At 49.7% G+C, this 116,574-nt stretch overlaps 4 protein-coding genes across 12 annotated transcripts; 2 read left to right on the forward strand and 2 right to left on the reverse strand.

The window, feature by feature from the left end:
- Window positions 1-1,309: 1,309 nt before the first annotated feature.
- On the forward strand, window positions 1,310-14,692 carry LOC122364967 (nephrin-like; the record flags this gene model as incomplete). Its single annotated transcript, XM_043335799.1, has 11 exons — window positions 1,310-1,464; window positions 3,789-3,933; window positions 4,221-4,351; window positions 6,521-6,692; window positions 9,330-9,487; window positions 9,854-9,989; window positions 10,361-10,669; window positions 11,108-11,219; window positions 11,719-11,912; window positions 12,552-12,670; window positions 13,648-14,692. Coding segments are annotated over 11 exons (1,853 nt in total), but the record flags the coding sequence as incomplete, so codon positions are not given.
- Window positions 14,693-19,716: 5,024 nt separating this feature from the next.
- On the reverse strand, window positions 19,717-77,141 carry LOC122364954 (fasciclin-3-like). Of its 8 annotated transcripts, none has more exons than XM_043335771.1 (10): window positions 76,878-77,141; window positions 30,010-30,176; window positions 29,529-29,697; window positions 28,830-29,159; window positions 28,357-28,553; window positions 27,770-28,016; window positions 26,838-26,948; window positions 22,609-22,636; window positions 21,522-21,570; window positions 19,717-21,201 (listed from the first exon to the last, which is right to left on the reverse strand). In XM_043335771.1, exons 1-10 carry the CDS (start codon window positions 76,918-76,920, stop codon window positions 21,019-21,021), a joined length of 1,524 nt encoding a protein of 507 aa, XP_043191706.1. In that variant the 5' UTR covers window positions 76,921-77,141; the 3' UTR covers window positions 19,717-21,018. The 8 variants fall into 8 exon arrangements, with proteins under 8 accessions (XP_043191706.1, XP_043191703.1, XP_043191702.1 ...); XM_043335768.1 differs by having other exon boundaries at window positions 21,522-21,648; XM_043335767.1 differs by having other exon boundaries at window positions 21,522-21,651.
- On the forward strand, window positions 36,244-45,314 carry LOC122364953. Of its 2 annotated transcripts, XM_043335765.1 has the most exons (10): window positions 37,477-37,618; window positions 38,252-38,332; window positions 38,700-38,846; window positions 39,394-39,515; window positions 40,417-40,689; window positions 41,362-41,711; window positions 41,837-42,015; window positions 42,484-42,740; window positions 43,424-43,582; window positions 44,127-44,970. In XM_043335765.1, exons 1-9 carry the CDS (start codon window positions 37,520-37,522, stop codon window positions 43,575-43,577), a joined length of 1,662 nt encoding a protein of 553 aa, XP_043191700.1. In that variant the 5' UTR covers window positions 37,477-37,519; the 3' UTR covers window positions 43,578-43,582; window positions 44,127-44,970. The 2 variants fall into 2 exon arrangements, with proteins under 2 accessions (XP_043191701.1, XP_043191700.1); XM_043335766.1 differs by having other exon boundaries at window positions 36,244-38,332; window positions 44,127-45,314.
- A 1,419-nt stretch (window positions 77,142-78,560) lies between the features above and the next one.
- LOC122364963 (lachesin-like) lies at window positions 78,561-86,048 on the reverse strand. Its single transcript, XM_043335791.1, has 10 exons — window positions 85,887-86,048; window positions 84,976-85,067; window positions 84,525-84,668; window positions 83,435-83,565; window positions 82,779-82,904; window positions 82,320-82,476; window positions 81,852-81,958; window positions 80,221-80,360; window positions 79,676-79,868; window positions 78,561-79,465 (listed from the first exon to the last, which is right to left on the reverse strand). The coding sequence occupies exons 1-9, from the start codon at window positions 85,930-85,932 to the stop codon at window positions 79,723-79,725; spliced, it is 1,089 nt and encodes a 362-aa protein (XP_043191726.1). The 5' UTR covers window positions 85,933-86,048; the 3' UTR covers window positions 78,561-79,465; window positions 79,676-79,722.
- Between the last annotated feature and the right edge of the window lie 30,526 nt (window positions 86,049-116,574).

Genomic DNA, 116,574 nt, shown 5'->3' on the forward strand with positions numbered 1-116,574 from the left:
GGGGGGGGCCATTTTGGCCCCCCCCCTAAGATCTCGAGAACCACGCAACATAGCGACAAGCGGTAAACGGCGTTGGATAGCCCCAACGGGAACTACCTTGTGACCCAATTTTATTGACCTAGGTCAAACCGATGACGTCACAGGTCAGGTCAAAGGTCCAATTTTCACCGTTTACAGGCACTTCAAGAAATGCGTTGTAAAATCGAGTAAATGCATTTCATTGAAAATCATCGATGGGGAAATGTTCTTCAAACACATATTTTTCTATTTGAGGTCACTGATACCAGGTCAGGTCACAGAGGTCAGGTCACGGGGGGGTCACAATATGAAAGTGTCGTGTGATACATGTTTTATGGTCCATTTTACATGACAAATGCGATTATATGGGTCAGGCAGCCTTTGGGGCCAGCTTAGATCACGTTTTGGTCAAGGTCAGGTCAAGGTCAGGTCAAGGTCAGGTCAAATTAGGTCAAATTTCAAAGTTAATATTTTTGCATAAAATGGGTATCGAATCGATGCAGCTCGTCACGGGGAATTCAATGGTGGTCTTTGTTTTGCCGTACGTGGTCTAGAATTGCTAAAAATTGAGTTCAAAATTTGACGTCATCATTTTTGAACAGTTTTTTCGCTATAACTTGGCCAAAAAACGAGATATCGATCTGAAATTTGGTATGTATATGAAGAGCGCTGGGACTATCACATATATTCCGGTTTTTTTTTCGAAATTCGGAAAAATTTTGGATTTTTTCAAAGTTTTTCTAAAAAAATCAATTTTTTGAATTTTTTTTGGTCAAAAACCAAAAATTTTGAAAATCCGAGATAGCAGTTTTGTAGCGCCGCTTTTTGTCTACTAGACCATATAAAGAACTTTGAAATTGCTTGATAACTGTAGATTTGGTGAGCGTTTCAAGATTGCATGTTTTTTGCTCATTTTTGCTCGAACATGACCTCAGTTTGACCTCAATAACTCCTGACCTAAGGTGGCCTAAGACTTGAAATTTGGTGTGAAGGTGTCAAATTGATGCCCGGGAAGGTACTGAAAATTTGGCGGCGCTGCGCGCCGCCGTTTTCTTGCTATTCAGGAAAACCACAGGGGGGGGGCCAAAATGGCCCCCCCCAACGGGGCGAGGGTTATTGTTGCGATCTCTTTTTTATCGACTTACATCCAACCGATATGTCATTCGTTAACAATACATTGATGCAGTGTGTTATCTTGTCCGTAATTTGGTAAGGTTAGGCAACGGGGAATTCAGTGTTAACCTCCTCTTATGAAGATGACTGCGGTGACGAGAGCTGTTCCTCGTTCCAGTTCGACCGCTGAGTGTGGAGATGCTGGGCTCCTCGCTGAACTCCATGTCATCTGAGCAGTCGTACGACCTCCTGTGTCGTACTTACGGCTCCCGACCGCCTGCCAATATCACCTGGTGGATCGGGAGTAGACGCCTCACCGGACACAAACACGCGGTTAGTGACCTGACTCGTGACCTGACCTGACGCGGTCGGAGACCCGACTGTCCATCGTCTACTATTCATCTTAACTCAACAGATTTTTCTCTTAAACTATAACTGCGCTTTTTATGGTAAGAGTTTTAGGTTTATCCAGCTTCAAAACTAGTGCAGTGGCGAATTGTTATGAATATGCAGGAAAGCTTCAAGACCATTCTAGTTTCGAACAGCTGCAGCTTTTCAGGCAGTTGCTTCTCAACCAATGTAATTACACAGCTAAAATGCTGACAGTCTCAAGCATACGTGACCCTTTTGTGTGCACCCTGATGCTGTTTTCACCTCCATACATGGTTGGAAGAAGCACATTTTGTCAGCTCTCTGCCCTGCATAGCGATGGCTTGGCTCGTCTCACCTGAGAATACGAAACAGAGCGGCCGGCCCTCTCGGCGACAGTGGCGGGGGAAGGAAAAATGTCGCATCGTTTAGCCACTTTCATTTGTCATCTGGAAGGCGGCAAAATAAACGAAACCGGCTGTTCCATCTGCAGTTGGCGTGCATTCAGGGCGATAGGCACCATCACTTACCGTTATCGCTCAGCCTAGCCTGATATATGACAATAATTCAATGGCTTACGTCTCGCCCCTTGTGAGTCGGGTGATTTGGAGATTGAGAATGCCTGATAATTTTTGCGTTGCAACGCCGTGCCGGCTGGTTGGAAGCGATAAGGTAATCTGACTACTGTAATTCCAATGTGATATCCTCACACATCGCTAAAACCTCGCAGTGGTGTTGTGAACGTTTTCCTTGATCTATTGTTATTTTTTTTCTCGTAAAGCGGTATGGGATTTCGTTCTCACTACAGACCGCTGCAGCGGTCTAAGCCTTACAAACAACGCCGTCCTCCGCTTTCTACAAGAAGGTAGAACCGGAAGTCTAAACGCTTTTTGCCAGCTCAATATTTGTGATCTGGCTCTCAACACATTAAAGGGAGATTATGACCTTTTTCCACAAAATCTGAGTTAGGACCATTTTCTGACAAAACACAACAAGTTATAATGTAAATTAAAACCATTTTGCTCAATTCGGTACCTTGCCGCAAATATCTCAACTTGAAGTCACGTTAGCGGGGACCGCTGAAAATGACCGTTGAATAAGTACTTACATCACTTTTTGGTACTTGCATGTAATTTTGTAAAATGAGCGTATTCATTACATTTGATCTTCATCACATCTAGTTAGTTAATGGTCGTCTATAGTGCCTTCAAAAGATATTCATGGTTTGGGGGTGGTTTATGTCTAAATTTACGCAACTATTTTTCCTGTTCATCATCTGTCGCCATATGCTGCTATTTTAGTAGCAACGACTCAATTTGAATCGGTCCCGCCGACTGCACAATAAAAGAAGATAGATACAACACTTTTGCGGCATCACTGAAAAACTTATGCAGTACTGTTATCAAAATTCTCATAACACCGTTCGACAAACCTGAAGTCTTTTTGAAATAAATATGCTTGTATTTTTCGCTTCAGGCTCTGAGGCCAAAATAATGAATTTCGTAGTCGCAATCGCAAGATTTGGCTGCGTTTCTGGCGCTTGCCGTTCATTTGTGGCGCAAAATAATACTTGGAAACAAAGAAGAGTAGGCACTATGTACCCCCGAATTAGAATCTAATTAATTCTAAAACCGAATTAACTCTAATTCAAATTAGAATCCTTACAACCAAGCAACGACAAGGCGATAACAAACAAAAACCCAAGCGTCGCTGTTTGAAACAAAAGCGCCATATACTGCGACTTTTTTATAGAGAAGGACAACGCATTTCGGTGGGTGTTACAAGTACTGCAAGTACTGCTTCTTTTTTGCAAAAATAAAAACCTTTTTCACATACGAAAATGTGCTAGGAAATTTTCATATTTTATAGATACTACAGTAGAAATAGTATAGATGTCGAGTAATTTTTATTTGAAAAAAGAAAGCTCATTATCTCCCTTTAAGAACACCACCATAGATATGTCTTGTAATCAAGGGTGTAATGAAGCGTTATCCATGCGTATACTATTAGCTGTATTTTCATAGAATGTCATTCTCCCCAATCTGCCTTTGTATATCGTTTATGCCTATTAATAACTCCTTCAACTAGAGAGAGCCATCTTCGTCCTTCTGCGTCCTACAGATTGTGCAATCCGCATCCGTTTGTCGTCCATTTTGCTAAAGCCACACTCGCTGCATACGTTCTTTCAAAGGGCACCTACTCCCCTTGCCAGTCCCATTCCAGCTGATCACGCTCACCGTTCACCTCTCTTTCGAGCGTGTCACCTCCGTTGTTCTCTTCCCGGCCAGGCGGTGAGTCGCGGTAACGTCAGCAGCAGCTCCGTATCGTTCCGACCCAGCGCCTCTCAGCACGGCCTGCCGCTCGTCTGTCGAGCCGAGAACGACCTCGTCTCCAACGGCATCATCGAGGACAGGAGGACTCTCAACGTCCGATGTGAGATGGCGCCGCTCCTGCAGTAGTGGGCAGGATCGATAGAGTTTCTGAGCTTTGAAAATGTATTGTTTGTTGATACAATGAAATATTTATTGAGCAATGCCGGCGTGCCGGCAATATCAAGGACATTGTCTAATTTATGTGGAACATCCACAAGCAGCATGTTTCTGCAGCGTTTGAAAATAATGGACTTGCATGATGGACCTGCTAATGCACACTGCTTTTATCAAATACGTCAGGCATCTCCCTTGGGTAGCAAAGAGTGACGCATGCTCCTTTTTTCGCAGATGCTCCACAAGTCAACCTTCGCCTAGGAAACGCCTTGGACCCGAATAAAATACAAGAAGGAGCTGATGCTTACTTTGATTGTGAAATACAAGCAAATCCCAAAATTTACAGCGTCAAATGGAATCATAAGGTAGGAAACTGTTTCAGCCATGCATTGCGGATTGCTGTTGATTGTTTCAAACATTGACAACACGTTTCCGATACAAGCTCTGTCATCTTATCAGCGAAATTTTAACAGCTCGGAGCCTAAATATGACAAGCTGCTTCAAAGCATAATGCGTCCTCCGCCTCCAAGCTACGTAGCTGTATCGACAGCCTGCATATAGCGCGAGTCGCTATCCACTACAGTTCAACCGAAGCCGCTTTCTCTCCCCAGCTGCCGGCTGCGTCGCTTTATGATCTTCGGATGCGAGTGTGGTCATTTGTCACTGCTGCGCCACAAATGCATCAGCCGGGGTGACAGGGCGCTCATTTGGAGCGCGGCGGTGGGACGGTGACAATCGGAGTTAGCGGGCGCGAAGCCGTGCTAATCACACGACCGACTTGGCGTGGTGGCGATTCTCTACGGTCGATCTGAGCTCGGTATCTGTTGGCCACTCAGAATTTGTCTTTGGCTGGACTACAGATTTGCCTCGCCTAGTAAATATGTGTGTTCGTTGTATCTCAAGATTCTTGTAGTTTTTTTTCCTTATCATGGTCAGCAGCCGAAAAACAGTCTTTGTAAAGTCCGAAACTGGTTCGTTCATCGCAAAATCATAGCCGAATGCGAGCACCGTTCTTCTCTAACTTTGGCAAACACCGTGTTCTCCAGTCAACTCACACCATATAAGGTTAGCTTGCAGCCAGTCCACGGTCAGACTACAGTCACCTGCGGTCAGTCCACTGTCACCTGAGGTCAGTCCACTGTCACTCGGAGGTTAGTACCGTCACTCGGTACCGTCACCTAAAGCCAGTCCAGTGTCACCTACGGTCAATCTACCATCATCTGAGGTCAGTCCGCAGTCAGTTGAAGTCAGTCCACACCTGAGGTCACCTAACGCCACCCGCAGCTAGCCCAGTGTCGCCTGCAGTCAGTCCAGTGTCACCTGCAGTCAGTCCACTGTCGCCTGCGGTCAGTTCACCTTGTCACCTGAGGTCAATCTGCAGTCGGAGAGCGCAGTTTGCCGCAATGAATCACTGCTGCAGCCACCGGCCGGTGTTTGAATGTGGCCCACTGGGGCTCCGGTCTGACAAAGAAGAATTGTAAGCCACTGATTGCTCTCCGGACCCTCCATTTGTCATGTGCTCGTCGCTCGTGCCCGCTGCCGCCGCGCCGGGGGCTGGCCGGTCCTGACTGAGGTTTATTGCCGGCGGGCTATGCATCGGAGTCCCTTAGAAGTTGTTTGCCTATTGTCGGAATTCCAAGTGCTTTGTTAAGTTCTTCTTTAGTGGACAGCTGATAAATGTGTGCTAGGTTTTGCATAGGTACCTACAATGAAATAGATACGTGCCAAGAGGAATACAAACGGAATACAAACTGAACAGTTGTAATCACTTGCATCTAATAGTTCATTCTCCTAACTGACAAGCCGCACGAATGTTTGCTCAGTTTCGGTCTTGATATACATATGTAATGCAACTATACTAGCCCGTCGCGGTAGCCGCCACCTGCCCTGGTGTCTGCTATGGCCGGATCGTCGCCGCTGGAGGCCGGCCCACGTGCCCAGGCCACCGGTCGAGACGCCGGCCGCTCGATAGACCGTTCATCCACCGCTGGACTCCGGTCAGAGGCGCGCCCACAAAGGGACCGCAGACATGACAGCCACTCAGGAGAGAATGCATGCCGCTCGGTGGCAGGGGAGCGGTGGTCATTGTCAGAGGCTGAGATGCGATTACGAAATTAACCGAAAAGAGAGACGGAAGTTTGGCGTCGATAGGCATTCCATGCGCTGAAAGAACGGCGTGAGGCATTTTTTTTTTTCAATTTTACAGCGGCTGTCGTTGGACAGATATTCTGGGCTGTGCGGAAATATGTCAAACACTTGACGCCAATTATGTGCCATAAATTGACACGCATGGCACGCCATTTGATTGATTCTTGATAATTCATAAGCGTAAGCAAACCGTGCATTTTCTCAAGTCCCTGTCCCTACTCCCTGCTGCATTCTTTATTGCGAGCTGCTCTAAGTACTTCGTCATCTTTTGCCTGTTCTTCTTTTTTTTCGTCTTTCGAAACACTCTCTCATGTTGTCATGAACGTGGTTTATTGCTCGTTTTACCTCACGTCTGTGTGTGTGTGTGTGTGTTTTTTTCCGTGCAGGGTATGCCGGTGTCGCCGAGTTCCCAGCTGGGGGTCAGCGACATGGTCACCATCAGCGACCGGAGCCTGGTGATCCGCAACCTCAGCCGGCGCGCCTCTGGGCCCTACAGCTGCAGCGCTTCCAACCCGGAGGGCGAGGGCGTCAGCCGGCCGGTCCATCTCAGCGTCAGGTGTAAGGAGGGACGAGAGAGAGAGAGAGAGAGAGAGAGAGAGAGAGAGAGAGAGAGAGAGAGAGAGAGAGAGAGAGAGAGAGAGAGAGAGAGAGAGAGAGAGAGAGAGAGAGAGAGAGAGAGAGAGAGAGAGAGAGAGAGAGAGAGAGAGAGAGAGGAGGGACGAGAGGAAGGGAAAAAATTTGAGCTCATTCTGTGCTATACCATGGCTCTAGAAATAGAACCATGGTACAGCTTATTTCTATAGTGCTATGGTTATTCTATGGTTTCTTCGTTGTTGGTTTGTAGAAGACCTTTAGTGTGTTAGAATGCTGAATTGACTAAAGTATTTATGAATTTATACGCAGATGTTCCATTCAATGCTTGTAAATATAACTTCGTATATATCAGGGCATATTTTAAGGATTTTTTACTGCGTCCCAAAGATGGCGTAGGGCACATGCTTCGATCGGAAAGGGCACATCGTAAGCGAAATAGTATATAATGCAAGTGAGATAATGTACAGTATACAGCCTCGCCTCTGTCGGTTCCGCCCAGGTTCAGGGATAGTCTTACTCTTCTCCAGTTTTAGCTAAAGTCTTATATTTTTATTCTTTATCAATATAAGTACCTTCTGGATCTGAGGGCAGGGCAATTAACAGGACTAGAGGTGTCAAAATTTCCCCGAAATCCGGGACTAGTACCGGACCGGCACCGCATCAAGTTTGGTTAGGCCCAGCATCAAGCCCAGCACTCATATAATTATGAGTGCTGAGTGCAAGTATACTTGAGCCCGGCATCAAGCCCGGCGGTACATCCTTTCAGCATTACGCTGTTCATTCTGCAAGCCCGGCATGAGCCCGGCAGCATCGCGTTCAGGTCATGGAAAAGCCCTGCCGGGCCCGATTTTGGGCCCGGCGCCGGGCCTGCGGTCTCGACCTTAACATCTCTAAACAGAACCTCAGGGATGGGCAGGGCACAGAGTCTGAGCCCTACGGACAGGGCAGGCATTGGCCATGAGGCTAAGATAAGACACATTAGGCGCTTGAGGACTGGGTAGGATGCAGGGTCCAAAGGCAAGGCTGGTATCGGGTATCGGGTATCATATAAGGTATCGGGTTTGAGGGCAGGGCAAGGCGGGGCACAGAGCCTGAATGCAGAGCAGGGCAGGTCAAGGTACAAGACCTACGGACAGGACACTGGGCAGGGCACATACCCTAGGGGTATAAAACCGTGGCATTTCAGTGTGGGACGCAGTGGTTCAAATTTCGCGAGGGCTACGTCCCAAAGGCAGGGGGCTGCGTCCCAAAATGGGACGCAGTCAGTGTGTTAAAATATGCCCTGGTATATATCAGAAGAGGTGTCAAAGTTTTTCAACCATTGTGTGCTCAGACCATCTATCCGTGGCGTCGGGGCCATCTTCCGGCAGCGGTCCATCTTTGCTGTGACATTAGCGTCCAAAGTCCGTCCACGGCTAAAACAACAGCTGTTTGATCCCCGGTGAAGCCGGGCTTACACGAGATTTGCTGTCAGAGACCCGGCTCAGGTCCGGTGCGCAGGCCGCCCCACTGGCGGTGCTCCCACGCCCCGAGCAGGCAGTCTATCTTGTCGGCAGTTGGGGCCGTTTTTGAGGAGGCCCGCACTTAATAACACATCGCTCCGTGCCGAAAGGTGGAAATTAAATTTGGCTCCCCGTGGTGCTGATAGATGGGTAAATAAGCGCCGGCGCCGGTGGGAACTAGTGCCGGAAAGATGTTGGAGTTTTAGATCGGCCCGGGGCGCTGGATTGGACAGTGGGCTGCGCTAGGGTGTGAAAAAATAAAGTATTTCAAGGGTTGAAAAACGATGAATTATTTTTTTTTCCGAAGGTCCCATGAAGATAAATGATACATTCTGAAAACAAATATTGCAATTCATCCTGGTCGACACTGTCGCGAATCAATGTCCTAAACGCATTGGCAAGGCGCCATTTATTATCTCTCTAAAACATTGTACCTGACAGAAGTGGCATCACCTTGAAAAGTCATTTTTACTCAATCCTTACAACCTTCGAGTTGTTGCGTCTTTCCTATCAAAACGCGGAATATATAGTCTACGACTGTCGTAGACTGTATATTCCGTTGCAAAACCATAGCTGGAACTGGAAGCTGTCTATCACCGATGCCTGCGCGAAAAAAAACTGTGTCAAGAGCTATAACAAATCGGATCATTTCAATGCGTATCATGCAGCTGCCATCCGCCCGCACTCCTGTCCAATGTCCATGTATCCAGTTCGTCGTCTGCTGTATAGACTGCACCGCAACACAGCCGTGTGTTGCGGCACAGCATACCCATCTGCTGACTGCTGAGCCGTCGTTGACTTGGTAATGGAGAGATGTGCCCCCTAAGCGTGCAGCAAGGCGCACATCCACTCTAAAAGGAATGTAAGCAGTAAAACTGCACAAGCACACACGCCATAATGCCAACTACACTTGCAATGACAATAGCGAACTTTCAACTGTCCGAGTACAAATCAAGAAGGAACTAAAAATTACACAAAAATGCTGCCAGACTGCCAACTCACACCATCTGTTTTGCATCTGACCTATGAGCCCTGCCCTACAAAGTCGGTACCCCCGTGTGACCTCTGACTATGTGTGTGACCTCTGCCCTCTCTGCAGACGCGCCCGTGTGTCGGCCGGGTCAGCCGCGGCGCTACGGGGTGACCCGCAGCCAGTCGACCCCGGTCACGTGTCAGGTGGACGCTGACCCGCCCCAGGTCACCTTCGCCTGGCGCTTCAACACGTCGCTGGAGACGCTGGACCTCACCAACTCAGCGGTACGTCAGTTCTCCGAACTGGGAGACTGGGGTAAATGTAAATTTATCGACCTATTGCAGTTATGGACGACGGATGCATTTGCCATCAATTGACCGGTAGTCGAATTTCAATACGCGTTTCAATCCTGAAGGGGCAATCCTGAAGGATGTCTTGGGCGCAGATCGAGTGCTGTGTAACGTAGCAGGCACGTACTTTGGTGGGAAAATAAGTCCATGACGAAATATGTAGTAATTATAGTACGACAGCAACTAATGATATCCACTTGTGAGTTGCAAAAGTTCATGATGTCCCGCATAACGGACCTATTCTCTCAATGTTCTGATGGTATTTCAACCCTACTTCAAACCTGCGCTCATCTGTTTCAGGTGACCTCTGATGGTTTGACGAGCACTATATCGTTTTTGCCTCGAGCGGACCAGGATTATGGACAGATGATCTGCATGGCTACCAACAGCATCGGCCGAATGGTGCGGCCCTGTGTGTTCAACGTGGTCGCCGCCGGTGAGTTGAAACACTTGTCTCGTCAGAAATGGTTTCTTTGTTATTGCTCTGCATCTGAGGTATCCTTCAACAAATGGACTAACATGCGATTGACTAGCATTTCATGGGGCTGGTTCTAATGGTTCAAACGGTACGGCTAATTTATTCTTATCGGCTCAATAAGGCGTCTTTCAATATTCAAGAAGGTTTAGAGGCGTCTTTGTTTGTGATCAAAAGCATAGCATAAACGCAGCATTATCTTATAAAGTGACCTCTTCTTTCAAGTTCTTCGTTTCTCGTCTTTCAATGATGCAAACAAATGGTTGGCACAAGCACAACCACACAACACACCGTAGCACCTTCACCGGACCGGACCGTTTGTTTACCCTCAGGCCGTCCGGAGCCCCTACACGACTGCCTCGTGCTCAACCAGAGCTCCGAGTCACTATCAGTCCGGTGCAAGGCCGGCTTCGACGGCGGGATGGCGCAGCGCTTCGTGGCGGAGCTTCGCGAAGCGGCCGGTCGCCGACTGCTGCGCAACCTGACCCAGGCTGAGCCTGATTTCTCGGTGCGCCACCTGCCTGCCGGCCTGCGACTGCGACTAGAGCTTTATGCAGAGAACGACAGAGGGCGCAGCGAACCTGTTACCATCGACGGTCTGACGCTGCAGGCGGCAGAGAAACGCGTCAGCAACGACGCTGGTGGGTGGGGAAAGGGGGAGAGGGAGAGGGAGAGAGAGAGATGGAGGGAGAGGGAGAGAGAGAGAGAGAGAGAGAGAGAGAGAGAGAGAGAGAGAGAGAGAGAGAGAGAGAGAGAGAGAGAGAGAGAGAGAGAGAGAGAGAGAGAGAGAGAGAGAGAGAGAGAGAGAGAGAGAGAGAGAGAGAGAGAAGGAGAAGGAGAGGGAGAGGGAGAGGGGGGAGGGAGAGGTAGAGGGATAGGGAGATGGAGAGGGAGAGGAAGGGAGAGAGAGACTCAGGGAGAAAAAGAACACTACCACAGGGGTTAATGAGTGAAAAGCGGAGACAATGGTGAAAAATTGCGGAAAATTGAAGGACATGTGTTTCTGTGAATCAATGTATGGAACCCCTCCCCCAATCGCCCCTGTCCAGGGCTGACCTATTGCCTCGGTGTTCCTTCAGGCTCCACCCAGCTACAGGAGGTGTCCATGACCCCTGTGATCGGAGTGCTGATCGGAGGCGTGCTCTCCCTCCTGCTGATCGCGGTTGGAGTAGTGGCCTGTCTACGGAGCAGGTAGGAATGGTGCAGGAGAGGGGTGGGGGTTCAGCTACCGCAGGTCCATGCTGGTGACAGGGTCACAGAAGAGAGGGGTGGTGACTGATCGCTATAGCAGCTGATGAATGTATTAGGTAAAAAATAAAAACAAGAGATGTGTTTAGCGTATCTGGTCAAGGAAAAATCGATGTTGAAATCAGGCATTGAACTCCGTTCCAAGTGACTGCAATTTGCTTCATATGCTTCTCTGTATTTTATATAGTTTACCGTGGTCCACTTTTACGGAATATTTTCTTTACGACCATTGCTGCTAGGCTGAATCTATGTAAAATAGTCGTATTCAATTTGTTTTACAAGCATTATTGGGTACTTTTTATCGCGCTTATAACATCGAACGCCTGTTTCTGTGACGTATTACATGCATGACCATTTGATTTATTTATTATTTGTTGATCGCATGCGCTTCGCCATGCTCAGAGTCTGACCCTAACAGGTCCCGTTTGTGACATGCCGGCAGCCACGCCGCGGGCAAGTCGGAGACCCCGGCTGACCTGGTGACCTCTGCGCTGCCGGTCAAGGTCGGGCCGGGGCCAGGGCCGGGCCCGGCACCGGGGGGTGCGGCGGGCTCTGCCCCGGCCTCCTACCGACCGCTGGACACCTATCAGTGCGAGACAGATGACAGAAACCCCGATGTTGTGCCCACTGAGCATGGTAAGTGAACACACGCTTCCTGCCGCATATCAACTAATTTTCGTACACCCACGCCGTAGGCTGCAGATCTCGCAGATACTTCGAATCATGCTCATCGCAGAGCTTCTGAACCTCGTTTTCTACTTTGTTATTGACTCCTGACTCGCACCTGTGATGGTCAGCTTCCCTCGAATAATGCATAACCTGGGCACGCCTGACGCGGTCCGAGCCACCCAACTCTGTGTCTGACATTTCAATTTGACACTCTGAACGTTCGGAGGTCACTGTGAGCCCTGAACTTTCACACTCGTGCATTCAATATGTCGGATTGTGCCGCTGGAACTGGGTTTTGTCATATCCTGTGGGCGATGCGAGGCTGGGGAGGTATGAGAGCATGTAATGTTTGCACCGACTGTCATTGATCAGCCATCCCACGCAGCGTTTGGTTGGCAATGCTGATGCCAAACCAAACCATAGACTCCTGGCTGACTGATCTGGGACAAAAATGACCTGGTAACACTGTTACAACAAAGAGGCCTAAGACACTTACAAGTTTGGCTTGTTAAAAACGTCCCCGTTACGCCCTTCTCTGTATTCCGCCACCTCCCAAGCACATTTGCGATGCAGATTTTGAAATTAGTTCTGGTACTCTCTCCACAGAATACGGAGTTTCTGAGATGACAGGAATGACGCGTTATCGTGCCGAAGATACCGAAATGAATTCTTCCCTGCCTCCTTTCCGCACGTCGGGCTATTCAGTTGAAAACGGCTGTGAGAAGGTAAAAAGAACCGTGTTACGAAATTTTCCTGAATTTGTCATTCAATGGAACATTTAATAAATATGTAAAATGTTAGCCTTTTAGCTATAGGTACAGTCCACAGCAGAAGTAATGTGGGGTTTCAGTCATGGGTATGTTCTGCTTCTGAAGCTTAGGAACGATTAACCAGACTACAATGAAACTTTGAATGTAGCTTATATGTATCGTCACCCTTGCAGCTGCAACTTAAGCTATTGACATCTTCTTTTCGATCACTCCGCATTAAAGGGACCCTCCCACCTTAACATTATATTTGAGTTGAGATAGCCAAAATGGGGTCCCTGGCTCACAATTACCGGTTTCGGCACTCACAACATCGAGAAATGCCTTAAATCGGAAATATTGAATTTCAAAATTGCAGCGTTTTGATTCAGAGGGGCTAATGCATAGGAATACCCCTCTGAATGTGTGACGTCAGCGCAGATATCTAAAGATTTTTAAATGTTTGACTAAACCGTTTTGTAGCACGCGGTGGTATATGCTGCTTTGCGCGCAACAAGTGCCGTTTTTTTCAGCTGCCAAACTATTGCTTCCAAATAAAGTCGCTAGGAACAGCGGAGATCCCAAAAAGTAAACAAAAGTAAAAGTCTAATATCTTGAAAACCGGTGAATATTTTTCCGTGAAATTTGGTAAATATTCGTTCTCGCTCTTTCTGAACCGAGCGACATCACTTTCATGCCAATTCATAAACTTTTTTGAAGGTGGGAGGGTCCCTTTAAACAATCGCCAGTCAAAGCCAACCGTTGAGATTGGTAAAACCCTACATTACTTTAGCGGTGGGCTGTACTTACATAACTTTTTTTTGCAGGGATTTGATGCATGTTATATAATGTTATGATGTCTAACAAGAAAACGACATGCTGCGAAAATGTAGAACAATTAGTATACTGGCGAACCCCATGGACCCTCTTTACTCTAAACGGTTCCCATTTTCCAGCTGCACTCGACATCAGCATTTTCTGAGTTGACCCTCCCCCGCTGCCGTGGCGGCGAGCCCTACCCCCGGGAACGGCCCCAGCGGTACGGCGACGAGTACGACCGGCAGCACGACGGCGCCGTGCTCTACGCCACGCTACGCCGCGGCCGGGGCGGGTCGGACGCGTACAGCTCCCTAACACGTACTGTGCGCCCTGACACTGACCAAGAGAGTGTGGTGTGATGGAATAGGTCTCTGGTGGGACGATGCTTCAGGATGGTGGAATGGTGAAGACTAATGTAGCTAGGGCAGTGGCGTGAATTTATGATGGATTCCCGGCGGAAAAAAGGTGCATCCAGTGCACCGAAGCGAGACAAAATGTGTGGCGGATAGGCTCTGATGGAAAAATGTAAATGGTACTGCTGTTTGTCGTTGTTGGAATGCTGATGAGATTCTGAACCATGGCGGACACACGAGGCATAAGTAGCCAAAGTTCGATGGATATCAAACTCGGCTATAGACACTCAGCCGGCCGTGAATTGAATTTCAATTTACTCAGCGGGTAAATTGAAGAGTGTAAACGTTTCATGACGCTGCTTCCTTCGTTCACTTTTATCGTTCAGGTGAACGGTGATAAGTGATGATTATAATGCGTATGACACTAAACGCTGACAAACGGAAAGCGATGTGTGATAGAATGTAGGATGTTCTGTGCACATGGAATCAGAAATGTACATAATCAGCTCGGCGCGCACAGGTGGCGCGGGGGAACCATGGACCCTAAGGTGGTGAATTTGTCGGCGCCGCATCACACCGATTATCATGTTACAGAAGCTGCGTTACCAAATGTGTGGGATAAACCCATAGCGACATCAAAATGTGCAGCACATTTTTGTGCGAGATACATAACCATCGAGAGTAATGAACTTTGTGTGCTGATCATTTCTTAGTCAGTCAGATGGTGTGGTTAATGGCATCAGTGCAGGAGATCGAACATTCATTGTGAGTGTGTGGATGTAATTCGTCATACTCGTTATTCATGTGTAAAATAAACAAATCTCTGTTATCTTTGTAAGGTGACAAGATCTGCCAGTTGATTCAACAACGCTTACAGGATAATAAAATGCGTTCGTGGCTAAGTTACCTGCAACTAGAAAAGTTGTGGACCAATTTACTTATTGCTTGCACAGCATGGTGCGCAATTCAATTCTAGGCAAGTACTAAAAATTTGACGTTAATATAATGGTTACGGCGTGAGTTATTTGCGAAAAATAGGAGGGTTGGGCGATATCCACCCCCCCCCCGTTTCACTGCTCCTGTTATGAGTCTTGGTGTTCATTAGGACGTAACCGGTCAATAAGGTAATATGTTATTGTTCATGTCACGCAATGACAGCATAGCGCTGCATACCTACGATTTTTTTTTTGAGTCCGTCATGCTAAAAGATGATAACTAATACCCATTTATTGCGTCATAGACGAGAGACGTGGATAATTTCGCACTGTAGTGTGAATACTAGCATAACGTGAGCAGCCAAAAGTCAAAGGCAATGGAACGGTTTTCAAAATGGTTACCGAACTTAAAAAATGGTTTTTAGCCCTGTATCAAACTTCATAAAAATTTTACTTTCATGACAGGCATTACTGATTTGTGGATTAGCTCGTGCAAAATCAGTCCATCAAGTCGGGAATCGGCACGAGGACAAAGACGGCAATTCAAACTTTTCACATATCATCACCAGCGACAGCAATAACAGCAACTGTGGCTGTTTCAAGGCCTCTTCACCTTTTCATAAGCCAACGTCTGGCTACAACATCTCCACACGACAAAATTAGCCAAAGCTCGTCACCGATACGACACTCGTCTTCGTCTCGACGTTGTCCTTGTCTTCAGTGGTGTTGCGCGACTGAACAGACGTTGTGCCCGAGCTTTGGGTCACCAGATTGCAGCCGCCCACCTTCTTGTCGCAGCCCGCCTCCACCTTGGAGGTGCGCTCGGTGGTGGAGCCTCCCATTGCCTCCTCGTTCAGCATGGTGCCGTTCAGCTCCGTCCGGGTGCGGCCCACCAGGTCGAGCCTCTTGCCGCCGGCGGCAGTGGACGTTTTCACCGTGGTGTCGTCAAACTCGCTGTTGGCGACGACCAGCTGACCCTTGAGGTCCCTGCTGAGCGTGACCTCGGTACCGGAGCTGGCGCAGTTCTTGCACTCGGTGTTCTGGGTACGCTTGACGAGCTTCTCCTCAGTGTCGGTCGTCTGTGTCGTGTTGCCCTGGTTACCGATGGTGTTGTTCTTCTCTTGCGTGATGGAGCCGACGCCTTCTTTGGAGACGGTGACTGCGTCGGTGTTGATCACTGCCTGGCCGCCAGACCTGGAGGACTGAGACGTGGTACCACCCACATCCACCGTCTCCGTCCGCAGCTGCGCACCTCCTCTGGTCTGGTCAAGACGAGCCGTGGTCTCCCGACCTTGTCGCTCGATATCCCGTCTGCCGCTTCCCGAATTATTGATGACGCCTCTGCCGCGAGTGACAGTAGTGTCAACATTGCGTGTGATGTCGCCGATGCCGCTGATGTCCCCGGCCTTGTCCCCGAGCAGGCTGCCCGAAGGGCCCTGGGCGTCACCACGCACAGAGACGCTCGTCCTGTTGATGTTGCTGACGATCCTGCGGTTGTTGACGTCGCGGCCGTCGGTGAGAGTAGTGCCGTCCGCGACTCTGGTCAGCACACTACGGTCTCCGTTGGGCCCTCTCAGCTCCTGGGAGCCGTCGGAAGCCGTATCAACTCTGAGATTCGTGCCGATGACGGAGCTGGTGTTTCTACCCGTTATGCCGATGGTTTGCGTTAAGTTGGCTGATCCCGTTCGCCCGACGTTGATCTGTAGGCGGTCGCCAATAATAGTGCTCTGGCCTCCGCCAAACTCCCTAGTCTGGCCGGTCAGTCTGGTGGTTCCCAGGAGGCCTTCCCTAGTCACGCCGATGTCCACCTTTCTGATTCCCTCCTCCTTGCGGATGTCTCGGACGGAGCCACCGATCAGCGCCCTGTCGCGGATCGTCGTGTCCTTGGTTACCGTGTCGGTGGCGACAGTGTCCGATCCAGACGACTTACGTAGTGATTCCTCCTTTCGCGTTATGAAGAACGATTGGGGGTAGAGCCGGAAGTAGCCGGCAATGCTAGCGAAGGAGCTCTCGCAGAAAGATTTCGCCACACCAGAGCACTTGTAGCCAGCCGTCGGTGCGCATAGCCACGCGCCCTTGAGGAACACGGGGCTGCCATACTCATTGGTCTCGCAGAACTTCTTGCACTGATCCAGTTTGACAACATCCTTGGGAGTGCTCAGGAACTGCGCGGATGCGTCCTGGCAGCACTGGTAGTTGCCATCGGGCGGCACAATGCCGGACGGCGGCGCGCCGACGCCGACAGTCAGGACGACCAGCAGCAGCAGCGCTCCCCTCCGAGTCATGGCCGCTAGTGACGGCCCCCGGGGTCCGCACTCTCGCGGCAGGCCTCGGGCGCACCCACGTGGCTGCCGACTCCGACAGCCGGACGGCAGCCAAAGGTCAGTCGATCTCGCCGGGTCAACGTCGCACTGCAACGCCACTGTGTCGAGCAGCCGCGCCGTCCTGTCAGCTCACACACTCCCGTGGGCGAAAGGGTCAGTCCCGGCGGGCGATCAGCTCTGCACGACTGTCGTTCAAACAACCGGAGCAACGTCAACCGATTATGTCGGTCGGACTTGTGTCTTCCGTCCGACACGTCGGGCTAATCCGTAGCTCGCTGGACGGCAGACGGCAGGTCACGCTTGCGTTACCACATTTGACGGCTAACGGCTGACTAGCAGAGCCACGGGCCGCTCGATAGGTATCGTTCCACGTGGGTCACCCTCCCGGCGGCGTGTCCGGGAGGCGAGCTGTACATACATATGTACTGTGCGCTAATCATGCTGACAGTCAAGGTTATGCGTAATGTACGCCCATGTGTGCCGGCATAGAAGGGCGAGTGGTGTCGTCCACAGTTTTCGCTTTGGTGAGGAGATCGCATCATCAAAAGCCCGGGTGCAAACTGCAAACGCAACTTGATACTAGTGCTAAACTATTGAGGACTACTTCTCACCCCAATCTGAAGGCGTCACACAACTGCGGTAGTGCATACTGTTTCCGTAACACACACCTCGTAGATATTGCAAGGTATTTACATCTTGCGTAGGTATTATTTTACCTACCTACAATGGAAGTGACTGTATATACCAAAATGATCAATTGCGATCTTTGATGTCGCTGGTATTGATCTGACCCTAAAACGATGGAAGCGTTTGCCGCTTACATAACGTTCACCGGTGCGGGCTCCCAAATGTCATTTACTGTGTGCAGTGTTTTCGATTCAACACGTGCTCATCGCAACATTGGAGCCCAGAGCTCTATGTACAGGGTGGCGACTGAGATTAAATGTACGCCGCAGTTTCATAATGTACCTACGCATAAAACGTAACAACTTATGCTGCAGTCTTTTTTTGCGCCATTAGAGATGTCTTTCCCTAACGTCGATGGCACCAAGTAGTTTGTCGTTCTACTGAAAAACTTCATTCGAATTGTAGGCAAATTCTTTAAAGGGACTATCCCACCTTTAACATGGGATTTGAGTTGAGATAGCCAAGTTTGCGGCGAGGTTCAGAAACCACTATCTATCTAGGTTGCAACCCCCGCGGCCTCTTGGTGTTGAAGAAATTCGTTCCCTTCATTTGAAAATGGGCCTTGTACAAGGCCCTATCTTCAACATGGAGCGACCGTTAGTGTGACGTCACCTCGTTTAGTCATTCTGATTGAAATGGGTTTGTTCGTTGAAAAATCGCTTAAAACTTGGTCTGAACTTTGTTGTGGTGCCTACAGAGTAAAAAGAATCAGCTTTATGACAGTAATGTGGCCTGGGGAAGGAGGTAATTTTGGGCTGTGACGTCACATATTTGAAAGTTTGTGTTTGGAATATGGGAAGCCTAAGCCGTTTAACCCTATTAGTGGCAGGGGGGGGGGGGTTGTTTTTATCCACCCCTCAGGTTTTTGGGGAATATCTCCGAAACCGCTGAAGCTACGATGCTGAAATTTTCTGACTTTTCCTAAAACTAAATTGGGCACATTCCCTGAAAATTTCAAGTTCATAACTTTACCAGGGGCGGCTCCAGAGCACTGGGAATTGGGGGTCCTATTCGTGAAGCGAGTCATTTGGGCGAAGATCACGATGCTGCACCAGTTTTACGAACAGTGAATGAAAGGTATCATGTGATAACATATACAGTTATTGTGCATCCTCTTTTGACACGTTTTTGCTATAATAGGCGGATCCAGGCGTCCAAAAAGGGGGGTTATGTTTTACCTCCCAACATAGGTGCCCTGACACCGCCTATGCATGACCAATACAATTGTAGTCGTTCTCTCATAAGAAAATTGTAACATAACAAGACCATTACCACCCTTTTTAGAAACAGTACCAACAAAAACCTTATTTACTTTACTTTTTGTGTACCCCCAATCTCAATTATCTGTATCCGCCTATGATTTTTGAAAATGCATATTTTTAGGATCCATGTGAATTCCTGGTTCATTCTCTATCGATCGGCAAAAGTTGCGTTAAGATTGGTTCAGAAACCTGGCCGTGATAAACAGTCTAAAATGTATCTGCAATTTGCCCGTTTTTACCCCCCTCTACCCCCCCTATTGACATTTTTTAATTTTTATTTTTTAGAAATGTAGATCACGTTGAGCAAAATCGAATGCCGTTTGAATTTTGAAAATCGGCCCGTTAGATCTCGAGATATCAAGGGGGGTCGTAAACAGCCCCCCCCCTGCCACTAATAGGGGTATACCAGGAGCCTGCCACTAATAGGGTTAATGAAAAATAAATGCCAGAACCGTGTTCCTGGTCATCCAATCTATAAAGCCGGGCACAATTTAACTGGTTTTAACAACATTTTAGAAGGTGGGATAGTCCCTTTAAGTTCCTGGCTAAACTTCATACCGTCAATGCAGTACCGTTCCTATCGTTCCTACTAACCTCTGTTCAATCTTTCCATCTGAAATATCTTCTCTGTCCAACACAAGCGGCGCACAATCATCAGAAATGTATTAAGAGTTACAAAACTTACAAAGCAGCAGTCGTCGCCCTGACAGCGCAGCCCAGCCGGCCTGAAAGTGTCAAATTATATAACCGCGCGCTGCACTGCAGCGGTGCCCTGCGGACCGTAGCTCCATGCTCCTACCCCTGTGCACATAACCCAGCCCTGACGGGAGGCCAGAGCTTAGGGAGGGTCCGCGGCGTGCGGTGCAGACTACGAACACAAAATCACCGTCTACAGAACAAACACAACCCGCGTGCCAGTGTGTGGTGTACACCAGGGCTCGGAGTGGCCCTGCCCTGCGCCGGTGGCGTCACAGCCCACTGCCAGCCAGCGTTCGCCGCGGCGAAGGAACCGCGCGGAGCAGCTCAGGCCTCACCGCGACAAAATCAATACAAAGCCAACACAATGTCACAAATGGAACACATCGGACGCGTAGTAGCACGGCTCACCGCGCCGATATGAACGTGTAAAAATTGACGACACTGTTCAAAAAAGCTACCGTTCATTCGCGCATCAGTTTGGATCTGCTTGTAGCGAGTGCACGACTGGAACTGGTTACAAAAGTACATGTAGTTGAAATGTCATGTCATCGCTTTACAACGCTAACTCAAGTTCATTCACATAGTTAGCAAAGCGAATACTCCGTAAACCTTATCGCATCTCATATCGCAATCCAAATATCTCGGCCAACCAATGAGACCACAATCTAAAGGAAAAGTCTAGGCAAATAGCTAAAGGAATAGTTCAGAAAGAGTCACAAACAGTGCAAAAACTACATTTGTACTGAAAAACATTTCAAGATGAAACAAAATAAGCATCCGAGAGAGAAGGCACAGTAAGACATCTCGCAAACTCTCACACCGAAAGCGGACACGTCAGGTCTTGAAAGCTGCTACCCCGCGCCTGAAGCAACAACATCAATGGTGTGTCTCTGCGCAGCCCCACTGGCATCCCCTTGGTGCTGTAGAACCCCGCTAAGCACAGCGTCAGGACACACCTGCGTGCGACTTTCAGTCCCAGCTTATACGCCTCCTGGTGGCTAAAATCGGAGACGAAGCACGCTCACTCAGAAACTTCGACCCACTCGCCCTGAAATTACTTCACCACTTACCCCACCCGGCACCCCTCAAAACCCTCCGCAAGCTAGCGCGACTTCTGCACAATCGGTCCACTCCCTGTACCCCCACGAAGTGACTTCAAATATCAGTGCTCCCCCTCGCCTCTCAGATCCAAAACCACAACCTCGCCGTTCCCCTGCCTTCCATATCGCAAGATCTAGTCGTCTCTCCTCACTCCTTTGCCTCGGGCGTTTTCGTGCCCACGATGGTGGCGTACTCGGTTTTCTCGGGGCTCGGGCGCACCTCCGTCTTGACGCCGTCCTTGTTCAGCACGAGCTCGGCGTAGACGACCTCGCCCTTCTCGCGCTTGGGCGAGCCCTCGCCGTCCGGGGCTGTCAGCTCCTTGGTCTCTTCCTGATGGAACACCAGCGTATACGTTACGGTATGTCACCACAATGAATAACACGTTTGGAGACGCGTCGCAGCTCACGCTACACAGTGGATACAATTTGATTGCATTTTCCGCATTTTTTTTTTATAACCACTTCGCTCTCTAAATACACCTTTGTGTTTACTCGTAGAGTTTTATTATGAAACATATCTCGGTATATTTGCTTGCGAAGCTCTTTTCCAGAAACACAAATCTATTCAATTGGTCTATTGCTTAGACGTTTATCTATAGTCTTTTCATGGATCGAGCCCCAGTGTCGCAGCCCTTCTGCCGGAGCACCCACCTTGTTGGCAGCCGACTCGACGTCGCCTTCCTTCTTCTTAGTCACCAGGCTGGAGTAAAGATTGGACAGTTTGAAACCCTTCCCCTCGGGCTTATCGGTCTTTTCATCGTGAGCAGACTCGGTATCACTACTGCGAACAAGTGCCAGCCATCACCGGTGTAAGCGGGTGCGTGCGCGGGACGTGCTGCGACCAGCAGCCGCGGGACACTGGTGGGGGGGGGGGGGGGGTGCAGACGTGCTGGGGAGGGGAGGCTTACCTGTAACATATATAAGATAGATTGCATGGTAAATTATAATCGAGCAACGATAAGCAGAAATAAGCATAACAGGGGCACCTTCATTACGTCCTACACGTCGCACGGCTTGTGAAAAGCATTGTAGCAAAGCAAACTCGAAAAAAATCAAACGAGGTACTCAAGCATGTGGAGTCAAAAGCATTGTATTAAACCATAACATTTTGAGCAGAAAGCACGGCATAATAAAAGGAAAAATAAAAAGGGCGATGCAAGCGCCGCGTTCGGAGCGCATGCGTTCTATACCGAGTCCATCAGGATGAAACATTTTTGAGTGTTCAATTCTTTTTAACAACTGTTATCTCTTTATATGAACATTGATGAAATTAAAGTGAGAATACCCACACATGAATGTCGTTAGTAAATTACAAACAAAGAAGACGACGAACATAACACAAGTCATGAGTTGTCGGACCAAATGCCTCAAACTCAACAACATTTCAGTGGCCTTCGTCTCCACTGAAATCACGTCACACATTTTGACGTTTTTCGGTTTGAACGCAAAACCATCTTTGGTACAGTCACTGGCAAACCGTTTTACCATTAGACGTATAAGCTTCATACCACATTAAAACCAGTGAGCCAGGTTTAAATGTTTCGCAGAATAGTGCCAGTCATCACATCGGTTATATCCCCCCATCGTCCAACCACCACGTCAAACGTCTTTGGACGATGCGCGTCCCGAGCACAGCCTCACTAGCTGACTGACTGTTCCATCATGGCAGCCCACATTGAGAAGCCGAATGCCATACTGTGTTTAAACTTTCACATGTTACCGAGAAATTTTTACTCACGCTTCAGCTCCCGCATCCGACGACTTGGCTGAAAAAGGAGGCATTCGTCAGATATTTGCTGGTTGGTCCTAAAGTTATTGAATAAGATCATGGCGTCTAAAACGTGGTAGCGTAAAGGCACTCGATTTGGAGGAACTCATTTCGTAGTGGAGAATGGATATCCTTATTTTCATGAGCTGGTGATATCGCAAGAGGTGATGTGTGTATGAATTCTTGCAGACTGATTTTGATAAATATTACAGAAATCAGCTTCCGAGTTGAGCGAAACGCGAAAGTCTCGTTGTAAAAATAAAGTGTCCGTTTTCTATACGGTAGTTTCCATTGGGAGAAACAGTTTTTTTTTACGAATCAAGGGAGGTGTTCGTTGGTGTGTTTAAGGCTGGCGAAAGATATTTTTTATAATGCTCGATTATAATGCTATGTTTTATTAAATAATTTATAACGTTTTACAATTAGGTACTCGTAAGTAAAGAGAAAATCACAGGCATAAACCCATTGTAACCCCAGAAGCGCAAAGCACCTGGCATTCACAGTCACAAATGTTTATTTGTTCCTCGATTCCCTGCCATTTGAAGCCCTCTGCCAATAGCACGGAGGCCTCGACGGCACTGGCCGCCGGACCGCTGTCAGTGCCACCCTGCCCCCTGCTGCCCTCCCCCCTGAGCCGGACCTGTGACCTGTTCACAGCTCCACCGCCCACGCCCGCCCCCGTGCGCCGAAAGGCCGCATGACGTCAGCTGACACGGAACGTGGCGACACGTCAGCTGACACACGACGTGCCTGACCAGTGGCCGAGAAATGTACGCGGCGACTGTGGCGCACCGGCGGCTACTGTGTCGCACTGGTGGCGACTGTGGCGCGGGGAGAGGGCAGCAGTGATAATGGGATCAGTTTGACCGGCGGGAACATTCTCATGCCACGGTCAGACGACATAGCATACCATAAAACGTCGGCTAAAATACATTTAAAAGTCCGTCTGATAGCGGATCGTACAGTTGAAGTCGCGAGGTTACAGCTGAGAGACACTCCCTTACGCGAAAACAAACACTACATCATCTTAGCCTCACAGACACACAAACACGCAAACATCCGCGCAAACATCCGCTCGCCAATCTGCACCTTGATGTGACAACTCGCTCACAATACTCACTCACACGCTTCACAAACGCAGCTAGAGTTCAAAGCTAAAATCCGGACGATGCCGGGAGACGACCGGCTCAGAGTTCCAGACCACTGAACACTTCGTAAAGCGTGTCTCCGTCGTTGTCCACACCACTTTCCACCTGTTACGTGTCCACCTGTCCGCACGTGCACATGAGCCACGGGCCAGCCCGTGCGGCTCTCGGGTCCACAAAGTTTGTGCGTTCGTGAAGCAGAATATCACAGGCGTCCAGAGCAGTGGAACGACGACAAACGGACTCCGCCGGGCATCCGGAGCGAACCCGCCCGTCTTGCAGGGCGGGACTTTCCCGCTCTGCCGTCTCCGATCGATGAAAGGCTAACGTTCGACGCCCGAACAGCTCCCGAGAGAGCCGGCCTACGTCACAAGCGAGACGCCAGACTTCGGGACAGTTTCGGCCGACCCTGGGCAGCCTCAGGGGAGACCCAGCCCGGCGTGGCGAAGTCGCCTACGTGGCGCACTCAGACGGGAGTATCGGTGGGCACCTTGGCCGGGCTCTTGCCGTTGGCGGCGGTGCCGTTGGCGCCGTTGGTGCCGTTGGTGCCGTTGTGCTCGGCTGCGGTGTCCGGGTCGGGCTTCTGCTCGTGCACGGGGTTGTCGTGGCCCTCCTTGTCGGCCGCCTCGGGGTCCATGTGGGCGCGCCACTCCTTGCGCGTGTCCCCACCGCTCTCGGCTGCCGGACAGACACAGCGCGGTGAGCGGAGGCGGCTGCAGGCGCGGCGAGCGACCCCCTCCCCGTCACCGGGACAGAGACGGGCCGCCCGCCGCAGAGACAGGGACGGTCCGGGCAGGGAATGTCTTAGAGAAAAGGACAGATACGGAAGTTCAAAACAGAACTTCGAGTTGTTAGTAAGCTAAATTGAGGTTGTTAGCTTGAACAAGTTGAAACTCGTTATTGCTATTGAAATAGAGATGGGGAGAGAATCAGAGGAGAACTAGGGGAGAGGGAAAGAAATACAGAGGGAGGGAGCCGCAACCGCACCGCTTACCGCGCTGTGTCTGACCTACAGAGAGAGAACAGGCGAAAATAAGAGAGGAAGAGAAAGAGTAATGGAAGAAGACGTGGAATACATGAGGTATGTGGAGAAGGATGAGTGTATGGAAAAGGGGAAGTATGAGAAAGAGAGGATTCGGCGTAGGGCCTGAAAGGGCGAAAAGCCGAGGAAAACAGGAGGGCTGGAATGGACAAGAAAAGCATGTGGTAATGAAGGCCATGAAGAAAGAAGAGAGAAGAGAGAGAGAGAGAGAGAGAGAGAGAGAGAGAGAGAGAGAGAGAGAGAGAGAGAGAGAGAGAGAGAGAGAGAGAGAGAGAGAGAGAGAGACGACTTGCATGTCTCACGCCATCTAGTTTAGTGATGGCAAATACACTCAGACAAACATCCATGCAAATACGCCACCAATCAGCTTTTATGGGATGAAGAAAAGTACAGGAAATAAGACATGAACGCAACAGGAGGTAGATGGGAAATCAACAAAAATGGAACAGAAAGCGGATCAGTTGTTTGAAAAAGACGTGGAATTCTATGGAATGTAAAAAAAGAAATGATGATAGCTGATAACGAAACATACACAATACAAGGTTGAAACAATTAAAAAGAATGTTCATATAATGCATGAAAAGGAAGGATTAGACGCAACGTTGTGTTAGTGACACACTTGCCGACAATAACATGTTCAAAAACAAGCATGCACTAAGCAATTGGTTTATAATGTTTCTTTAGGGTGGCATCCATTGGGCACTTATCCAACTACTCCAGTGTTAAAATTGATCGAGTTATTGATTATCGGAGTGTCCTACTTCTGCACCCATGATGCATCGCAAGTTCCTTCGAAAGTCTTATCGCGCACTAGCATGCTGCATCCATGCACAAATAGTGACAAAAAAAAAAATACCACAGATGTGAGGTGCAGTACCTACACTAAGCACTGTTACATTTACACACATCATCCGCCGCCTGCGTGAAAGTATCATATAACCGTACCAGTGATTCGAATTGGCTTACTTTTAGTCTATGAAGACAGCGTGAAACGAAACGTTATGTCAGAGGCGTTGGGACGGTTTCCCGTGCAAGGGCACACAGTTTCATATCCCACCAGCAAGAGGACATCGTTGGTAGCAAAACGAGGCAACAGGCTTGCGAAATTACCCATCCAAATTTCGTTCATCAATTTCAGCGATGGCTAAGCAGTAGGTAGGTATGCGGTGCAGAGGCACGACAAAGCTACGTAAGTACCCCTGTGGTGCCTCTGCACAGAGAAGCAGCAACAGCGGATAAGCGAACACACCACACAAAGCTCAGGGCGCTTCATGCCACTTGCCGTGTGGCACGCCGACTCCTTCCGGTCGACGCACTGTTACTCGCTATTTGGCTGCACAATCTGTGGCTAGGCTCACTGTCGGCGCTGCGATTCTATAGCAATCACACACTCTCGCGGCTTTAAGCATAGATGCCGAGGGATGGGCTTCTGGGTGCTCCTTTACATCCCGCTTGCGAGACCAGTGCTAATTCTTATTACATATCTGAAGACGTTCATGTGTACTATGACAGTCATAACAACCAAAATATAAGAATATCTATATGAAGTCTGCGGTTGCCGGTTGCTCAAGTTACTTCCTAATTTTTTAAGAAGACTGTCATTGGCTTTTGTAAGATTATTGCGATATCAAAGAGCTAAATAGATAACGACATTGTTTATCGAAGCAGGTTCCAGTCGACAATTCACAACATTTGTCTTAACGAAATAAACATCAACTTAACTACGATACTAGACATTTGAGAGAAGGTGTCTTGGCATATCATTTTCCCGTGTCATTAGTATTACCCTCCCAATCTCACCTCGGCACCTAACGATTACTGAGCTACATAATGTGCCTCAGGTGTTTGCTATTTTACTGAGCGATTGCATAAGATATCAACAAAGTTGAAGTTGTAATGTGTTATCTCTATTCTTACATTACGCCTATACCAGGGACCACTGACGGCCACGTTCCTAACTGCGGCTGCGCCACAGGCCACAGCCCACAGATGTCGCTACTAGGACCACTCACCTGCGAAGCACCACTTTCCGCGGCTGCGGGCGAAGGCCACGAGCGCGATCACAGCCAGAAGCACGATCACGGCGACGATAATTCCACCGATAGCACCGCCACTCACGCCAGCTGAAACAGGGAACAGTGAGTCAGCCGTGCTGCTAGACGAGAAATGGGCGTCAAGGCGTCAAACCTGGGCCTTTGTCAGGCTTACATATTAGCTGGCAACGAGCATCATATCGACCGATTTGTCCAATAAACGCAAAACCTTCCAACTACAATTACATACCCATGTTGCCTCAATGTTTCCAGTAATATCAAATTAACTTTACAAGTTATCATGCAGTTGTGAATGCAGTTTGTTTTCCGTGCTCCGTAATCCACACGTCCAAAGACACGTCAGAAGTGAACCGTTGCCGCACGTAGCCTGCCACAAAGCTTTGACGGTGCGCTATACATCTCCTCTCGCGAAGCACTGGTCTAGTCAAAAAGCCATACCAACCGATTGCAGTTGCGCGATCCAGTCAAGCCAGGTGCCAGAGAAGCATACCTACCTTGAGACGGGTCGACATAAGCGTCTGGGAATCACGCAGCCTACTAATCGAGCAGATCAAGCTGCCGTAAGCAGCGTGATCAGAGACTGTCTGTCCTTGTGACGCCAGCGGGGACCTCCCTTGGCTCCGTGCACACGGCACACCCCGGACACAACGACCGGCCGCATAGGCTCGTGGGCCATGCACGGCTGCGTGCAGCCCAGAGCCGCCCCTTCCTAGCATCTCTTTCCCGTCTCGTTCGCATGCTGAGTCAGCCCCTATCCTCAGCTTAGCTCAGCTCTCAGCAGTGGCATCAAAAGTGCCGTTCCCTTTCCCACGCCAGGCAGTCAAGCAGCCAGGCAGGCAGCATATCTGAGCAGTCGCACGGCGCCCTCTCGTCCCGACACTCATCCTTGCCATTGTCCACGGAGTCCTCAGAGTCGGCGTCTCCCTCCACGGCGGCCGCGGACTCCTCGTTACCTTCCGAGGCCGGCTGCGGCTCGTTGATGGCCGGCGGAGGCGGTGCGTCGGCCGCGACGCGAACCCGCAGCTCCTGCTCGCCGAGGTTGTTCTCCAGACGGAGCGTGAAGGTGGTGTTGTGGTCCTCGGCCGCCACGGGGCTGAAGGTCAGGCGCAGAGAGTATTCGTGCATCGCGGGGTCCACCTGGGAGTGCAGAAAGTAGGTCAGGTCATAGTCAGCGTATGGCCGCTCACGAGAGGCATATAGGTATGGAGCACTCTGCCAGGTCCATCATCACATAACCCAGCTTTCTGTGCACTGCAAAGATAACTCGAAACTCGAAAGTGACGCACATCAATGTCACATTTGATTTATTCCACTAAAACGACAAATAAAATCACGCAGTCGAAACGTAACCCAGCATCCGTTTGACCGTACGCCTTACTCAGCAAGTAACCTTAGCCCCGAACTTTAAAGTATTTCAGTAAGTCCTTCGTTCTCTCCTTGTCCCTAACCCTACCCTCGTCCAGCCACTTGCACGCACCTCCTCCAGGGGGCCGGCGATGATGCGTCCGTCGAACGTCTGCTCTCCGGCGGTGAGGTAGGCGTCGTTCCCGACCGACCACTGGATCGTCGAGGGCCTCGGGTTCGCGGTGAAGTTGATGGTCAGGTCCTTGTCCTCGCCGTCGGTGAAGCCGTACAGAGTGCCCAGGTCGGAGCCCTCGGCACGAACGGGCGCGACTGAGGGGGAGGAGAGGAGGCGAGATGACGTCAGTGGGGGCATGGAACGGTACATTCGAAATGAAGGCCAAATATTTCGCTATGACAAGCTTGACGCGTTATGTTGCCGTACATTTGCAAGTTATTTTGCAACAAAGAAAAATGAATGTAGCAACATACGAGGCTATCAGATGTGCATGCACATCGGATGGGCGCACTTAATCTCAATCATATAAGCCAGTGATAGCTCGCAGATAACAATCTTCCACCGTCCCAATCACTCCTCTGCCAACTCACACTCGACAACCACACCGAGGGAGGCCTCCCTGTTGTCCTCCTCCTCGTAGGCCGGGTGGCTGGCCCGGCAGATGAGCGTGGCGCCCTCATCCTGCCTCTCGAACAGGTGCGTCAGGGTGGAGCGGGTGGTCACCAGGCGGGTCTCTGGGTCCTCGGTCTCCTCGGAGACCACGCCGTCAGTCAGCTCACTGCCCTCGAGGAACCAGTGCAGCTCGGCGCTGGGGCGCGAGTCGCGGGCCTCGCACGAGACGGAGACGGTGTCCACGGAGCTGACAGTCAGCTCGGTGGTCTCGGCCTGTTCGCCGATGAACGCGACAGAGGCCGGTTTCACTGTGGAGCGGCGGACGAGGAGTGGTCAGAGGGCTGCTGAGAGGGCAGCGATACGACAACAGGGCGGTACAACAGCTTGGTTGTCAGTTACGTCATGCAGAAGACGTCTACTTTTGAATAATATGCACTTGGTCTTTTCAGACAAAGGTGCTGTAGGAACGATAAACAGCAATGGAAATGAACTTAAAACGGACGGAATCGGTCATCCACAGTTCCTGCGTGTACGACCTTCAGTGAGGACAGTTGCCATGCACTTCAAAACACCCCATGTCATCTCCTCTCTTGCCCTTGCATCTCTTCTCTCACTCGCCGCATCACTCATCTCACCGCCCCATCTCTCCTCTCACCATTCCATCTCTCCTTGCTCACCTGCCACGATGACCTCAGCCGACGGGGCGTCCTTCTGGCCTCCATTCATGAACGGGGAGCACGTGTAGTGGCCACTGTGACGCCTCTCTACGCTCTCGATAATAATGGTGCAGTCGGTTTGACTGGTCGCGTCGCGCGCTCGCAGACCGCTGGCGGTCAGGAAATTAGCCTGAAATACACGGAATAGAGATGTTATTGTTAGCTAAGGGGAAGAGTCGTGCGGATTCAGATGTTGATGTTGCATCGTGTTGTGTGAAGCATCACCTTTGAAGGCGTTTCCAAAGGACTGATCGCTGATATGTTCTTAGGAACATGAGAAAACATTACATCAAGATACTCCTGCCTCTATGACAAAACAAACACAGACGCATGGTCTATAAACACAGCCGTAGCTAAACAAAGAAGCGACCACACATAACTCCTGTTGAATAAAGCAGCCCACCGCTCGGTTACGTATTCTTATAGAGTAGTGTCCACCTACCGCTGTCTGAGTGAGGAATCCGGTGCCCTCCAGCTCGGGCACGTCCAGTTTCCATGCGCACGTTCCAGGTTCTCTGGTGACACACTCCAGTACCACCTGCTCGCCAGCCGGCACGATGTTCGACGCCTTCGGTACTACGCTGAAGATGTCATCCTGGCCGATCACCCCTGGAACAAGCACAGCACGGTATGGTCAGATGAGCGGTGGAGGTGATGTCTCAGCCGATTAAGGCTGGCACACCTCAAATGAATCATTCACTTTAGTCAGGAAATATTACTGAGCATGTCACTCGATAGCGGAGAGACGAGAGCGGTAGTTATTTCGTGTTGCAAAACGCATTTATTCTGAATGCTTGAGGCAAAACGTTACAAATATTGATTTTAGTTGCACATTTTTGGACATTAACAGCAATATCAGCCATGCGAGTGACGATGGCTTCACAACGATTCGTAACCAGCATCCTGAGCTGTCGCCAAATGTTGTTTGCTGCTAGGGTCTGAAAGTCTGAAGCGTTTGTGGGACGGGGTGACGATGCGCAGCTCACGTCATTCGAAAGTTCTTGACACTTGGGTGACAGCCGGGGAAGCAGCGTCCGAAACTTTGAGAACCCACGGATCACCATGGCGCAGCTAACGTGACACAAGGCGAACGCAGAAGTTCAACAACTGGCATCCAACTTCTTCAACACTGGTAGGCTCACAAAAGCCGAACTAGCTTTGCAACAGGTGTGTCGACGGATGACTAGTAGACACAGCGGGACATCACCTAGGGCGCGTCCATGGGGGTGCCGGCAGGACGTCGACGCTTGGCACTAGGCGACTATCACAAAGCCAGACTAAAATGCTGAGTCACAGGCATAGGAGTCATCACCGATCCCCTGGGGAGTCGCCTCCCGTCAGAGTCAGTCAGCCAACCAACCACGGCACGCGGGACGACTCACGGGCCGAGGGAGTGGTCAATCAATGCTCATAGAGGCACGACCCACCGCCCTACGACAAAACAACGCCATAAACCCCATCCCTTACCCAAGCCACCCCCTCGTTGCTGCAGCCGTCAGCAGCAACGAGCCGACGACAACATTCCTGACATCAGCGGGAGCCCGTCGTTCGTCTGTTCATTCGCAGCTCGTCGCTTCCACGCTCAGTGACTTCCACGCTGCTGCTGAGGACAGCGTTTAGGAAATTCCCGCCAGCCATCACAGGCCTCGCCGGTCCAGGAGGCGGCTTCCAGCAACGCCCACACCGCGAGCGGTGCCGAGTTCACCGAGCCCCGCAGCGCCCGGCTCGTATTGATCGAGTCGCTCCGGTCGGAGGCCGGCGCGTCGCGGCGCTGGGGGACGCCCTGCTCGCGGCTGTACTGAGCCGTGCGAAGCGGCTCGCATGTCAGCGCCAAACGCCGACGCAGTGAGCGGAGAGACCCTCAGTGGCCCCCGTAGGCACTCGATGTCTCGCGCAGACCCGGCAGCGACCAGCGATGGCCTCAGGGCATCGACTCTGGCTACACGCTGCACTGGGGCCCCAGTACTGGTGACGACACCAGTGCTGACAGACACAGCGGGACATCACCTAGGGCGCGTCCATGGGGGTGCCGGCAGGACGTCGACGCCAAGTCTCTGAGCGTCTGCGGACCGTCCATCTATGGGGCGTCCATTGGGCGTCGGCGGGGCGCCGCGCTGACAACGCCCGGTGCCCCAGCTGGCCCGTCCGGCGCGCTGGGAGCCTGGCGCCCGTAATAGCGTTTGTTCCCAGGCAGTTTGGTGCGATTAGGGCAGCAGACAGAGTGGTCGACTCGATCGAAAGCAGTCCGGTGTTGGAGCGACGTTCGCGGCGCCACGGCGTCAATTGTGGCGCGCCGGTCCGGAAATTTGACGCGCCATTCGGGACGCCCGGATGGCGACGGGCAGTTGGTGACGCTTGGCGAAGGGACGACACTTATTGGCGGTAGCATCGATGACCAATGAAATAATTTAAATCGATGAAGCATAAACATAACCCAGAAAATGACGGCAAAACAAAACCGAAGCATGATATACATAGACGTGAAACATTAATCGAAAGTCTAGCTTCTTCGCCTTACCAAACCGAAAATATAAGGCGCCAAATGGGAACGACATTTGGTTCAAGCATCTCCGCCCTTCGGGTGTTTTTACCTTACTCCACAGCACCGTCCTATTCCGCTCGAGAGCCATTCCGTAGGACCTACAAAGTAAACTTTGATAAATGCCTTTCGACCTCATTCACCATATACCTGAACTTGCCATAAGGCCATCAACTTGCAGCGGCTCGTGAGTGACCAACTGACAAGCGCCGCCGGAAGTGAGCTGGCCGGTCAGCGGCGGTCGGCGTCGGTCCAGAACAAACGCGTCTCGACCGGAAGTCGGCGGTGTCCGCTTCCCACGAGCGAGGCGCACCGGCGTCCTGCGCACCTGGTTCCACCGGGCCCGGACCAGCGGAGACCGGCGGTCCCAGCGGCCGGACCGGCAGAGACCGGCGGTCCCACGCGTCTTCCACCCATGGCACCGCGCCGTGGGAGCGACAGACCGCGCCGGGCGACACTTCACCGGCGTGCCATCGGCAGATGGGTATTTAATTTCCCGAAAGGAATTTGCCGATTAGGGAAACCTCAGTTCCATTGTCGCTAGAGCGATGAACCGATCAGGAGGTGGCGAGTCTAATTAGATTCCGATAATATTTGAACCTAGCGTAACACTGATCAACCAAGTGAATGTCATCCAAGAACATGATAAAATGCATAACATATTAAACGATAATTCTGTTCACAAGTTTCATTTGTCTCTTGACTCTTTATCACATGGAACGCAACCAACTCGGCGTTAACCCTCGCCGGACCTATTGGTTTTCTACATACGCGCCGGCCGAGGGGGGGGGGGCGGGTACGACCCCCCCCTCGCCGTTTCGCCCCTGGTGGAGCTAGCGCGTCGTGGAAAAAACGAGCGTGTGCGCCGTTACGAGACGCAGGGATTGGTACCCGATTTTAAGGTCCTAGGTCAACCGGTGACCTCTGAGGTCAGGTCAAGTGCCCCAAGGTACGGTTCAGTTTTTGGTGAATAACTTCGCAAAAAACGGCCGCAGAGCGCCGATTTTGGCAGCATCGTGTTCGTCTCGCTCCGGCGCGTCGAATGATATACTTTTTGTCCGGGTCAGGTCAACTTGGGGTGTTGACCTCAGGTCAAGGTCAGGTCAGCACCCCCAGGTCACGAAGTTGGTCGAAAGAGGTCATGTCGCATATCATTCGATTCGGCAGGTCTTCCTGAGTCCATTGGTGGCTTTCCCGACTCGCTAGCTCAATCAAGATCAAGATTTGATCAAGAGTTATTGACGAAAAACTAATATGACCTTGATGACGTCATAAATGACGTCACGCAAGGTCAACATTGCAAAAGTGACGCATCTAACCTTGCAAGGAGTGCATCAAATCACGATTCTGTGTGCTTGAGATAGTTGGAGATCGTTCCCGGCGCCAGAATAGCAGTTTGAATTTTTCCCCATTGACTTATAATGGTGAGGTCACGAAAATGACCTGACCTCATATGACCTTTAGGAAAAATCCGAGATATACAAATTGTGGGACTCATAATGGATACTAGATCCTGCAAGTTTCATTTCCCTGTGACATCTCCTCTGGCAGTGAGGGCGTTGCGAAGTTGCGACATCTGAAGACCGTGCAGAGGTTCACTTATGACGTCATAGGTCAGTGACCTGACCTGACCCAAAAATGCCGTTGGTGTCAAAAGATCCGGCTTGGATCAAAGGTCAGGTATGCCAAGTTTCAGCTCTCTATCGCCAGCGTGTTCGGAGCTATCGCGAAAAAAACCCTATGGGGGGGCGGCACCCGCCCCCCCCCCCCCTCGGCCGGCGAGGGTTAAGAAGAGTAGGGGAGAGTGGGGAAAGATGCCCAGGGTTTTACTATGTCATATTTTATTCGAAAATGACGATCGGAAAGCAAAAACTTGGAGTTTCAACGAAAGCCGACATCATTTTTCTCCAAAAATATCACACTTTCGTGCCTGAAATATGATAACTTGTTTTGCTATTAAGCATTTTCCTGAAGAAGTGAAAGGGGGCATCTTACCCCACAGGGTGGGAAAGACGCCCCCTGGCGTTGGGTAAGATGCCCCCTGCACTATAAGTGACATAAATGGGCACGTGAATCGCCTGAACGAATCGGCAGTCCCTTCGAGCCTGCAGTAGACACCAAACGTCATCGTAAGGGCCCTCAAAAGTAGTCGTAAAGGGCTTCAGAGGTCATCGTAGTGCCATCATAGTCCAGCGCGGCCAAACAAGCCTCCGTGGTGGCGTTCGGAGACCACTGTGGGGCCCTTATAGGTCTTCACGATGCTTGAGGGCCCTCGAGCCCATCGTGGGGACCTCAGATGCCAGCGCGGCCCGTGGAGCCAACGTGGGAGCCCTCAAAGGATGTCGTGAGGGGCCCTGGAGCCAATAATGGGGCCCACAGAGGCCGTCGTGAGGGCTCTCAGAGTCAGATGCCGCCCAAAAAGTCGCTGTGTGGGCCGAGAGACCGGCATGGGGAGCACCCGACCGTACTGGACTCTCAATAGTCCCAGATCGGCTTTTGTCTCTAATCACAAGTATGTAATAAATGATTTGACGGGATGCTTGAAGGACAGCCTACGAATTTAGGGGGGCGTCTTTCCCCATCAGGACAGGGGGCATCTTACCCCAAGGTACCGAAGTAACATTAAATCAGTACAATTTGTTAGCCATAAAACTACACCCTGAAACAAACTGTCAGGGCTGGTAAAAAGCGCCGATTCGCTGATAATATCGGAGCCAGAACAACAGCTGTACAAGCGATTTAGGGAGCCATAAATAAGCGTTTCAACGCAAGTATGCATGTGCAGGATAACTGCTAAGTTTTGTTTCATATTTTCATTTTATTTCTACGACAAACCTCAAAATACAAGATGCCTGAGCACGAATATTAAATTAGTAACAGCATTCAATTTCCCAATGAGGTCTTATGCGCAATGTTTGTCTACAAAGTACAAAGCTGGTAGCCTATTCAGAATAGCTGTAAATGCTTACCGCGAACAGCGTCAGCATTCATCAGTGGAAGAGCCATCAGTCGATTTCCAGCTTTAACACTACGGAGAATAGGGCTCCGTAACTTTTATCAGTTGATGAGGACCTAGTGTTGAGGGAACGGGGAGCCACAGAGCCTTCTACCATTGGCGGTTCACTGTATTACCGACTAGTTTAGAACACAAATAATGATATTCAAGTGGTCTTTTCATTTTTTATCAATCGGTCAAGTCTCGTGCAGGGTTGCGGCGCGGGCAAACTGTACATTTCATGGTATGTTGGTTGTTGTTCGGTTGGATTTGAAGTTGCTCCTCTTCTGTATAGTACATCTCATAGCAATATCATAGACCACCTACCTCAATATTTTAAGCTGATCAAGCTGTGGAGCTAGACATAAATATGGCGCTTGTTTTTATTTTGAAGATGCATACGGATACTCAAGTGGCTAAAGATACTCATTTATTTGCCAACCAACCCAGTATGTTTAGCATATTTGTTACTAAATTAAATTAAATTTTGAATATCAAGATATGTTCCTCCACTGCATGTTTTTCTTTTTGGTACGTCATACTCAAAATATGCTTATATAAGGAATCCTGATTTATGGGTTTGTTCCCGTCGCTCCTCTAACCTCCTCCAAGCTCCTCTAACCTCCTCTCGTTTCAAAAAATCGTTCCCGTCGCTCCTCCAAGCTCCTCCAAGCTCATCTTGATTTCACATCTCACCACCACTATTTGCCTCCTCCCTCATCCCAAACGAAAGTTGATTTTTTGGAGGAGGCTCTTGCGTAGACATATTTGGCGCACGTAATACAAAAGTGAATTGTTTATAAATGAGATTTGAGGGAAGTGGAAATGATTTTAGAGATTGATGACGATTGGATATCTTTAAATAGTAAGGCTTGATATAAATCTAAGGTTATTTTATAAGAAAGCGATAATTATCTCCTGATTTATGTTTGCGCGCCATAAATCGCCGACCGTTACAGCCCGCAAACAGCTGATTTCCTCGCGAAAATGTTCCCGTGGCTCCTCTGAAACGGCTCTCCTCCAAGCTCATCCAACCTCATCCGAGATTTTTTGGGAGGAGCGACGGGAACAGACCCTATATTTCAGGCATTTTGTAACTAAAACTAATATTAAACTTTCACTTATAATGCCTTTGTGTTTCAGTTCTCAGCTTAGGACATCATCAATCATGTGTATCTCAGATGACGCAGACAATGACCAGCCTGCGGAAGATCTATGCTAGTGGGCGAGATTGAGATGATGAAATTTCCTCTGTTGGTGAGTCAGTATTATATTTTTTTTGTCAACAACATTCATTGCCTTACATGCATTTGTGCCTTACATTTCTGTCACCAACCAGCTTAAACAAAAGTAGAAGAAATTATATACCTACATTCTTTTGCTGTGTTTGACACCAGCCGGTGTCCCAAAATCAGGATACATCAGTGAGCTATAAGTAAAACTAAAATAGTTACTGATGATGTTTAAGGTGTTCCTGAAAAAGGACGTTGTTCACCGCACTTTCAAGCCTCTTCTGTTACGAGTGTTAGGAGCCACTTTTCATGGCCGAAAATTTGGTCAGAGCCACCAAAACCATTTTTACCAGCCCTGCAAACTGTTTGGGACACAGTACACGCATGTTAATGTATCACGACTATAGCAAGGGACGCAAAAGTTATCTACCTTCTTTGATATTTACAATGTCTTGACACCAAAATATTTTTTGAAAGCAGCAAATAAAAAACATGCAATCACCAGCCAGCCGTTGCCCAACTGAGCTTCGCAAATTTTTGTGCAGTTAACAAGGCAGGCTTCCGCTTTACGGTAAGAACATAAATTTCCAGGTTCGATTCTTTGTTTCGCCGCTAGAGGGGGTGGGGCGTCTTTCCCACCCTGGGCATCTTACCCCACTCTCCCCTACGTTAAAATTCATGACGCTATGGGACATGACATCGAAGCCGTCGGGCTGCGGCTCTCAGACAGATCGATCTTCTCTGTCGCGCCTGTGACGCTGTCGCGTCCACCGACGCCCATCGAGCGCCTCTCTGCTCCCACCCAGTCGCACTGCAGCGGCTGCCCTGTCCGCGGCATGGCGGTGGAACGGATGGGAGGCCGCGGCGGCGCCCGGCCCCTCCCATTGTTCTGCCCCGGCCGGCCGCTCTGTTTGCCCGTGTGTTTGCCGGTGGGCGGCTGCCCCGCGCCCGGCCCGCCCGATCTCCAGCCACGCGGCGCACCGGCCCGCCCGGTAGGTTGTTCACCGGAGCATCTGCCCGCCGGTGACGTCATCACCGGTCCTGTGACGTCATACACCTGTCTGGCCCGCGGCGCGGGCGTATTTTGAATTCACCATAGGGCTCAGCCATTCCTAGAGGAATTCTAGGCACCTTGGAAAAAAGCGAAATCGCGCTAGAGATTTCAGCCGATCTGGCAGCTCTTCCGATGCCACTGGCGCGCCTTTTAATCCAAAGCGCCTTTTTCGTGTCTCATGTTTGCTCGTTTATTGCGGAGGCCTATATATGCTTCAAGATGCTGGAAAAGGTTGGTGATTAATAAGTATTTCCATTTTAGGTGCATGTTCTTTGCAAGAAATACAGTTGTTGTTGCTGTTGTTGTGGGTTAGGGCGCAAGAAATACAGGTATATGTCAAGTTTAGGTCCTAACTATAACTGTGACGCTGTTGATACAAATCTATAACAGCAAAAAAATTATGTTTTAGGTTACGTTAGGTTGTAAGTTTTAGGTTGCATTGTAGGTTTGTAGGTAGTAGATTGGTAGGTTATAGGTGAAAAGGTAAGGTTAGTTCAGGTTTGATTATGTTTTTCTTTTAGTTACGAGACATATAAGTATCATTTTTGGATTCAGGATGTCAAATAATGGTCAGAAACACTAAATTCAAAATCAACTAATTTTGAAGCGGGGACCTCCATGTGTACCGGCCAAATAATGTAAGAATATGAAAAAATTATCCATGAAATCTGCTTAGGACTTAAACTTGACATTTACCCACATGGCTATAGGTATCACCAGCAGAATTATAATCTTTACATAATTTTTAAAAAATGCTGTAAGTGAAGATTATGAGTCGTGTAACCCTTGTTACTATATTGATATTAAATATTGAATAGGTACAAGTCCGCCACCAACTTTATGGAACATTCCTTCTTCCAACAGGATCACTTCCAAGTAATCTGGAAGGCTGATGCCAAGTACATCTTGTGCGAGAAGCTTGATATGATTCCAGACCTGGAACCGGTGAGCATCAAATATAGCAATTTGCTTATAGCAATAGCAATTGCTGATGATGGCAATTTCAATTTGCAGTAACACATATTATATGTAATTGGTTTGAGCCATGTTGCAATCATTTCATAAATGAAAACTTGCATTTTTAAAATGGAACTATCAACTTTCCCCACAGGCTTCGGTAACAAAGTTGTATCAATTGTGAATGACAATATTATTGGTATGAGTGGTGTGTGCGGTGATCTGTATTTGAATATAACGCGTCTTGTCACTAAGTATTTGTCATCTGCATTATAGCTGACTATTACGGTAATACGATCGTGCATTGGTCCCAGACAAGAATACCCCAGTGAGACCTTGCATTATTTCGTTTCAGGAGTTGATGGAGGGCACCACTGTGGCCTACCGATGTCCGGCGTCAAAGGAATCGGCCCTGCAGTGGATTCAGCTGTACCAAGAGGCCGCCAACATCACCCTGACGACGTACGACTCCATGTCGAATGGCCAAAGGGTGGTGTACTGGGTGAGAGCTTTAGTTTATGAAATACCAGTTTGGGCTCGCCGTGTAAAGCTCGGCAGGGGGGTACTTTTGCCCGAGCAATCGACCTGGGCCCGCCAATGGAAAATTCTGCTGGTGCAGAGCCTCCTGAGGGTTCAGCAAAGACCCGCCGTATGAAAGCCTGTCGGGGTCTACTGACAGAGGGCCCGGCGGCCTGGGCTCGCTGCATGAATCCCCAGCTTGATGCCGCGTAGGTACTGAGGACCAGTCATCCAGCCGTCATACCGGGTGTCTCGGAGGACTGGACGGGCACCTACCAGCGGGCCCGCTAGATTTCGGGAGGGTCAGCTGACCCCTTTGTCCCCCTGACTCCTCCCTGGGTGCGCCACTGCACCCAGTAACTTTTACTCTTTTATATCGCAGGAAGGTGCGGGTTAATGAAACACCATGTTCAGGGTCAGTTAAAAAGGTAACGTTTTTAAATCGAGAAACTTTCATCCTCATTTAAATGACGGACTAATGAGTGGCAATTGATTTCATCACTTTTGTTAAGGTTGTCAATTTTTTTCAGGCCAGGCTTCGTTGTCACCACGACGTCCCAGAAAAGCCGAGTCGTCCGAGGAAAAACCAATCCGCCAAGGACACCGGGTGCCCCCTGCGCCTGAAAGTGACTGTCGCCAACATTCCAAAACGGCAAGTTTCTCACCGTCTTTTGTCATTGGCACCTTTTACCAGGGCTGCGGAGTCGACCCAACTTTAGCCAACTCCGACTCCGACTCCGGCCTCACAAAATCGACTCTGACTCCGACTCCGACCTATTAGTTCTGGAAAGCATTTATTTGGCCCTTTGGTTCACCGAACCAGTGCAGAGACGTGAACTTCGGGAGAAAAGAAAAGGCTGATCAAAATCGTAGGTCGATTTTGTTGTCTGACCACTTTGGATCATCGGGATAATTGCCATTTTGCTTTCACCAGACAACAATTTCACTTGATGGAAGGCGATTTTCGGACTACATGGCCGGAGTCGGTAAAATCTTATCGACTCTGGCCAAGAAAAAAGATCGACTCCGACTCCGACCAAAACTGTTGACTCCGACCGACTCCGACTCCGACTCCGCAGCCCTGCTTTTTACAAACGCCTTAGTTGATCAAACGATCAACCGCAATTGAAAAAAAAACTACATATTTGATGAAGGAGTTCGCTGCCGAAAAGATTTCAAGTCGCTATCTTTCTTAGTTGTGCCAATCTTGGCTCAGAAAACTAAAAACGGTGATAATCCGAAACATTTCACCTCGCTCGTTCCTTGCCTCAAAAGGTTTCTTGCTGGTACCCAGTGGCGGATCCAGGGGGGGGGGGCAAAATGGGCATTTGCCCCCCCCCCCCCCCCCCAAACGGCATGATTTCAACATTACGCCTATGGACGATGCATGGAAAGAATCGATAAATTTTTATGGTTTGCCCCCCCCCCAAACCTCTGAGCTGGATCCGCCTCTGCTGGTACCTTATAAAAGTGCGTGGAAGGAGCGGAATTTCTTCTGAATAACACCATCGTCTCGTGTTTTTTATATTTGTTGACGAATCCTCCCTTTCCAGGAATAGGTCTACAGACCCATGCGCGGCTTACGAGCTACGGGTGACATGTAACAAGAAGCCCCACAACCACGCCGTGGACAACGCTGCCGCTCTGAGACATCGACGCGTCTCTGAGCTGACGAAGGCCCGGCTGATGGAGCTGTTCCAGCACCACCACTCGCCCTCCACGGCGCTGGAGACCCTGAAACTACAGCTTCAGGAGGAGCATGGGAGCGCCTACCCGTCGGTGGCCGCAGACCGAGCCATTGTCCCAGATAGGATGGCCGTCTACTAGTAAGTTTTTAACAGCTTGATGCAAAGCCACACTGCCACAAGTTAGCAAGTCTGTAGGGACAGTATCTGAAATAATTAGACTTTCCCTATAAAGTTACACATGATTCTCATATATGAGATGCAATTGATCGTTACACGGAGCAGAGATGATAGGGCTACTCAGAAAAGAAGGCCGCATGTCTGGGATATATGGTTTCGATCCGAGACTGATCTGGCCATTGACAATTTTTGGGTCCCCTATTGCAATCTGCCTGTTTTCGTGTCACATCCAGTTCTACTGTTATCTATGAATTGTGTTGTGCTAAAAACTCGCAACATTTTACGCTGCGATAAATGCATTCTGGTTTAGTAAAAGCTATCGATAATCATATTACGTACGCCTATGTGTCAGGGTCATTTCCGTTTTCCTGCTATTCGTGAAAAACCTGAAGGGGAATGGCGTCTAGACGCCCCCCTTCCGGCCCAGCGCAGGTTAACATTATTTTCACCTTGGATTTGTGTAATTCAATGCGCTGAGGGGTAAGCTATATTTTGATTAGGACGAATCAGGAACAAGTGGGACAGCTGAAGCTTAACCATAAGTACACTGTTATGCAATCGGTATTTTATCACAAAATGAAACTGACCACCACTTGCAGCTGGAAGTCAATTGACAATGCAATGTGTTTTCAGCCTGTACTACAAGCACTGTCGGGAGCGTTACCCAGCCTCGACCCAGGAGGAGACCATGGACCTCATCCGCCACATGAAGGACGTCCGCACGGCGGTCTCAGTCGAGGACGGCGAGACGGTGATCGCGGCGGTGACGCCGCTGATGGAGCGCGTCCACACGCTCCCCGACGCGGGAGAGGTGGTCTTCGTCGACGCCTCAGGAGGGATGGACCGGCACGGCCAGCGCGTCTTCCTGCTGATGTGCTGGAGCCCGGCCGGTGGTCTGCCTCTCGGTGTCATCGTCTCCACCTCGGAGACCGAGGCCGTGGTGGACAAAGCCTTCCGGCTGCTCGTCGGGATTTTACCAGACGGTACGATATACCTACATTTGCCATGAATTCCCATATCTGGCGGCTAAACTCTGAATTGTCCAGTCAGTTGTGCATTGGTGTATAAAATCCAATATCGTGTTTGACCGAGAATGCTTCTTTGACAGGCGCCTTTGGCGGGCGTGGAAGGCGCGGCCCTCTGTGCTTCATGACGGACGACTGTCAGGCCGAGCGGAACGCGCTGTCGGCGGTGTGGCCTGAGGCGCGGCTCCTGCTGTGCACGTTTCACGTCCTGCAGGCCGTCTGGCGATGGCTTCACAACGGCAAACATGGCATCGACAAGCAAGTGAGTAGTTTCTACTGGGAATGAATTTCCGTTCATTTTTGTCTAATTACCCCTTTTTGAGAAACACAGAGAGAGAGCGAGAGAGAGAGAGAGAGAGAGAGGGAGAGAGGGAGGCAGAGAAAGAGATAGAGACATAGAGAGAGGGAGGGAGAGAGAGAGAGAGAGAGAGAGAGAGAGAGAGAGAGAGAGAGAGAGAGAGAGAGAGAGAGAGAGAGAGAGAGAGAGAGAGGCAGGCAGACAGCTAGGCAGAGGCAGGCATAGGCAGGCAGTCAGGCATAGACAGGCATAGGCTGGCAGTCAGGAATAGACATGCAGTGATACTGGTCTAAAAGCTGTAAAAGAACGTAAATGAGTTTGATTAATTTCATCTCAAACACCCCGTATATTTACATTTACCTTCACCCTTCACCCTGCACCCCTCCCGCCTCCCACACTCGGATACAAGTTAAATTGTGCATTTTCTTCCAGCACAGGCAGGCTATCATGGCACTAGCCAAACAGCTCGTGTACGCCAACAATGAGGCGGAGATAGCGACGACGATGGAGCTGGTGGCTACCGAGTGGGGCGAGCGCTACCCACTGCTGGACCAGTACCTGCAGGGTTTCGCTGCCCGCCGTCAAGAGTGGGCGCTGTGTCTCCGCACGGATGTCCCCACCCGGGGACACAACACGAACAACATCGTGGAGTCCGCCTTCAGAGTCCTCAAAGACTCTGTCCTCTACAGGTCAGTCTTTATTCATATGGTTCACCTAATTGCGGTTCAATAAATAAAACAGTTAACCTGGCGTTCATAGACAAACCTGTCTTTTAACTAAAGTTGATTGTAAAACTGTTTCGGTGACCGGAGGTATTGCGATAGATTCATTACTATTTTAAAATATTTCAAGTTGTAAGGTTGCCCAAAAGTGGCAAATGTTGAAGAAATGTCAAAGTTGCAGTTACAGACAAATTCCAATTAATAAAGACAAATAATTGGAAAAAAGCCAAAGCAGGGGAGTAGTTTTTCCTTTCAATATAGGTCGGAGGGCTGAGAGTGAGCCGGTAAAATGTTCTCGAAAACACCATCAAAATCCCTAGGACTGTGCAATTCTCCCCAGTGTCTGCCAAAGTTCAGAGCCTGAAGCCCCCGAAACGGAATTGGACCATACATCCCTTCGTCAAAGACGACTTGTGACTTTCATGGATTAACACGGATTAACTTGTGAATATCACGGTTTTACATTTCTGTTAACCCTACATGTGGAAGAAAAACAAACTTTCGCATTTCGGGTAGGTTGTGAAATTGTTAGTTGTGCTTTTGGTTGCTCTTCTGAAAGCCTTATTGTGTCCATACGATGGCAGTCTACCGTTAATTATAGCTGCAAAGAAATTGTTGAAATATTCGCTTGACACGCGCTGTTTTTCCAGGACTCGGGCGTTCAACCTGCTGCAGCTGTTTGATTCCGTCACGGTCCAGCTCAGCAAGCACTACGCCAGGAGGGCGTGCGACGTGACCAACGGCCGGCAGCGGGCGGCACTGCGCCGGTCCGCGGCGGCACCAGCCAAGAAACGGGCACTGTGACGCAGGTATTTTGCATGACACGAGAACTGATTAAGGTCACATAAGACAGCTCGTTTTCCAATGCTGGTCCCACTAGTACTGCCACATGGCTGTGCAAAGTGACCAATGCAATCGGCGCACCCCTAAGGGGTGCGCCGGCTCGGCTCCCAGTTCGCTAATATGTTCGCTAATCTTTTCTTGTTTCTTCTTTTTTCCCTTTGGGGGTCTGTTTTAAAAGGCCAAGCTGACAGTACTGGGGCGAATGAACAGGTTCGGATTTTCGTACAAGTAACCGTCCGTCAGTTTATGTTGTACAGTCTGTCTTAAAAGTCCGCGAAAAAGCAACGGTGGATCCATCAAGCCTGACCGAGGAAGGGCCTGCTCAATTTGAGTCATCAAAACAATTGATATTCTCGTCCATTCCCCAGGTCAATTGGTTCGGTGACTTTCAAAGTAAAGCAGGCCTTTCTTCAGTAAGGCTTGATGGATCCACCGTCACTTTGCGCGGTACTTTTAAGACAGACTGTACATACGAATTTTACAGGATTTTATGTGTTGCCCCTCCCACAGGTGACGGAGTTCACCTATCAGGTGAAGTCGCTGACGTCGGTCGGCATCACCTACCTGGTGGACCTGAACGTCGGCGCCTGCACCTGCAGGATGAACCGGCGGACTGGCGGCTGCAAACACCTCCGAGCCGTGCGGCAGCAGACTGGCGCTGTGCCGGAGGCGACGGCGACAAAGGAGACGCGGAGGGCCTTGATGGACATCGCCATGGGGACCAGCCAGCAGCTGCCAGGCAACTGGTTCGACCCTCTGGTCGCCGAGCCGTCCACCTCGTCACCTCCTGGCCCCACGCCCGCCAGCGCCCCGGGAGTCGCGCAGCCCCAGCCGTCGCCGAGTCCCGAGGAGTACGACGACGACGCAATGGACTTCGAGGACCCCGCCGCTGCGGCGGCGGCTGTCAGTGGAGCTGAGCAGCGACGCTCAGATGACCGGACGCGCCAAACCGTGGCGTTCATCCAGGAGTGGGCAGCCTTCATGTGCGAGGCAGTCGTCCAGGACGACACCTGGGAGAGGGCTGCCGCTGCCTTCCAGCAGAGGTGGGGCCAGCTGCCCACTGCTGGCCGCCAGTCCGCTCTGCACCAGTTTGGAGGTGCGCAGGGCTGCCGGCGGAACGCCACCCAGATTCCGGTCCAGCCGACCAGCACTGCCCGTCGCACCAGCACCAACGTGCGGGGTCGCGCTCGCTGGCCCGCTGGACGGCCGTGCCGCTCCGCGCGCACCGGGGAGCACGGCTACGTGGCAGCCTCCGCCAGGCGGTCGGCGGCGCCCCACAGCCTGGCCACCTGTGTTGACCAGAACCGCCCCCTGGGGCGCTGAGTGGTAGAGGTGAAGTGGGGGAGACCGGGGTAAGTTGGTGCCAGGGGGGGGGGGGGGGTAAGTTGGGACGGAAGGGATATTTCCAATACTTCTCGACAGTTGGCGTTCAAACTTATTTTGTACATGCACAGTAACGCCGTCTGTTTGTCAACGTGGTGTCGGCGCGTGCTGAGGTAAGTGCTGTTAATAATCGCTACAAATGTGTTTCAGGTACCAAAAGTGATTTTCTTGCTGTGAAAATATTCTCTTCTAGTGTCGTTGTGTGTGCCTTTTTGTTTGCCGCAGGAGTACTGCAAACGTTTGTGTTTTGTCGTTAATGCCCGCATGGATTAGCGATGATTGTTCATGTGAAACATGAATAAAAATGTGTTTAGATAAACTGTTTTTCCTAGTGTACCAACTTGCCTTAGGCCCTGGCCCAACTGACCCCCCGCCGCGGGGTAAGTTGGGACATTGGAGGATGGCCGCTTTGATCAGATATGACACCAAGACGATGCTACCATCTCTCTTATATTAAGTCTTCTTTAAAAGATAAAGAAATCAGATCTCAGTTAATAGCCAACAAATAATGATGTATAGTTATACCGAAGTTATGACGCTTCAAGCAATAACTGGCTCAACTAGCGTTAGCGGAATGACGCAAAATTAGCAGGTGACCAGTGACCACTCCCAGTTCGCTAATATGTTTGCATCATTAACATACCTTCCACTATAAGCACGGTTTCTCAATCTTAACATAAAATATAACATCTTTTCATGTAATTTGCATCTCTAATATACCCCAGTCAAACTTGCATCACTAATGTAGTGGGGGACTTCTTGGGACGAATTAGTTTCTAGGGACTTACACATTTATGCTCATTTCCCCACATTTGTCGCCAGGGGGAGAATTCCCCAGAATTTTCCGCTAGGAGTGGCTGAGCCCTATGGTGAATTCAAAATACGCGCGGCGCGGCCGGGCGCAGTTTGAATTTCGGCACCGAGCGGCGGGCTGTGCAGGCGGACGGGCGGGTATGTCCGCCGGCCGCCCCTCCCGATCAGGGACAAGGTCACACGGGGCGGGGCGGTCCACACCCGTTCCCCCGACACGACAGGGGCGAGGAGCGGAGCAAAAAGCCGGCAGGGGCCGGCACCCAGGAACACAACACCGCAGATAAGGTAGCACGCGACACCGAAAAACTGGCGCTACATTTATCATCGAAACGCCCGGTGTCCGTGCAAGAACAGCCACGCCACTGTATCTGTCTCTCATAAGGCCAACTATTCCGCAGCCCCACACATGTCCGACAGTCCCCCCCCCCCCCCAGCCCGTGCCGTTCCCTTCACGGCCTGGCCCGAACCGGTCGCGAGGCTGTCTAATCCTCCGACCACGCCGGCCGGTTCCTCTCGTGACCGTGGCTGACCGGTACTGTGACTGTGCCGCGCTCAGCTGACAGTGGACCCAGTGGAGACTTTTGGTGCGTGGGTCTAGAGGCAGGACATTGCAGCTATACCTACTTGAAAATTCACTATTAGGCAAATTTTGGCTAAACTTCCCACCAAATCAAATTCATATATAATACATGTCTCCATGTGAGGAGTATTGTTGTCTCCAGCAAAAGCAATGAAGTCTTTTTTATTTAAAAAAATGTCGGCTATTGGTTATCAGTTCACTCTGCAGAGTGAGAACTAGCAACCATTCCGGATCTACCAGGCTATACACTACAAATAGCCCTGGTCACACGAGCCATGGAGGACGGCTACTGCGCACGAGGCCGGGCTGAAAAATGAGTCCACAGTGGGCAGCCGCGCGCGATGTGTCGATTGGTGAATTTTTCATCGGGAAATATGAGGGTAATCTGAGACACGGCAGGCAAACCTGTCCTTTATGGGCCATGGCTATTGGGAACCACCGGCAGTCAGTTGGTCGATACAACTGAAAATTGCATGAGTCAGGAACCAATCTAAAACTGGATTCATCGGCGCCCTGTTTTCTTTGTCTCCTCATTATCACGATGTCTGGACGTGTGAGGGTGTTGGTCGCCGCCATCTTGAAGAGAATAAGGAACAGGAAGAGGGTGGTTAGTCCCGTCGTTTTTAACTGAGCTCGTCAGCCGGAGGCGTATGACCCACACGTCACGGACAAAACGACCCTCTTTCACTTTCAACTCACCGCGACCCCAACCGTCTACAAAGCAGAAATATGACGCAACCGGACATCTCCACAGGCGGTTCCTGGAGCGTAATTACCTTGGAGAGGAAGATGTTCGTTTTGAAAGGGTGGCATGGGTCACACGAGGTCATTGGAGATCGCACGCATTTCGAGAGGTCGTGACCCAGACCAGACTGGCGCGATGTGCAGTCAACGATATAGTGAAAGTGCACACACAAACTCTTGCACTCGAATGATCGAGTACGTTTTTGCCAGTCGAGCATGTGCATCGTGCGCAAAGGCAGATAGATATAAACTAATTCCATTTGACATTCACACCATGCATGCGACATTCATACTATTCACTATCCATAAATGCGTCTCTGTGCAAAGAATTTCGCGCTAGTCGCCAGCCGTTTAGCCCTTCCCTATCGTCCCATGTCATGTCCAGACCACGACCAAGCATGGGAGAGATGAGGCCCCACCGACAAATGTCACTTGTACTTCGACGATAGCATAACGCGCTGATTGGCCATGACAGCACGCGCGTGTTCTGCATATCACTGACGGAGCTAGTAATCCACGGAACAGTCAGGGCACGTTCGAGCCGCGGAGTCTGGTCAAGTCGTGGGCAGGCAGGCCACGCGAAAAGCCAGTGACCCAGGAGCCAGGACCAGGAAAACTCCGCGATGCTGAGGGGCAAGCAAAGAAAGAGAGCCCGAGTAAAGTTTGCTTGCGAGAAATACAGTGGCCCAAGTTCAGGAGAACTTCGGTGCTGTAAAGGCAGGCAGTGATCCGCGATAAGAGACATTTAGTCAAACTGTGGTCCACTGGTCTGCCAATCAAAGCAACTTGCAATTTTCTAACCATTTTTTTTTCATATCGTCTCACATTGTCTCATTTGGAACGGTTGTTGTGTGAAATGTCGATTATCATAGATCAATACCAAAACAAACCGTGGATAACAAATTGTAAGAATGGGTAATTCTACATGACCGAAGCTAACTGAGCCGCCTGCAGCCTTATACAATGTCACCTCAAACAAAAGCTGCAGCTGGTCTGTCAACCTTAGCACATGCAGCGTTCCTCGAAAGCCGAGCCAGCAAGCTACGACCCGTACACAATGAATCATACTCCGAGGGAGGCTCGGAAACACGTGCCATTCATAGTTTTGCCTGCATTCAGAACCACTAAGCTGCTGTCACCTACTCACGCCAGTAATGACGAATCTATTGCATAAGCGATCAATCAGTAACTCAATCAATCAACCGATCTCCGGCCCACGTCGTCCTCGAAAACCAATCACAGCCGACCCCATTTTCCATCGATCAGACCCTCCGGATCGGTCATATCCTGCGACAGCCCATCGGACCCCGGCGAGGGACCATCCCACAATATCGTCCACCCTTCCCCTCGCCCTGGCCCGTACGACGGGGACGGACAGAGGGACCGATCGGCGCGTTATCTTCATCAGGCTTCTGTATGGGGGATTCCGTCCCTCGCGTTTATCGCTCATCCGATCGGCTCGATGCGGCTGAAGAGGCATCTGAAAACTGCGCTTTAGGATGCGCGATACAATTCAGGGTTTTATTTATTATTTGGAGAGGACATTTAATGCAGCACATAACTTTTTACAGGATCTGTGAAACAACTAAATCTTTAGGTTGAAAACAGATAAACATATCAAAAGTAGAACATCTTGATTAGTTGCGCTGCGCAAACCCCAACTCAAAACACCCACCCGCGAGGGCTACACCCAGCGAAGCTCCACTTTTAGCGACGCCATTCCCCCTCTCCACCCCCCGCTGCCGCTGCCGCCGTCGTCTGGAATTATTGACGTCGTCGGGTGACTCAGTGCAAGGAATATCGACCTGGACAGCGGCAGACCGTTCGGGCAACAGCGCCAGGCGGCTCCCTGGAGCCCCGTCAGCGGCCCACGGTCGGTCGCGGCCGACGAGCCGCGCGGAGGCGGAGGCTCAGGCCAGCTCCAGAGGCCGCTGAGTCACTGACGATAGGCTGAGACACTGATCTATGAGGCAGAGGCGGCGGAGAGCTATGACGCATACGTCTATCCAGAAACAGATGCATGCTTCGTAATTCTTTCCAATGGCTACAGTGACCGGAACTGTGCGGACTCCCTAAGTCATCACTATCGTCTGCATTCATACTGGCTATAGAACTTGACCTGTTCCTTCTTCCACATCGCAACGGAAACCACATTTTTTTCGCAAACCCGGAAGGACAAGTCATCATCTTAGCCGCCGCTCGTGACGTCATCTGGCCTGCGTTGTCTGCAGGACGCATCACTTCCGGTTGAGAGGTCCCATGACCAGTCAGCCACATATCGGCGGCTTTCTGTGCGGTTGAGTTCTCGTAAGTATAGGACGCATGAGTGGGTATTGCTCATCAGGTGAGCCATTACGTCACTGAGACCACAAACGTGCTGTACTGCTTACCAGAGGCCATGATGGTCTCCAGTTCCCGATACGTGATCGCCAGATCTTCAACTGATCATCAGTTTAGGATTAGCACGTGCATGACATCACACTCAATCAGCACACAATCAGCACGTGTTATCCATTCGCATACATCACCTCTGTGCTGATACCGTAAATAGGAACAGATGAGTAACTCAAACAATGCCTCGCTCAACCGCTCTATAACAACGGATCACTGCTGAAGTCAGCACAGCCAAAGCCAGGAGCCAGGCTGGCTTTATGTGCAGTCGTCATTCAGTCAGCAAACCCGTCTTCTATTGGCGAGCCCGCACAACGACTGAGGAACTAAGATACTAGGCTAGCACTGAGTACACACTACGGAGTGGATGCGATGGTAAACTGATAACCACAGACAGCTCCTGATATTTGGTCACGCCATCTTTGCTTCCAGCTTCTTGGAATCTGTGGGGCGATTGCGAAAAGACTTCACTCAGACCTCGGGCCACTACGCAGAGAGAATGTTCGGTCTGGAATCAGCGGGAGGCGGGGATACACAGACCCAGACCGAGGTGTTGTTGAAGGGAACGCTTTGTCCGAGCACGGGGTGGCTGAACTGGTCTGACCTTCGGACCGCTCCCTCCCTTCTGTTATCCACGCAGATCTAAAATCCCCAGAGTATTGCGCTTCATCCACTAGTAAACAGCGCACAATGCATTTAGATGGCGCTTAATCTGGCCGGCGCTTAGCTGCGACTGTGAACAGGAGGTGTGGGGACGACGGGGACAGAGACAGAGGGGACCGGGGGTGCCAGCCAGCTGCTGCACGGATCACGGGCCAAAACCCTGCACGCGGAAAATCTGATAAAGCCTTTGATATTAGATCAGGCACATTGCGGTCCCATGGATGCGATCTCATGAGGGCAGGATGAACGGTGCGGGAATATTTAATAGCATTCTGTGGAATACAGAATTGACGCGTATTGTAGAACTGAAAAAGGAGCGTTTAGAATAATAAAGAAATCGTTAGCAATACAACAAAGACGGTAAACAATATTGTCGTATTGCGATGCATGCCATTTGTTTATAATGAAACAAGTGTGGTTTTGTTGAGAGAAAATGCATTATTCAAAATGAGCACGCAAAAAAAGTTGCAAAAACTCAACGAAAATGTTCAATTAAACACCAAAACACGACAGAAGGGTTACCGGCATCCTTTGAGCCCTGCAGAGCCTGGGCAGTGCTCACCCAGAGCTCGCTCGCTCGTCCTCTGCCGCGGTCGATGCACTTTATTTCAATTGACTCTCATCAACCGTTTACTGGGCCGGCCGGCCGGCTGGCCGGAGTGGGACGGTGCTCGGCGTCTTCTCGGGCCTTCAGCCCGCTCCGAGAAGCGCGATCTGACAGACAGGCGACGCCACCGCGCCGGAGAGGGGTGGCCCATCGCCCCGCGCGAGCAACAGGCCACGGTGGGGAGACAGATAGTCCGGAAACAAGGGAGGTGGGGTAAGCGAGCACAAAGGGTGAGGCATGTAGAACGAACAATGGGAACGAAATGGCTATAGAATGAGGGATCATTTCAATCCTCCGAACGTCAGCGTAGGCTGCAAATATCGCGCAGCAGTTTGAATACTGAGTTCACCAAAGACTCTGCACTATATTCGTCCAGAGTTTCCAGCTGAACGGTCTGACTGCTTGGATTGCCCCGGCTGTCGGTCAGGCGGTCGGTCAGCCATCGAATCGAGCCGGCCCGAGCCGCAGTGTTGGCCGTCGGTACCGGCGCCGGCCGTCCGTCGGTACCGGCGCCGGCTGTCGGGAGTGCCCTATCGATTCGCCAGCCGGCGGCGGACTCATGTGGGCCGTCACGGTGCTGGTGGCGCACGCGCCCGACCACACCCAGCTCAGTGACACGGCCCAGCCGCCAGCCGTGACCGGTGTCGATCGTGACGAACGACCCAACGTGACGGTCCGTCGCACGCGGCGACCGGTCGGCAGAGGGGTAGCCGGAAATGGACGGACGATCGGACCGGATCGGTCGGTCGGTCGGTCGGACGGGCAAACGGGGCCGCTAGGTCAGGCAGTGTCGTGCAAACGAAGCGGACCGGCCGCGCACGGCTGAACAGACCTGATTAGCAGGGCACGCCGACTCCTGGAAAAGGCGGCGACTGGGGTTGGGTTTCCGGTCCTCCGTGACATTTTCAGCCCGGATTCGTTACCCGTATCCAGAACAAAGAGGCAGACTGATTGTTGGTTTTAGCTCCGCGACCGCACACATTGCAACCAACGGACACAGATGTGCCGCACACACGGGCGTATATTTACCTAACATCTCCTGCATTGAACTGCATCGCACATCCCCCGGCTGGTTACCATGACGACCGTCCGTCGACAGCCATTATTTACCGCCCACTGGGTGCCTTCAGTGGCGCGTCGATGGCGGCCATTGGAGAACTAATGGAACCGACATGCTCCTGCCAGTGGAAAAACCCTTTGGATGTAGAGCAATAGCAGATCCCACTGCGCTGAATGACATCGAGATATTTGTACAGCGGTGCTATCAGCGATCGGGTGCAGCAGGGTTATACGCTGCTAAAAACGTAGCCAATGATTTTCTGACCCTATTTCATACAGCCACGCTTGGTAAGCGAGAGCTGTACTGAAGTAACTATCACCACCAGTAGCTATTCCAAGTTTGCTCCATTTCCACCGGGTTCCCATCAGTCACATCTTCAGAAGCCTGTTGCTCTAGGGGAATGCTTTAACTTCGGCTCAGTCACGGACGATCGAACCAACTCAACCTGTAGCTTGGTTTCAACTAGAAAAACAAGCGCTAGAAGACTGGGGTGATTTCAACGCCCTGAGGTGACAGCATCAACGAATTCTGAATGTTTGATTAGTATATCAATGTTGGACTACGTCAGAAAGACATGCTGGATGCCGTTTGAAGGATGTGGAAATAGCGTTTTCCCTCACATTTTCAATGTTTCATGCATCTCCCAGACACCAATTTTCGTACGCACCAAGCCATCAGCCCTAACAAGACACGAGTCGCATTCCTTTTGAATAATACAGAGCTGCAAAAAATCCCTCCACACTGTCATGCCGTCGCTGCGATACATGGACCAAGAACGCAGCCCCCCAGGACCCTCCTCTCAGAAACGCTCCCCCGGCATCACCGACAAGGCTTCTGTCGTGTCATGACAGCACAACACGGCGACGCGGAAACCGATACCGTACGACACATAATTACTGGCCGGCAGATCGACCACCGCCGCCGCCGGTTCCGACGGGCCGCCGGCGTCGGAGCCGACGGGCCGCCGCCGCCGACGGTCGATGGTGTCAGCCGCGTCGGGCGGCGCGGGCACGCGAGTCGGTCGGGTTCGCCGACCCAGCGCACAGGCCGTGGGACGCGGCACGTGGCGCGGCCGCTGCAGGGTAGACCATTCCCAGAACGTGCCACGCCCCTGCGCGACAGCGGAGTGCCTTACAGGGCTGCGACTGGCCTGTGGGAGGGTTCTGGAATGTTGCTGTGTGGGCAGACAGGTTTTTGTTGAGTAGCAGCTTTGTTTGAAACATAAAAATCCTCACTGACAACTAATAATTCCGTATGTATATGATTGACCATGTCATGATCGCAAAAAAGAGACAAGTGGTTCAGCATTAACAATAATGCGGTCATCTGGCATATTAAATCCATTTATTAAATATAAGACGATCAACACTTCAGTGCCTATAGCATAACAACTTCCATATTGAGCTCACATTTCCGATACAGCTGACAAATAAGGCTACTTTATTTAACCCTCGCCGGCCGAGGGGGGGGGGGGCGGGTGCCGCCCCCCATAGGTTTTTTTCGCAATAGCTCCGAACACGCTGGCGATAGAGAGCTGAAACTTGGCATACCTGACCTTTGATCCAAGCCGCATCTTTTGACACCAACGGCATTTTTGGGTCAGGTCAGGTCACTGACCTATGACGTCATAAGTGAACCTCTGCACGGTCTTCAGATGTCGCAACTTCGCAACGCCCTCACTGTCAGAGGAGATGTCACAGGGAAATGAAACTTGCAGGATCTAGTATCCATTATGAGTCTCACAACTTGTATATCTCGGATTTTTCCTTAAGGTCATATGGGGTCAGGTCATTTTCGTGACCTCACCATTATAAGTCAATGGGGAAAAATGAAAACTGCTATTCTGGCGCCGGGAACGATCTCCAACTATCTCAAGCACACAGAATCGTGATCTGATGCACTCCTTGCAAGGTTAGATGCGTCACTTTTGCAATGTTGACCTTGCGTGACGTCATTTATGACGTCGTCAAGGTCATATTAGTTTTTCGGGAATAACTCTTGATCAAATTGAGCTAGCGAGTCGGGAATGCCACCAATGGACTCAGGAAGACCTGCCGAATCGAATGATATGCGACATGACCTCTTTCGACCAACTTCGTGACCTGGGGGTGCTGACCTGACCTTGACCTGAGGTCAACACCCCAAGTTGACCTGACCCGGACAAAAAGTATATCATTCGACGCGCCTGAGCAAGGCGAACACGATGCTGCCAAAATCGCGGCTCTGCGGCCGTTTTTTGCGAAGTTATTCACCAAAAACGGAACCGTACCTTGGGGCACTTGACCTGACCTCAGAGGTCACCGGTTGACCTAGGACCTTAAAATCGGGTACCAATCTCTGCGTCTCGTAACGGTGCACACGCTCGTTTTTTCCGCGACGCGCTAGCTCCACCAGGGGCGAAACGGCGAGGGGGGGACGTACCCCCCCCCCTCGGCCGGCGCGTATGTAGAAAACCAATAGGTCCGGCGAGGGTTAAGTTCGACGGAGCAATATAAGCTATGTGTTAGGTATATCCGCAGCCGCTAGAGACACCACTGATATATAACGCTACCCTATTGTCTCTCCATTACCACCATTTTCCAATTTACGATAGACCATTTCTTTGGTCACATGACACTAATGAAACTGTCTCGTGTGTCCCAACTGCGCTCACATCTCAGTGACAAATACTCGGAAGGCAGAGGGATTACCCAGCTGCTTCGACTCACTGCGCCGCTTTGATAAACAACCACCGAAACTGTCCCTTCTGGTGGTTGACGAATCACTGAACGACACGAAGTGTTTCTAGATTGTTCAAATTCACCCCTCTCGGCGCAAAAATTATTACTTTCCCAGTCCCGTGACTCCCATACGACTCAGACCGGGAAGCACCATGCTGATAACGTTCTTCCGTTCTGTTGCAGGGACCAGTCTTCGTCGACTGCGCATTCCCTGCAGCGGGGCATATATCATTCCGGGATGTTCGTGGTCAGAGCTGACGTAAAAAAAAACCAAAGATCCGGGGTAGCCACCGCATGACTGAGAGAACACAGGGATAGAGAGACAGGATGGAAAGAAGGTCATGCGTGGGCCAGACCGACTAGGATGACCCACATTTTTATCATCTGCGCCCGGTGGCCTCGCACAGAAGCGCACAGCGAAGCATACAACGGCAGATGATGTAGTGCATTTCTGCCCGCAGGGACACCCGCGATACTCTGTGCCGCTCGCCCGCAATCGCGGTATTGTAGTAGCTGATAGGTTTTAACTGTGTCAGCGATCTCAATTACGCCCATAATTGTGTACATAATTGTGTTGGAGCCTTGTAAAATCGTATAAGCTTATCCACATTTATAACTACATAGTTTGTAGTTCACCAAACATACGTATCTGATTGATGAGACCACAAGGAAAGTTGATCACAACAATTTTTCGGCTATAATCCAAGTTCATCGGCCCACTTCACTAAATTCAGAAAACTTCCTGATCGTTCAAAATGAAAATGACTGCCAATGCGGTTTACGTTTCACACGTTTCTGATAAAATTACGGAAAACTGAATGAAAACGATGGTAGTTTATAACCAGATGTGGATATAAAATCCGTAACACCTTCCGCATTTTATTTTAACAAATGTGGCACTGTGGGCCGTGAGAACTCGGTCGTTGATAATCCAATTTCCGTGCTTCCGATCCATACAGTTTTATCTCACACCACCCACAGCCTCTACGAAAGTGAGTCACGCGCTGACTCATTTTTAAGTTCCCTCAACGAGAGAAACCAGCTCAACTCTGTAACGTTGCCCTGGAAACGCTCAAACAATTTACTTGGTGAGTCACACCGACAGACGCCCTGACTCATCCTGCGAACATGCTTGGAATTGGTCGACTTCTGTCCCAGTTAAAATAACGGACAAAATGAGACCTCTGAATGCAAAACGGTCCAGCACCAAGCGGGTCACAACTGAGCTGTCGCGACGAACCGTGCGGCATAACATCTGTAGCGGTAGGTGGTCCTACAGTGCGCCTATAGCGAGTCAGCGGAGCGGTCAAACTCAATCCGTCCACTTCAACCACATCGCTACTACCACTCTGTCCTCCCGACATCCCGCCAGCAGCGCGGACCGTCGCGAACGAACAGGAGCACCCGCCGAGCGAAGCAGAAGCGCCCGGGGCGGTCGGTGCCGTGCGGGACGGCCTACCGTGCCGGCGGCGGCTGCGGCCGCGGCTGGGGTCATCAACCTCTCGCAGCGGCCGCGGCCGGCCGGCGCCGCGAACGCGGGTCGGTGGGAAGGGTACGCCTGGGAAGAGGAGCCTCCGGAGCCCGCAGTCCGGCGTGCGAACACAGTGAGCCCCGGGAACCGAGCGAGCGGCTCCGCGGCGGCACGACAATCGTATGGGATGATAATTTGTATTTGGCCCGGAGCTCGATGAATGATGGCCGGCGTCGCCTTTCAGAGACGGCCGCAAATTGGATGTCACAAAACGACCGATGACAGCTCGGCCTAACGGTCGCCAGAGATGGCGATTGTTGGCTCACTCATTACAGCTCGGGAAAAATATACGCCTAGGAACATTAGCGCTTGCGATCCAATAGTACAAAAGAAAGTTGTCAACTCCTAAAACATGAAAATCTACGATCAAAAGTTTAGGATGCTATATAACAAGAGACCTGACAGGCTTGTATCTCATGTTTCAAGTTGCACCAATTCCGAGTTATCCGCTGGTCCATTCCAACAGTCTCCAGCCTCCCTGCCAATCCACTAGGACAACTCCTCAGACCTCCATGTTACGCAAGGCACTGCCTAACTGCCTACCGTCCGGAACGGGGTGCCTGGTTCTCACGACCGTTGGCCGCCAGAAACCGTGCACAGTCTTCCCACGGTCCTGCAGTGGCTGGCTCGGCCCGCGAACACGTCCCGTGGAGACCGTGGGTCAGACAAGGCTTCTGTGATCGCGGCCGGCAGGGCCACGGTCACATGTCCGAGCTGCTAGGAACAGCTGTTTACTACCTTGCTACCTGTCGACGCGGCACCATTGTCTCGGTTCAGGATTTGGCATGTCTTTGTGTTCAACTCAGTTTTTTTTATCAGTTCAGGATGTCGTTTATGACCTACATTGCAAGATGCTTCTCCCGTGAACCCGCCGATCGTGTGACATAGGCTCACATTGTACTATGGCATTCCAGATTGCTGAATAGCAAACAACAGTTGCCAACTGTCAGCGACGTAAGTGCGTCTAGACAGTATACGTGCCGCACCGCTACACCCAGGCCTATCTGGACATGATCTGTCCGGCTTTCAGGGCTAGACTGTCGGTCACACCTCTGCATCTTCTCGCGTGCCGACTGGCCAATTTTTCGGGCCAGGCCTGCCTTGCAATACCTGGCGGGGCGGACGGTAAGCGAGGCGTGCATTTTGGCCGATACGCTCTGTCAGCAAGCCAGACTGGGCTGCTCATGTTGCTAAACTGAGGATTGTTCCACACCGCTGTAATCTGCCACGGGCAGCTCCAAACCATCAACACAACCTCATGTTTCGGCGGTACACATGGAGGTCCCCGCTTCAAAATTAGTTAATCCCTATAATATAGACATCATTCTATAGAGAAACTCGTGTTTAGTAAGAATAATGTGGTTTCCAGTTATCTGATCGATAATTTTAAGACCAAAAGCTAACTAATCGTATTCTTACCACGATCTCGGTGGAGCCGCACGACGGTCTGTTGTCAACATGTCAATTGTTGTTAAATACCATTACGCAGAAATGTAGTACCTTCATAAAACCCAACACACTAGGGGAACTGTGGGAAACCGGGGTTTTGGGTGGGGGGGGGGGGTACTATTTTTATGAAAAAGTGATAGATATACACAAATAATTATGGAATTACGGTTCTGTATTTTTAATTTTTAATAGAAGAGAATTCGGTAATTTTCTTTTTCGGTAAAGCGCCTCACGAGATGCGCCAGATCTGTCGACGAATGATAGCGACTTTTCTGAAAAAGTCTTCAGAAATGTTTCGTTCGTAAATATTTTCGTTCGTGCATTTTCTTTATTTTCGTTTTTTGGTCCGTGCATTTTTTAAGTCTGTACATATTTTCATTTTTCGTCCAACATTTTTTCGCCTGTACTGTACATGTTTTCGTCTGTGGCCAACTCGTGGCGAAGCAGTGCAGTGCCGAAGGCAATGCCTTAGGAGAGATTACAGGCAATAGTAAATCAAATATTTTTAGGTTAAATGGTTATGTATCTGGCTTCAGGCCGAAGGCCTGAAGCCTGATGCATGACCACTTAACCTGAAAATATTTGATTTACTATTGCCTGCAATCTATTCCTGCAAGTAACTATTTCCTTATCCGGTAGGCAAAAATCAGTAGGTTAGGTTAGGTTAGGTTAGGTTAGGCTTCCCGGTAGGCAAGAATCAGTAGGTTAGGTTAGGTTAGGTTAGGTTAGGTTTCTTAATGCCTGGTAGGCAAAAATCAGTAGGTTAGGTTAGGTTAGGTTAGGTTAGGTTAGGTTAGGATTCCCGGCAGCGGCGTATTTAGAAAATCGCGAAGGGGGGGCCAAGGGTTTGGAGGGCGCCACCTCACCCAAGGAGGGCGCCATACGGTCGCGAGATAAAAAATCGCTCAGCGGGGTGGGGGGGGGGGGGGGGGTTGGGAGGCGTTTTTTACCATGCCACCAGTTTTTTTTTTTTGCGTAACCTCGTATAGGTCGTGCGTGCTGCATTGATTTTGCATCGTGTGTATTCTTTATACTCCAGGTCACAAAAGGTCAAGTGTTCTTGAAATGCTGCGCCGAAGGCGCGCGAAATTTTTGAAAACAACCTTTTCCTCCGCTTTTTAGGCACGCCTTTTATACGATCACCGTTCAAAGCTCCTCTCGCTCTTTTACCAAATTTGAAGGTGTAAAAAATACCTAAGGTTTGGTCGGGCCGCTGCCACACAAACTGTATAGAAAGCTTGGCTCATGGGTGTCGATGTATAAAAGTTTATTGGCGGTGGCATATCTACGCACCAGATCACCGTATCGGATTGATACCGGAGCGCGAGATGCGTAAACATCATCCAAATTACCTCAGACCAGCCTTCATAGCCTTCTCACAGATGCATACAGTGTACCCACATAACCAGTTTCAATCACCGAAACTTCAGATGCCTGCTGTTGCGGCCGAACCTGTTGACAATACTTAATCGTAATCCATATAGATGCCATGATGCACGTAAAGTAGGATCAATCCGTTAAGACCAAAGACGTGTTTTATGCATCGTAGAGCGTAGATAGTTTTGGTAGGTATAGGTACTTCATTCATTGTGCTGAATGCACGTTCATTTGTGGCAGTTTTCACAGGCAAGACATCAACTATGTGCAATAGAACGACTAAGTTGAAAAACATGCCAAAGAAGTAAATAAATGATAAGAGGGCAGCGATCAACGGATGTTGCCAATAGGTAGAAGGGCTGCGATCCACAGGAGGGCGCTAATAGGTAGGAGAGCCCCGATCAACATCCCGAGTTTCGATAGTAGGGCACCGATAGGTAGGAAGTTGGCGAGCAGCAGGAGGGTGCCAATGGATAGAAGGGCAGCGATCAACAGGAGGGCACCAATAGGTAGGAGGGCCCCGATCAACAATCAACAGGAGGGCGCCACCAGGTAAGAGGGTGGCGAGGAACAGGAGAGCACCAATAGGAGGGTGGCGATCAACAAGAGGTCGCCAATAGGTGGGAGGGCGGTCATCAACTGGAAGTCGTTAATGAGCGGAAGGGTGACGATTAAAATGGGGGTGGCAATGGTGAGGAGGGCGCCTTCGCTCAAGAGGATGACACGAACAGGAGGGCGTCTGTGCGGAGGGCGCTGGTCAACAGGCAGGTACCAGTGGATAGGAGGGCGGTGATCAACAGGAGGGTGCCAGTGGTTAGGAGGGCGGCGATCAACACGAGGGCGCCAATAAGAGAAGGGCCCCGATTAACATTCAACAGGAAGGACTAGGGAACCAATAGGTAGGAGGGCGGCACTGAACAATAGGGTGCCAAAAAGGAGAAAGGCGGCCTTGAAAATTTCACATGAGGGGGCAATAGGTAGGAGAGCGCCAATAATTATGAGGACGCCGATCAGCAGAAGGGCGGCAATATGTAGCAGGGTGGCGACCTACAGGAGGGCGCCTTCGGGTGAGAGGGCGCTTATTTACGGGACAGCGGCTTACATAGGCGACCACCGTTACGCTTAGAGAGCTACAGCCTACAAATGTGGTTGGAGGGCGCCCGAGGGAGCCCTCCAACCGTATTTGGAGGGCGTATTTGGAATGGGCGTCCTCCGAGGGCGCCCTCCATCCGTATTTTCCCTGTAAACACATTCGCGATTGGAGGGCGCCCTCCAGTCGCGATTGTTTTTCGATTCGATTATATCACAATTGCATTTGCGATTGGAGGGCGCCTTCGGCGCCCTCCAATCGCAAAGGGCGCCTTCGGCGCCCAAGGGGGGGGCATGGCCCAGTGGCCCCCCCTGCCTACGCCCCTGATTCCCGGTAGGCAAGAATCAGTAGGTTAGGTTAGGTTAGGTTAGGTTAGGTTTCTTTATGCCTGGTGGGCAAAATCAGTAGGTTAGGTTAGGTTTCTGCTCGGTAGGCAAAAATCAGTAGGTTAGGTTAGGTTAGGTTAGGTTAGGTTAGGTTAGGTTAGGTTAGGTTAGGACACCTCTTTGAATTTCATCAAGTAATAATCGCTTTTCTCAAATTTAAAGTTGTCCGCGCTTTAGACATAACAATTTGAGAACCTTGGTATTGTTTGTCATTTCTGGCTGCGATAAAAAATTGTGGACGCGAAACGCATCTGATATTTTTGCAGCCTTCATTGTTTATAAATTGTGTTCATCCGCCGTAACCAGCATGGCGTCAGCGTCGGTTGCGAGAGGAGAGGTATGTGGTGTTTTGGGGTCAATTTTGCCAGCTTTAAATGGTAAGCTGTTGCATTTTACTGGCAGGGAATGTTAGATAGTTGGATTATAGCATGTTGTGATACTAATTGGATTCATATAATTAAAACGAAAACGCTTGGGGACCTCCGTGTTTCCGACCCATGTTTCCATTCGAAACCAAACGTGCAAAAAGCTACGTCTGGGTTCAGTGAGCTTCAAAACAAACACCTCTTGAGACTCAAATATCTCAAGACCGGCATCTGCCCCGGCACTCCAGTGTGGCCGCTGCTCTGGCCCACGCCGCCTCCGTGTGACCTGGTCAAAGGGACCGGTCCCACCGGACGACGACATGCCGCGATGGATGGTGTTTGCGTGGCCGGTTCGTTCATCTGTGGCGAGGGCGGACGGATGACGGGCAGTCGTTTTGACGGCCCGACCCACGCCTGTTACCCCTCCCCCACCGAGCGTCACAGCCCGCCGCCACCGCCTCGACGCGCAGGTGGTATGCTTATGGATTATAATCGTCCTTCCATGTGTAGTTTTGTTTGGCGATAATGGCAAATGATTCAATGTAGATGAGAGACATCAAATAAACTTGAGAAGCCTCAAACAAAATACTGTAAATCGGCAAGTTCTCTACCAGGTCGTTTCACTTGCAGGATCTCGCAAAGGAACAGACAGGAACCGATTTTGGCATTGCTCTGCCGGCGGGTGCAATGCAGTGACACCCGATCTCAGGTCATAAATCACGTGCTACCGAGGCCTCCCCGAGAGGCAACTGCGCAACATGTTCCGTGTCTACCGACCTAATGGCAAAAACGTCCTCATTCATACCACACTCACACTAGAACACGGGCTGCCAGTTTTAGTTTTTGCCATTCAGTGCCGGAAATGTCACAAAGGACTGTTGACTGCAAAGTGAAAGGACAACACTGAATCACTTAGGAATAGCGGCGTTTGAAGCTGTATCAAAGCAGTCAACGCTTCCAGCGGGCTAGCGCGTGGTATGTCGTTTCAGATGTTTGTTGTTCTTTCCCAGGAGGCCAGCGCAAGGGCGCCGAGGCGCACTCCGTTCTCAACTGTTGGTCCACAAAACGGGGACCACACACGGCTGAGGGAAGGGCTTGCTAATGGACCTCCCGGTGCAGGGATGGCATCTAACTGATAGCGAGTGCAATCAAGGGAAGTTGGACACTTCAGCTGGCTCACCATCACCGCAATTTTCTCAACACAGCAGCGAAAGACCAGAGCGGCGGGGGAAATACTCACAGTACTGCACGGCTCGTCACAACGTGGTCACAAAGCACCGTGCAACTTTTACACGGTGCCTGACTCGTAGCCATGACGTAGATGGGGTTCTCACCTGGAACAAAGAAAAAGTACCGGCCGTTAGTCACGTGTTGGTCATGTGGGTGCCCCTCCGGGGAGCGGGGCGGACAAATACGACCTTGTAACTCGGCACGTCACTGCACAACAAATGACGCCTTTGAATTGCAAATTGCATGAACATGCCGCCTGATCCACAGACAGGTGAAGAATGTCATCCTGCAGGCTGCAACCGAGACAATTTGAACTTCAGTTTGTTGTGGTTGAATTGTCGGTCAGCTCCATGCAGCTAATAAGAAAACACGTTTAACTTATTTCAAACACAACAGAGTTTAGTATCACCTTGCGCCAAGTAAGAATCCCAATAAAAAAACTCGTTGACGTTACGAGCCTGATGGCTTTACATCGGGGAAGAGTGTGAGACTGATAACTTTCTTGATGAATGAGAGCGCATTGAGCGGTCGTCGATTTGGGAGCACGGAATAAAGGTATTGCCTTAAAGGTAGTGTGCCAGCTTTCTTGGACCGTATGGAGTTAATGGCCCAGATAAGGAGAACCGGATTTTTAGAACTTATCCATACCTTTAAAACTCATGGAAACGTCTTAAATTCTTCAAATTTTGAGTACCCCAGTGCGAAATTCGCCCCGACGGGTTGTCGGTCGTACCCCAACCACATTTCACACCACTATGAACAATAAATGCACACACTGAAATCGCTATTACCGATATGCTCATCCAATCAAGTTTCGATAAACCCGTTCATCATCATCTCTTGCGGTTTCGAACACGCCTGTTAGGTGGCTTCTGATGCTCGTCGAGGTCGGAATTTCCAAATACGCGTGGTGCGTCGGGCCGCGCGCTCTGACTTCGGCCAAGAAAAATGCGTCAGCTGATCATTGTCATTTCTGCCACTTGCGTGTGGTGAAATGGGGTCATAACTTATAAGACGGCTTTTTCATATCAATTATTTTACATAAAATCATATTTCAAACCATAAATAATGTTTGACAGCCAAATAAAAGAAACAATACCAATACGGGCTTACAGTTTAAGGCTCGACATTGTGTTGTCTACGATTAGACAGCTGATAACTCATTCCCGTATACGTCGTATGGTCGTAACACTATAATGACCTTTGCTTATTGTCACAAGTGCGCCGCATTCGCGATTGTTGCCCGACGCCTGTTTGCAGGTGAGCCCACTACAGTTGTTATACATATCTAAAAACCGAAAAACTTTTAGGCGAAAAAGGCACTATCCCAGGCCAGTGCTGGAAATAAGGCCGCTTTCTGGTCCCGGCGTTTTATTCTCCGGGTGGGTTAGCCCCGTCTAGCGCTTAGCCTTTCGGGACCCTCTCAGAGCCGCGGTTGTTTTCGCCGCTCGGCCCATTCGAGATGCAAAGTTGATAGTCACACGAAGTTTACTTGGGGCCTCTGAATGTACGACTTCGAAATTAATCGATTCCACAAAACCTTTTTCTTGCATCTATATGCATACATTTAACAGTAAATCCAGACTAGGCTGGTTTGGCTGGCCCTAAATAAGCTTCATGTGACTATTAACTTTGCATCTCGACTGGGGTGAGCGGCGAAAACAACCGCGACCCTCAGTGGGTCCCGAAAGGCTAAACGCTGGACGGGATTAACCCGTCCGGAGAATAAAACGCCGGGACCAGAAAGCGGCCTCATTTCCAGCACTGTCCCAGGCCCATTTTTTTTTGCGATATTAGGTAAAAACAGAAGCTTCTTATCCTAGGAAAAATAAAATGGGAAATCTTTCAAAGGTGGCACACTACCTTTAACTAGTCTCCGGGCCTAATCATTCAGACAGTTAACTCCTATTCACACAAGGCCAAAAACAAAGCATTCCCTCCGCTTGGGTGGCCCGCGCTGACCACACGCTAACAGGCATATCGAACAAGGTCATACTGACCATGTTGGCATGGTCTGTTCCATTTATCTCCACGTTTCGGTAGATTTAGCAGCCTAGCGAATGACCTCAACCTTCATTCACACAGCAAACATTCACATTCATGTCTCCCTGTCACGGTAGCTGATGCCTGTGGCTGCTCCAAGGGGGCGGGGGGGGGGGGGGACAGCGAGGCGAATTCTGCTTCTGAATTTAGTTATCGAATAAGGTCTGTTATGCACAATAAAGATGCTATTTCAACATTGAGCCATAACATTGTGCCGTCAGACGGAGCACATTGTAACATTGTGCGGTTGGACGGAGCACATTGTACGGTCTGCGATTGGGCACAGTGTGCGGTGTTTGACCGAACACTCTGTGGTTTACGTGCCCTCATTGGGCAGCTCGCCGTCTCGCGCTCCGGTCAGGTCACGGCCGGTCGACGCCCGTCGACATGGGCCAGTGCCACTGGCGCCGCCCGACCGACGCCGACTCCCACCAACAGGGACCAGACCGGCACGGAGACGGCGACATGGTGTCTATGACGTCACTGGACCGTCTGTGACGTCATTGGACCAGACACAGCTCTGCAGACACGTTACACGGCTCCAGTCCAATCCTCTAATTGCATTTGGCCATTTCGGTACGGGATTTGGCCGGGGATAATAAACCACGCTGACGCAAGCTAAGCCAGTGCGATTCACGAGTTTACTGCATCCGTCGTTACCACCTATAGGTGAGGCATGGATTACCGTCCACATGGAAACGAAACGCCACGATGACTGAAAAGGTTGAAAATCTCCTGTGTGCAGGAGACAGACCGACGGGACTAACCCACGCCAGCACACGGTAACCGCAGCACCAGGCGGGGCTAACGGGTCGTCGCCACGGCCGATCACCGTGACTGGCTCAGCGGTCTGCCCGAGGCGACGGATCGCCAACGGAGCGGTTAGCTCCGGCGCCCTGGTGGGACGCCAAGCGTGTGCCGAGAGGCGCCGGTAGGTACACAACAGACACGACAAGAAGTGACGGAAGCCGGCGACGATAAACGGCGGCAGACAGGAGACAGTGTTTCGGCAGCTGAACAAAGGTAAACAGCCGTAAATCTGGTGTGCACACACAGAGGCCTGTGTTGGATGATGGTGTTGATGTTGAGGAAGGCTCTCTAATGGTGACTGATGGAAGATCATCGACCTAGGAAGAACTATATTTGATCTGGCAAAGAAGATGAGAGAAACATTCGTAGAACATTAAATACAATAGTAGGTACCTGAGTCTCCTTGCAATTTGCACAACACTTTCCATCAAGACAAGACAGCACAAGAAAAGGACTGAAATATCCGTCCGAGTTCCTTTATGACTACGCTCAAGGGGTAGCTCAAACTGAAGCCGCATTTTTCCTAGAATTTCGCAAAACCTAGCGAAGCCAATCCAAACCAAACCACGAAAATTGAGTTCTGAGTGTTCAATACGCAAAACTGCGGACTTCTTAGGCCAGTCAAAACAGCTTTGCCGTGTGAATTGTAGCTGTGCCCATCGCTTACTGGAACACTCAATTTCAGCATCGTTCACGATAACTATGTTTTAGAAGTTTTCCAAGAAGCTGGAGAAAATCATTCAGCCAAAGCCTCCCTAATCTTGCAATTCAATTTGTTGCAAATCGAGAACCCAGGCTTTCCCATCCATCTCCCTTATCGTCTCGCGGCTTGCATTTCCTCCGAGCCAGTGACGTCAAACACCAACCTCCTCGCTCCTTCACGGCGCCTAGACCACGGAGCGATCGTCACGGGCACGACCGAGCTCCCGCCGGCCAGCCTGCCCACGCGTCACAGACGAAAGGTTCCTCAGGTGACCGTATACTAGAGCACTTCATGGGCCGGATAAATCCGTTATCCACGGATAAATCCGCGGACCGGATAGGATTGGATTCTAAATTTGTTAAAAAAGAACGGATATGGGCGGGCCGGATTTGGGAATTGAAGGTTGAACCCGGATCAAAACGGATCAAAATTTTAACATTCAACATTGAAGTTAAAAATTGATACCTAGTTTACCAATGTGGTGATTTTCATGTGGTTTTAGGTTTATAAGCATGGCTTTTGGAACCATGATGGTCTGTGAGATGTATGGCTGTCTGATCCCTTAGATTGAATTTGTTAGTCCAGTTTTGGGTGAAACCAGTTTTTGGTGAAACGGATTATTACGGATATTTTTTGGAAGTTTGGCTGCAATACGGGCCATGGGTGGGCCGGATTCTGATATTCAAAGAAAGGCGGATAATGGGCGGATCTGGATATGACTTGCCGGATATGGGCCGGGCCGGATCCTAAAAAGCCTATCCGTGAAGTGCTCTACCGTATACCCATGGCGACGCACGCTCCACGCGTCGCCATGGGTATAGCTCCACGACAGCGGCGCGGCGGTACCGTACAAATGGCTCCGTGGGCGGGAATAACGGACCCGTATCGCCTCAGCTGCCGCCTCCCACCGCCGTTAGTTCCAGCGACAGCGCGGCGCAGCAGCCCGCTTCTAAACATACAACGGGTCGTGATACACCCGGCGTAGGAGGCCCAACGGCTGAATGATCGGGAGCGTCGCGGGGGCCGGGGCAGAAGTCCTAATGATAAAGTCGTTCCTATTCCGGATGAAAACTAATTATGTCCCGTAGGAATGATCTCGTACGGATCGATTAAAAACGCGTCGTGCTCCCGAAGTCAAAATGAAGATGATTAAATAAACTTCCGGCTTCTAATATTTGACAGGAAAACTCAGCAAATAATGTTTCCGGAAAATCCGGGAACACGATCAATCATTGTTCATTTTTAATTAAAAAGGGTTGCGTTAATCAAATTGAGTCAGGCCATTGCGTTCATAAGCATTTTCAGCATCTCGCTCATTTATTTATACCCATTGACACGGCAGTGCCGACAGAGCCGAACACCATTGAAGATGACCTTGTCAAATGTCCTCGGACGAGTCGAAACAAGGGTCGATCACCAATGTCCTGTGTTGCGGCCGAGTCTATGTCGACGTCTCTTCGTCGTCGACGGGGACTTGGTAGGACCGGGGGCGGCTGTTAAACCCGTCCGTCTGCTGCGAACATCATCACACGCTGCAAACATCGCAACGAAAAACGCCTCGGGCGCGTCGTCGCATCGTTGTCGGCTGTGAAAAAGACGCACCTGCCCCGGACGACGCATCGGCCGCGACAACGACAATAAACACGACTTGAACAGAGCAAAGGCGGGGTGCGCCAACCAGCCAGCCAGGCCGGCCAGAGCGGGGAGCGGAACGCTTCTAACCCGGTCTCCACGCGCGGCGAGCTGCAACAAAGGCAGGGCCGAGCGCCAGGCGGGCGGAGTGTCCGGTGACACGCTGATAGGAGGTGGCGTTGTGTGGACAGGAGCTCCGGGCCGGAGGAGGACGGCTAAACTAGGCCGGATGTGGCCGGTGGCTGAGGCGCAGGCGCGGCTACAACAGCCCACAACAGGTCTGGTGTGTGTCCGTGCCGCTACGCTCACGGGGAGAAAATCAGGGCGGAATTCTAACTAGCCGCCATTAGATATGCCGGCTGGGTCCGTGGCCGCTGTGGCGACGGCCGCGCCGCATGAAAGCTGCGCCGGCTAGCCACAGGCCCGAGAGGCATTCACACACATACACACACCCACAGACACACAGACAGGGCGGCGGCAGACGCTCTGACCGGAACGGAGAAAGTATTCACACAGTCTGCCACCGGTGAGCTCGTTTGTCTCACCCCGAGGCGTTTTGTGTCACGATAAATACCCGAGTTGCAGCATTTGTCTGCAACAATTCGGCCATGATGTTACGACATCGACCATGGCAGTGCACCTATGGAACGCTAAAGAATGCGACTCAACGCAAGACTGTGCTACGTTTCCGCAAAGAATGCGAAAGTGAATGCGATGTGAATCAAAGCGTTACGGGGCAACTGCGATCTCGTAAGACCTTTCAAAACAAACACCGAATTCGTGAGAAGATATCAGTCGAACACGAACCAGAAGCGTACGTCAGGGACAAAAGCATTATTTTCGCCTTCCAGGCTACCTACAAGTTGCTGCAGTGAATAAGATATTTGGACACTGGTTGGTGAAGAGCCAGAAATGCGGCGTTTGTCTCGACCAGTGCCCGTCTGAAATGGAAATCAATATTAATATAGGATACGATATAGGAAATCAATATCCTTTCGACTCGACTCTGGACAAACCAGGAAACCAATACCTAACCTAATCTCGTTTATGCGAAAACCTTCAAGGAAGAAACCTGCAGATTTGCACTCATCATTAACCACATGGGATCAATGTCATCCATTTCAATTCTTTCCGACAACAAAGTCTGGGAAGCCTTCTAGAAGTCTCACCCTTAGAGCAGTTTTTAGATTAGCTTCCCGCCTAGCCGCCCATCAATTCAAACAAAGCCAGCGCCCAGTTTTGCCAGCGCTGAACTATCGTCGGGTTTGGGTGGCTGGATACAGAGCCAAAGGGGCGTGGCACTGGCAGAGCCCGACCAGCGGCGACGCCCGCGTCCGTCGTCATGGAAACGGACACAAACAGCTGGTGCATTCAGCCACCGACTGAGTCATCGCTGTCACGGCATGGCTGCCCGCCCGCGAGGGGCAAAAGGTCCGCTAATGGGGTAATGGCCGCTCGGGGGACGTGTGGGGGAGTTGGGGGGGGGGGGGAAGGGTGGGGAGAGACACGCCAGGGACGGGTGGCTGGAACCGGCGCGAGGCAGCTGCTGTTTTCAGACCTGAGTGAAGCGGGACTGAATGGACGATTCCACGTCCATTCGACTCGGAGATCAGCGTTGAACGGACGCAAAAGCGCACAATGTGTAGCTCGCAAAATCAAAAACATGTGTCATTGTGAGTGCCCCCTCTCCGTAACGCCCCCGCTTTTGATTATTCCATCGATTTTCTGTCAATCATAACTGTCGAACAGCAAAGTACTGTGGTATACATATATTTATGCTCACAAAAATAAATGGTACACAGAAACCTTTAGCCTACGTCCTAGTGACAATCAGCTCACATTTCACAAATGTCATTACATTGTGGTCACTCTACCAAAAGAGCTACCGCAGATTATAATAGAGCTACCTCGCGGCGTTCCGAAGCTTCATCCGGAGGGGGAGGGGAAGAGGGGGAGAGAGGGGAGAGGGGTGACCCTAACGGTAAGTATCTCAAGAATGCAGCCTCCAGACCTGTCGGGTCAATAGGAATCCGAAAGGCGCCAGGGAGATTACGAAACCCCTCAAAAGCTTCAAAGGATTGTCACCTAGCGAAAAGTCGCACCCAGGCTACGTCGAGAAGTAGTGAGGGAGCATGCAATTCGACACTGAATGAGAGATTCACGCGCCAATGCTGCAGACAGCTTTGCGCGAAATCTGTCCAGCTTCATTGTAGCCAAACGTCATTGTAGCGCCTTTTTAGTGTATCCTGTGTATACCAATCAATCAAACTTCCACCAGTGATGATGCAATTTGCGACTTTTTAACCCGCGCGGGGCTGGGGGGGGTAAATTTTACCCCCCCTCGCGAATTTTTGCGATATCTCAAAAACGGCGGCGCGCAGCGCCGCCAAACTTTCAGTACCTTTTCTTACATCAATTTGACACGTTCCCTGAAAATTTGAGCGAAATCCGTCAGAAAATTTTTGAGAAATTGACGTTTTAGTGACGTCATGTTCGTCATTTTCGCCTCAAAAACGGCAAAAGTTCAAACGCCGCTAACATCTTCATTTTTAAAGTAATCAAGACGTAACAAAAAAGGTTATACGTAATTTTACTTTGTCTATCAAATGGCTATCTCGGTTTTTTGAAAATTTTGGATTTTGGCCTAATATTTTTCAAAAAACTGACTTTTTTGGGAAAATCATTATAAAATCCAAAATATTGAGTCTATCGAAAAAAACCGGAATATATGTCAGAGAAGTGGTCTATGTGCACCTACATACCAAATTTTAGAAGAATCGGTTCAAAAATGTGGGAGTTATTCAAAATTTTATGACGTCACGACACACAAATTTTTTGAAAAATAACTTTTTTGGAAGTTCTAAACCTCGTACGGAAACAAAAATAGCACCATTCGATTCGCCGTGAAAAACTGCATCAGATAGACACCTTTTTAGGCCTTAACAACCAACTTCAAAATTTGACCTCACTTGACCTGACCTTGACCTGACCTCGACCTGAAATTCATCCAGAGGTGGTCCATATCACTTATTGAGTGTGCCTATTGAATTCTATGAGTAAAATGACCCATAAAACATGTGTCGCACATGCCCTTTTCTATATTTTGTTTTTTGGTGACCTGACCTGACCTGACCTGACCTTGACCTTGACCTCTGAATGATATTGTATGCAACGAATATTGTCTTGGTAGCCTAAGAACACGTTTTGGGCGATCAGTCTCAGTCCATGACTCCATTCTTCGGCAACTACGGTGCAAGGCCGATACTGTAGAAACTTGCAATTTGTACCCTTGACCTGACCTTGACCTTGACCTCAAACTTTAAATTAAGTACATGTTTTTAGTAGTTCGTGATGAGAGCTTTCGATTGGCGTTTGAATTTTTTAAATCGGACCGTTAGTTCGGGAGATAACAGGGGGGTAAAATTTACCCCCCCCCCCAGCCCCGCGCGTTCGGCTGGAGACCCCAGCCCCGCGCGGGTTAACAATCGCTAGACACAGGGAAACCCAACTGGATGGTATAACTAACAGCGAAGCGAACACTCGCCTCAAGGCTGTTACAGCGCCGGGGCCTGTTTGGTCGGCTTAGCGGCAAATAGTCCAGCTCTGGCGGCCTTGGATTTGGAAATGCAGGCGGAACCGCAAAACGATCCTGATAGCCGGTGGACGGCCGTAGACGGTCGACTCGGCCCGGCCGGTGGGACCCGTAGACCGTGGCGGGGTGTAGATGCCCGAGGCAGTCCCTGGCCCTCGGTAATACGCCATGAGCAGGTGCGAGGCGGGGTAAGACGCCACTCTACCCTCCCCCGTCCTGCGTAGGTAAGCGGCGCGGCGCACCTGTCGCTGACCGGGCGGACGGTCGAACGCAGCCATCCGCAACCCACCGGCCCCGGCGACCGGGGAGGGGTGGGGGGAGGTGGTGGCGGACCGTATACCCTCCCCAACCCCTACCCCTCCCCGCCCAGCCGCCGGACAGGCCACGGGCGCGGCCGCCGATCAGATGACGTCACTCCTCCCCCGTTCAGGGGAGGGGTAGCGAGGAGACGAGACAGGGGGGGGGGTTATTGAGCGAGACAGCTAGAGATGAGACACCGACGGACTCCGGGAGCTGCAGCTGGCTGAGAGACGCCCAGACACGTGGGAGGGTACGGGAAACTAGCCAGTGTTCCGGTTCAGGAAACGGTGGATCGGGAAGCTATAACACTGGACGTCAGCGCCAGAAACCCTTTGTCTGGTGAAGTGCCATTGGTCGCAAAGTAGCCTAAAAATGTCAGCTTCAGGGGATATGATATCCTTCCATTTTGTTCGAAATATAGCCACGAAGAACAAAGAATGAACGTCCCATTCAAACCAGAGAGGTCCAACCAGAGGATACTCAATCATAATCAGATAAAAATCAGCAATACACGCCACAATCCAGCTACTTTTAGCTGGCTAAACACAAACATCCTTCGAACGACAAGGATAGGGTCCACCTGCTCGGCGACTCGTGTAGAGGCCATCACGGTGTCTGGGGGTAACGCTTCCGTTCCCATCGCCGCGTACGAAGCGGCGGCGGCGGCGGCGGCGGCGGCGGCGGCGGCGGCGGCGGCGGTAGGGTCATCAGAACTGCCAGCGGTGCGCAGCGGGACACCGAGCGAGAAATCACCCCCGGTGCCACCGCACTTCCTGGGCCTGGTCAGCCGGCGGAGCGGGCGTTCTCCGCTGCGGCCACACCCCGCCGAACACGCCATGGACACGGCGGATACGATAGTTTAAATTCGGAGGAAATTTAAACGTATTCCCGGATCGGTTTGGGCGCCGTCACCGTCTCGCCTCTAAAGCTTGACAAAACTCCCTCGCCTCACAGCTTCTCGACTTTGCTACGGAGAGCGTCAGTGGCGAATGGTGCCTTTTGTGCGGCCTGTTATCCCGAGCGACGGAGACGGGGCAGATTAGACGCCATCGAGCGCCACAATAAATCACTCCGAAACGGCGCACCATTCTGTCGCGGGGAGTTTTTGCGACGGTCCGAAAATCGACTGAGGCGAGGCTATGCGGCTATGGGACGGCAGTAGGGTGACTCATGGTTCTAAAGCGGCTCCGCGAACTGGCGCTCAGGCGAATACTGCAGCTGAGTGGACTGGCGCCGGGCGAGCCACTGCGGAGGGGATTGCCGATACTGGCGTCGACAGTTTGCATTAACGACATTCTTTTGGACACGAGTCAGCTCGTGTGTACCGCGCAGATATCGTGTCGAGATCTTGTCTTAAATAATGGTGACAGCGCTGAGGTTATAATGCCCAAACAAAGAGGGGATTATGAAGTTAGCTAGGAACAACGATAAAGCATATCCAGACCCTGTCAATACTGAAGCATTCCTGACGTTCTGCAGCTGCACTTATCAAACCCACGCCTCGAGATCCCACCACCAATATGACCCTTCAACACATAACCAATCACCAACCAACCAAACGCACCCGCTCACACAGCTTTACAAAACCATTCCTTCCCCCTGCGAAAACATAGGGCGCAAAGCCTCTTTTCACGGGAGCCCCAATAGCGCGCGTCAGTGCGCGCGGCGGCAGGGGCGCCGGCGCCCGGACATTGTGCTCTTCCCCAGGGCGCGCGTCACTGGCATGGCGACAATGGTGAATTAACACGCCATTGGCGGCGACGCCGACGCCGGCGACCGGTGTGTCATTAGTCGCCGCCGTCCCCCGCAGATTGCCCCCGGGGCAGCGGGCGCCGACAGGGCAGCCGACGCCCGCGCGGACGGCGCGTGCCCTGATGCGATTAGCACCGCTGTTCCGGCGGCAGGGGTGCCCAAAAGCCGCTGCTGTCGCTTAGGCCGGGGTAAGGGATTGTGTAGTGTGTAAGGTGATTGCCGTGATAGCTATTACTCTTGGCAGGAAAAAACTTTCAGCAGGTGAGAAAAAACTAAGCTCAAATCCAAAGGCTAAGGGTGAGCAAGATTAATATCGATATTCGTTACATATCGACCTTTGCCAGCATTCATTTGCTCGATAATCGAGCTCAATGAAAAGCGTGACACGAGATCAATCAAATCCATATAGGAAAGTGATTTTCTCCTTGTCATCTCAAAAGCGCGATAAGGCTGCAGCCAGCACACGAACTTAAAATCAAATACCCGAAACCAGTGAAACAAGACCATCGTCGTGAGCAGATAATTGGGACAAAAATCAGACCGCATGACGGCGTTATTAGTGCCCGCGCAGCACAGAACGGTTGGGCGGAGGCGTGCGCAGTCGGGTGACAGCGCGCTGCCAAAAACGGCCGAGCCTCCTGGTCACGTCGACAGGTCACGGCACTGAGTAGCACAGACTCACGACCAGGGGTCATGACAGAGGTCACGTAGAGAGGTCAACAGACAACAGGACACTGGTGGTTGCAGGTGATGGCTCACCAAGCCAGAACGAGAGGCAGGTGACGAGGGCGTCGGTGGTCATGATGGGGTTGGAGGTGACAAAGTACCAGTGTCGTGGCATGCGACAGGAAGGAACGCTGGTTAATGTCCGAGGGGAAGGCGTTAATGTCTCGCGGTGTAACGGTGCAGGGCAGGGTGTTCATTAATCGTGATCAGACAGGTCGTAAAAGTACCAGAGTGGCGCCAACGTGGGGTAGCTCTCGGTAAGGATATTCTCCTTAGTCAGCTGTCACAGCTCTGTCTTCTGACCAGTGCTAAGCTGGCATATCGACGAGTCCGAGCACGCACAAATGTAATCGCGTGACTGTGTGGGGAATGTCCAGAGGGTCGCAATGAGGGGACGGAGTCGCCCGGGAGGGTTCACAGCACGAGGGGAGTGAGGACTATTACCGGTTACCTGTCCCGGCGCCGCCGCAAGGGTCCCTCGGGAGGGGGAGCCTCATTAACCACCTGGTGTCCGGCCGCTGTGTCGTGCCGCGCTGACCACCTTCCCTTCCCCTCCCCTCCTCCCCAGTCCCACTCCCTACCCCCGCCGCGCCGGCAGCGGTGCCTCAGGTAGCCACGTGGTATGATAAAGCGCGCGTCCTCTGCAGGAGCTTACTTCCACAGCGGGTGATAGTCACCTCGCCTGCACCGGTCCGAGTCGCAAGATAACAATCACGGCAACATCCTGTGTGCGTGACCAATAGACTATCGACTCAGAACCCCTCAGCTGCGCGCCAACTTAGACAAAGAGCACGCCGCCCGGCGGCCGGGCCGGTCCGAACCCGCGTGGTGCCTCGCAGTCAGTTAGACCCCCTGTCACGCTAAAGGAGGATTTCCGGCTTCAGCGGAGGTCGGCATCCGTTGCTGTACGATTGCAGAACGCCGACAGAAAAAGGTCAGGGATCGAACTCGTCAGCGCGAAAGTGCGAATGAATTAGTCGCACGTGGATGACTTTCGCTGACGGTTTACCGGATGCATAATTCATGACGCCGGCCGCCGTTATGAATTCATTCCGGAACGCATCCACAAGTAAGCACTGTTGCTGCTAATGGTTTTCCGTCTACCGGGGACGGTTGGGGACAGCAGGCGGCACTCGGCGACTGCAGCCCTCAGTCCGACCGTCTGCCCGTCCGACCGGTCCGTACCGCTGCGGCGCGGCGGTCCATAGAGTAACCAAATAACGGTACGGGAACGAGCCGACCGGGCGGTGTGACACCGGGCGCCAGTCCAGCGCCATGCCGTGTGTTGGGTCCGTTGACGGACCGTCATCAGACACACGAGGCGTCATATTGTTTCCGCGCAGATTTGTCAACACGCTCATAGTTAACGCTCCGGCTCAGTAAGATATGGCTGAATAGTCAATATGAACTTCGAACATACAAAGTGTTAGTTTTTCATATTTGATTGTTTATTCCTCGTAAACTCCCCTATCAGATACCGGATCCCCGGTGGCTAGGATTCAACCCCTATCTATCAGTCTCGGCCACCTGAGGAGTGAGGAGATACTGCGCCTGTCAACACCGTGTCGTTAGCTTCCTATGCGTTCACGCAGTCTCCACGGCCCGGCCGGAGACTGCTACGCCTGTGACGCAGTAGCACCACGGAGATAAGCCATGGACCTTCAGTTGTATGTCCGTTAGCGTATTCGATTATCGGTCAAGCAATAATCAGACGTAACTAATTAATAAAACATAAATCTATTAGTTTCATCGGCTGAGAATGATACTTCATTGGATATGAAGCATGTTCAAACTTCAAACTATAGTTCAAATGAGAGGAAGAGAACAAGTGACTAAGAAGTGAAACTAGACTTTAGTTCAGAACCGATAATCACTCAGGTTCCAGTTGCCTCTGTTGTGCAAGACAATTGCCCAGAGTTCATCCAATCATATAACACGCAACGCACGCAACGATGTCAGGCGGTCAGTGGTTGTTCGTGAAAACAGGATAGGATTATCAAAACAGGAATGTTGGACCTCTGTAAGGCAGTGAAGTTACTCGCAACTTTTCCGGATTCAGCCATCAAGATTGCGCATTTAATCCATTCTTCCTGCTTCCAGCGATAAAATGATGCACTGCAGGAATGTGTTATTCATAACATAGTCCTTGACCCAAGTCCTAAGCAAGTTAGGAACGTCAAGCTTGTCTGCTAAACAAGATCAAGCTTTACACTAAAAAGTTGTGCGCTGATGACATCAATTTTATTGTAAAAATGTTAACAACTAGCAAAAAAATTTCACGAGTCTTTTTACAGCCCTGTATGAATTGCTTATGTGCCCCCGAACCAGAGTCTACTCGTCTGTCGTAAACTGCCCTGCGAATTGGACCATCGCCTCCACTCTCCGGCACAACTTTACAACCCCTCCGCTAGGTCACGGTCCAGTAATATCGCCAGAGAGCCGGCATCGCCGTCGGGCGCCGGTTCCGCCGAAAAATACGCTCGCTGCGCGGCGCGGTGCCGTCAGGGAGCTGAGCCCAGGATCGATGTTCCAGTGACCCCCGCCAGCGCAGCGCGACCGTCCACCGAACAAAGACCAGCGAGAACAACCGTCAGCCCGGAGTGAGCCAATCGTCCCAGTGCGCTGCGGGCCGCGCGCCGGTTTCCAATTGAAAGGGGTGAGATTATTGATCTGTGGAGGGACTCCCGCCGGCTGGCGACCCGTCCCAACCGCCCGCCAGCGCCAACAAAACCAGCGCCCAGCGCCGGCCGGTGGCCAGCGCCGGCGGCGGTTTTTGAGCGACAAACAGACCCCGACGACCGCGCGGGAGAGGAGGCGCGCACCGGCAAACACCGGTACCGAGGGGCGCTCGGCTGTCCGCACAGAGGACCGCCAGCCGGCGCGGCCACCGCCCCGGGGCAGACTCCCGCCGGGCTGTGATGTAGACGTCGGGTGCGGTGGCCGGCCGGCTCAAATGGAGGGCAAAGGTCACAGGTCACGGGTCAGGCGGCGCCGGCGCCCCAAGCCGCCTCGTCCGACGTGACCACACCTTATATCGATCGCCGCTGTGGCGGTGGCACCTCACAAAGAGTGGCGAGGTCCGGTCCGGTGCCGAGTTGAAAAATGATCGATTGAAGGTTAGCGCACATTCGCGAAATGTCACGAGGTTTGACAAATCCTACTAAAAACAAAATTCCAAATGCCATAGATGGATAGAAGACTTCCATTCCCCAATCATACACAGAGCTATCGGCGCCAACATTAAATTCAAAACCGGCGCTCACAGCAACCTTCCAGAACCTCCCTTTCAGCCACCAGCTCATTCCAAAACTCACCTTGAATGATGGCGACGCCGAGCAGTAGACAGAAGGACCTCATCTTGAAAACCCTGAACTGCACTCAGTCACACAGTGCTGGTGTCTGGAGGGCGACTGGCAGCGGTGGCTCCGCGTGCACTCCCGCTCGGGCTCTGGCGGACTACTGCGCGCAGCGCCAGCGCCGCGGCGGCGACCGTCATAACTATAGGCGCGGCGCCGCGGCGCGGACGACCCCTGCTAGCGGCCATCGCGCCGGGCCGGCGGACCGGACGAGCCCGCCTGGACTGGGGGGGGAGGGGGGGGGGGGGGGGTGATGAGGGCAGTTGCACCGAGACTGGTCACGGGGAACAGCAGTTGATCTGCCTAGAGGTGGTGAGGTGAATGGAGAAGGGGGGAGAGGGTGCAAGTTTGCGCAAAATATGAGATTGTGTTGAACATCTATTTAATGTGTTTTGTTCATTTATTCAAATCCGATTGAAATGCATATCGCATATAGGATAGGTGTCCGTAACAAGATGCAGCATGCCCGCCTCACAGTGGTCATGGAGGATCTCTTTTTTGCTTATAGACAAAGCGTCTTTGTACATTCCATTTTTTTTTTTAATTAGCGGGATAGCCCTATTTAAATCAAATTCTACTTCTGGCTCAGGCTGACCTTTCAAAACCGACCGGGATTGAAGTGTATAAGCGTTGAAGACCTTCGCTCTCGGCGAACTCGGTTAACCGTCCCTCGGAACGCACTGAACCGCGACAGTCGTGCGAAAAGGTAACCGTCTCAGCCCGATGTCCTCCTATCTCTGATCCAAAAATACCGAAAGTGCCTCGATTATTCTTTCCTCATTTTGAAATTGATTGCTCAGCATATCTTATAGGTTATTCAAATCGTGTCCTACTGGTACTTCATGCTGCGTTATTGTAAAAGTGAAACGTTTCGGCTTTCGGAAGACCATTAACTCAAACCGCAATATCGATAGGTAGAACAGAAAAACGACGAAAGAAACACACATGTTCCAGAGAAATCCGGAAACTAGCCCACTCTGCGGTAGTTTTCACGCTCGTAACGAGCTTGTTTTCAGTAAAAGACAGCAGCTTGTTAAAACGGCAGTACCAGGTTGGTTGTAAGCGTCTGTAATGTTTGATGTGCTGCTATCATAACTCAGTACTCTGGCTTGTTTGCAAGAGCGTGTTTTGATGAGCAGTCATCACTGTCGAATGCGTTACTTAGCTGTAAATCAATAAACCAATTTGTTATAGGAAACTGCTAGATGGAACTGGCGAACCACTTACAAAATGTCCAAGATGATGAGTTTAGAGTTACGAAATAAATGAGCTGTGAAAATGAGGCAGGATTGCCTTCGATATACATACCCATGGTGGCAATCTTTCTGGTAGATATAGGTTATAACCGTTTCACAGAGCGAGCAACTAAAAGCGACACTGGTGGTCGTTTGAAATTTTCGGAATCAGACAATCCATGGGCATAATCAACCGATCCAAATACTGTCTGAGGGTTGATCTACCAGCGTCAGATGTTAGACTTCTATACTGAAAATGCGCAGTGCTGCGATCGATATTTATCTTACGCGAATGTGCTGCGAGCGTTTGTGCTTCAAGAAAAGGTCACGTAACATCGCATTCGTTTTCAATATTTATACGGTTTGATAATGAGCGTCATAATACATAAGTGAATAAAATAAACCATTTTTGCAGCATTTTTTTTTATTTGTACGGCCCTACAAGGTTATCCAAGACAAGACAAAATTAAGATGGAATCATGAAAGAAATAACAAAAAGTGAGCACAAGCAGCAGTAAACGGTCTTGCAAAAAGAAGGTACTGATTATCGTCACTGGACCTATAGGCGTCACTTTTATGTTTAGGCATACAGAACATTTGTATTTGAGACATCAGTTTGCATTGGCTGTGTGACGCAGTACTGTTCGTTCCTAAGGAATAGAAGATCTGCAATTCGTTATAATCAAAAATAAAAGATATGCTATTCAGCCTTTTCAAAAATAAGGTTATATGTAGATGTCCTTTAAAACTACACCTAGAAATCATGAGCTGTTATTTCTATACAAACAACGTTTAGATCGTTCTCAATACATTGGCACACACATCCTAGCTCAAAGATTCACAAGGGCCAGTGTTCAGCTGCAACATCACGACTTCAATGCTACATAACATATAGGCGAGTCCACACGTGTACATTACGGTATAGCAAAACCAGCATCATCACTTTCTAAATGCTTACCAGTGAGCTTATACACGACACTGGGAAAGCAGCACACCATTCGTCAAACTCACAAATCTATTATAGGCCTATTTATATCCATCTGCTGAAGTTCAGTAGACACGTCAACACCAACTCCAACCATTTATCATAATGCAAGTTCACTTGTTGGACGGATCATTGACGAAAGTCTCGGATTACACTGTGAAGAATGACAGTGTTGTGACAGACGTCTCTTTGTGGTTGTGTGGTCGGAGATGTCAATCAGCTACAGCGCTGCAGCCCACAGCTTTTCGGCCACTGCCAACAGCCATCGATAACGGACGGAAGATCACGATGTTTCCCGCATTTCGAGATTCTGTCTGTTGAGCTCTCTGGAAAAATAAGCGCAAAATGATAGATTAAATCTGGTTACGCACAGGTCTAAAAATCGACTTATTGGGTTTAGGGTAAGCAATGACAACATACCTATAGGTAAACTCATTTTTTTATCATGAAAGACGAAAACAAAATACGGTAATAAAAAGCACGACCATAATTTGTTTATCGACTTATCAATCCGCCTCCTTGACAGCGTCACTTACCGGGCAACAGTTCCTCAGCGTTGGCTAAGCTCTGCCTCAGCGCTGCCTCAGTGGTGCCTCAGGCCAGCGGCGGTGACAGCGCCGACCAGCACGGCGACCAGCACGGCGCTGGCCAGCACCAGCGGCGGTGCGCGGCTGTTGGTGCTGTACCCGGGTACGTCACAAGCCGGGGGGCACACCGGAATGAAGGCCTCTGAAGACAGAAAGGTGTCACGGTTAGTCATAGTTGTATGGATTCAGGCGTTACAGGAATGGAAATGAACGGGCAAATGACATTCAAATATAACTATTAGGTAAATTGTATACAGTTATAATATAACGATGAAGGCATAAATAGATAAAGCGATGCATCATGCAACACCAATGACTCGAATTCCCAGTCCCGAAAAAAGACCTGAAATGACTTGCTATCTTTATAGATTTGTATAAGCATTAGCGATCAGCATATCTTAGTACCCCAGCCTGATCCGCCTTGACCTATCCCGCTCTCCCGTGCAGACTCCACAAGCTGACCTGACCTGACCTGGCGAGAAAGTGTGACTCACCGACGAGTTCGACGACGGACTCGGTGGTCCCGAGCCGGTTGGCGGCGCGGCAGGTGTAGTTGCCGTACTGTTTCTTCTCGATTGTCAGCGTACGCAGGTTGCTGTCAGTTGTCTGGTCCGTGATAGGGAACATAGACATCCTAAGATGAGAGAATAATGTCAGATAATGGATGTGGTTGTTTGGAGAGATTAGGGACGCTAGAGCTTCTTACATTGCTGATGGAACATAGGAATTGTGAAATGTGGAAACGTGAATGAACATTGATTTATTTATCGAGTGTATAAAAGGCGAATTCAAGAATAGCGTGATAAAGTTAGAGATGACTTGTATTTCGAGAACTTGGGATATAATGACTGATTCTTTGAACTACATTTTGCGTTTTCTGTTGTCCCGGTGACATCTCGATAACTGCAACAAAAAATGAAAAATTTTCTGTTCCTGGAAAGCGACCGAATTTTTCTTATTCATTGGGTCCTATTATAACCGAAATGGGCATTAGTTTTGATCTGAAAATGCTTTTCCGGTTTTCAGAGACGATTTTCGATTTTTGGCCCCGAAATTCGGTTTTTGGCCCACCGTGTCCGATGTAATTGAGTAATCGACTCGCGGTAACTTTCATCGCCTTTCCTATGCCACAAGCTTTCGAATGATATCTGGTTTTGCATATTTGCGTGCAAAAATAACGTCATAAATCTATGTTAAAGTAAGAAAATGTTGAAATTTTGTAAAAATTTGACATTTTTTTTTGATTTCATTTCAAAATAGAGGAAATACTAAAGGCCCCATCCAAATTCTGAGCCCAGTTCCTTGAAGAGCATTCAATTTCCGTTCGGAAGGTACCTTTTTAGTGCATTTTATCGGATTCCTGTGGCGTCCAGATTGGAGTTAACCTAAACACATATCCTAAGTCATATCACATAGCATTAACCTGATAACGTATGTTAACGCCATAGGATCAACGAGGGGTCAACTGAGGTCATTTTGTTGACCCCTTGTGACCTCGGGTCACACGCAGGAACTTACTTTTGAGCAGTCCTGTCGCTCAGAATCTTGATCTGTTGGGGGCCCGTTTTTCAAGTGACTCAATCTGGACGCCACAGTAAACCGATAAAATGCACTAAAATAGTACCTTCCGAACGGAAATTGAATGCTCTTCAAGGAACTGGGCTCAGAATTTGGATAGGGCCTTTAGTTTTTTCTCTATTTTGAAATGAAATCGAAAAAAATGTCAAATTTTTACAAAATTTCAACATTTTCTTACTTTAACATAGATTTATGACGTTATTTTTGCACGCAAATATGCAAAACCAGATATCATTCGAAAGCTTGTGGCATAGGAAGGGCGATGAAAGTTACCGCGAGTCGATTACTCAATTACACCGGACACAGTGGGCCAAAAACCGAATTTCGGGGCCAAAAATCGAAAATCGTCTCTGAAAACCGGAAAAGCATTTTCAGATCAAAACAAATGCCCATTTCGGTTATAATGGGACCCAATGAGTCCAAAAAAATCGGTCGTTACTCAGGAACAAAATGACTGTTGCATAGTGTAATGAAACAAATGAAGATTGACTTTTTTCGGTCCCCGTTGCTGTAATTACAACTAAATAAAGCGAGGAGAAGAGCTTACATCTGATGCTGGTTGTTGTTGAGGACGATACCGTCCTTGAGCCAGGTAATACTTGGCGGTGGATAGGCTTCCACCAGGCACTCCAGGTCCATGTTATATTGCATAGCCTGGAGAAAAAGAGCGGAAACATGTAAATGGAGATCGCTAACGCACAGGTAACTAAATATATTCTATATAATATTCGTTTGGAGGCGAGAGGAGGCAATTCACTTCCACTCCATGCAGCACAAGTAGGTACTGAAGCAGTACTTACAACGTTGATATCAAATAATCAGCAACTACTTGCTTTGTTCGTGAAACGAAGACTATCGGCCACCCTAGTCCTAGCAGCCTTGCGCTATAAAATATTTACGCCAAACGGCCTCTATCCGCTTCACATTAGTGTCACTGCCTATCTCAATAAGGCATGACTGCCGTGCCAGTGATGCCCAAACGATGGCCCCCGGGTCCTGATACCGCCATCCTTACCTGGTAGACCTTCGGTCTGGGCACGGTAATGACGGGAGCGAACTCCACCTCCACGGCCACGTTCCGCTTGGAGCCGCGTCCCACGCCGTTGTCGGCCACGCAGTAGTAGGTGCCTCGGGCAATCTTCTGAATGTTCTCCATACGTAGAACGTTACCACTGTCGATCGGAAAGAACGTTAGAACTGGAGGAGGGGAAACATATTTAGCTACTTTGTTACTTTTCCAAGCTGCTCTCTGACGGCTGCGGGTGATGAATATTATATTCCAAAGGATAGCGAAGATGGTTGACTGGTCTGTGGTTGACAGCTCGATACGCAAATGAAGACACACTTCAAAGCCAACAGCGGCGGAAGCAACAATTATGACAAGGCACAAGTCAGCTGCAAATTGACACTATCGAAAGATGACACCATTACGGGGACCAATCAGGACTGAATAGTCTTCCTGTGTGCTACTGACCGGTGGATGGCCTTGCCGGTCGGCAGCAGGAAGTTGTTGTCCCGCCTCCACGTGATCTCCGGCGTGGGGAATCCGGTAGCGTAACAGGCAATCTCGGCCGTCTCGCCCTCGGAGACAATCACAGACCTGTGAAAGGTCAGGGTGCGTCAGTGCAGGGATGAGCAAGGATCCGCCCGAGCTAACGTCGGGTGAGATATGACTGGTTATCGCTAAAAGGCACAGGGAGCGCCTCGGAGCCAGGTCAGGTCAGAATATGTAAGATAAGGACGTCCCAGATCAGAACACCGAGATGAATACGGAAATGTACGAGCCAAGTCACGGAAGGCTCGGGTAGGACACAAATTGAGAAGAGGGAGTCCAATCAAGAACCCGACCACGTTGCTACAGTATGCATGAGTTAACTTACAATTTCAGGCCACGATTTACATGGGAAATGGAGACACTGGCACTTCGATATTTACATTCATGCCTTTGAGCATATCCCTACAAAATACATTGCAAGCACGTACATAAACGAAATCGTTTTCGTTCAAAGAAACTAAACAACACTGCCCTAAACGGAGTCTTTTCCAAAAATCCGCACTTATCTGATGATCATCCACGCACATTTTTCTCCCGCACTGCGCGCCCCTCCCACCAGTTCTCTGCTCTCTGACCTTGTCGAGTTGTCCGAGATGACTGGCTTCAGTCGGACGGCTAGCAGCACCGTGCCACTGATGGACTCACGGACACTGATCTGTACCCGACACTCGTACGTGCCCTGGTCAGACTCCTGGATGTCGCTGATCTGAAACCGCCCGAGCTCGCTGAGATGAATAGCAGATGGCAAAACCACACCGCACACTACTATGGACGTCAAACCCCTTGAGACCCCACTTTTTTGCGATAATTTTTAAATGCGTCAACTCTCGTTGACAATATTCTGGCAATGTGTGTTTCAGAACCTGCCGAAACTTTTATTACTAAGGTATTTTGACGCCAAACGATTATGAAAGGTACTTCTCATTCACTCGTAATGTTAAATTTCACGGAACGAATCTGCTGTTTGGGTAGAGGCTACGCGCTCATGAGGCGGAGCCACGTAATGACGTCAGCGCTAAGCTCCGCCCTACCCCTCTGGCGCTCCTTGCCCGGCGACCGGTCACTCGCGTCTCGCGCTCCATCCAGGCTTGATGGTGGGCGGTAGTTGGTAGCGGTAGCGGGCGCTGGCAGATGGCATTTAGGGCAGATGGCGCTGGTGGCGGGGCTCGAGTGTGGCCGAGCGCAAGCCTCTGCCCGGGCCTGAATTGACCTTAGCATTACGAGTGAATGAGAAGTACCTTCCATAATCGTTTGGCGTCAAAATACCTTAGTAATAAAAGTTTCGGCAGGTTCTGAAACATACATTGCCAGAATATTGTCAACGAAAGTTGACGCATTTAAAAATTATCGCAAAAAAGTGGGGCCTCAAGGGGTTTGACGTTCATAGTAGGTAGATATGATTCCGATTGTGGTGTTCATCATTCTCGACTCGATATATTATAATAATAATTTGACAGAAACAGTGACAAAGCATACGCTACCCAGCTATGAGCTTGCAAAAAGTAGTAGATTGTCGAGCTAGCATAATACATCAAAAAATCTAACATTTTAGGTCAAACTTCGCTTCTACACACATCGCTATTTCCAAAACTGAACCCCAGCCGAGACATTTCGCGTAATATTTGTAATTGTACACGATTTGTACACGACTATCATCCGACCGACCTTCAGTGTGACCGTGTCGCCCTCACGGTCGATGGAGAAGCGCGGCTCCTGCGCGATCAGGATGTTGTTGGTCGATATGGGCACGTCGTTGACGTTATGCCCGCTGGCCTGTTTGAACCACATCACCGGGGATTCGCTGGCGAACTGAGAAAGGAAGTGCGTTTTCGGGTTAGACAGCGCTACAAAAGTACCATCAATGAAAACATTTCAGAGGATCCCCTGAAGATTCCCTCAGAAGCTCCCTTGGTGGATGTGGTTTTCGTGAGATCATGTGAGTTTATTTGCGCGCACACACAATCGCGTTATTTTTTTATAGTTGACGTCATGTGCTGGATGTTATATTCTTTGACGTCATGATTATCAATTGCAGAACGCAAATCCATACGTTACGAAGGTGTACACGACTATCGATTGTTTACCATTTATCTACAGTCCAATTTCGTTAGTTTACCTGCACTGAACATTTCAGTAGCGCCGTTGCTCCGATGTCTGTCACCGTCTCCTTGCTGATGAACGATATCGACGGGTTCCTCTGGCCGGAGGCTGAAAATAAACCGAGTCGCCGATGTCAGGGAACATTGCAATCGTTTCATTTTTGACATGACAACATGTGAATGTAAGTCTGAGAAAGTAAGACTGTGAGAGTCGTTTATTGTAGTGATGAAAATGTCTCCTATGCCGTACAGTGTGGATGCATTAGTTATCTGAATTTACGTGGCATATTTATTTGTAAAGAACGGATACATTTTTAAGATTGAGGTCCTATAGCAATGCAGTTCCATGACCTCAGCGCTAGTCGGATACAACAGACAAACAAAACAGCTCCTATGGTTCGTGCTCGCCTGTGTGCCATATGAGTAACCGGTTTCACGTTCGTCGTAGCTGAATGCTATCGGCATGACTCATACGGTACTGACCCATGCGACGCAAGAGATGCAAATTTGTCCAACATGGAAATTTGACAAGCGCTACGGAATCGATGACATAGTTTGAGTGAGCAATTGCATCATTTCACGAAATCAATCCAGTCAAAAACTACCGGAATATTGCCAGGGCTTACGACACGCAGGGCGCCGAATGAAGGCATATAAAATGTAATGAACGGGAACAAGAATGCTCGAGAAGTGTACCAGCCAGCTTCGGGCGATTTTGATGTTCACGTCTAATTTTAATGCAAAAGAATCTTTTAAACCTATGTTACAGCAACATCTCCGACGACTATCTGATACCCATTGCGCAGTTACAAAGGAACATATATGTACAATTCAAATTCTGATTCAAACCACACCATCCCGCCCCACCCCAACCGTCATCAGCCCAACTGAGCACCCATCCCTCTGTGTTCCCATCGTATCCACTCACCTAACGACAGAGCAGCCACGAAAACAGCCCACTGTGTCACACCCATTGCGAGCTGGTATCCAGCGCCCTGGCAGTTCAAACTGTGGCTGTTGTTCTCCCGTCGGCAGTCGCTCCGCCCTCCACTCGGAACCCCTCTCGCCAGCTGACTGACGACCCTGGGCCGGCACCTGCGCACCGGCGCGGATGAATACACCCGACACACCTGGGCCGCCGAACGCCCGGCAGGGAATGTCGCCGTACGCGCTGAGGAAATGTAAGGTGAGTCAGGGACTTTGTATGTCAAAGCATGTATTTTAAATGAAGTTGTCGAGGAATGAATCATAAGTCAACATAATTTATCAAAATTAGTTGGAATGCTATTTTACAATAAATCGAAAGGAGGCGCCCCAGAATCCTTTAAATCCTGGTCATCCTGCTTTGCTCGTCCAACGATAACCGGACATCAAATTGTAACCCTAGTGTTTTGCGGGCCCGGCCTGGTCGATAAAATTAAGTTCCATAGAAAAAAAAGCAGATGAAGTGTTAACAATGACTACGGGTAAGAAAAATATGACAGAACAAGTGCAACGAGCGCTGAAGGTCAGCAGCGCCCAAGAGGGCGGCTCCACTCGGTCAGAAGTCCACTTCCGCGCTACCTACCGGACACAATATAAAGCTCGAGTTTAGAGCGCTTGCCTACAGCTGACGCCCAGGTCTGGAAAAGGGTTTCGAGGCTCTTCTCACGATATGCGTCGAAGTGAATGAAATCGTACGATTGGACACGTATTGGAAAGTTCAATCATTCAAGAAACAATAATCAGACCAGACGCATTTGGGCGGCTGAATACTGGGTAGTGGCTAGTGGGGATCCCAGCCCATTACATTGTGAAGTGTCTGTTCCACGGGACGGGCAGCCATCATGTCCTACCATCAAACGAATCTGAAATGGCATAAAAATACCCGCTAAAAGGCATAGCGCCACGAAATATAGCAGCAAACTTGAGAAGATGAAAAAATATGAATTATAATCAGGAATCATTGAACGCTTATTATGCGAAAGGTAACATATTTATTGTTCTTTAAACATACGCTGACTTACTAAATGTGGCTTGTAAGCTTTGTGCCTGCCGAACATATTTTAGCATATAACCAAAGTGTTTACTGCCGGTGCACAAACGGAATGGCTAATACATATCACAATGCGCCTAACAAAGGAGCTCGCCGAGACGCAAAGCACGAAGCGCCTTCAGTCCACTTCTGACAAGAAAAACACGATCCAGCCAGCGGCGGGCCGGCGCCTTTTGTCATCCATAAAGCGCGCGACAGGTAGCACACAAAACCTACCGGCTGTCAGTCGGGTTCAGAGACAGCCTGGCGCGACACATTATCCAAATTGGGTGGGCTAATTGTTCAAAAAACACCCGTTCACGCTTCTCGACCTCGCCGAGTCACGTCAATGGCTGGCTAGGCCATGTCGTGACGAACTGGGCAAGGGTACGGAGACTTGCTGAGTGCTGAGGGTAAACATCCTCAGGCATAACTCTTTAACATAACTCGATGAATGCTGCTAGCAAACGAATTCGTAGCATTTCGTGGCATAATTTCGGTCTGACCGAAATGACGGGTCAAGCAGCTGAGAGCTGTGGTCAGGGGCGCGGCAGCAGTCGGGGTGTGGAACCCGACGTCAGCCCTCGGCTGTGATGAGACTTTTGTTTAGAGCTGTGTCTGAGTATATGAGAGTGCCAATATGCGCTAGGCAGCACAGAATTGAGTACAAACGGCTCAAGTTAATCTACCTTGTGTATGGTGAGGAGCGTAATTAGGAAAGCTTTTCATTCAGTCACCATTCGGTTCATATATATTGATAAACATTGCAACTTGAACAGTATATTGGAATGCTCGGAGATTTCGGAACACTGTTTCCCCGTGCTTGTTGCGTCTCCTTCGAAACCGTAACCTATCACGTGATATACCATTATCCAGTATCCACCCACGAACATTCGTTTGGGTATCCGCGTCCTGCAATGACGTAGCTGTGGTAATGTGACCAAATGCCTGATCACGGACACACTGGTACGCCCAGCACCGTCTGACTGCCAGCGATGGTAAACGGATACTGCACTCTGGGGAATGAGACAATTATATTACCAGTATAACGCCTTTTGGGGCGACTAACGGAGCGAGCGAGAGGGTGGGCCTTGCACGTGCGAAATTGCGAGGGGGTACCTCCAACTGACTTGTGCACGGCACCCTACTAACTGGTCTCTAGCGATGTGCCAAATTTGGGCACAATCGGCCCAGCCGTTCTCGAGATCTGGAAGCGGCACCCTGCACGTGCGCACGTGCAAAATGGGTCCCAACTGACTTGTGCACGGCACCCTACTAACCGGTCCCTAACCGTGTACCAAATTTGAGCGCAATCGGTCCAGCCGTTCTCGAGATCTGGAAACGACCCCTGCACGTGCGCACGTGCAGCAGCACCCCAACTCTGGCACATGTATATGCAGTGCCTAGTGGGTGCCTACCTACATGCCAACTTTCAGCGCAATCGGCCAAGTAGTTACCGAGATATTGCAACAATTACAAAAGTGACACCTCTTCGTTTTGCACGTGGCACGTGCATAAGGGGTCACCCACATGCATCGGGAATAGTCCAATACTTGGTAGAAGGAATGAAGCTACCCTACAAAAATTACCGCGTGTAAATCGGTCAAGTGGTTGCTGAGATATAAGCCTCGCAAAAGCGTGACCACGGCCGGCCGGCCGCTCATACTCAGAAATTTCCGTTAATCTATGGAAAGACTACGCTCGCTTCGCTCGCTCCGTAACCAAACGAGCGGCCGAGCTGCGCTGAGATCCCTGCGGTTGGTGGGCTCTCCGGAATTATTGCTGGTGGGTCTGTTGCCACTAGTTTATCTGACGTATTGGGTGAGCTGTCAGTCATACTTAGATTCGCGATGAACTCTGTTTGTGTTGAGGCTTCCACGGTAGGTATATTGGCTTTGGATACAAAGTGAATATGAGCACTGGTCTAGCACAGTAAGAGCTCGGCCTGTTAGTTTTTTTTTCAGTTTGAGTCAGCCTAGTGATGGCAGGCATTTCGCGGAGCAGGCGTCCTCGTCTGCTGGCTTGTTACGCGGCCGATTCTCTCCAGTTTTCAAGCAGTCTTCCCCAGGGATATGTCTGGCTTGTTTGCCGGGAACTTACCCCGCGCCCCACTGGGGGGGGGGGCTATTTATAGCCCCCCCTCCCGTTTTTCTGCAATAACTTCCAAACCGCTTGACGGATCGACGCCAAACTTTCAGTACCTTCGGCTGCATCAATTTGACACCTTGTGTCAAAATTTGAACTTCTTAGCTACCATAGGTCGGCCGGAAATGACGTCAGAGTGACGTCATGTTCGTCCGATTTCGACGCAAAACATTGAACCACGGCAATCGCTCCCAAGAGCTCAGTTTTTAAGCTAGATCCAATTTCTTTGCATGAAAGGACTCAGAATTGACCGCGCTATCAAACTGCTATCTCGGATTTTCAAAATTTTGAAAATTTCGAAAATCTTATATAATAATATTCAAAATTTATATTTTTACATTTTTTTCAGAAAGTTTTTGACTTTTCGAAAAAAACGGAATATATGTGACAGAACGCATGATTATGACTAACTCTAGCAAGTTTTAGCTAAATATCTTCAAAAATGGCCAAGTTATACGCATTATTGCAAAAAATTCACAATTATTAATTTTTCAAATCAATTTTTCAGTACGTATTTGACATCGTACACCAATATAAATGGCACCATCGTGTTCCTGAGCTCAAACTGCATCCAATAGACACCTTTTTTGTTGAAAATTTTTAACCTCAAAATTTGACCTTTTTTTACCTGAAAGTGACCTGACCTAAGCTAAATTCGACTCAAAATGACCTCGAATGACACAGACGACATCAAATTCGAAATCTATGGCCTAAATGGACCATAAAACATGTGTCACGTGACCGACGCATGATATAATATTTTCGTGACCTGTGATGACCTGACCCTGACCTGAAAATCAAAGTACAAGTTTGGTACCCTCAAGGTATCTAGAGCATCTGTTCACGAGTGTGGAAACCAAAAATGAGCCTGATCTGACTTGTAAGACGGCGGCCAGAGCCCAAAATGTGAACAAGCCAAAGTGCTAATAATTTTTACTTTGACCTGACCTGTGACGTCATCGGTGACCTCGAGGTCAATAAAATTAGGTTTCGCTCGACAGTTTTTCCGGGGCTATCAGACGTCGTTTGAATTTTGACGATCGGCCCAGTAGTTTCGGAGTTAGGAGGGGGGGCTATGAATAGCCCCCCCCCCCCAGTAGGGCGTGTTATACACAGACCCCAGTGGGGCGCGGGTTACCGAAATCGAATGGGAAAAGTTAGAAACATTACAGTCTTGGTATGGAGACAGTCAACATTTCACCGTTCACAAATGGTTGAAACGCATAGCACCTTCTGTGCAACTAGGTAGGAACACACAGCTTGTATGACAAATGACGACAAAAAGTAACAAACATTTAAACACCCTTTGTTACGGAATTTATACTTATGTATTACATATAAAAGCCTCTGAACAATCAATTTCTCCTAACCTCAACAGCTCTCCCTTTCATCAGATGTTCGACTTCGGTCTTTGGTCTTTGGGTACCTCTACCTCTCTGTTCTGTCTCTAATTCACCACGCACTGGTTGTAATGCAACAGATCTAAATGTTGGCGTCCATCGAGTGGTAACCTGACAGTTCACGCCAATGATAAAGATAAAACCATTCAGCACATTTGTAACTCGCTCTCCCTCAATTTTGTGCCGCTCAGCGCGCCGCCTTACGGCATGGCCATTGTTAACTGTGTCGCAGTGGGACGTTTTCGGCCCCATCCAGTACCTCCAGTGAGGTGTTTGGCCAAGATTGGCCACCGCCACGGCGACTGTGGCCCGGTGTTACGGTTTGCGAAACATTGACCGCAGGCTCGTGTTTCACCGGGGACGGTAAATGTCGCCCGACAAGGCCAAAAGGCCCGACACCGCACCGCCACGGCCCTGCGGTGTGGGGCCGTTTGATGTCGCTCGAAACGTGCATGTTGCACGACTTTCCGACATAAATCACGCCTTGCGTACGAATATGCGTGGCAAAATTCATGATAAGTGGTTCATAAGGAACACTTGACGTGTAATTTCTAAGTAATGTTGTGCGGTTTATAGCCGAGTATGAAGCGCGAGCGCTTTGCTTGCAAAGGAGACGCCCGAAATGATACCGAAATGGAAGGTATCCATGCCTAAATTATCTGTCATTCACCGCAGGAATATTATCATTCAAACTGAAGTGCTGAAATTTGCTTCATAACTGCCTCAAGGCCCCAGTTTCAGCATTACAGCACTGTTTCATCTCCGTCATTTCATGCAGATACTGCGCACGTGGCCGAAGTTGCCAGACACGGCTTTTCGAAGACGATGACGTCAATAGCTGACAAGCTACACACCCGAACACCTCGGGCCATGCGAGCGGGGATCAAGTTAGCCAATTAATTCCTGGCGTTTGACTAATATGCTGTTGGCTGTGCCATGAGCCGACGTCAGATTACCGTTTCTCTGTACAGGTGCCGGCCGCGGTGCCGCCGGGGCCGGGGCGAGACCAACTTCTTAGCCGGTTAGAGAGTGACGAACTTTGCCTCGTTAAGCCACCAGCGAGACTTGCCGCTGGAGGCGCCGGCGATACGGCCATCCAGCGACCGCGGTCCGTGCCCCATTCAACTCTGCACGGAGTTGGAGAGTCGCATAGATGAATTGCGCCGCTTATGTGAGTGTTTACTGTGCCCGTCACTGCATGCGTTCTGCTGGTGATCTGCTTATTTGCTGAGCGTGAAGTTTTCTCGCATTTCGCAGTTGGCGCTCAGTGGTGGTTCCAAGGGTTGATGAAATTTAGGGCATTTTCCTCGCCCAAAGTGTCCGACATTGACGAAAATTTGCCGTTTTCTTTGCATACAAATTATAAAGGCAACCAAAGTCCAAACGCCTATTAGTTGGAAACAAGTTTATTCATAGGCGCACATGACGATGTAGAGCGAGAACTTAAGAGGCTTTTTCAAATCTAAGGATCTTTTATTAGATAACTCACTCGCATCCAGAGGGCTTCAAAAGTACTTTTCCGGATTTATCATTGTTGAATTTTGATCATTCTAAGAAAATCACTATTTGAGTGTTTGAGCTGCATGAATCGGCTAGTTATTATAGTTATTAGATAACTCACTCGCATCCAGAGGGCTTCAAAAGTACTTTTCCGGATTTATCATTGTTGAATTTTGATCATTCTAAGAAAATCACTATTTGAGTGGTTGAGCTGCATGAATCGGCTAGTTACACATGTTGTCAAGCATTATGCAACGATACTGCTCGCAATTACAGTCTAGTAATGCTGCTTTACATATAATCAGCAATCGTATAATAAGCCTCATATCCTCACATACCAATAACAGTATTATAGGTCCTCGTGTTTCACTGTCGTTGCGCTTGCGCTAAATATAGATTTCAGGGGAAATGTTACATAACACGTTTAACAATATGTGAACTATCCTTGTGAAGCATCCTTGCGGCAGCCGCTGTGATGTGTACTGCGTACTGCTGTACTGATGTGTACTGCGGCACAGCCTAGCTCCCAGGTGCTATGCGGGTTAGTCTAGCTCCCAGGCCTTCTGTCGGCCGGCCACTCCAACACACCGCCGCGCCGCAGCATAGCGAGTCGGACCCGCGTCGCTAGGCGGAACAATGCTCTGGCCTATTGTCAATTCACCGCCTTCCCGGCGTCACTGGACTGATGTGACCACCACGTCTTCTCTCGCGGGGCACAGTCGCGAGCGCGCAGGGGAGCGGCTCGCATCTGTGTCGAATCTCGTCAATATTGCATGCGGTTACGGACAGTCTCGCGCGTCGCGTCGCCTCGCGTCGCACTCGACGCGTCAGATATTCTCATCACGCGTCAGGGTCCGCAGGGAAATTCGCCGCTTCCTGCGGCTGCCGTGTGGTGTATTGGCGGCGAGCCGGCCAGCCGGGCTTCCGTGACACCTTTGACGGCTCTGAGGTCTCTCTGGCCTGCCGGCCTGCGCCGTATTCGCCGGCGGTCACTCCAAACTTGGACACTATATAGATACAAACACTCTCAACAGAGTATAGCAGTGAGAGCGAGCGACGGTAAGCCTAGTCAAAAACCGGGTTTTAAATTTTCAGCCCTCTCGCGGTGTTGTGGAATGGGATGGAGTATGCATTTCTTCCTAATATGCTGCTACTTTCAAACGTATATGGCTTACTCTGTGGCTCATTGAAATATAAGCTTCGTGCCTTTATTTTATAATAATTCAGTGTCCTTTGTCGGTTAACCCTATTAGTGGCAGGCTCCTGGCTACCCCATATTAGTGGCAGGGGGGGGGGGGGGCTGTTTACGACCCCCCTTGATATCTCGAGATCGAACGGGCCGATTTTCAAAATTCAAACGGCATTCGATTTGGCTCAACGAGATCTACATTTCTAAAAAAAAATTAAAAAATGTCAATAGGGGGGTAGAGGGGGGTGAAAAAGGGCAAATTGCAGATACATTTTAGACTGTTTATCACGGCCAGGTTTCTGAACCAATCTTAACGCAACTTTTGCCGATCGAGAGAGAATGAACCAGGAATTCACATGGATCCTAGAAATATGCATTTTCAAAAATCATAGGCGGATACAGATCATTGAGATTGGGGGTACACAAAAAGTATAGTAAATAAGGTTTTTGTTGGTACTGTTTCTAAAAAGGGTGGCAATGGTCTTGTTATGTTACAATTTTCTTATGAGAGAACGACTACAATTGTATTGGTCATGCATAGGCGGTGTCAGGGCACCTATGTTGGGAGGTAAAAAATAACCCCCCTTTTTGGACGCCTGGATCCGCCTATTATAGCAAAAACGTGTCAAAAGAGGATGCACAATAACTTTGTATATGTTATCACATGATACCTTTCATTCACTGTTCGTAAAACTGGTGCAGCATCGTGATCTTCGCCCAAATGACTCGCTTCACGAATAGGAGCCCCCAATTCCCAGTGCTCTGGAGCCGCCCCTGGTAAAGTTATGAACTTGAAATTTTCAGGGAATGTGCCCAATTTAGTTTTAGGAAAAGTCAAAAAATTTCAGCATCGTAGCTTCAGCGGTTTCGGAGATATTCCCGAAAAACCTGAGGGGTGGATAAAAACAACCCCCCTGCCACTAATAGGGTTAAGGAGATCTAAGCAAAGAATTTAAAAAATAGTAAAGAAAAAACGTTCTCAGTTGAATATTATTCAGATGAGATGCTCTCCTGGTATCATCTAGGCTATCGTTTACCTAGTGCGTCAGCCAAAAGGCGCCTCTCAGCATCCAACAGTTACGGCCGTATAATTAATTGCCTCCTTCCGGAAGTTTGCTCGACGCGTGCCAATTTGCGACGTCTAGTGTCGGCAGAGAGGATATCAAATGCAGAGTGCGCGTGCCTCTTGCACCACGGGAGGGTAACAAAGAGTTGGCGCAAGTCCGAGCCGATATACTGGACAGCAGACGGTCACGGGACGTTAGGATCCGGTCTGGTTTGGGTGATACAGCTCCCCTCCATCCCTCCTCCTTTTCCCAGCTGGACCATTTTCCAATCGTCAGCGGCGGCAAGAGGTGGGGACCTCCAGCCGAGCGCGACAAATGTGCGTCGGCGACGCGGCTGGCACAGATAAGACTCGGGCCTGGCGCTGACGTGACCTGTCGGCCCCAGGCCGGCGCGGCGGCCGCGGCGGCGAGGGTCGTCAGGTCGTTAGATCGCCGCCGGGTCGTTAGCCGTCCCCGGACGGCCACCCCATGCTCGGCTGCCCGCTCATATCCCAGATGCGGCCGCCGCTGCACAATCGCTCCCTCTGCGGCTTTGTCTTCCTTCCGCCGCGTTATTTTTACGTGATTGACGATGGATGTCAGCTGATTGACGGTCTTACAATCGATGTTATTTTAGGACTGAACATGTTTGAGGTGGAAGCTGTTAACCAAAAATGTTTTTCTCCCAGACAATCCGTTTTGGTTGAAATGGTAAATGTTTTAATGTTGACTTTGTGTGCATCTAAATATGTTAAAAAATCAGTTTCCATGACTTTGCAAAGCATGATCGCATAACAGTTTGCATACGACGATTTTCTGCAACATGGGAAGGCATATGACCACCAATATGTTTTCTTTCGCACAGGGTAAATGGTGAATAAACTTAATTAAAATTACAACAATTCTCCACATTGCCAAATTGCATATCTTTTTTGGTTCCTTGGCAAATAGAAATAACGTTGTTTTGATGGTCGGAATATAGTGAACGGCTTAGCAAGGATTTGTGCCATTTTGTTTCGATTTTAAATAGTTTTCCGGCTTTTCTGTACAGCAATCAAGTAATGAACCAATCACTAATCAGGACTAACAATATGACATTTACGTAGCTGGCTTCCTTGATAATCGGGACAATGATTGCCCTGCTCATGGCGTGGAAGTTTATGAATGGTGTCGCTGCGGGCCCGTAACAAACCGTCCTCATTAAAGGCGTCAGTATCGGCAGTTTTGTCGATAGACTGGCTCGCCGTGCTCATCAGATCGGACAATGTTCCTTCCCAAAGAAAATTACACCGTTCAGGAACGCGTGCAACCCGGAGCCAGCGGGCTCCCGGTTTCAGATTCTGAATCGAAGGAGTGACGACTGTGAGTATAACAAGGCACATGTTGCACCAATTCATTCCCGTCACACACATAGACAGTCACGCAAACGCATATGACTAGCAGTCAGTTATCCTATTCGAAGCGTTCATGAGACCCTATCCATTTGTACGTCAGAACGGAATATGATTTGCATAAGCTTGATGTCTTGAATAATTTTCATAAAATAGGCGTTTAGAGCACGGACGTATAAATAAACTGGACCCGCAACCACCTCCATTCAGGTGAAGCCGACAAGGCGCCATTTTACGTTGCCAAAAAACCGTACTCTGGAAGGTCATCGAGCCAATACAATTAGGATTGCGTCTAAACGGATGATCGGATCGAGATGCTGGTGGTACCGTTCGACGGGTAATGCCTTGAGGCAGGTGATGGTGGATGTCACATGGCACCCGGTGTCACATGGCGCGTGCCACGTGCCGACAAACTTACAAAGGGCAAAAACCTTTAACCCGCGCGGGGCTGGGGTCTCCAGCCGAACGCGCGGGGCTGGGGGGGGGGGGGTAAATTTTACCCCCCCCCCCCCTGTTATCTCCCGAACTAATGGTCCGATTTGGAAAATTCAAACGCCAATCGAAAGCTCTCATCACGAACTACTAAAAACATGTACTTAATTTAAAGTTTCAGGTCAAGGTCAAGGTCAGGTCAACGGTACAAATTGCAAGTTTCTACAGTATCGGCCTTGCACCGTAGTTGCCGAAGAATGGAGTCATGGACTGAGACTGATCGCCCAAAACGTGTTCTTAGGCTACCAAGACAATATTTGTTGCATACAATATCATTCAGAGGTCAAGGTCAAGGTCAGGTCAGGTCAGGTCAGGTCACCAAAAAACAAAATATAGAAAAGGGCATGTGCGACACATGTTTTATGGGTCATTTTACTCATAGAATTCAATAGGCACACTCAATAAGTGATATGGACCACCTCTGGATGAATTTCAGGTCGAGGTCAGGTCAAGGTCAGGTCAAGTGAGGTCAAATTTTGAAGTTGGTTGTTAAGGCCTAAAAAGGTGTCTATCTGATGCAGTTTTTCACGGCGAATCGAATGGTGCTATTTTTGTTTCCGTACGAGGTCTAGAACTTCCCCAAAAAAGTCATTTTTCAAAAAATTTGTGTGTCGTGACGTCATAAAATTTTGAATAGCTCCCACATTTTTGAACCGATTCTTCTAAAATTTGGTATGTAGGTGCACATAGACCACTTCTCTGACATATATTCCGGTTTTTTCGATAGACTCAAAATTTTGGATTTTATAATGATTTTCCCAAAAAAGTCAGTTTTTGAAAAAGTTTAGGCCAAAATCCAAAATTTTCAAAAATCCGAGATAGCCATTTGATAGACAAAGTAAAATTACGTATAACCTTTTTTGTTACGTCTTGATTCCTTTAAAAATGAAGATGTTAGCGGCGTTTGAACTTTTGCCGTTTTTGAGGCGAAAATGGCGAACATGACGTCACTAAAACGTCAATTTCTCAAAAATTTTCCGACGGATTTCGCTCAAATTTTCAGGGAACGTGTCAAATTGATGTAAGAAAAGGTACTGAAAGTTTGGCGGCGCTGCGCGCCGCCGTTTTTGAGATATCGCAAAAATTCGCGAGGGGGGGTAAAATTTACCCCCCAGCCCCGCGCGGGTTAACCCGCGCGGGGCTGGGGTCTCCAGCCGAACGCGCGGGGCTGGGGGGGGTAAATTTTACCCCCCCTGTTATCTCCCGAACTAATGGTCCGATTTGGAAAATTCAAACGCCAATCGAAAGCTCTCATCACGAACTACTAAAAACATGTACTTAATTTAAAGTTTGAGGTCAAGGTCAAGGTCAGGTCAACGGTACAAATTGCAAGTTTCTACAGTATCGGCCTTGCACCGTAGTTGCCGAAGAATGGAGTCATGGACTGAGACTGATCGCCCAAAACGTGTTCTTAGGCTACCAAGACAATATTCGTTGCATACAATATCATTCAGAGGTCAAGGTCAAGGTCAGGTCAGGTCAGGTCAGGTCACCAAAAAACAAAATATAGAAAAGGACATGTGCGACACATGTTTTATGGGTCATTTTACTCAAAGAATTCAATAGGCACACTCAATAAGTGATATGGACCACCTCTGGATGAATTTCAGGTCGAGGTCAGGTCAAGGTCAGGTCAAGTGAGGTCAAATTTTGAAGTTGGTTGTTAAGGCCTAAAAAAGTGTCTATCTGATGCAGTTTTTCACGGCGAATCGAATGGTGCTATTTTTGTTTCCGTACGAGGTCTAGAACTTCCAAAAAAATCATTTTTCAAAAAATTTGTGTGTCGTGACGTCATAAAATTTTGAATAACTCCCACATTTTTGAACCGATTCTTCTAAAATTTGGTATGTAGGTGCACATAGACCACTTATCTGACATATATTCCGGTTTTTTCGATAGACTCAAAATTTTGGATTTTACAATGATTTTCCCAAAAAAGTCAGTTTTTTGAAAAAATTTAGGCCAAAATCCAAAATTTTCAAAAAACCGAGATAGCCATTTGATAGACAAAGTAAAATTACGTATAACCTTTTTTGTTACGTCTTGATTCCTTTAAAAATGAAGATGTTAGCGGCGTTTGAACTTTTGCCGTTTTTGAGGCGAAAATTGCGAACATGACGTCACTAAAACGTCAATTTCTCAAAAAATTTTCCGACGGATTTTGCTCAAATTTTCAGGGAACGTGTCAAATTGATGTAAGAAAAGGTACTGAAAGTTTGGCGGCGCTGCGCGCCGCCGTTTTTGAGATATCGCAAAAATTCGCGAGGGGGGGGGGGTAAAATTTACCCCCCCCAGCCCCGCGCGGGTTAAGGGACGCTTCAAATCAAACGAGTGGCGGCACATGTGCCAAACTCACAGGCCACATGTCCCAGTGTTTGACCACTAACATATGGTATGCTCGGCATCAGGGGGTGCGGAATGCACGCGCTAGTGGCGAAAAACATGTTTTGAGGAGGCATCCTCCGATTCCGGAAAACCTTGACCTAGGCACACCAAATTTGGCACACTGACACTACTGGACACGCGGTTTAAGGTGCTGTACAAATAGGCGTGCTGGGGTACACAGTGCACGTGCTGTGCACGTGCAAACCTTTTGATGTTGCACTCTGTGTCACATATGCGGGTAGGGCGGGTAGCGCTGGCAAGCTCAAAGTGCCTTACACAGGCCACCCAGAATGTATTCCAGCATAGTTATTGAGCATATCCACCTCCTGGTGGTCCCCAAAGGTGCGCTCTGCACGTGCAAAAAATTATCCGCGCCGGGCTGTGGGGATGCTTGGACACCCTAATGTGGATTTATGTAAATATCTCGAAAACGGCGCTGCGTAGCGCCGCTGTTTTTGGCACACCTTTTCATACATCTTTTTCACAAATGCTGCATAACTTTCAGACTTAGGTCGCTCAAGGTTAGGTCACCAGGTTACGTCCAACAAGCCTTACCTTAGGAAAAATTATAATGCCTGTCATAGCTACACAGACTATACAAACGGCTTAAAACGTGCAGCAGTTGATAAGGTCAACAGTATATACGTAGAGTACCTACCTCTACCTCGAAATTTCAATATCACTGACCTAAGGTTCTGTTGATTTTGCGACCTCAGACCACCAGCACGGCAAATCATTTATTTTGTCAATTTCGGGCTCCTTAACTTTTTGCTACCCAGCAGCGCAAATTTACGCCTCAATCGCCGGCCAGCGTAGCATAGCATAGGCATCTTTGATATCTACGTTGTTTGCGCCTGCAGTAATACTGTACCGCAATAACCATTATCTTCATCTTTCACCCACAGATGGCAGTAGCAAAGCGCCTGCATCTATGCTGTGCCGCAGTGCTCTTGCAATACGAGCTAAGCATTGAGCAAGCGAGTGATATTGAAATTCCGAGGTAGAGGTACTCTACGTATATCCCATTTATGCCCAGGAATATTGACCATCATGAAAATCGACGAAAACAAAATATGTTATGCTCCTACCAGGGCCTTGTATGGAATCGAAAATAATTTTTGCCTGCAGCAAAAATTTCTCGAGAAAAACGTAAAAAAACATGCGTTGCGAAATCGCAACGAAGGGCACACCGGGCGCCATCAGCGTTGCGAAAACGCAACGACGGGCACATCAGACGGACATAAAGTACACTGAACTGCCGTATATGCTAATATATTTTGACAAAACATCAATCAACTGTTGACAACTATTGCTTGAAAATGCGGAACCCACATCCGTCATGCTCTATAACCCGCCTAAGAGCCTCAGTGAGGAAGCATAACTTCATGATTCGCGAACGGGGAGATGGCAACACGGTCATTATCAACCATTTACGTTGTCCATTGCTGTTCATTTAAAGTTGTGGTCGACACGTATCCAGGGTGATGCTTTCTTTTTGGAAGCTAGACAGATCCATTACCTCCACCTATCAGACCCTGCACAGTGCACACTGAATACAATTAAACGGAGGATTGGGAGTAAACCAGTGCCTCTCGTATGCGCGTATATCCGCAATCATTTGTAACCACCCTCCTAGGAGTAAAGTTAAATTCCATTGCAGGTTAGTCGTACCCACTCTCAGCAAAAAGAAAAAAGGACCGATCCGGCTCTAACAAATTACCCGCGTAAGGCGTAGCGCATCACAACAAATCGACTCCCAGTTTATCATGTTTACACCTAATCCAAAATTTTCATGGCCCCACTCTCAGCGACCTTCACGTGTAACCTCTTTCTCGAGACAATGCCAGGACAGAATGGTGATTCGACGTCAATCTGTCCTTTCCATCTTCAGGATAGTTGAATCCTCCTCCACGCCTCATCCCCCGGTTCCGGGCTGGACCGGCAACGTATATCGCAATCGGGCAGCTCACATAGGAGCGCGCCTGTAGCCGGGTGCAGTGAGTGCTTGGGAGGGGGGAAGGGGGTGGGTCATGGGTGGCGGCTGCCCACTGGCTGGGCTCAGTCTCCAGTCTACGATTGACCGTGTCCGGTCAGACAAATGTCTCCCCTAATTCCAATAATCCTGCTAGCTCTAAAAATGGTCTGATTAGATAAAAAGCCTATCAAAGTAAGAAAACAGGCGTATACTCCACATCAAGCAGCTTATGAATCTATGCGAGTTATGAATCCTAAAAATTATTATTTTCCCATGGGTCCGCCCTCATTACCCCTGCCGAAGGGCTCAGCTACCCTCAGAGGGGGCCTATCCCACTATTTGCCGACCCTCAGTTATCTTTTCTAACGTAAATGCTGGTAGTCAGCAGATTCTATCCAGAGAATGGCGATGCCTGTCTGTCGCCTGATACCAGAATACATCCCCGTTATTCATTATTTATGCACAATGTACAAAGTAGATCCAATTTCCAAAGGACCTAATTATCTCTCAGCTCCGTTAGCATCGCCGACCGTTTGATGCATGGGTCCTTTTCCTACCATGCGATTTTCAGATGCATGGGAACACATTGCTTAGTGAACGAACAGCCCGAGGCCGAAAATCTGCGAGAGAAAAAGAATGGAGTGTTTGTGGCTGTTTGAGCCAGCAAATATGAAATGTGTCGCAACATTTTACGTGCGAACGCATGCCTTGCACTAAACATACCTATATACGTCCCTCATGGCATAGGCGGCGGAGCGGGGGAGGGGGCACCGGGGCACCGTGCCCCCCTTGATTTTGCCATTTTAACATTATCCCGATAGGCGTTGCATGGAAATGGAAATGGAAAGAATGAGACCAAAAGTCAGAAGTGCTCCCCCCCCTTAATTGAGGATGTTCCGCCGCTACAGCCTCATGGCTACAAAATGAGAGAGAGAAAGAAAGAGAGAGAGAGAGAAAGAGAGAGAGAGAGAGAGAGAGGGGGGAGAGAGTTGGGGAACGAGGAGGAGAGGGAGTAAGATGGGGGAGAGAAAGAGAGAACCCACAGCGTATCACGAGTGAAGTCTACTGTTGATATTCATACTTCCGCTACCCTGCCAATGTGCCCATCGTTGCGTTTTCGCAACACCGCTGTCTTTCCGATGTGCCCTTCGTTGCGTTCCCGCAACGCGACCGTAGTCGTATTTGAAAATAGTCACAAACCCTTTTTGTAGCATTATTTAACAAAATGCATATCTACGCTATTGTAGGGACTCTGCAGAATATGTTTACACAATTTTCATTACGATATTATTAAGCACTTAGCCTACTTATCTTGGTTTTCGTGACGTCATCACTCACAAAACCTTCGACTTCCCTCTGGGAGCTCTAGGCAGTAACTTACCGGCCGCACAGACTTGTAACTGCGTAGTATCATGCGCACAACCATGCTACACACGCTGAAACTTGTCTCATCGGTTAGTCTCTTTTACACACTTCTCAAGCTTCGATCACGTCGACGCTTGCTTGCGTTGCGAAAACGCAACGAAGGGCGTAAATGGGATATACTGTTGCTCTTATCAATCGCCGCACGTTTTAAAACGATTGTTCAGTCTGTGTAGCTATGACGGGCACTATAACTTTTCCTAAGGTAAGGTCACTTGGACCTAACCTTGAGTGACCTAAGTCTGAAAGTTACGCAGCATGTGTGAAAAAGATGTATGAAAAGGTGTGCCAAAAACGGCGGCGCTACACAACGCCGTTTTCGAGATATTTACATAAATCCACATAGGGTTTCCTAGCATCCCCACCGCCCGGCGCAGATAATTTTTGCACGTGCAGAGCGCACCTTTGGGGGCCACCAGGAGATGGATATGCTCAATAACTATGCTGGAATGCATTCTGGGTGGCCTGTGTAAATTTGGCACTTTGAGCTTGCCAGCGCTACCCGCCCTACCCGCATATGTGGCACAGTGTGCAACATCAAAAGGTTTGCACGTGCACAGCACGTGCACCGTGTACCCCAGCACGCCTATTTGTACAGCACCTTAAAGCGCCTGTCCAGTAGTGTCAGTGTGCCAAATTTGGTGTGCCTAGGTCAAGGTTTTCCGGAATCGCCCGCACCCCCTGATGCCGAGCATACCATATGTTAGTGGTCGAACACTGGGACATGTGACCTGTGAGCTTGGCACCTGTGCCGCCCTTCGTTGCTTAAAGGTTTTTGCCCTTTGTAAGTTTGTCGGCACGTGGCACGCGCCATGTGACACCGGGTGACCTGTGACATGCATCATCACCTGCCTCAAGGCATTACCCGTCGAACGGTACCACCAGTATCTCGATCCGATCATCCGTTTAGACACAATTCCAATTGTATTGGCTCGATTACCTCTCACGGCACGGTTTTTTGGCAACGTAAAATGGCGCCTTGTCGGCTTCAGTATCTTCCATAGGAGGTCCATTGGGATTGTCAGTCCAGTTTATTTATACGTCCGTGGTTTAGAGCTACCCTTATAATCTTCGCTGACTTGAAATCATTATCCAGCTGTAATGCGATGTTACGCACAAAAGAAGGGCCTGTCAAAGTTTGTATTTCACATAACTCTCTTCACTGAAGCTAGACGTTTTAGTTAGTTTGATGTACTCCTTTTCCCGTTTCCGACAGCGTAAAATAATTTATTTTGTGTACTTTTCCCCCAATACCTGTCCCTCTCTCGCCCTCTCGTCTAGTCCGCTATCACTCCCCGTTCGCTGACTGGCGCTCTGCGCAGCTGTACGATAAACAGCGGCTCCGGCGGCCGAGGCAGCGCCAGTGTCGAGCCAGAGATATTGCCAGAGAGCTGTCCACCGCCGTCCACTTGTCCGGTAGAAGCGGCAGAAAAATACACTGACGCCACCCGTCTCAGTGACGATAAAAAACGCCCAACTGGAACTCCAAGAAAAACGACGTCTCGACACGCGGTAACGACGGGGCGCGTGCTTGTGCTCAGCTTGTATGGTAGCTTATATATGAGGTTAATGTTGTAATGGATGATTGACGTCACAACAGGCTGGGATAATGGATTGTTGCTGAGTTACTCCTCTGAGAATTATGGTCTGCCGAGGTGGTTTCCACAGTGGTTTTTTCGCTGTATCCATCCAATTTCAGCATGCTGCCACGCACAGCCACCTGCTCGCCGATGACGGTGTAATACATCGAGGAACACTTGAGTGAATGGATATATTGTCTTCCCTTTATATACCGAGGTTACCTTTTGCTGCCAACTTATGCTGATTTGTTTCTTTTTGGCATATCTTGACTGTAGCCCTTTGCCAATAAACAATGCCGAAATTTTAATTAATTTAAAACAATCATTCTGAATGTCGTTGTCTATCATAATTCAAAAGGTTAGGCTTGAATGTTTAAAATATGAAGACATCAACGCAGTTGGCTAGAGTATTTTTGAATTAGAAGTTAAGCGAGCTTTCCTATTCCCTATATGTAAATGTACCTACATCTTCTGTAAGCTGCATTGTTCAACTAAAAGAGTGCGTGTGCCCCTCAACAACAAAGGTTGTCACTTGTCCACCAGCTCTGCAAAAGTAAACATAACTCCCCTCCACCAAACACCTCAATTCTCGGCCGCTCGACCGGTCTCGCGATACGGATCGACCGGCTCACATTCTACACGTGATAGCGGCTAATCCGCTCGATGTTTTTCCGCGTTTCTCCCCCGCCTGCGCACACCCGCGCCATCTGGGTCTCTCAAGTCTGTCACGTTCCCGCAGCCGAAGCACGCCCGCCGGATTCAGCCCACCTGAAGAGCCAGCCCGTAATCGGATCTCTATCCCCCGCCTGGAGCGGGCACCCCCTTCGCAACCACCCTGTCCGTCCGTCGCCGTCCGTTCGTCGCCGGTCTCGTCGTTTTCGACGATGAAAGCGACGGTCTCTTCGTGCGCGGGGTGACGATCGTCGTTCGACCCGCCGCGGTGTCTGATGTGTGTGTGGGATGACGCGGGCTGATGTGGAGGGAAGGTGGACAGAGCAGAGAGAGAGAGAGAGAGAGAGAGAGAGAGAGAGAGAGAGAGAGAGAGAGAGAGAGAGAGAGAGAGAGAGAGAGAGAGAGAGAGAGAGAGAGAGAGAGAGAGAGAGAGAGAGAGAGAGAGAGAGAGAGAGAGAGAGAGAGAGAGAGAGAGAGAGAGAGAGAGAGAGAGAGAGAGAGAGAGAGAGAGAGAGAGAGAGAGAGAGAGAGAGAGAGAGAGAGAGAGAGAGAGAGAGAGAGAGAGAGAGAGAGAGGGAGAGAGAGAGATTTTGCATAAGAACAGACAAGTATAGAAAATTGAGGAAGAGATGGTTGAGGAACGTTGGTTGAGTGCACTGCCAGCTTGATATATGAAAGTGATATTTTGTAACAGCTCCTCCTTACTCGGACTCGCTTTGGTTCTATGAAATATTGGAATATTTGTCTCAGTGCAATCGTGCTTGGCGAACAGGTGCCCTTACTGGCCCATGTTTTTACTGCCCCTCACCCTCCGATACGAGGGTTAGTCATTACATGAGTAGACGTCCCGAGCTAACTTGTTACACGGCATTTCCTTCCGGACACCTGAGTAATTAATTTTACGATATGCGTGCACTTTGCTAATTTGCATGCGCCGGACCTGGATCGTTCGTCTTACCAAAAGTGGAGGCCAGGGTGACCATGGGGCGACCAGGGCCATCCAAAGCAGCCTGTCGCGTGTCTGCTGCTTCCTGCGGCCCACCGACAAACGGAGCTCGGCTGCCGGTGCACTGAATGGAGCCGCCGGTCGTGCCATTTAACCGGCGGGCGCCCCCGTCGGCAGACAGCGACTTCGCTTTTCGACACCGACCGGTGGCCTGTGTACAGCTTTTGGCGGTGATGACATTTTCCTGTGACTGCGATGTCGGCAGTGTTAGTGACATCGACCGGCGATTGCACGCGGTTGGACAGGCGACAGCGGTGGGTGCGTCGTGAAAACAAAAACGCCACCTAGATGTCCAAACACTACGAGGTGGTGAATGTGGCAACTTGTGATTTTAGCTTGCGGTTTCCATCTTTTCTTTGAAAAATGGACGCCGCGCCACCGGAAGACCTCTGATGGCCCAGTCGCGTGTGGCGATGAATTAATACCGCGGAAAAGTGTGAGATTAATGCCGCCATTATTAATGTTGCAGCCTGAGGTGGGCGCACAAAACGCAGCGTGCTCACGAGCAGTTCGGCGCCGGCCGCCGCCGGTGAGAAGAACGGATGGACGGAAGACGGACGGCTTTCGTCGGGGAGCGGGCGGCGAACTCGGCCATCGGCAGAGCCGGCCCGCCGCCGCAGACCCTCCGGAGCCAAAATAGGCGCCGTGGAGATGGTGCAAGTCACGACCATCGACGGCCTCTGACGCGCCGGGCCTGATTAGGTGGTCCAAGTCGCTCGATTACTTAGTGTCGGCGCCGTCCGAGGCCGGGCCCGCTGATGAATACGGACGTTATCCGGCCCGGCACCAGTAATGGACGCTTCAAACTTGGACTTCGTGCTCGAGCGCCGGCCGTGGTGCAGTGCCGGACTCCCGACTAATCGCTAAATGGAGCGCGATTGTCCGTATTTTATTATATTTCGTTCTATTTAGGCACACTGGCGTCTGAAGCGGATACGGGAGTAAGGGAAAGAAAATAATGAGAGCTTTGAGAGCTTTTGTTTGCGCATTTTAATCGCGTGTTTATGGTGTTAAATTCAACGAATGATGTTTTGAGGTTTTTAGGTTAACAGTACGCATTTTGATTTCTGTGTTGTTCATTTATATGTATTTTTAGTGCTTTAGATAGACAGGCTGATGAAGGAAGACGGATGTCTTCCGAAAGCTACCAATAAAAATAAACAAAGCTGGTGTCCTGAACAATCTTTACCAAGAACAATTGAGAGCTTTTGGTTTTACAAAAGACATGCATTGGATCACGGTTTCAAAGTCCCCTTGTAAAAAGCACTTAAGGTAATAGGTGACAGATAACATATAGCAGTGGGAAACGATGAGTTACGTTATGATCCTTCAAGGCGACCGCATTTGTCACACTTTTTTATAAACACATCGATTCTTCAGGTAAGTGTGTGATCGGTACGGAAGGCATCAAGGTGACGAACTGTAGTTAACGTGAATGTGTATTTCAATGTTTATATGCACGTGTTCATACAAAACTGAGGCGAACCGCAATGCCTTGACGAAAAAATCATCTTTTTATGCCTTCGTCATTTCAGCACTTATGTAGCCGCAAAGCACTCGTCAGCAAAATGTTGGTTCTTTTGTCATCTGTTATCCAGAGCTTACACATTTGATTTTAAATTACCCCATACATTCAGGCTACAACGAAGACTAAACATTATTTGGATTTATACGTTGAATGTTTATTTAAATTACAAACAATTGCCTTTCTCTCGCCATGCAAGATGATCTGATCGCAGTCAAATCAATAATTTGTTAAATTCTCAGCAGCCTCCGTGGACAGGCGGGATGAGGATCCAGCGCCCCACCCTTTAGATGTCGGCTGTGACTACACAGGCCATTGATTTCGACCAGACTATCAATGAGCCACTATTATGTGTGCATCTTCCCCAGCGAAGCATTATAAGACGTCTTCACTGAAAGCTGCCTGCAGCAGTACTATAGTCGCACAGACGCGGCGCAAAACGAAGACTTCGAAATAAACACCAAACTAATATCTTTCCACCGAACAGGGGTATTTACCTCACGCTGTGTCGTAAACAAGAACCGAACGATTTGTCATCGTAGCAGAGGGCGTCATTAAAAACAACGCGGTGCGCCAATTCTCGTGTTTCTGCCGTCTTGTGGGGCCGGCTAAGCTGCCTGAAGAGGGGAGGGAGGCTTCCTTTATGAACTGTGCCTTCCCGCTGGCGGAACGACAAGACGGATTGATCACGCGCTCCGATCGGAAAAACTGGCGTGGAAAATGGGCGGCTTGTGTCAGGTCCGATAGGATGGCTCAATTTATGACCGGCGTCGCCGCCTGCAGCCGACAGCCTGCTGCAAGATGGCGACTTTTCTCCGCACGCACACGCAACCAGTAGATGGGCAAACTTCACCGGGCCGATCGGCGATCGCATCGCTTTTCGGCGCAAGTGGTCGTCCTCTGGAGAAGCACAGTTTGCCCGCCCAGTGAATGCTGCCGATAGGCAGTAAACAAACACATTCTTCAGATAGAGACGTAAGTTGGGTCATTTCACCACTCAGAGAGTTGCGAATGTAGCGCGGCGGCAAACTCGACTGATCGATAGCTGAAGCAGGTTTCAGCGTGGGCAGTTTGTTTGTGAACGGAAAGCCCGATGTGTGCTGCACCTGAGAAAAGTACGTGCGTTGTTTGAAAGCTGAATGGAACGCCGGGATATAGAATAGCACCGGCTACAATACAAATATTGCAAATATATTTCAGCATTTTGGAATAACTTTTGTGTGATTCCCATGCCTCTTACATAGATCTTCATACACAAAATACCTCGCGTCCCTTGAACTTTCCACAGTAGCCGACGTAAGCCAACCTCTCAAGGCAAAGAAATTCCCTGGAATCGAAACAGAAGGTGATCAACGAAAATGGAAAAGCAGAGCACTCGATGGCCCTCATCGGAACGAACCACTTCGGGATCGTCGCACCCGCTGTCCTTTTGCATCCCATCGTGACCTCATCTGGCGGCGCGCGCGGAGCTCCAGTCTTGGCCCGGTCCTCGGTGGTGTCATTTGCTGTCGGGCCGCAATCTTCGGGCGCGTCTCATCGCCGGCCGGTGCCTCTCAAGTGCGGCGGTCGGGCGCCGCTCGCCGCCAGTGTCGCACCCAACAGCGGCCCATGACCGTCGGCAGCCGCGATGAAATGCGACACCATTTCCTGTCCGGGGCGGCGCGGCGCGGCGTCCGGCGGCTCCAGCTGAGCCTGACCTGACAGCACACCGATGGTGTCGTCCGCCGCTGACACGGGAAAGGCAGCCCGAGCCCGGACCGACGAATATGGACCGGCCGGACGGCCCCGGCCAGCCGCTGAGTCTGTTGCAAAAGGTATGGTTTGAAAGGCGAGTTGCAGGCTGCTTTTGCAAAGACGTCTGATAGGCGTGGAAGAGTTCGGACATCAGCGTAGAGAAAATATGTGTAGAAAATACCAATTTCGGGTTTTTTTTTCTCTCTCAGTAATCAACAGTTGCATGGCGCTACTTTTCGCTGCCTAATATACCATAGGTAAATGCTAAAGAGTCTGTGAAGCTGGCTCTTCACCTCGGTTTTGTGATAAACTATAGCCCATAAGGTAGCCCAATTGCATGCGCCGCTTTGACACTCATATGTCATGGCGTTGACATGTTCTGTTGCCAACGTTTCTGTCCAAGCTGCATACTTCCATGTCAGAAAGAGCTACTCAGTATGCCCCCAGGTCCATATGCAATAGGGCCCTGATCGTGTGCAGATTTATTATCCACCTAGTCACGACGGAAAATCTGATGCTGACTCATCATTCTGCATTCTGGTAGCTTCCATTAGCTGAGCCACCTGACTCAAAACGGCACGTGCCTAAAATAGTCAATTGACTGGGGGAGATCATGCATTCATGGACCCGTCTCTTCATTTGGGTAAAAGCCTGCAAGAATCGCTCGAGTATTTCAGCAGAGCAGGTGGTACTTCCTTGCCAGCGTCATTCTATGTCCACATGATAAGCTGAAAATATTTCGATGCGACAGGTAGAAAAGATATGGACGCAGTTGCCGTCAACTAGATTTAGGCATGAGTAGGTGGCTGTCATAGCAACAAACACAACCCATTTGTAATAAGATCCGTATCCGTATTGAGAATAAAGCATCCTGTTATGTCTGGAATTATCTGGCAGTGCAGCACAGCCCTGACCTCCCTCAGTCTGCTGAGTAAGGAGACATGGCTAGCTAGTTTACTCAGGAACATGCCCAGCTTTATTCAAAGTCTGATCAGCTTTACGTCGTCTGAGCATGAGAGGAGGCGGGCTTTTTCTCTTATGCGAATTTCGTACTGAATAAGGGGTAGACATGTAATTAAATTTGATATACTTCAGCTTTCCAGCCTGGCTTGTTATATAGCTTTTCTGTTCGGATAAGTTCTTCAAAGTTGACGCAGAAACTGGCAAGGCCTTTGGACGCATGGCTGTAAGAAGTGAAGCAAAACAAGACATCTGAAGGTTCTGGCCTTAACTGCCGTGAATTTGTTCAAAGCAACTGCAGTAAAGTTTGTGGCGTCGGTAATGGCCACGTAAAGTTAGGACATTACTGTTGGCTGCATTATCTCTGCTGTGCAGAGGAGGCCGGATGCTTCTGACGGCTATTTCTGCCGGAGCGCTCGTTAATGACCTGTTTTAGTAACAGAACGCAGTTGGGACGATCTCTAAAAGTAGCGCCAGACGCCCGCTGGCGCATTCATCTTCATTCTGCAGAGCTAAAACTGTACGCAAGTACGCCAAAGCCTTCGGGCCGTGAATGACACTTTCTGATGACACTCGTGGCGGGGAGGGAATGAGACAAGCCGACAGCTCTGTCTCGTTCTGTATTGCCGAGACGGGAACAGCTCAGTACTCCGCGTGCGCCGTGTTACTTATTCAGACACTCCATCTCCGGGGAGGTCACTGTGAGCGGCGACGAACCTTCCTGAATTTTATTCATCCAATTTTTCACCGGTCAATAAAGACGCGACATAAACTGGCACGCACGTGCTCCCCTGTCGGGGTGGGGCTGCCAATTGGTGGGCCTCTATTTGGAGAGCAGCGAGTGGGGCAAGATCGCTCGTATATTGGAGTCTAAACTCTACAGGTCTATATCGTACTACTGTGTTAGAGCCGTGTTCTGTTTCTGTCAGTTGGCCTGTTTCACCAGTTTTGCTTTAACCCGCGCCCCGCTGGGCTATTCAGCCATACGCGCCCTGCTGGGGGGGGGGGGGCAGATTCTGCCCCCCCCCTGTCTAACTTCCGAACCGATGGTCGTAGAAAGACGGGGAAAACGGCAATCGAAAGCTCTCAACAAGGCGGATCTTAAGAGCCCAAATTTGTTTGCTTAAGTAGGTCAGAGGTCAGGTCAAGGTCAGGTCAAGAGTACAAGATGCAAGTTTCTACAGTATCGGCCTTGCACCGTAGTTGCCGAAGAATGGACTGAGACTGATTGCCCAAAACGTGTTCTTAGACTACCAAGACAATATTCGTTGCATACAATGTCATTCAAAGGTCAAGGTCAAGGTCAGGTCAGGTCATGTCAGGTCACCAAAAACAAAATATAGAAAAGGGCATGTGCGACACATGTTTTATGGGTCATTTTGCTCATAGAATTCAATAGGCACACTCAATAAGTGATATGGACCACCTCTGGATGAATTTCAGGTCCAGGTCAGGTCAAGGTCAGGTCAAGTGAGGTCAAATTTTGAAGTTGGTTGTTAAGGCCTAAAAAGGTGTCTATCTGATGCAGTTTTTTTCACGGCGAATCGAATGGTGCTATTTTTGTTTCCGTACGAGGTCTAAAACTTCCAAAAAAAAAATCATTTTTCAAATTTTTTGTGTGTCGTGACGTCATAAAATTTTGAATAACTTCCACATTTTTGAACCGATTCTTCTAAAAATTGGTATGTAGGTGCACATAGTCATAGACCACTTCTTTGACATATATTCCGGTTTTTTCTATACACTCAAAATTTTGGATTTTATAAATATTTTCCCAAAGTCAGTTTTTTGAAAAAATTTGGGCCAAAATCCAAAATTTTCAAAAAACCGAGATAGCCATTTGATAGACAAAGTAAAATTACGCATAACCTTTTTTGTTACGTCTTGATTCCTTTAAAAATGAAGATCTTAGCGGCGTTTGAAATTTTGCCATTTTTTAGGCGAAAATGGCGAACATGACTGTCACTAAAACGTCATTTTCTCAAAAAATTTCCGACGGATTTCGCTCAAATTTTCAGGGAACGTGTCAAATTGATGTATGATAAGGTACTGAAAGTTTGACGTCGCTGGCGTAACGCGTTTAGAAGTTATTGGCGAAAAACGGGAGGGGGGGGGCAGATTCTGCCCCCCCCCAGCGGGGCGCGGGTTAAATCTCACCCTTTCGGGCGCTTCCATTGAAGTTTTTGCTTTATGCGTCGCGCGTAGCTCGTCATCTTTTTTCCGTTTTCTTGGGCATTCCATTCATGAAGAAATACCCTTATTGCAACAGTTTTATTAAAATAATGATGCTTGGTAAATGGCTCATCATCACCACAATACGTCTAACTGAGTGACTGTTGAACCCATTAGAAAGTCATCTAATTTCTGATAAGGAAGCTTCAATAAAGCATCCCATTATGTGAAATGAGCTCATGAATGCAATCACATCAATTATGCGATGATCGCTGACGACGTCTGTCCGATTTTGCTTAAAACCTCGTAATCTGCGTCAATGAATCACACATTTATTCCTCCCGTCTGCACTCTCTGCCAGAACGGATATAATCGCAGACAATGTCGTCCTCCTGCGGCCGGCCGGCGGTGGCGTCTGACATATGCCCGCCGAAAGCCGCGTCGATTAATCTTCGACAACATCATTTGGGCAGATTTCTCGGAGGTCTGCACATTGTCCCGACCAGGAACAACAGAGCACCATTCTCGCTGGTCCGCGCCGCCACGGACAACAGACCACAGCGCTGCGGGGGGAGGGGGGTGCTGAGGGGAGGTCAGCCAGATTGCCAGCATCGGTCAGCGTCGCAGACCTCAATATTACCGCTGCTGTCGACGTCACGCCGCCTCCTCCCCTCTCCTCATCCCTCAGGGAGGAGAAGGATGTGCCTAGTGTAACAACCTCATGGCATCCGGTACTGTCTGTAGACAGGTATAGGCGGATAGAGACGTCAGCCGCTGTCCCTGTCGCAATAGCTGGGAGCTTGTCAGCTTACGTCGGATGCAGAACTGGAATCGTTTGATCTGGTCTGGCTTTAGCCAGCTCGGGATGCATGATATACATTTGATATTATATAAAGCTAAGTGATATTAGTGTGTTTTATTTATGCACACGAAATCGCTCCGCCGCTGTCGGTGATTTGCTCGTCGCGAATCTTTCGAACCTTGCTCCATGAACCAATTGGACTAACTCCATCGGTAAAATTTGTTTGGCCTTCTATGGCTGTCAGTTGGTCGCCGCTGCTCCGGTGAACGATGGTCCCGGGTTCGGGCCCGACGGTGTCCCGTCGGGGCTGCCCCTCCCCCGCCGCCGCGCCCGCCTCAGTCCGAACCCGACCCGACCCGGGTCCCCCGACGATCACTGAGTCAGTCACCGGTTAGGTAACGAGCTCCGACACTTCCCGGAACTTGGACCAGGAGCGTGCTCTGAAGGCCGCGTCGAGAAGGTCGAGTTAGGGTCGAAGACTGACGCGAGGAATTCTGGATTATCTGCGAGTATGCGGCTCAAGATTTTCTCTCGCAAGTTTGTGGAATAACATGGTGACAGACTGACCTTGTGGGATAAATGTGCGTGCATACTAGCCGCATTGCTATGGATTATTAGCAATGCTTGCGCATAAAACAATGCGAAATCTTTTCAAAACTCTTTTGTGCCACTAGAACGATTCGCTTATGAGGGAGAATAGTTTCAATTTCAACTGATCATCTCCTTTTCCGCGCACCATTTCACAATTTCCACCAAAATTTGTCACTTCTGTTCGCCTTTCTCGTTCACATTTACCAGAATTCGGCTCCAAGATGTGCACATTTAGCCGCTCTGCCGTATATATCGGCACGTAATACAATTTCCAATCGGCGGCGGCCAGCTGGTGGTTACAGAGCCGCGGTCTGTCCCCAGCCGGCGCAATTTTCAACAGACTCGCGGCAGACAGCGCTTGGCGGAGTCGGGACACAGCCGTGCCGCACCGCGCTGTGCTGCGTCGGGTCAGACCGGGCAGAGTCGAGAAGGGATGGATTGGGGCCAGGGTTGGTAAGGAGAGCATCCGCCCACTCGTCCTCAGTAGATGCGAGATGGGTTGGGTCGGGTCGGGTCAGGGCTGTGTCGGACAGAATCAACCCGTCCTCAGTCACAGCGGGATGGGTTGGGACGGGCTGGGTGCGAGAGAATCCACCCGTCCTCAGTCACTGCGGGATGGGTCGGGTATGGAAAGGATCCACTCCCCGCCAGCCGTCCAGTGTCGTTCCATGCATGACCTGCGGCGACTGGGGGTCGTTAGCGGGTAGATATTTGATCCGTCAGCCGGTGCGACAGCTGCGCTCGCCGAGTCGACGGCTCGCAACGGCGCCAGAAACGGATGGCGACCGCCGCTGATGACAGGCCGCTGAGACCAAAACCGCTGCGCCGAGCAGCCAGTTCCAGAGATAGATGGGGTGTCATGTTTTCGATAAAAGCCCGATGGTGGTCGTATGGGCGCTGTATTATGTATGGGATGGTTTAGTAAGGTAATCGACGGATGTTTTCGGCAAAAGATTGATTTTCGTTATGTAGATGAATGTGTTTTTATGCAAACAAGATAAATAAATATTATGGCTAACAATACACACCAAATCCCAATACATTACAGTAGCAATGATACATAAGCATAATTACACGTATAACCTGCTGTGAACTAATTTCTGCTGCGCTAAAATAAAAACATTATTTTGGTGAGGACCCGCTGACGTTCATCAAAATCTCATCAATTTGATCATGATTCATAGCTGCACTGAAATAGCCGGCCGCCGACGCGCTTTTCGGAATGTCACGCCGGCTCACCGGTAACGACGATCAAACCTCGGAATGGCATGCCCGTCCGGAATGTCTGCCACATGAAATTTGAATCATACGCTCACCAGGCCACCGCCAGTCGCCAGGCCTCAGTCCGGCCGACATGCCACGTAGAGCCTCGGCGTGCTGCGGGCCGGGCGGCAGGAGTAAATCAAACAAACCATTAAGCACAGCGGTCCGGTGTCAGCCGTCCCGCTGCCGGCCGCTGACACCGCTCCGACAATAGAGTCGTAACGAGCGCCGCTGTGTTCTCTCACTTATTAACATCTTGACTATCAATTTGGCCTGATGGTGCGGTGGCCGCGAGCCGGCCCGCATAATTCATACTGTTTGACCAATAGTTGGGACGGCCATAACTTGGACGGTATTGATTGATACAAACCTGCCAGTGCGCCGACTGGATGACAATGAGCTCATCCTACCGCAATGATTGGGTCAAACTCAAACCGTGGCTTTACTTGACCGTGGCTTGTACATACATACGATGCCCATTATCAAAAGGGGAGCATGAATCATACATAGCCCTGGCCAACAGTGCTTATGGTGATGTTAGAGGCATTCGCAAACCACAAACACAAGTAACAGATACCCAATTTGAAAGTGCCAAGTATTTACGTAAAAATAACCAGTATGCAATAGGTTTCTGTCGAAAGGTGTCACAAAATAAGCTGAATTTTGGACTACGAAAGTTCACCTGTCTTAGGCACCAGCGAGTCTTCTTCTTATACTACTAAAAGTAGTGCGTGCCACTGCCTATACCTACAGTGAAACCAATAACAAACGTAATGCCAGATGATCAATGGAACACACATGAGACCCACACAGCTAAGGTCTTACGCCTTCTCCATTAGATCTCTCTTTGCGGCGGCTCGGTCAGTGGGAGAGAACATATGCATCTCGACGTCGTATGTAGGTACCTGTCCGCGGGAGGACCAGCGCTGCACGCGAAGGAGCTCCGCCAGGCCGGCCCGTACAATTGTTGAAACTCAATTCGGCAGCGTTGATAAATTATTCGATGCTCAGTTCGCTACCGTCTGGTCAGGCGCGACTACCGGTCATAACTCATAGATGGCTCAGGAGCGAACCGCAGCACGCCGACGGCGCGCCACAGAGCACTGAGGGTCCGCCACTCGGCGGTCAACTGCTCACAAATGCACGAACTGTCTACCTCTGCTAGTGTCAGGGTAACCAGCGGTGGGGTGGGCTCGGTACTTTTGGGGTGAGTAACCAATGAGTTCGGGAGGTCATTTGGAGTTGTCTAGAACTGTGCGGCGAGTTCTTAGGGTTGGTGATATTGAACTTATCTTATCGTTATCGCAATCTGTCATTATTCGAGCAACCTTTATCCCACCTTTGTTTATGAGCGAACTGACGACTTACTATTTATTATTTTTCATGCAAGCTACAGGGTGGGGCAGCATAATCGGGAATGCTTTTTGGGCTCTGGTCATGAGTATGCATGGCATTATTTTGACAAATTATATCATGGCAATGAAACGCCCAAAAGTTGTGCATCATCTGACATGACTACATCCATGAGCATGCAACTTCCTGGAAAAGAGCAGCAAAATAGTTCGACGGTGCTCCAAGTTCTTTGCGCGCGCCCATAGACACTAATGTTAAACGAGTAAAACAAGAACATTTTGTTTAAAACAATGCCATTCCACGTAAAGGTTGCTGGACAGGTCAACGTGTTATCACGGACGATAAGGATTGTGTGGGGATACTTAGGACAAAAAGTTAACGTAATCGTCGTAAAATAACTCTTAGCAGAGGACATACAAGATGACTCACTTGAATATAAGGAAGAAACTCTTGAGCATATTAAAAAGAAACAATGTTCAAAACTTCAGCGACCAAAAATCTTATCACCGACTGGAATACGATAAAAAAGAATAGCATGCCATATAGGGGATTGTATCGAGAATATTGCAGCGGTCATGCAAAGTAAACATCCTGTTGAGGTGATGGACCTATGGGTGGTCTTCAAGGGAGGTGCACGTGGTGCACCCTACTTCATCGAGCCCGGATAAAACGAGCACCTCTGGTAAATACATCCACACTCTGGCAGACTCACGTGGAGTCGTCGGAAGAGAGGATCACTGACGGTCCAGATCACGTCTTATGAGGACTCTGTCCGTGCTGGTACTGCAGTGAGGACGACATGTTATTGTGTAGGGCACCTCCACCTGAGATGAACCAAAAACTTCTGGTCCTTCAACTCCGCCGATTTAAATCCGACCAAATTCTTTATATGGAGCGTTTTTTGGTAGAAGTTTAATGAACAACTTATCATCAGTAAAAACGGTCTTCAGTGCAAGGTACGAAGCTGATGGGCGAGCATGGACAAGCAGGAGGTTGTAC

Source organism: Amphibalanus amphitrite, unplaced genomic scaffold (assembly GCF_019059575.1).
Source record: "Amphibalanus amphitrite isolate SeventyFive unplaced genomic scaffold, NRLGWU_Aamphi_draft 000709F_arrow, whole genome shotgun sequence".
NCBI classification, from domain to species: Eukaryota; Metazoa; Arthropoda; class Thecostraca; order Balanomorpha; family Balanidae; genus Amphibalanus; species Amphibalanus amphitrite.

Coding starts and splice junctions, on each gene's coding strand:
- LOC122364953 (XM_043335765.1), top strand. CDS start 37,520: ATGCCACTGGCGCGCCTTTTAATCCAAAGCGCCTTTTTCGTGTCTCAT. Junction 37,619..38,251: donor GCTTCAAGATGCTGGAAAAG/GTTGGTGATTAA, acceptor TTCTTCCAACAG/GATCACTTCCAAGTAATCTG. Junction 41,712..41,836: donor CGTCGGGATTTTACCAGACG/GTACGATATACC, acceptor CTTCTTTGACAG/GCGCCTTTGGCGGGCGTGGA.
- LOC122364963 (XM_043335791.1), bottom strand. CDS start 85,932: ATGGGTGTGACACAGTGGGCTGTTTTCGTGGCTGCTCTGTCGTTAG. Junction 82,477..82,778: donor ACCGGCAAGGCCATCCACCG/GTCAGTAGCACA, acceptor TCCGATCGACAG/TGGTAACGTTCTACGTATGG. Junction 80,361..81,851: donor AACAACAACCAGCATCAGAT/GTAAGCTCTTCT, acceptor CTCTCATCTTAG/GATGTCTATGTTCCCTATCA.
- LOC122364954 (XM_043335767.1), bottom strand. CDS start 76,920: ATGAGGTCCTTCTGTCTACTGCTCGGCGTCGCCATCATTCAAG. Junction 30,177..76,877: donor CGGCGTCGCCATCATTCAAG/GTGAGTTTTGGA, acceptor TGCTTGTTCCAG/GGGTGATCGGCCAGGATGAC. Junction 26,949..27,769: donor TGAGGACTCCGTGGACAATG/GCAAGGATGAGT, acceptor TCCCTGTTTCAG/CTGGCGTGAGTGGCGGTGCT.